Source organism: Haliotis asinina, chromosome 8 (assembly GCF_037392515.1).
Source record: "Haliotis asinina isolate JCU_RB_2024 chromosome 8, JCU_Hal_asi_v2, whole genome shotgun sequence".
Lineage (NCBI taxonomy): Eukaryota > Metazoa > Mollusca > Gastropoda > Lepetellida > Haliotidae > Haliotis > Haliotis asinina.
The window spans coordinates 31,563,771-31,707,949 of record NC_090287.1 but is presented as its reverse complement, the minus strand read 5'-3'; the positions used below and the strand labels follow the sequence as shown (position 1 = coordinate 31,707,949).

The 144,179-nt window shown below is 39.7% G+C and overlaps 2 protein-coding genes across 2 annotated transcripts; one reads left to right on the top strand and one right to left on the bottom strand.

Moving 5' to 3' along the window:
• Window positions 1-25,310: 25,310 nt before the first annotated feature.
• LOC137293862 (globin-5-like) lies at window positions 25,311-54,190 on the top strand. Its single transcript, XM_067824636.1, has 3 exons — window positions 25,311-25,732; window positions 45,664-45,895; window positions 49,405-54,190. Exons 1-3 carry the CDS (start codon window positions 25,524-25,526, stop codon window positions 49,543-49,545), a joined length of 582 nt encoding a protein of 193 aa, XP_067680737.1. The 5' UTR covers window positions 25,311-25,523; the 3' UTR covers window positions 49,546-54,190.
• Window positions 53,897-120,393, bottom strand: LOC137293860 (neuroglobin-like). The gene is made up of 3 exons (XM_067824634.1): window positions 119,933-120,393; window positions 74,730-74,961; window positions 53,897-56,753 (listed from the first exon to the last, which is right to left on the bottom strand). The coding sequence occupies exons 1-3, from the start codon at window positions 120,130-120,132 to the stop codon at window positions 56,577-56,579; spliced, it is 609 nt and encodes a 202-aa protein (XP_067680735.1). The 5' UTR covers window positions 120,133-120,393; the 3' UTR covers window positions 53,897-56,576.
• Window positions 120,394-144,179: the final 23,786 nt, after the last annotated feature.

The window sequence follows — 144,179 nt, the reverse complement described above, 5'->3', positions numbered from 1 at the left end:
AATGTATTGTGAAAGTGAACTGACCTTTTCATGTTGTGTAGGTAAGACTTTAATATATTATCAAGTCTCCGTGAGCTTCACGGCACAGTCTAAGACGGGTAGGCATACTTCCTATCAGAGAGGTTAGTGTCTCGTGAGTTATGCTGTCCCAGTATCGGACCACTTCTCTCTTCATGTCTTCAATTTTTGTCAACCCCTTTTGATTCACACATTCCTTCATCATCCCCCAAATGTTCTCAATGGGATTTAAGTCATGACTATATGCAGGAAATGGTAATGCAGTCACATGTTTCTCCTGAAACCACTGCTTGGCATGTTTTGCGGTGTGTTTAGGATCATTATCTTGCTGCAAAATCCAGTCATTTCCATAAAACACATGTGCACTTGGAAGGAGAAAATTATCTAATATGTTAGTGTAGCGTTGACTTGTCAGATTTCCCTCAAACACACACAGCGGGGTCGTTCCTAATAAGGATATCCCTCCCCATACATGAAACTTTGGGCTGTATTTAGGTCGTCGATACAACGGTGCTGACGCAGACTTTGTCCATATTTTCACATTATTGGGATATACCCATATTGAGCTTTCATCAGTAAAAATCACATTTTCCCAGTCAAAGTTTTCATGTGCCAAACACCACTCAACACGCCTGTCTTTATGTTCTTGTTTCATGAGAGGAGAAGGAATTCCAGTCTTTTTCTCCCATCCAAGATCAATCAAATTTCTTCTAACTGTAGATTTTGATACAACTGTTGATCCCCTTTCTATCATTTCATACCTGATGTTGGAGATGCTTGCCCTTTGCTTTTTAGACGCTAAAATTCCCAGCCGGACGCGATCTGAGAAGTCCAATTTTCTGGGTCTCCCTGCTCCTTTCTGGTGCCCAAAATCCTTCCCCTCTTTAAAATTCTTCCTAATCCTATACACAGTAGAAAGAGGAGTTCATGTTCTCTCTGCCAATGTATTTACATCATCAATTCCTTGATTACACAACTCAAAAATCAACCTTCTTTTATCCTCAGCAGACATTGTTGACAGTGCTGAGGAAAATGACGTCTGCTACAAATTCAGGGGAGGTAACTCTAATTGTACTATACTCAGTAGGCCAAGATGAGTTACCTCCCTTATACCATTACTTAGTTTTAAGTATCAGTGAATCAGTTGAGGTGTTAGGATAGCTCAAAGTAAGAAGAAAAATTCTCAATAATTATGAACCAGACTATAGATACTAGTAGATATGTTAGATGTTCGATTATTGTAAAACTTGATCATCAGTATTGTTTCGATATATTAAAACATATATCCTTCTGCACAACCCATCAAATGTTAAATGCAAAATATTTTAGCATCGTTTATATAGATAGGTATTTCTTTATATGGTGAATTTCAGAGCTAATTCTTGCTCGACCCGTGACCCGTGAGGGGTAGAAAAGACCTTCAGAAACCCATGCTTGCCATAAAAGGCGACTATGCTTGTTGCAAGACGTGACTAACGGGATCGGGTCGCCAGACTCGCTGTCTTAGTTGACACATGTCATGGGTTCCCAGTTGTGCAGATCGCTTTTGTTGATCACTGGATTGTCTGGTACACACTCGATTATTTACAGACCGCCACCATATATTTGGAATATTGCTGAGTGCGGCGTTAAACAACAAACTTACCAACTATGAGTAATAATTAAACAGTCTATAACAACTTGATAAAATCAGATTTGAACTATAAACATATTATGACGCACGTATGTCTAACGTAATAAACACTCCCCGAAGTCCAGTTTAATGATTTGTGTCATTTGAAATCGCCTTTTTATTATAAATTATAAAACAAGAATGACATTGTATGATGGCATTAGGAATAAACACTATGATTATTCCAAATGCAGACTATTAACCATCCCCAAACACACTCGTGTCATAAACTTTAAGCACATAATCACAGAAATTCTTCACGTTTTCGTATCCTCTAAACCAGTTAAAGGGAGAAAACTCCTGTTACTCTATAAGTTCAGATCGCCACGGTAAAGTGCTTAGGCTTACAAGCCTTTCGCTAAGGTTGTGAGAAGAAAATAACAGTGCGCAATGATTGTTGCAGGACCAAGTAAAACAAGCTGTTAATGGACGCCATAAGTGTATTCGTTACAAGAAAAATCTAAAGTATACGCGAGTGATATGTACAGTTTGTGTTTATCTATGGAATCCCAGACACAACCCCCCCCCCCCCCCCCCCAGTTCGCAAAAAATACCACAGACCCCCCCAAAAAACTTATTAAACCAAATTAATTGCCCAAGGGCACACAAATAGATGGCTTCCATATCCGAGGAAGCCCCACTTTATGCAAAAAATGTTAAAGAGTGATGAGAAACTGTGTGATTGAAGTGGATGAACATTGCCAAGGACATTGTTCTGAGCCTACATTCATTGAACTTGCGTGCGATTTTATCAAATTGTTTTGCTTTTTTTTCGCTCGACTGTTAGATGCGTTTTCGTCCAATACCATTTTGGAACTAGTTTCTTGTAATGAATACCATTTCTAGTGCTTATCTTGTGTGGCACTGACGCCGAGTCGATTGATCGGTCCATATATGCAAAACGTCTTTCCCCAAGAAAGAGCAAGCTATAGATTTAATTTGTTATCGCATGAGTATATAACTGTCAGGCCTTAAAGGTGTCTTTGATGTCAAATGTATAGAAGGCGATTGTGAGATCTTAATCCCATGCACTCTAGGAATTCGATTAAATGATTTTTGTTTGTTTGTTGTTTAAGGCCGCACTAGCAATATTACACTTATATTCTGGTTATTAAGTGAAAGAGAAAGTTGATCTCGTTGATAGCCGCTTGACCTGAGGAGTTTGAAGATTATGATTTGCATGTATTTGGGGTTTGAGTTACAGTTTCATTGTCATCGTCATTCCTGATCTTTTTTTAAAAAGAGGCATGATTATTTTGCAAAACGTGTGCACTATTAATGGAGTTAATAATATAAACACGATCAAAGCGTGTTGCCGTTTGTCTGAAAAAGATCGTCATACAGCAACTCAGCCTTGTCGAAAACAATATGTTAAATTATACATAATAATATTCTATTCTCGTAGCAGGAACCAGGTAACATCGATTTTGTGAAATGATATTCTAAATAGGGTCGCTGACATTCGCTCCCAGAGTAAATGGAAAGCGCGGCCAGGTTTAAAGAGATATTGCTTCATTTACAGGAAGAGGTCAACGGAACTAAAGCCTGTTCGAGAGTGAAAGACATGCTAAAATAATCCGCTGACGACCTTGAAGCTTACATGTTTTGGGTATGGGTTGCTGATGGTGTTATGAGTGCGGTATTAAAATATTGATTAATGTCGTGCAGCGAAATCAGTACATTGTTGTTTAAAATTCATAGCCGATATATTCTCCTTTCCAACGAAGTGAATTTACTTAAAAGGTCATGTTTCCGATAGCTGTAGTTTTTGCCGTAGATTACTAGCTGGAATCTTAGATGGAAAAGATAAAACACCATTATATCGAGCTTATGGTTGTCTGCCCTTTCCGTTTTTATTCAGGTTTGTGTCGAACATCGGATAACTCGAAATATCTCGGTTGAGACCTTCAGTTTCGACAGTAACTGGGCTTCACATACATCAGTAGTCTGAATGTCACCTTGATCACTGTTATGTACAGTAACTACGTTTTTTACGAACACATTATACTCAGAACTAAAGGCTATAACAAACTGTTTTCTTGTCCTGTTTTCTGCCCACTGTAGTCGAAATACGTAGCAACTACGTAGCGTTTGTGGTTCTTAAAACTGTAGTTCAGTGTGTATGAATTTCAGAATCTCCACATATTGGTGCCACATTAAATTCATATTTGAATTCTTGACTCGATCAGTACATCATAGTATGCCTTGGAGCTGTATACTGCTACATTAAGTCGAAATGGTTCATGATACACCGTCGATAACGAAGGCACTCCTTGAAAGTTAAATGTAAATATCTGTATCTTTCATATCAAATGTCAAATGTTCCTTCATAACCCATAAATACACAGTTCCAGATATAATTATGCACAGTTATATCCATATAATTACATCGTTCAATATATGTTCAGTAGCAAATTGGCAAGTTCAGTAATACGTTGTTTATAACAGCATATTTACACACTACACATATCCACGTAACTAGCACATGCTGAAGGCGCTTGTATCTTTCAGCCGATCATTGCATGTTAATGTCAAGGGCGCACCGTATTATCATTCTCAACTCCATGGGGATCATACAATGATTAAAGTTGAAACCCAGTAAAACGAGTCTCTTAAAGACTCTTGATGTGTCTCGGAAACAGCAAGAACCATGGAAATAACTAGTTTCCTTTAATTCCCGTATTTGTTCTTGTTGTAAATAGACTTTGGTTCCCGTGTGGCTATGCTAGTTACAAACAAACATAAGTATCTGCTTGATTTATGGTGGAGTAGTAGAGCAAATGGTAGTAAAGAGAGAAGCGGTAATAAAATTGGTGCTTCAAAACATTATATGCGCTTGTGCGGAGCAGTGAAATCAATGAAATAAACAGCGGGCCACACGATGTCAGTTTCATTGAAAGGGCACATGACCTGAGAACTGACCTTGTTCATCTAACAGGCCATTTCTGTGCAGCCGGTAACGATGGCAATCAGTACTGGCGTTAAATCGTTTTCGTGGGCGTTAAACCTGACCTTGGAACGTCATATGATGGGATGTCGTAATGTTGTATATATTATCAGCCTTTTTCAGATATGCCAAACGCGTTTAGCTTATTGTATGCATTTATGCATTAAACTCCTAGACAATTAGCGTAATCATAAGTTGGGTTGAGCTGTAACTAGGCAACAACATATATACAATATGCCTGTTTGCAGGAAACGGACCGATAAAATATGTATGTAGTCAGCTAAAAATGTTTAGCCGGGGGCTGTAGACATTTTTCATACATATTTCTGTAGCACCGAATGGCTTATGTATGTTATTCAATATTCACAACACCGAGATCTTGACATCTGAAATATAATCATAATGCCTTTTTCATTGAAGTATGGAGCTGACCATTCTAGAATCACAATTAGCCAAACGCTGATATCTGGACACCAGGGAAAGAACGATTTTACCTGTATTAAACCTTTAAACTGTTTCAACTCATTTAAATAAGTAATCATTTTCTAAGTAAACCGTTTCGGTTCCAAGCTATCAGACAAATTCAAATGAGTGAGTTTTACTTTTACGCCGTGTGTAGCAATTATTCCATCAGTATTACGGTAAGGGAGTCTGAAATATGATTAGGATTGTACCCACTTTGGGAATCGAACCCGGATCTTCTGATTCACCTACTAGGCTACCTGCGTCCTAAATGCGTCAATAATAAATGGTGAGTTGTGATCCTAGTAGAAGCGTTGAGATTTGACCTTAGCGTACACTGGAGCATCGAGACGCATCAAAGGAATACTGGTCTCCGGGCGAAACCTGATAAAAATAAACAGCGAATGATAAAGGAAGTCTCTGGAACATCATAATTATATCTGAAGACTGGTTCCAAGGGAGGTCACAGAGCCTGTCAGCTCAGCATCCGACACGTCATCATCTCCCACGCCTCATCGTCACAGCAGTTAGCAGAGCAAATATGTACACACGTATAATTGCCCTATGGAACAAACAGAGTGAAATTATATCCTCACCTACATGAAATACCATGTATTGATTTCTGTCATACCTATGGCCCCGAAAGACAGATCGACGTAAAACGTAGTGTATGAATTCACGACTGTCTAATGACTGTAATTGATGCATATATTGGATCAATATGATTGATACACTTAAGGCAGAGATCATGGTCTTGTTGTCCCGTTGTCAAGTGAGACAAAATGTATTGGGAAATATTTTCTATTTATGATGTGGCTACGAAATAATATCATGCATATATCCCGCCCTGATGGTGTAATTAGACGTCAGTAACGAGGCTGGGTGACATGGAATAGCTCTATACTATTTATGTAAATATGAACAGCGTTAAGTAAGTCCAATTGTTAATCCTCCTAAATCGTGTATCAGCAGCGATGTAGGCGACACTGCATGATTACAGCGAAGCATCCTAATCAGAGGGTAGTGAATAATTCATTGTTAATCAGTATTTATTGAAATATTCGGTCGTCATTCTATCAACGTTCACGCGGGAGAGAGAACGACGGCAGAATGTTCGCCTTGCCAGTGAACGTTGTTTGATGTGGGAATGTGACTGGTGTGTTTGCCCCCGGGCTGAAACGAATGCCAATAAATACCATATCGGCGCATAAAAAGCCAAATAATACTGTTATAGAACACTTGAAAGGGGGATATATTATATCTATACGCTAATTGATGTTTACTAATGGCAGCCTTTATTTCAATCGGCATTTATGAATTCTGAGTTTGTGTTAAAAGGTGTTCTGTGAAAGAGTACACGTCGTGTATGGATGGATGGATGGATGTATGTATGTATGGATGGATGGATGGATGCATGCATGCATGTGTGTGTGTGTCTCTGTGTCTGTGTGTGATGTTTATGTATTTAACATTGACACTTGTTGTGTATTTAACATTGACAAAGGTTCTTGAGGTATCTAACCCGTGAAGGTCCCGGGGTAGAATAGCCCTTCAGCAACCCATGCTTGCCATAAAAGGCGACTATGCTTGTCGTAAAAGGCGACTAACGGGATCGGGTGGTCAGGCTCGCTGACTTGGTTGACAGATGTCATCGGTTCCCAATTGCGCGGATCGATGCTCATGTTGCTGGTCACTGGATTATCTGGTCCAGACTCGATTATTTACAGACCCCCGCCATATATCTGGAATATTGCTGAGTGCTAAACTCACTCTCTCACTCTTGGGGTATCTCTTCAAAAAGACGCGTTTCAACCTTATACGGACATATCAGATTAGCGTGATAGCAAGGGTTTAAAAAATCAGCAATAAGAAAGAAAAAAAACTATTCTTTTAACAAACTATAGAATCGTAAGAAATCTGTTTTAAATGGAAGCTCGATGTAAATATGTTTCAGCAGCGTTCCGAGTTCTTCTTTCATGGCATCATATTCTCCAACAAAACTGTTTGAAGTTTTGATTGGGTACACAAGTGAAATCAACATTTGAAGCTAAACTTCATTTTCTCAACAGCACGACACTATTTCGGCAGATGTTTACAACATTACATTCCCAAGCAGCAAGAATACCTGCAAGTGCAAAGTTTACTGTAAATTCCGCCTGACTGTTATTCACGTATGACGAGCATGCAGTGGGTATTTACATGCATTACACGCTCTGCACATCGTTCTGCTGCCATTAACATCTGTACCTTGTACGTTCTTGCATCATTAACGCTCGTTTAGTCAGATTGGAACCAATTTTGCACGATTCCTGACGGTCTTTCATGGACATTGTCTGGGTCAGAATAATGGGACGATTGTAGGAGTTGGCGTTTATATAGATGACATTGAAATACAAAATATATGAAAGTGATAACACACATCTGGACATAAACACATAAATGGATATGAAACATTATCTTGCAAAGCATATACATGTATAAGAATATGTGATATTAGAAATATTAGAGACGGTTTGTTTTTATTGCATGTAATGTTTGTTCGTTCGGACAGGAACCATTGTGACCTGTGTTTGATATCGGGATCTATTTATGAGTCTTGTGATGATGGCGATGTATTTGTTCTTTTACCATTATCGATCCAATATGCTAATAACATGCACTATTCCTGGTATATATTGAATTGTAATGGTAAATACCGGTGTTGACTAAGTCTAAATCGATTGCATATAATAGCATATATTCATAAATCATTTCCAATTATTGAAGTCTTTATTTCGCTCCGGAGCATCAAAGGTGTTTTGTTTATCGTCAATGGCTACATATTATTAGAATTCGTTTGAAGCAAAGTAAAGACTAAATATATTTTCAGATGCTTCGTAAAGATTAAGGTATATATATCACCATTCAGTGTCAGCCGTTAAGGTAAAGAAACAGGATCAGATGGTTAGGCTAGTTAAATGTCGTATCCATATTTGTGGAGACAGATGCTAATGTCATGCTTGGATAGTCAGAAAGGCAACTATTGACATGGTGCTGTTGTCGAATTTCAGTTGTTGTCGGGACAATGATTTCAAAGAACGGCATTGTTTAGATTGGTTTCGCTATACGAGCATTACCTTCTCTACAGGGAGATTGGTATATCGCCCCTACTGCTCAAATGAATTGTTTCAACTTTCCTTAACGATTTCATCGTGAAGGGTCAGAAAATTGAAGATGACATCTTCCACTGTTTATGACGTCATTTTTTTGTGACGTAGTTCCTCGTACGGATTAATTGATAAGATGTTTCGTCGTGTATCTGACATATTCACAACTCTTCACTGATTCAGCAAACTAATACTGTTCTGTATTTCCCACTGAACATGTCAATTCCAAAACGGTTAAAAACATGGACACATTGTTTTTGAGATTATTAGATATGCTAATCTGACTACGACCAATCTAGTACTATATTTCAGTTGTTGTCCTTGATGTGATTCTTTTTAGACTATTACTTATTATCATAAGTCCGAAATCAGTGAAAATATCTATTTGTACTTCATTAAAAAAATTACAAGTTACCTAAACTGACGGTCCTAAGAAATGCTACAATAGCTTTAAAACCCTATTGTGAAGACAACAGAGACAAACGATATTCATCCGAAAACAGCACCCTCTGTCACTCGCGTCGCTGCCAACGTCGAACCGTCCCGTCCGTCTAAATAGACGATGTTCGCCGTCAACTGCCGCCTGGAAAGGTCTATAAGCTCGGATTGCATAGGACCTCCGTCGTCTGGCTACTGTGTAACAGCTGGGACTGTGACCCATGCGCCGAGGCGGTCAAACGTTCTTGCAACGGGTGTCGGAGACTCACATTTCAAACATTCCTGTCGGAAGTCCTCGTTGTGGAGAGCGATTCTCGTCGAGCAATTATTTTGTTGTTTTGTAATAGAATGAATGTCTGACAACCCTTTGTGTTGGTTTTAAACCCGTTTGGCGTTTAATGTTTTCGCTTTGCATGAAATAATTGCCAACCATATTTGGACAAAATGGTAAAAGAAACCCCATTTATTGCATGCCTTATTTCCCAGTGGAAAAGTTAGTTTTGCGTTTGCGTTTTGACGATGTGTTTTCATGGGATGGTGATTGCAGCTGAACTTGGAATTTTGGGAAACTCAATCTCAAAGTAGTAACGTTTCTTTAGCTCGTCAGTGTATGAGTGGCTCAAGATAATTTCGTCACCATACATGCATGTGACGTGTTACGAACATCGAGTGTCTGATCTGGGTTCCAGTTCCAGATTTGTCCCAATTACTGGGTGTGTCAGCACCAAGCCTGTGCACGTACATCAAAGATGCGAAGGTCAAACATCTTAATAACTTCCGTGTTTTTTCATTAATTCACTGCCATAAAACCGATCCACATCTCGAAACGACGTTAAACCAGACTTACATGGCTTCAAAGCATATGAAAACAACCAATTAACCAAGACGTGCTCATGTTCAAATGTTACAAAAAACGCTGCTAAAGGCCTCTAACTAAAATATAGATTCCAGTTTTGCCTTTGTATTTGATGCCAGCTATTCCAAAAACACAAGTGTTGAAAAATACTGTTCTATTTTCTATTTTATGTGAACAAACCTGGGAACAAATGAAAATGTTTTAAGACTGCTGACTGTTTGAACTACGCCGATATAATGGGCAAAAAATGGCAATCAGAAAACATCAACCTTCACTCGAGTCATATTGTACGTACTTCCTCCTGTCTCCTACGTTATACGAAATGAACTATAAGCTGCGTACATGATCGGGTCAATGTGTATAGTGTGCAGTCCTACTCTCTGAAGACATTTAACAATGGAATCTATCAAACAATGAGTTCGGGCTGTACAAGCACCAACTTTCTGACAGCAACAATGGAGTTGAGGCATTTTGCCAGATACAACAGCGCCGACAAAGATAAAAGTAATTACAAGTATTTCAAATTGAACACTGGGCTCCCCGAAGGCGCTTGTCTTATTTCAAGCGTCTCATTGTAAAAAACGTTTCAGACAATAACGATACAAACTCTTTTATCTTATCGGTGGTGGCATCCTTCATGTGATAAAATAACTGAAATTGTTGGAATGTTTTATTTTATTGCTCAAAGAAACTAATATGGTCGGATATAGATAAGGTTTGACGATGTTACTTGTCTACATTTATTTGCTCACGGGGTCCACTGGTGAAAATAGGTAATGAAGACACGGAATTGTGTACCTATTTCGCGACGTGCATACACGTGTGAATTCATGAACAGGTGCTCGTACTTGTCAGTGGCAATGTACGTGAAAACTGGTGATAAGCTGATTAGGTAGAAGGTATCGCCATGGCCAACAGGTGCGCTTATTTGTTCTTGATCTGTTTCATGTGAACTGGAACTTCCGTTTGGGCTGATAAATCAAAATATGAGAAAGTTCTCCAGAAGTTTAACTGGAACTTGTCGATGATGGGGTACCGTTCATTATAATGCCCTTCCATCGAAAACCTCCACTCAGATCCATGCTGACTCATACTGACTTAAAAACCGATGACACTTCATCTGACTGCATGGTAGGTGAGCTGACCTCAGCCGTCCAGTAGATGACATTCCCTCTCTTATACATCCAACAATATTCGGAACGCGAGGGCTTTTAGTTTGTACATTTCATAATTCATATATATTTGAGGTACCAAACAAACACGATGACAACTGAGACCGCCTATCGACTCTGTGTTCTGCAGGCGCATCATTGAAATTGCTAACAAATGTCAAAATGTTAAATGGTAAGTATGCGTAAAACATTCCCATATCTAGGCCCTTATTCTCGAAACGTTCGTAGTCCTAAGAATTCTTAACTTTGACCGTAGCTAATGTGTTAAGAATGGGCTTAAGAAGTTCGTAGAGCTACGAACATTTCGAGAATAGCTAGCCTGAAACATTACAAACCTAACGTATTTCCGATGAAGTTCCCGATTACATGGCTACGTTGAACTTTTCGCGAACACTGCGTTGATTAGGGTGGTAGGGTAGCCTTAGGTTAAAATGTAGACGGGTTCGATTCCCACGTGCGTTCAGTGTGTGAAGCCCATTTCCGGTATCCACGCTGTGATAACGTTGGAATATTGCGAAAAGAGGCGTAAAACCAAACTAAGTCCGTCGTGGGAAAAGTTAGGTTTCTGTACTGTCTTGAGTACAAAGCCTGTTCATCTTCAAAGCATGCATCTGCCTAGCTTCTGGTACTTATCTCTCCTAAACACGGTGCTTAATTACTAAAATTCACCCACACAGTTAACCTCGAAGACTTTCATCAATCATGACACTAGTTTACTACTGCCCAGAAGTCTCAGCCTCTACTGACTCCCGTCCCCTTCCGTGGCATAACCACATCCACTGAGGAAGTCGTTTGGATGTCGCTGTAGGGATATTTCGTATACAGTTGTTTGCGGCCTAATGAGAAATTCATGAAGGCGCTCAATCAGAGGTAAAACATTGGAGACAGTAGCTCGGTACACTTTGGCATGTCTTTGTTATTTATATCCGACTCGCCAGTGAAGGCACGCTCATCATCAGCTGAATAGAAAGTACAGACAGCCTTAAACTTCGTGATGCTTTCTATTACAGAAATGATATTATCGTGGATCTCGTATTGTTTTGTTCATGTTTGACCAGTTGTTTATTGGGAAGGATCAGGCAGTATTTACCCTAAATTGTAATGAATAGGCATGTGTTTATTCAATGCAGTTGCTTGCGTATAGTCAAGGCGGTGCAGGCAATTAGGTGCCTGACTTTGAGTGTGTGTGGGTTCGAATCCCTGATATTCAACCCAATGAAAGTGCTAGAATCTGTACTTTACTGAAAAAGTATAATACGAGTGAAATATGTGTTTATCCACTAACTTATTTACAGTAACCTTTTGTAAGTGACACCGCTGCGATATATTGCCAGAATAGTGTTCAAGACGCTGTAAAACTAAACTCACTCACTATACAGTGTCATGTGAAGGTGTCTGCTTGAAGAAACTCAATGCATGAAGCTTTTTTGACCGATTGTTTTTTTTAAAGAAACAGTCGTTTAATCAAATAATATGTCTTACAAATCGGCTGCAGCGGTTTGTGAGCGATTTAATCGTTTCTGTTAGGTTGTTTCGACACTGAAAGTAGTGTATGCTGTTACAATAGGTCGCACGGTGAGACGCTACAGGTTGCTCAACTTGACCTATGCTACTCTGCATATGCATGACCCGGAGGGTCAAATGACACAAACAGTTGGTCGAGTTAGCTTCATTAAACAGGGGAGAATGTTGTTAATTTTGCGTTCTTGCGAAACATGCATACATGGAATCGATACAGAACCTGTCCCGGAAAACAAAACTTTTGAAAAAACAATTATTTCAGATTTCTCTTGATGTTGATTTTACTGTCATACGTTATCTAGTTTGGTTTACTAACTTTACAACGTAAAATCAGCTACTTTCACAATCCGATTGTTTTAAGAAAGTCAGCACATTGCTGACGATTTCTGAGATGTAAAACGGCGACCTTGTCTCGGCTGTTCGGACATGTTGACAATAATCTACCAGTAACAGACCCAGTTGTGACACGGTCACGCAATGTATTAGCATTCACTTGATCAGGTCACGCTGGACAACCTGTACCTTAACAATCCCGACCTCCCCGTCCAGGGTTCATGCCGGTGGTGAAAGTGAGGTAACATATCGACCTTGACCTCACATCCCGCCTCCGAGTGACATAAGCTCTCGCTCTCTCTGTATCAAACGGTAGTCCGCCCTTGTCGTGTAATGTGAAAATATCGATTTTGACCTTTATCATAATTATACTTGTGAGCTCGAGACACGGCAAGCAGAACGGGTAAATACTTCAAGAAGATGTCTTTCATTTTCCACTAACTCTGCCTGGGATGTCGTGTAAATATATTTACATCGTGTTCTTGAGTTTCACACAGTTATGTTTTACAGTAGACTTATCGACCAGATGATGATCGCAAAGAAGTACATACTGTTGAGAAATAAGTCATCATAAAGGTAAATGTGTGATAGGGACACAGAGTACGCAAGGCAGGCTTGGCAAGGATATGCCTTAGATGAATTGGTACAGAGCTGTCAGAATCACTGGCGTGTTATTAAATGTAGTTAAACGTTGCCTTCATCTATACGATGGCAACCTGTAAACAATTGATTGATATTATGAGCGATGCCTTTCGTAATTAGGATACGATGACCATCTGTCAAGTCACCGAGTCAAACCACCCAATTCATTAAGACGCCTATTTCATTTGTTTCCATGCCAGTTCTATCTCAGAACCTCCACGTGGATAGGATAGAGAGGGTCGGTAGAAGCATCAGGTGCGAGTCATCATCATGGAAATGCTCGTGACCTGAATGAAGGAATTTTGGTTTTGCCTGTTCAGACTTGTGTGACCAAGTAAGTCACGACAATGCCAATATTCGTTACCTGAATCAAAGAAAATTAGTTCTTGCTGTTCAGGCTTATGTGACCAAATACGTCACGATGATTCAAATATTGGTCACCTTAATCAAAAAAGTTTAGTTCTCCCTGCTCAGGCTTATGTGAGCAAGTAAGTCACGATGATACAAATATTCGTGACCCGAATCAAAGAATTTGGGTTATCCATGTTCAGGCTTATGTGACTACTTCTATAAAGTGCTGGGTGAAAGAATTTGCAAGGTGAATAGAGAAAACTTCTAATATTAACATCCAACAATCAGGCTTCTTCAGTACTGCTCAGATTAAAAACTTAAATGTAATCAAAAGAAATCGAAGACGATCTGAAATGCAAGTGAAAGACGACATTCGTGTTCAACAAGACATTAACGTAAATTCTGCAGCGGGCATTCCTCTTTAAGATTGTCTTGTTGGTCATTGAGAAAGTGGGAGAGCAATCGATAAGAAGGAAGTAGACTCGTGAAGGGGGAGGAGGTATTGATAAACCGCCATAGTCCCCAGCAGTACCGGACACCTAACCTCGTAAACTGTACAAGTAGCTGTAGCATTGCTGAAGTCGCAGTTGCGAACAACAGAAACCCTAGAACATCATAGCTATTACCGTAACAGAACCAATCAATGCACTTAACCTCTTAGCCTGTACAAGGGACGACATATTCCCCAAGGGTTGAGTTCGTGAACCGCAGAAACGCAGAAATTGTGGCACGCAAACGCTTTACAACTCGGGACACATTTTTTGCATTTTCTACTGTGACAATGCGCCGATCGTTTATGTTCACATATGGAGCAGTACACCCTGTGTACCTGAGGGACTTTATCGGTCTCTACACACCTGAGCTGAGTCTACGGTCCGAGAACAAAATCCAACTTGTTATCCCAAATGCCAGGAGCTCCTTTCACAAAAGGACGTTTACTAAGGGTAACAGTAACTCCCATTCTTTAACATTGCACTAAGGTTACTTTGTGAAAGGAGGTTCGGAACAAAACAAGCCATTCATGCCTTTTCTGTCTTTGCCCGAACCCTCTGGAACTCCATTTCCATGAAGATAAGATGACATAAACAACTGACTCCTTTCTTAGACTGCTGAAATCTCTTCTCAGAGGCTTATCCCTCCTAGACTTTGGGATGCACCATTGAACAGCTTCGAGATGGATACCAGGCGCCATAGAAATCCATTATTATTATCATTATTACTCCACACCACGCCCCAAATATCTACGACACACAATGATTGCGCATCATCCAATAGACACAATTATGTAATGCAACTTCAGCCTTGCTTTCACACATTGGCAGGCTCTGAAACACATCTATGCATTGCCTCTGGCTGAATTCCTCGTACTTAGAGTATTCCATACATTTTTTTCACTATCAAACTTTCGCTTGGCATGCATGACTGCTTCCCAAACATTCGCCACACACGTTGTATCCACAACAGCTGTCATATTCTTGGAATCCATTTTGTCAGTTCCTACATTTGCTCAACTGAAACACAGCTATGACACACATATACATATCTAAGTGTCACTACAATGTAATCCCTTCAGTCAATAATAGAATTACATTCGTAGACGTAACTGCATACCTACATGACTATTGCACCCGCAGAAGGCACTGGACACCTTGCATCCACAGAAGGCACTGGACACATTGCACCCACAGAAGGTACTGACACATTGCATCCACAGAATGCACTGGGCACGTTGCACACACTAAAGGTGCTGACACATTGCATCCACAGAAAGCACTGACACATTGCATCCATAGAAAGCACTGGGCACCTTGCATCCACAGAAGGTGCTGACACATTGCATCCACAAAAGGCACTGACACACTGCTTCCACAGAAGGCACAGGACACATTGCATTTCAAGCAGTCGCTAAACAGTTTTCATCCAGAGAAGTCACTGCACATAGTGCATTTATAGCAGTCACTTCACACATCAGTCAGATATCAGTTCACAGTTCACATATCACACTCAAACATTCCACTACACATTTATGTACCTCCCTGTCACTACCTATTGTAATATACATCCCTGGGAGCCACTATACATACCGAAACTCCAGCAGTTACTAGGGTCATGGCATCTCTAGAATTAGTTCGTTGCATCCTTATAATTTCCTACTCTACATTCACCACATAATTTTATTGCCCCCAAAACAACATCTTCTTCGCATATTACATAGCAAGCAGTAGATGCATATAAGGGATCGCGTTGTAGAACTTGTTGCCAAATTGAAGTACAATTTTAATCCACTTGATCTTTCCAAAGTCGTCTTGCTTCACCTCTCTGTTGCAAATAACATAATAAAACGGTGTAGTGAATATACACCATTTTCCATTGTTCAATAAGGTTATCCCTTCGTCTTTTGGAGTAGCTGGATCCAGTAAACAGTAATTACTAAACATATGATACAGCTCCAGATAAGGCGCGTATGTGCGTATTTCACTCAATCAAAATCACTTTTACTCAATTAATTACAATTACAGGAGTACAAAAAACTCATAAGTGTCACCTAAAAGCCAATAGCTCTATAATACCTTGCATACTTTACTCAATTAACTAAACTGGCTTGCGTGTGATAATTTCTTGTGGCGCCCAAATTCTATTTCAGCGTTAGCAAATGTTGAAGGGTGATTATATATTATACATACATGTATACCATTATGGCCGTAACCACTCTCCGGAGTTTACTATAGTAATCTCGTGACTTCCATGTTTCGTGTTTGAAAATGGCTTCCAACCATTTGGCAATACAAGAATTACTAAACTCGTAGGTCTATTGAGAAGCATTTGTATTTATGTATTCAACAACGTTAATTACCCAATAAGGATAAGAAACTCTGTGTAAAAGTACTCAATTCTTTAAACAAGTGGGAGTACACAAAATGTTGGTTACGCCTCAAAACATGCAATTACTCATGATACATAAAAATTAATGGGAGTAGATATGTAATTCTTGAAAAATTATCTGGAGCCCAGAAATGCTGAACTGGATAATATTTACTTTGTAGCAATGCCATCATCAAACGATAAAGCGGGTGATATCATTTCAGCACCATCTTTATATATTCAGCTTCGTTTAACTGCTATATTTCAGTTTATGAAACAAAATACCCGTGAAGGTCCCGGGGTAGAATAGGCCTTCAGCAACCCATGCTTGCTCATAAAAGGCGACCATGCTTGTCGTAAGAGGAGACTAACGGAATCGGGTGGTCAGGCTTGCTTACCTGGTTGGCATATGTCATCGGTTCCCAATTACGCAGATCGATGCTTATGTTGTTGATCACTGGATTGTCTGGTCCAGACGCTATTATTTACAGACCGCCGCCATATAGCTGTAATATTGCTGAGTGCAGCGTAAAACTAAACTCACTCACTCACACTCACTTATGAAACAAAACCAAAACAAACTCAGGTATGATTGTAAATGAACATCATAGTCGTGTGTATCACACATTCCCAATTGTCTCGCCTTCGTTTGATCGTTCAGGGATCAACATGTCCACGGTAATCTCACGTTGCAGACTGGGATACCGACGATTACGGCAGATATACAACAGATAGATCAGGCATTACGTAAGTCTTTCGTTATCGTGCTCGCGGTAAATATGAAGCTCACTGTAGACCAATTTTAGCCTCGTCTAGACACGAGAAAGAAACACATAAAACGTCAGTGATAGTTCTCGCCAGGTCAGTTCGACCTGTAATACCACATTCCAAACGTTAGAATAAAGAAGCATTGCTGCATTGTAAGTAATGTTGAATGTTTACACATTCCCAGGAATCGATGCATTCATAAATGTCATGCCACATATTGTATGGGTTTGTATATTGACGGTAATATATAACTCGACAATATTACGGGTGTGTCCAATGATAGCCAGAGTTTATTCGCAAAGTGACGAACACTTGAAGTATCTGCTACACAAAACCAGACTAATTTTGAACGATCTTTATTGAACAGCTTATGAAACGTGTTACGGCAATGCGCTTAGGTGTAGATACTGCTCACAAAGAATACGCATCGAATTTTATGTCTCACATCTCTAAATTGATTTTTGAACAGTTCAAAAGTGTCAGTGTCTAAAACGTTCTGTAATCTTACTTCCATTCATCATATTTTCTATCAGTAACCACAAAGTTATATCCCATCGTCAGCTAATTAGTTAGTGAGATGGAACGTTTTATTGATATGATCAGACAATGATGTGATGTTGGTTCATCGTTCGTAGATTTGGAATACACACGGTTGTTAAGACATTTTCTCCTCGATACCTAGAGCTGAAATGCGTATAAGATGTTCGATTCTGGCACTCCTCCACGCTCTTTACAAGTGGTCATAGTCAAGCCGTCTTAACATAAATGTGGTGAATTGATTACTATCCCAGCAAAGTGGGTTTTTGTTCAGACAAGCATTTCATGTCCTTAGAAATAGCTATTTTTGGTGGCTGCCGTTACATTAATGGCACAATATAATGTCCTATTATCATCCTTTTATGCATGTCGAGTCCGTCCGACATGTATCCGCATGTCTGTGATCATTAAGAGATAAAGTGTGAGTGAGAGAGACAGACTGAGAGAAATAGAGATTGAGTGAGTCTGCTTTTACGCCGGCTGTAGCAAATGTTCAGCACTCTTACGGTGGGTAACATCAGAAATGAGGTTCACACATCGTAATCATGTGGGGAACAGAACCCGGATCTTCGGCTTGACGATCGAACGCTTTATCCACTGGGCTACACCACTGCCCCAGAGAAAAGGAGAAAGAGAGTGCGAGAATATGAGTGTCCAAACCAAACGTATGTCTTGTTCAATGTCAAGTCAAAATAAAATAAATAAAAAGTATGATCGAATAACGTAGCATAATGCACGATCAGTTCAGACGTTCGTTAGAAACGTGAACAAAATCGGTCTGATAGAAACCCCTTCTGTGAGGCCAAGGAAACATTGGAGTTAGTTTTCATCTATAGATTCTTTAAATGATATCTGTTTTTGTTGATGTTGCCAGATTCAGCCACATACTAACCGTTGTAGATTGTTACAACGTTATCAAGCTAAAGGTTACGACCTTGGTACAGTGAAACATAGTCAATTAAGTCTGACGAGTCTGTATCATTCTGTTATGAATTTCTTTGAGTGCCATGGGCCGGTTTGATGAACAACGTGGGGAGAGTTCTAATGATATACAGCTTCTGTATTAGTATTGAGCGACGTTAGCCGGCCATTAACGTTATTAATTGTGTAAACATCTATCAACTTATTGCTCAAACTTTACTCATTTGTATATGTACCATTCCCTGCAATATTGCACATTACTTGTTTGATAAAAACGTTCGCAGCTACACCAAAACGTTGCTGATATTGGCAATAAAGAGGTTGTATATCAATGTAACTCTACTCTGTGACGGCCCGTAACGTTTTCCGAAGATTTCACTGAATATATCAGGGCAATATTGTGAAGTCTGATGAAGTGAGTGTCGTTGGGTTGTAGGAAACGACTGTTTACAAGCATGTGAGCGGTCATTTGTCGAAATCTGGCAACGGCTCATAAACGACATAACCGACACTACAGTTTGGAAATTGGAGGTGCGGCGGACGAACTGGCTAAGGCGCCATGCTAGTAATCCATGGCCAGCGAGCTTTGAGGTGCCTGGATCGAGCCCACCTGTGACCGGGTGTAAAGAACCTTGGAGTCGACTTTGTGTGCTGACTCTTTCAGTGTTGTCACAACCCCTAGTTTGTAGTACACACGGTGCACGGTGCACCCACAAATCCGAAGGTAGATGATCAGATGGTGGCCACCCGCAAACACCCAGGTACAGCAACGTGCAGTAAACATGGACCATGTATTGTGACTATGTGTCCTAGTCCACCAGTTGTGAATGGGTACCTCGTAAGGATGGGAATGCCACATTAACTCGGTGCGCCGTGTAGGCTGCAAGAGTTGTATGATCCCCAGGGAGCTGAGATTTATAATACGATGTGCCGTTCTGATGGACACCGGAGTTTAAGCTGAAGAGAAAAGGTTCTCGAGAACGTCATTATCCTGGATTTGTAAGCATCAGATGTTGATGCAACAAAATCAAAATTTTGCCTAATGCCGTGAATGTTGTTATGCCGTATGGGGAATTTGTACTGGAATATGATATTGAATGTTCATTACAACTATGCTTTCTTTGTGAGTAGATGCTATAACATGTATTGAGAAGCAAACGGTATAGATTGATCTCGTATTGAGCATCTGCACAAAACGTTCTATACATTGTAATAAAAAAAATATATATCATTTTAATCTATCCTCCTAATCGAAAGACGATAAGATCTGTTAGGATTTTGATTTTAGTAGGTGTAGTAGGCTTTTATCCCAATGTAAAAGAAATAATATCTGAAGTGAAGCACTTCAAATATATACCATTAACAGATATTGGACTTACAAGACTGATAAAATGCAAGTGATGAAGCCAAGGGGGAAACAGATGATGAAGACAAATTAAGGTAAAATGTGACAATTATATTCCATTCTCTTGGAAATGTTCATATTACGTTTTCACATGTGCATTGACATTGGCTAGTGGTATGCTCTCAAAACTGAACATCTACTTTTTTCATGATATATATCTCGATTTAACTACATGTCGAAAGAATAGTTTTCAGTTTTGATAATAAAGGCAACAATATCCTTGTATTGCATTTTGCCCAAGGGTCTCTGTGTTACATTACAGTTGACTTATTTCGTTATTTTCGGCCTCTTGGGCAAGATAACATCTTGACAACGGTTGTGGATGGACTATAATATGCCTGGTCAAGTGTAAGGCATCTGGTCCACGTTTGCGATTGGATCTAATGTTTCAGGCACAGTTAGATGCCTCTGGGGAACATGGGCCTCTATCTCATGGGAAATGCTATATTGACAGGGCCATGGCCTCAATGGCTGGATCAATGAGACATGGTACACGTACAACAGAAACGTGGAGGTTCTCTTGTCGCTTCACGCCATACAGTGAGTGAAACGGCTGTTTTCGTCCCTACCCTACTAATTTCTAGTGGAGTCTAGCTTATATTGATCAGCGCGTGGTTCGCTAAGAAGGTGTTCGTCTACAGATCCAGTCTGAACCTTGATACGGTTTATATTCGATTCACCGCGGAGTGTTTTGATTCGGCTGTGTTTTCACCGTACCAGAAAAATAATGGTGAAGACTGAAAGCCAAATGTCATTCATGGTGCCTTTCATACAGTGTCTTTGTGTCTTCCTTTGAATAGTATACAGGATCAAGGGAGACGTGGGGGCGTTTATGTGATCAACTCTGTCAATACATGTATCATCTTACTTGCACGGTCTGACTTAGAATGCATGAGAAAAGTAACTGACATGAGTAAGTGCGAGAGAGAGAGAGAGGGGGGACAGACAGCAAGAGAGAGAGGGAAAGGGGTAGAGAAGTGGTATACAGAGCACGAGAGAGGGCGAGAAAGAGTATAGAGAGTAAGGAATGACAGGTCAGTCTCAGCTAGATAGAATCTACGCTTTGGGAGAACAGTCCCATGCATAAAGCGTCACACATACCCGATGTGTGTATGTGTTTGGACAACGTGATAAATTTAGGACCACCGGCGCACCTCAGACCAGAAGGTACCTCAAAAGAATGTACTATCACAATGTTATCTCAATATACAACTCCAGCCTCCTGTAAACGTGTGTGTTCTTGTTTTACGCCAGCAGCAGTACCCTTCCCACCAATTGTTTACTTCGTTTGGGTGCAAATGTGTTATTATCTGTGTTAGCCGATGAACTAAGCGTCAAAAACACGAAGGTACACATTGTATACCCGACTGACAATCGAACTCCAACCCTCGTTGGAAAATACCCCGACATTGTCAGCATATAGACTATACAGCACAGTCTCGATCTGACAAAGGTTTGAAGATAATGTAATGCTGATGTGGACAGATGCTGTATCTTTACATCCGGTATTACTGTATTTAAAGACCCTTCACGAATAATGTACATAGAACGTATAATAAGACTGTATGTAAGTATCGGTCAGGATCAGCCAAAACATTTCGATCATAATCAGCTTCCTTATGTTCTTCAGTCTGAGATGGTTCATACGTTGTGGCAAATGTATAACTGACATAAAAATGTCTCTGTATGTCATTATACACAAGATAACAAATGACCAGACCTATACATATGTATAAGTGGTAGTGATATGTGACGTCTGTGTAGAGATTGCGTGATTTGTACTCGCTGCACCGCCCACGTCCTGAAACAGCCTCGGATGGCGTGTGGAGTGTGAAAAGCCTGGTAACATTCAAATATTTTACATGCCATGTAACCAAGTGCATCAATATGTTTTAGCTTTAACTGGTGAATAAATCGATATCACGAATCATGTTAAGCAATATGGAACTATTATATAAACAATATCGTCTATTGTTGAACCACAGTTACAAGGGGTATATGAAATCAGCTGTTTGTCAGTCTGATGGAGAAGCTATTAGTGGACATATGACATCAACTGTTTTAAGAATTCCTCTTACAACAACGCATTAGTGACTACATAGTGCTGTTGATATTTTGTGCATAGTTCGTACATCAGCAGAAAGTATTAATTGAAGAGTTGAGTGAATGAAGTGAATCAACTTTTAGACTAATAAAATCGATCAACAGTTGAGTGAAACTGTATATTCAGTGACTCGTGTTCTCTAATCATGTTCTCTGACGCATAGCTATATGCTATATATGTAGTGTACGGTTGTACATATGTAAATAAATCCACAAAAACAATTGGAATTCCCTACAAGATAAAGATAAAGATTAAGAGAGAAAGAGGGGAAGACCTGAGTTCGATTACCTACAGAGATGAAATGTGTGAAACCCATTATTGATGTTTTCTCTCCGTGTTATTGGTGGAATATCGATAAAGCAGTCTTACACGTGTATGACAATGTCATTTTAGTTGAGGGAGATGAGATGTATATTTAAGCCATAAGCAGGTGTAAATGTTCAAGTTCTCTGTAACTCTAGGTGCCATTCAAGCTTGGCGTATAAAATTAAAAAGTGATGAGCTGAATGTAACTGATCACGTCCTTTACATACCCAAAAAGACAACAATATAGCGTACAAGCAAACAAATCTTTGTTTATATTTCATTGTTGATCACATTGTGATTTCAGTAAATATGTATATGTCCTGAAAATTCCAACAAATATACATAATCCCTGACGGAATAAGTAAATGCATAATCACGAAAAATATAAGTAAGCTTACATATTTACTGATTACACATGTTTATTGTAATCAGTATACACATATCTCGACTACATGACAATACAAGTTGTAGAGAATCGACGTCGGTTGCGCCATCATCAAACCTCAATGTCATTTTAACGTTTCCTAGATATGGAGAACCTATCATGAGAGATGCACTGGGCATAATCCAAATGAGATAAGTAACGCTACGATAATGATATTCAATTCGAATTTATCTAAGAGAGCCATGACCCCTGAACACGATGCCCTGCCTGTGATGCCTGGCGATGGAAGAGGAATGGGGAACTCAGGCAGCGCAAGTCTCATCACGGCCGGGGGGCACTTTGCATTGATTTTCTCACCGAAGAAACAGTTCATTTCTTTCTTGAAAATCGAAAAATTGGATCAACCGTAGTCGTGCCAGTTAGGCTGAGGCAGTCGTCTCGATTGTAATGACTGAAGGACGAGGAGGGGATGCTCAGTCAACATACGTTTACTCTCATTCAGAGAGTTGCTATCACTCAGCATTTTCTTTTACACTTACATAAAGTAGTTTAGCTAGTCAGTCAATTTGTTCGTTTTCTATTATCAGTCAACAATCAGTTGTTATTCAGCGTATTCTCATTCTCAGAAGCGGTCGTCCATCAAGTTATCAATTTCATTCCACATTCTCTGGTGCACACAATCATTCAGCATTTTCTGGTTCTAATTCTGGAAACGGTCATCATTTAGAATGACTTTTCTCATTAAACTAGCGGCCATCATTAATCGTTTCCTTATGATTATTGTACTTGTGGTCATTATTTAGAATATCTGTAATATATTTCGACAAGTGGTCATTATTCGCCATGTTGATATTCTCATTCAGCAAGTGGTTATCATTCAGTATGCTGTTGTTAGCATTTGGCAGTAGATACAATTCAAAATAATGATATTCTCATATGCCAGCGGCTGTCAGTTATAATGTTCTTATTCTCATTCAGCAAGTCGTTATGTCATTCTGTATGTTGATATTTTCCTTCAGCACTCGGCAAGTGGCAATCGTTCAAAATGTTGATGTTCTCATTCAGTATGTGAACATAATTCAAAATGTTGTCATATAGCAAGTTGTCATCATTCAGTCTGCTGATATTCGCATTCAGCAAGTTGTAATCATTCAACATGTTGATATTCTCCAACAAGTGGTAATTATTAAGTAAACAATGTTGATATTCTCTTTTAGCAAGCGGTTATCATTCAGAATGTGGACATAACTCAAAATGTTCAAATTTTCATTCAACAAGTGGTAAGCATTAACAATGTTGATATTCTTATTCACCGAGTGGTCATCATTCAACATGGTGATATTCTCATTCAGCAAGTGGTAACCATTGAAAATGTTGCTATCTTTATTCAACAAGTCGTAATCATTCACAATGTTGATATTCTCATTCACCAAGTGGTCTCATTCATCATTTTCCGAACAAGACGTTCTCGTTTTCCAAGATATCAACCGTCAAAGCGTTCTCACTTTCATTCCGAAAATGTAATAACTCGATTCACCATGACGTAAATGTTTTCTACAAGAAATATAACTACCAACAGACTCTAGTTTGCCATAGGAGCAACCCACCTTGGCTATCTTCAGAAACAAATTCCGTTTGGTGCAAAGGGACGAACAGCTGTAAATATGCTATGAATGAATCACCGAAAATCAGTGATGACACAATAATAGTTTCATATGCACCAACCTTGTGATTTTAAATATCGAACTGTCACACATTACTCAACTATTATAACTAAGACATTAAACATATTGGTTGCTCGGTTCGCCTAGAGAACATACTACATACATTACGATTTGTGCTCCATGAGAGTTTTCGGGTATGACCCTCTTGATTCAACTCGATACAGTTTAAGGAATAAAAGATATTATCCATCATCACTTTATTAAACTGCTCTCCTAATTTTAAAATGACATTGAAGAAGAATAGGTTTATCGTCTATCATTTAGGAGCAATGCATCCTGAAAATAAAAGAAAATATCTTATCAATTTAGTTTAACGATTACCAATTGCCTCTCATTCTATCCAAACCCACATTGATTTGTAATAAACCGGCATCTATTTTCCAACCACAAACTGCTCCCCTTCCCTAATGCCTTGACCTTGACAAAATGAAAACAAAACTTTACAGGTATTCCGTTAGTCTAAAGAATGTATTGTTCGTGTTCAGTTTCCTAGATTTAAAAAAATAGCCTTTACAACAACACACATTTGGAGAATTATAAGGGACCCATTCTAATACTGAAAGATAATATAATTATGCAAGCATAATGTTCTTACGTCAGCGTCTTAAGTGTCGATAGCTGGTGAAAGAGAGACTATGAAATGTCATGTTTCGAAGTTATAATAAAAAATATGTATGTGTAAATGGTCAAATGAGTGTGAACATTCGGAAGTAAAACATGGTTTCCCTCTCTTTCAGGCATGACTGAATGGATTTGCCTATCGAGGAAAGCATCCTTAACGGATTTAAATGAACAGTAGAAGGAAAACGCCATGTGACAATTTGTAGCCTTGTTAAAGCAACATTTGTCTGTCATGATGTCGGCGGAAAAGTGTGTAGCATAGTGCGACATTGAGCGGGTGTACGGCGTGCTTTGTGTATGTGTGTGTGTTCTACTGGATCAATACCACTGTGATGGGCTGCCTCCAGTCGCGCAGTAGCCCTCAGATCCAAAGAGAGGTTGCGTCGGCTCCAGACATGGCGGACGGCTTCTGCGATCCGGCTCCGCCTGCACCTACGGATCCTAGGCTACCGTTAAGCGCCCTCCAAGTCTTCAAGTTAAAGAAATCGTGGAAAGGTATCAAACGATGTATGGAAGCCACAGGGGTCGAGATGTTCATAAGGTAAGTGTCCGTGCCATGTGTGTCGGTGTCGGTGCTTGCAATATGCTATCGCTGTGCCCAAGTCGGAGGCGCTTTAGACCTCACCTCATCAGCGTAAAGTCATGCTTAATCCGTCGTTAGACATTGTCCGCTACTGACGGTCATTATCGCGCTGGAATAAAGTTCCATCAAGGAATTATTTAGAAACGTCGTATTGTGTGTGTCTATCTGACAATACCCAGATGCCATCCTTCGCATACTAAATGTTTTGATCCGCAGTGAGATATTGCCGTGAGATCGCTGTTTAAAATAAACCCCGGAATGATAGATTGAGAGCAGGTTCAGCCGGCGATGAAGCGTTATAAATAACCTCTTCCACTTCAATAGGCCATGCTAGCCCCCAGGTGTCGACCATATAGAACCACCCACAAACCCACGTAATTTGTTTTGACTCCCATTATAGATGGTCACTGTGGCGCTGTTGGTCTCTAGACATTAACCGTTGTCTTTTCGCTAAGATCAAATCTCAAGTTGTGTCTCTGAATGCTGGTGTGCTGGTATTCGCCGTGTGGCAATCAGATGTTAGATGTCAGTGGCTAGCATGAAGTCCACTGCCCGATATCACTGTAATAGACAACGGGGATAATGCTGGTGAGCCGTATGGATTAATACGAGGCCTCAACGTAAGACACTTCTGATGTGTCTTTGATCCACTCTCTACAGCCCTCGCGGTTACATGTTAATCGATCTGATAATTAAGGCTTGATTTTCATATCCGATACTAACAAAATGAAAACAGTACTCTTGCTGTTCGCCACAACAGATGTTAATCTTGAGAAAACAACAGGCTGTAATTGTAATTGTTACTGAGCGCGTGCATTGTCATATTCCCCTGAATTCAATCAATAAGGTCTGCAGATGTCACTCCCCAAAACACAGTGTTTCTGTTACTGTTGATGGGCACTAATAGGTATCCTTTTAGCAAAATAGCTATTGTTTTTACAGTAGAGGTAGTGTGAATAACACCTGGTGCATGTGTCATTGCAAACTGTTGCTATATTTCGAAGCTCCTATTGATTCCCTGGACGTGATACCAAGATGAGAAAGATGACCATTTTCCACCCACCTGTATGACGTCATGAACAAATATTACACGATGCTATAATTATGCGCACAGCTGATGCCAACAATGTATCTTCATTAGCCCGAGTGGTGATTACGTCATTGCCATTGCGCATAATTTCAATGATTGTTGTACAACAACAGGGTAAGGTTGCGACTTGTTCACGGTATAATATCATGATCAGTTAAATTAACCTTTCAAAACTCAAGTCAAGCTAAACGTATTTCAAATTTATGAGACAAAACTGAACAGGCTCCTGTTTAAACCGGTCTCTTATCAATGTAACGATCAATGTGGTGTCTCGTTTAATTTCATGTGGTAGTTGTTGGTTTATTGAATTTTACATGGGTCGATTGAGAACCGGAGCGAGTGATGGGTCCACAGCCCATGGGCTAGGTAAAAATCGAGGGATGTTAATATTAAGGCACCAAATGGATAACATGGTAATTGAAATAGTAATGGTTTATACTGCATGGGTACTTCTTGGCTTAACGACTTGCCGGGGCGGCACAACGTGCTGCAATGTGGGTTTATGGTTCATGTGGCTAATTGAACTAACTAGACCGGTTAATTTAACTTGTTACGAAACATGCTCGGCAGATGAAGTATAAGCGCTACAAGTTCATGGCGGAATGTAAATATTCAGGCATCTGGCAGTGAAGGTATACACACAGCTGATTTTGTGAATGTTACCACTTATGTATAACGCAACACGTGGATTGTGAATATTAGTTTATTGCTGAGGCTTTCTTGGATCCGATTGTTGGTTTCGAGTCGCTCACAGATTCACCTCATTTGTACTTTTCACCAGAATAGTGGACGTTTACGTTGCCAAGATACATCATACGTATAAGGTCTGTTTGTCTGAGGGTACAATAACACTACGACCACTACAACTACTACTACCACTAAGACAATGATGATGATGATGATGATGATGATCACTCCATGAAGTCGGTCAAGATACTGCATTTGCGCATAAGCTGGGCATCCAATGACAAGGTCTTGGGCAGTCGTATTAAACTTATCGCATTATATATATTTCAGGGAACATTTTAATGGAACATCGCTCATTCTAAGTTTCAAGTGACTGGCCCTCAAAGCGTTTCTACTGAGCTCCGTTTGACTCAACACACTGCAAAAACATTCGTTGAAGTGATCATTCAAAGATCCATGCTTTGAAAAACCGAGCCCATTTTAATTTGGCATGGAAGTTTGCTATGACACATATTTTTTATCGTTTAACACTACAGAACCATCAACAAAATCAGCAATCAGGTTACGATTTTCTCCTTCATCCTTGGCTTGTTTTAGAAAACTTTGGAATGCCCTGTTTTCATCGTGAGTTTTCACTTGCTTCACAAAGGATCAATAAACAAATAATAGACGTTAATCAAATTGGCAAATATAGGAAATTGAGAGGAGAGCCATAGTGATTGGATTTCGTATATGACATGACTCTTTATGTGAACGTGCCAATACCCCAGCTTCTTCTGATCATTAACACCAAACTACGAAAAGAAGGTTCTTTTGACTTTGACTTCATCGCCTGTTTTCTTAAAGTCTCCATTTGTGCTGTGCCAAGTTTTAGAGTATTCTGGAGATCCTTTCCTTCTGCTTCTTTCATTGCATCAAGATCCATGGTTCTCTGGTATCCTCGTAGTTAAAGCTTTCGCTCGTCTCGTTGACGACCCGGGTTCGATTCCCCACATGAGTACGATGTGTGAAACCCATTTCTGGTATCCCCGCAATAATATTGCTGGAATATTGCTAAAACTAAAACCATTGACTCACTAATGCACCAAGCTTCCTGGTAGGGTGTCAGCTTAAGTCGGTTACCAATACATTGTGACATCTGAACCTACTAGTCTATTTCAGTAGCTGAAGGTCACATCTCTTACCAGATCACATTTCACGTTAATAGGATTTCATAATCATCAGGATCATGCAAATCTTTTTCACGGCATGGTCTATTAATAACAATGTTATCGTTACGATCGCGTAACTATGTTAGACTTAAGCCTTTACCTATTTTGGCTGGTCCACTGTTCTTCGTTACAGCTGAAGGAATCCCCAACCGTATGTTTAGTGATTCGACCTGCATGTTGCCCTCATCTTTCTGATAACTCGACACTGTTTCATGCTTTCATGAGGAAGAGAGTATGGCTTTACGCTTTTAGCAATACTCCAGCGATATCACGACGAGGGACAGCAGAAATGGGCTTCATACATTGTACCCATGTGGGGAATCGAACTCGTCTCTAAGCGTGAAAGGTCAAAGCTTTAACCACTATGCCACCCTTACGCCTCTAATGCTTTCATGGCATTTCAGTATGGGACTACGTGTAGGTCACAGAACTCCATCTGTAACATGTATATTGCGCTCACACTGCTTGACCTGTCTGACTGTGTATATAATGACCTGACACAGGTTTGTGCCAGACTTAGTTACTCATCAACATATAACATAGTACTCCAGTGTTTGCAACGTTGTTGTCTGACCACTCGACCACTGATGACGACGTTTTTTTGACGCTAACTCATATTGGATGTTATTTTACTGTTGTGTTTCTCCGATCAGTCAATATCTCCGATCACAACAGTCTGCTGTTATGTTAGGCATTGGGTCCTTAACGATATTGTATGCATGGATGTGTATTGTAGTACACATGTATTTTGTAGTGTGAGCCATCATACAATGTGTAGTTGATGAATCAAAGTGCGACAGAATAATTCCACAATGATGAGAAATCTCCTATACATCACTACTACATCGGTTGCTGATACTCCTCCTTTTCGTCCTCCTCCTCTTCTTTCTGCTGTTGCTGCTACTGGTCTTCGGTAACCCATGCTGTGCGTATGAGATGACAGGTGGGATCGGGTGCTCAGGTGCGTACTTGGTGTCACATGTCATAGTATCCCGGTGACGTAGATCGATGCTTATTCAGTTGATCGCTGGACTATCTGGTCCAGACTCGATTATTCACAGATTATTTATAGGTATGATATTGTTGACTGCGGCGTAAAACTAAACTCACTCACTAGCGCTACTAGTATTACTGCTACTACTGCTGCTGCTACTAGTACTAATTCTACTATTACTACTACTACTACTACTACTACTACTACTACTACTACTATAGCAATACTGCCAATGATAATTATACCAGGGGCTAAATCCTTTCCATGGTTTCTCAATCAATCACATCAAGTCTGAAGAGCTGAAAGCCGAGCCCATTGTGCGATTCTTGCTACATCACAAGCATGTATTAATGATTCCTTTTATCATAGTGATGGCAGTTGTTCTATTAAAAAAGAGCTTATGGTCAGGAACACGCGCACATGAAAGTCAAGTGGTCAGCTGAATATCACGGGAAAATCACAACAGAACAAATTCATTATTTCATCTATCAGAATTAATTAAAATTTATATGGCATTATATACAACACCATTCCATTCATAATTCAACACCAACTTGTCTTATCAATCTCATCTCCCTGGGGATGATACAGCTCACATTTGTATTTCTAAACTATATTTTGTGTATGAGTTGGAAAAGAAATTACAAAGAAAGAATATTATGAGTTTAAGTAAAGGTACTGTTTATCCACATTTAATCTGTAAGAATACTACTTCCAAGTAGTAAATAATCTGTGAATGTTTAGAAATACCATAAACCTTTAAAGGCACGTTGATTGAACGACAGTTCCTGTTTTTCTACATATGGTGGTGATAAAAAGCCTCTATCAGCATTATCCTGTACTTTGGTTCGGGAAACTGATAGTGGTTAATGATCGTTTCAGCAGTGAGTCACGCAGAATTGACTCGATGAAGCTTATCGGCGCTTCAATCATATTGACATTTCAGCAGCCCGTAGTTGTAAGAATTTCTTGTCATCTGAGCAACGATCATCTGAAGATAACAGACCCCCAATAAAACCGATAGGAGAATGCTAAAATGCACAAGGGACAGTATATAGTTTTGATATTCAAAAGCGTGAACTCACTCACATGGCATTGGAAGTAAATAAACATATGCATGAACAAATATATTGATACCAGAAGTTCACGAAAACGGTAATGGAGTCCTGTTTCACATGTTGAATCCGCCACATACATCATTTGCTTTCCAAAGCAATTGTTTCTTATAAATTATGAAGCGTGTATACGTATTTTCAATACTAACGCCATAAAGCTGGAATATTAAGTTGTGCGGCATTAAAAGAAACCAACCAGATCAAAATTGAAATATTAAGAACTTTTAATTTTCACAGTAAAATTAATCAAGTGAAATGAAAAGTGAAGTTTTTAATGCCGAACCTGTCATCTGTTTCTTACTTCAACATGAAATAGGTCGAAACTTTCGAAAAAAGTAATCGTAATGGAAACAAACTTAATAGATATATCAGGCTGTTGAAACGGGTACACTTAATGCTTACGAGAAGTTCCTGACTATCATTTTACTTCTGATAAGAGCTGACGATTAATGTCAGAGGGTAGTTTTGAAAGTTCAGACATTCAACATTTATTTCAATAGATTATTTTACATTAGTTCAAGGTAATGGTTTCATTATAAACATAACATAGATTTGTTCTTTATACCGTGTGGTGATACTCTTGGTTGACGAGCACTACGACCTCGAATGAAAAGAGTAGTCCATCTATTTGTTTGGGAAAAAAGACTGCCTTGAAGAACACAATCGGTACAAACTGAACTCTTAGTCTTTAACTGTTTCGTTAGGATTGCTACCCAAAACGGTAGAACTATTTTCCTAAACTACAAGAACTATGAGTTACGATTAAGCGCGATTCTAATGGCTTCAGTGGCTACTTGAATATATAATGCCATGGCAAAAGAACAGTCAGTCTTGACGTTCCTTAGAAACCGATTCCATTAGGTGCAAAGAAGAGAACTGCTATATTCCCTTTTATGAAAGAATATCAATAATGACACCAGGTGTTCGCGAAAAGGGTTAACTCGTCTAGGTCTGTCGGGGTAAGACGGTGTTTTGGTGATTGTGTTTCGTTTCGGCTGTATCCTTTCGCGTGCTTTCCGTCCACAGAGGAAACCGCTATATAACTTAAACTATATGACATGCAAAAACATTAGATCACTGACTAATCACAGGAAATGAAGCCAGTCGTGTTGACAACACAACTTCTGTTCTGTTTCTTGTAAATACCTAAGAAAGAAATAACATGTTTCTGTATATAGCAGATCTATATGCATTTCATACGCCGGCGAACTTCCCTCAAATGACATATATGTCGCAGTCCGTAATGGTCGTTGAAATAACATGTTTCTGTATATAGCAGATCTATATGCATTTCATACGCCGGCGAACTTCCCTCAAATGACATATATGTCGCAGTCCGTAATGGTCGTTGAAATAACATGTTTCTGTATATAGCAGATCTATATGCATTTCATACGCCGGCGAACTTCCCTCAAATGACATATATGTCGCAGTCCGTAATGGTCGTTGAAATAACATGTTTCTGTATATAGCAGATCTATATGCATTTCATACGCCGGCGAACTTCCCTCAAATGACATATATGTCGCAGTCCGTAATGGTCGTTGAAATAACATGTTTCTGTATATAGCAGATCTATATGCATTTCATACGCCGGCGAACTTCCCTCAAATGACATATATGTCGCAGTCCGTAATGGTCGTTGAAATAACATGTTTCTGTATATAGCAGATCTATATGCATTTCATACGCCGGCGAACTTCCCTCAAATGACATATATGTCGCAGTCCGTAATGGTCGTTGAAATAACATGTTTCTAAATATATTCAAGCGCAGGCAAACCTTCCCTCAAATGACTCACGTGTCTCGTCCTCTAAGGGGGGGGGGGGGGGGGGGGGGGTGGGGGGTAGAGTGCTTGTTTTTAGCACCGTGTACTGTGTTGCCTCATCTTACTAGCACACACATCGATGATCTCAACTATAATCCGTGGGGTTTCAGCACCAGACACCAGCTCATGTATTTCAATTTCATCAAACTGGTAAATATCGACCAGCTAACCACTTCAGACATTCCTCAAACATCACACTGTCTCTTGTAAAAAGTGGCCTAAACCTCAGCTACTTCAAGGAAGCGTGATACGTTTGGTATTGGAATGCAGTGTAAGATGTTTCTCTTAATTACCAAAAAGTACGATTGTTTGTTCTCAGTATTTCGCATGAACTGCATCAAGCAAGGAGCCAAGTATGACCATACAAAGCACGTTAGTGTATTAGTGTGAGAGTCAGTATATATATATATATATATATATATATATATATATATATATATATATATATATATATGAACATGAAGTTTGAAGAAAAACAATGGCCAAACTGGCAGTCAGATTGCTTTGGACAAAAAATAACAAAACGATGTGCACTGCGCTGAGACTACGAAAATAATTAGAAAAAGAAGAATACACTCGAAAATCTAGTCTGTCTTACAGTCCTTGAACCCTAATAATCTCCCTACTGCCCAACCCCCACCCCTACCATGCTAAAGCCCTAAGCTATGTCTAGAGCTCCTCAGGTTCTGAATCTCACATCTCACTCCTCTATCTGTTACATTCAACACCATATATCTCCAGGCACTAGTTAGTCTATAGTAAATCGTATAACTCCAAACATAGTGTATGCTCCAAATACTGTTACAGTATAATCTATTCTTTTATTGCTCAGTTGTATGAATCATTTTATAAGTGTTTATGCTCAGATTCCTGGGGGGTATACCCACACGCTGCTCTAATGTTACTAGAAGTCGTCGTACCATTTATTCCTTGTCGGTAACCGTTCACCACAGTGGGAAAAGATCTATCGAACAAAACCACTTGCTCAAGTTAACAAAAGCTTCAAGGCAAAAGGTTCACTTAGATGGTATTACCTTGCTGTCTGTTGACGTTAATAGCTTCAGTTTATTTATGACAACGTTCAGGGTAATACGGAACAATACCGAAAGGTTGCTGGCTGGTAGCTTCCTGACACAACGTTGTCACAACACAAGCATTACAGCGTTGCAAATTTACATTGAGGAAACGTTGTACTTGGGGCTGCGTTATAGCAATGGTTTCATATAGCTTGGTGACAAGATATTTTCTGTAAAACGTTGAGATTCTTTCTTTGCTACTCAACTATAGCTTCAGAAAGCACACGGCCAAATAGGCAAGCAAACTGACGAATAAACATTGAAGTGAATTTCTGCTTTGTTTCTCATGTTATGCCAACTACTGTGAAAAGTGGTCAACTATTAAGTTTTAATAGAAAGTTAAGACAATGTGAAGTACGCTAGCATCAAATAACTCCTACTTTGTGGAGATATAAAACCGAGACAGGTCACAACGTTATGACAGCGTAAACTGGAGTGCACAGAATAACGTTGTATCAACGAAAACATAACGCTGCGACAACGTTGTAGCTGTGCTTACGTTCCCGACTAAGCTAACTGGAAGGAGTATTTTATAGTCGTGGTGAACACAGTGGGGATATTATAACACACATGATTAACACAACATGTGAAATAGTTGTCCATGGCATTTTCTAGTATCCTATTTGATTTGACCAACCATTGAACTGAGGTTGATCCGTGTTTCTATTGTAGCGAAAGGACGATGCCAGTTGTCACGAAACGATGACTCAAATGTTTATCTGAAAGTATGTCATCTTTGTGTGACAGAGGTGGCTCGCCTGGAAGACTTTACACTTAAATGAAATAACTAGTAAGGTCATTGTCGTAACAGATTGTGCATATTTGTCAAGATGATTTGGTTTTTATGGTACAAAAGATTAAACATATTCATCTCATTGCCCTTATAGATAAGATACGTTTTTTCATGTTAGATATGTAAATGACATATTTACAAACATTTTCTAAGATATAGAGAACACAATTACTTATTTTGTAAATGTTTGATAACGTCCTTCCCTAATGATTGCACTTGTTGAGGTTGAGGTATCTATAGATGTTCATTCAGAATTTCAAGTAATTGGTGGGTGATGACATTCCTCAGAATGTTGCTGATACCACAGCTGCTTTTACCTCCTTAGTAAATATGTTTTGTACAGAGAAAAACAAAGCGTTGAAACTCTCGCTTGCACATATCACGGGGAAGATCTTCATGAAGTGAAATGTTCTTTGACTAATAAAGTTCACTCCCGCCTCGTTATTAGGTGATGTTAAACTGTATTTGACATATGAGACTTTGACTTATCTGTGTCAAACACCCATGTCTCATTTAAGACAAACTATTCAAGTACAGTACACACACCATGGGAGTGTAAATGATGGAACATCTTCTCACCGATTCATTCATGCTCCAAAGATACAGATTTGTCAGAGCAAATGCTGTGTAATTTTCTGTCCCGCGGGATATCAGTGATATGGGTTAGACTGCTGAGACAAACGAAAAAGGCAACGGTGATTGTAAATTGATGTGAAGCTGCGATCTAATTATGAACACAGCCTGTGCCATAAACATACATACTTGGACACAATCTCATGACTTTCACCGTTTCTACGAACAGGTATCAACAAAAAGGTTATTGCCATGAACCAGAGACGTCAGCTGCAATGATACAAATTGTGCCAGCAGGTCTATACTGTAGTGCTGTAATCCTAGATACTCTAAACAGAATTATGACTTTTAGTGCAATTTTACGAAATTGTGAAACAGTAAAAGTACTATGTGTAAACCGACATGAACCTTGGGCACATTCTATTACATTATAGTAAAGCATTATAGTAAAGCATTATAGAAAAGTATCATAGGAAAGCATTATAAGAATTAAAGCATTATAAGAGAGTATTATAGGATATGAGGTGAGGGGTGAGTTTAGTTTTACGCCGTACTCGACAATATTCATCCATATGGTGGCGGTCTGTAAATAATCGAGTCTGGATTAGACAATCTATTGACCAAAAACAAGAGCATCGATCTGCACAATAGGCAACCGATGACATGTGTCAAACAAGTCAGCGAGTCGGACCACCCGATCCCTTTGGTTGCCTCGTACGACAAGCACAGTCGCCTTTTATGGCAAGCATGGGTTGCTGAAGGCCTATTCTACCCCGGACCTTCACGGGTTGTATTATAGAATATACATCATGGGAAACACATTTCATTTCATACCATACTGTTGACCAAATTTGTTTTCAAGACAAACGCAAGAACTAGTAACTCGTGATATCGATGACTTGACATTGAGACGTAACCACACAACAGTCTCAATATCCCAACATAATTTCACATCTAATTTCACATTTCACGTTATTAGGGAGTGAGATATCCTCCTAGTTACGATTATATTAAACGTAACAACTTTCTGTGGTTTAATTAGTTGCATGAAGCTATGAAAGCTGTTCATCGAAGGTGATGAACAGCTTTGGTAATTAAAAGGCTATCTCAACGTTAGTTGAATGGCTCTTGGTTCATTTGATTACAGTAACGTTACAGATGAGGATGGTTTTGCTATTTGGTCAAGTTACCCTAAAGGAGAACATTTGAAACAATGACATTCATTCGATGAAGTGACAGTTGTAATTCTGTTATCAGTTGACATTTTCGATACTTTGTCAACTTGAAGCTGTCAACGAATGCGAGCAAATTGTCTTCAGAAGCAATGAGTTCAAGAACAGGACTTCTGTTGAGGTTCCTAGCCCTGAAAAGCCACCTTGTACCGCAGCTGTGTCTTTGGTGATTATGCTGTGTCAATCTTTGCATCACCTCTCGCAATATTCTTCTGGATCAATTAGGAACCAGTCTTCACAGCTTAACTGGTCTGTGTACCAACTGTTGCTCGCCGACATCAACCGCCATTATTAATTGCAACGCGAGCAACAGCAGCGAAATACGTCAGTTCACTCGCTATAAATTAACCGTTCCGATAGGGTTGCTGTCCGTGATGTAGGTATATCTGCCGGGGGTGGACATCACTGTCAGAGAGAAGGTGGGGAACTGCAGCTGTTTCCAAGGCGATCAATTAAGTTGCTCGCCGAGCTTACTTGTAGGGAAGACGATCTGCGCCCTCCATTCCACCTTCACATCTCTGGGACTCGATCAATACAGTAAATTCTTGTTTCTAACGCATCGACGACCCTGTCGGCCTGTCTTGTATATACCGTCGAGTCGGCAGATCCTGGTCCTATTCGGGATCAATATGGACATGATGGTCGAAGGTCTTCCGTTCTGACTTGGCGTTCTGCAAAGGTACAGGGCGCACGTTGCAATTCATCCGGTTCATCTGTTGTCCTTTTTTCGCATTACAAGCATCCATATTTGCTTATTAGATTGGAGAAACTCAATAACAAGTATTGGAAGTCATTCACGTATGTTAGGGCCCGTGTTTGATAGGCACTGAGTTATTTGGCTGAGTGACAGGCTTTGCCTCCGTCATTGTTCCATTTCAATCCCCTCCTCTCCTCGATTGCCATGCATTGTGCCTGTTATCGATTTAGAACAGAACTTGGCCTCGACAAATTGTCCTCACTTTGAGCCCTGGCAGATAGACGAAATGCAATATTTTCAAACAACTGGCGTTTTATGATGAAGATTATGTTGAACCACTAGCCTCCCACTTGGCCCCTATTTGTGAATTAAGTCGTCTGATTCAGAAATCGATAAAACACCCATGGGAGTTAATTCAATACTCGAGTGGCCTATTTAAATCCACTAGGACCAGGTCGAATGCAGAACGAATTTGCAAATTTATGCCATGCATCATAATGTTATAAATTAGCAGAAAATGTCTCTCTGGTTCCGACAAACTGGACACAGATGCTATAATTTCCAATGCACTGTTGAATTCTCCCCTTGAGCAGTACCACGTTATCATATTTTGCTTTCGTTCGTCTATTTTCATCATTCATGCTGCTGTCTGGTATAATTTCTGGCAATACACTTATCGTGGTGCATCATTTATCATGACAATCATGAATAAGGCCAAATCATCCTTTGACATTAAGGCAGACAAGACACGCCAGTCTGTCAATAAGTCACTTAGTTTCAAAGATTCAACACGAGAATTAATCTGTCCGTGATGTGGGGTAGGAATGTGGTGTTGGAATGCACATAATGCGGGTATCTAAAGGTATCTATCAGCGATGTGGATTATAAGTAGCGTATGTACGAATACAACATTGCGTCTGTCCATGATGTGGTCTGTAAGTAGCAGACTTAGGAATACAACAGTGCATCTGTCCATGATGTGGTCTGTAAGTAGCAGGGTTAGGAATACAACAATGCATCTGTCCATGATGTGGTCTGTAAGTAGCAGGGTTAGGAATACAACAATGCATCTGTCCATGATGTGGTCTGTAAGTAGCAGGGTTAGGAATACAACAGTGCATCTGTCCATGATGTGGTCTGTAAGTAGCAGGGTTAGGAATACAACAGTGCATCTATCCCTTATATGGTCTATAATCAGCAGGGTTAGGAATACAACAGTGCATGTAACAGTGATATGGGTTAATAGCAGGTATACAAATGCAATATTGAGTCTCTTAGGCATATGGATTATTAATATCATGTATAAGGAGCAGATATGGGAGTGAAACAGCACGTCTGTCAGAGATGTGGATTATTATTATACGAATGCAACAGAGTTTTTTATCATTTATGTCGGCTATGGGTAGATAATGTAGGAATGCAGCAGTATCTATCCGTGATGTGGGATAAAACTAGCTGATGTATGAACGCAGCAGTATATCTTTTCGTAATGTGGGGTATAAGTAGCTGCCGCATAGGAATGCAACGGTGGATGTATACGTGCTGTGGGCTATACATCGATTAAGTAGGAATGCATCAGAGTATCTGCCAGTGTTGGTGACTATACGTAGCAGTTGCAGGAATACAGTATCAATGAGTGATGTGGGTTATAACTAGCACGTGTAGGCATGCAGCAATTGTGTGTACCAGCGGCAGAGGTTATAAGGTGCAGGTGTAGGAATGCAACGTATCCCGGTTATGTAGATTATTGGGAACAGGTGAATGAACACTGGAGTATATTAGCCAGGTTTGTACGTGTTATAAACTGCACATGTAGAGTTGCCCCAGTGCAACCATTAACAGTATAGAGTAAAGCGTACAGGTGAATGAACACACCGTTGTATCAGTCAGTGATATAGGTTAGGAGGGAATGGAGTAATACAACAGGGTATTAATAAGTGATATATGTTATAATATGATGGTGTAAGAGCACGTTGTGGCAATCAGTAGTATGGGACCGGAGAGATGGAGTAATACAACACTGTATCATTAAGACATATAGACATAATACAACATTGCGTTAAGTTGTGATATATGCTAGGAGGAGATGGAGTAATACAACACTGTATCATTAAGACATATAGGCAAGGAGGATCAACTAATACAACATTGCGTTAAGTTGTGATATATGCTAGGAGGAGATGGAGTAATACAACACTGTATCATTTAGACATGTAGGCAAGGAGGATCAACTAATACAACATTGCGTTAAGTTGTGATATATGCTAGGAGGAGATGGAGTAATACAACACTGTATCATTTAGACATGTAGGCAAGGAGGATCAAGTAATACAACATTGAGTTAAGCTATGATATATGCTAGGAGGAGATGATGTATTTGTGTCAATCAGTGTGATAGCAGGACGTAGAGTAATACAATATTGCACCATTGTATTACACATTGTTACATGACATCACCTTCTGTCGGAACTATTTCCGCTTGGTCACATAACCAAAACAAAATGTCGCCTGTTATCTCTGATTCAACTATTCTTGAAAAGATGGTATGTTGTTTTTCCCCGTTTCATAACCCCTTGCTAAACGATGTCCCTTGTAAAACCGTATTTATGAAAATGGTGAATCTATCACTCTTCAAATAACAATGAAACTGAGCCGACAGGAAATTGACTTGATGGCTATGTGTATTATCGTGCCAGCAGAATAGGTGTTTGCAAAACCATGTACACAACATGTAAATTATGCTGATTATATTCAAAGTTGTGCTATCACGCGTTGCCAGTGTCCCAGATGCCGAAACAGCAGCTGTATGTAAAATGTGGAGAATGAATGGTCCTAATTGATTAACCCCCGTAGTAAAGGTCAAATCCGAACAGCGAAGCATCTTTACCAGCTGGACCGATAAATATGTACGGTCGGCACAACTGTTTATTAATCATAGAAGGAGAACGTTCAGATCGACAATTCTCATCAAAAGTGTAGACTCAATGTTATAAATGTTGCCACTTACTTCAGACAACTGTTCTAGGCTGGACGTTTAAAATAACTTTGAAAAGATTGTAGTCATGAAAATTAGCGAATTGTTAACACCCAAACGCAGATGTTCACTGCACGATATTTGCACATGCCCTTCAGCAATTTGATGCATGATCTTAGTGCTGTTCATTTGCATCAGGTTTGCAGTTGGTTCCCCAAGTGAGTGGAGTAATTCATCGTCGATGTAACCACATATATAATTTTCATATAGTGAATACTTTAGGTGAGTCTAAACTTTTGATAGGTAGTATATTAGTGAACATCGAACAGATCACTAATGTTGGAAACCCTCAGGCACATTTTACTCGTATAGCGTGTCCAGTCTAAAGAGTGAGTGAGTGAATCAGTGAGTGAGTGAGTGAGTGAGTGAGTTTGCTTTTAGCATATTCCAGCAATATCAACAGCGGTGGGATATAAGAAATGGACTTCAAACAATGTACCCAAATGGAGAATCGAACCCGGGTCATCGGCGTAATGATGCTTTAATCACTAGGCTACCCTACCGCCCCTCAAGTATAATGAATAGTAGATAATTTAGCACACCAACATGGCCAATTAGCGAATGATCAGTTCGTCGCCCACGTGCATGATGTCACGATCACACCAAAGGTGACTTTACAAGTTTACATTCTACATTTACCTTTACAATTATTTTGTAACTGCACGACACTTCTCACATTCTAAAAGCATTTTCGTGCCGTTTTATGTAACACACAGGATTGTAACATTTTATTAAGTTGGTAATGTTCTAAAAGGCATCGAGTTACTTTGCTGTATCCCGGCAGACCGGACCAAACTGTTTCCCCTTTGAAGCGTATGACGTGTTGGCATATCGATTCCATGCATTTCTCTTGCTTTCAGATGAAAAGGTGTTTTGTTATTGAACTACATATATCAGATATGGTATTATTCTATTCAACACTTGATCAGGCTGTTCTCAGATTTGGACCTGGCTGTGTGAAAACAACTTTACAGTGGGTGTTAAAATCTGAGCATCAAGAGTGTCAGGCATATAACATTCCATATCTCCAAATAAATAACGTTTGTTCAGCTTCATTTCAAGTTCAAAAACCCGTGAAAGTCAGGGTTAGAATTGATCTTCAAAAACCCATGCTTGTCTTATAGTCGGATAGTCAGGCTTGCTGATTTGGTTGACACATGTCATTGGTTCCCAAATGCCCAGTACTATGTTCATGCTGTTGATCTCTGGATTGTCTGGTCCAGACTCGATTATTTACAGATCACCGCCATAAAGATAGAATATTGCTGAGTGCGTCATAAAACTCACTCACTCGCTTAAGTTCAAGACTGTCAGTTTACATTCACGAAACCAAATCATGTCCTTGGAATACATGAATACAGAACCCGAAAATCCTTTCAAATGTTAAGTAGTATATAGTTAATTCACTGTTGAAATATTGTATATTTTCTGTTATCCATTACTTTCCGATAATGTTTAAAATTATTTCAGTAATCTCTTACATGAATATTAAACAATCTGTAAATTATCACATATATACCTTTTTTGTACACTTGTAAGTGTTTGAAAGACAATGCTGATGTCTATTAAGTCATTGAAGAGGAGTAGATTTAATGTGCAGATAAATGGTAATTTGACCATATAAACAGCGTCAGTATGAGAGGTAGCTATTACGTTTTTTTTAAATTTTATTTAAGTACCGTTGTCTTAAATTACTGAACCTGTACATACATTCAGACAGTTCTCTTTTTTCCGACACTTATAATCCGACACTTATAATCCGACACCACGTTAAGCAGTGATTGTGGCATTGACCCGTTTAATATCTACGATTTTGCAATAGCTATACAATGTATAAGTAACTCAGACAAAAAATCATCATAATTCATATTGCTTATATAATTTATAATAAATCATATTGTCAGGCATAAAAGATTTATAATCCGACACTTATAATCCGACACCACGTTAAGCAGTGATTGTGGTATTGACCCGTTTAATATCTACGATATTGCAATAGCTATACAATGTATAAGTAATTCAGACAAAAAATCATCATAATTCATATTGCTTATATAATTTATACTAAATCATATTGTCAGGCATAAAAGATTTAGTATTATTATATTACGACCCCTTATCAGAATTACCCTTGACGTTGAATAGAACCGTTCTGTGGCTCTTGTCCAACCACTTCACCGAACAATGAAGCATGGCTATAAGAGTAATAATGACTTAGTTACTTCAAGATTACACATGAAACGTACGTTCACTGCAGAACTGTAAAATACCAAACTGATCAATTTGTTTACATATTGAATTGTTTTGCTCTGCAAGGGTTACAGACAGCTGATGGTTTCATTTTTGATTGACCTGCCATGTGTTATCATCCTCCTGCAGTTTAATGTACTAGATTTATGCTGTGTTGTGCTTTGTCTGCAATACATTTAGATTGCATTTGTTGTTAACGCAGACAGGGTTGTCGATATCTGTGGACTGGGCACACGGGACTCACAGATTATGTTTGATAGCACTGAGAACTGAGTAAACACTGGAATAGGAAGCAAGCATTATCAGCATACAGTGTTAGTTGATAGGCCGTGTGTTGATGGAAGGCCAGTGCACACGGCACGCAATCGGTGTTATTGCATTGCGTTCTTTTCTCTTTGTCTGAGCACATGCCAATAACTTTGCGTGATAAATTTCAAGCTACCACAACTTATTTTTATTGACATTTTAATGTATCTTCAAGATCGCACCACTGAATATTCCTGAGACAAATGTCAAATCACAACTGAACATTCGAATCTGAATTTGGTAGAGATTTCTTCTGGATGTTTTGTCGTTTCTATTGTTTTCCTGTACGCAAAGCGGTAATCGCACAATTAATAAATGTTTATATCAAAAAGAACATATCTTTCACTGTTTCATAACCGCTAAATTCGTAGTTCGTTGTGCGATGAGGTCTATCAATGTTCCTTATTCTCTCGTAAAACTGATTACCCCAAACGCTCGCAGACCCTCATCTCAAGGCATTCACAAGCTGTTGCTGGCACTCATAACAACCCATTTACCGGAAATTCTTCACTAATATCTGCCCGCTCCACTAGACGTAATGCTCGACTCCCTCTCCTCATGTGATCGGCTCTGTGGACTTGTCCTGAAGCTGCGATTCTAACCTTTTCTGAAGGTTGAGGTCATTCAGCTCTTTTTCTCCTCGCTTTACATAGCGTTGTTCCGATCCTGTGTGTCTTTCCCTCGGAGATAATGCGTTCCACACTTTATAGTCATTATCAGATGAATCGGACCTTTAAATCCATGGTTTAATTCAGTTTGAATATCGCCTTTGTGGAAATGAAAGCTGCGGATGGAAAATGGAATGCTCACTGTCAATAATGATTTGAGCGTTCCCGCTGAGTGTTTCAGTCAACAGTTATCAACATCTGCAATGGATATTCTTCAGTGGATATCGAAAGAGAAATGTAATGATCTGCTTCTCAAATGAAGCACGGTCTAAACGAAAAGCGAACACATTATAGTTTGGAAATGTGTGGTTTGCGTGTCAACCTGCAACAGGGAGAAACTGAGAAAAGGAGCACACCGCAGAGGTTCTGGTTTCTGGGACAAGATGTCTATCGCTTGGAGTTAGCATAATATGGGTCAATTCGCTTCATTTACACCAGGCAGGCAATTTATCCAAAGTCTAGGTCTCTCAGAATCTAGTTCGGTTTGCAAATCGCTCAAACTTTTAATGGTCTAGAACCGATCACTGTTCTGTTTGATCGATAAATGACAAATACCTTGCCGGGTTAAACAACGCGGTATTTGCGTCAGGAAATGGCATGTCTGAAACAACACATTTGGACCTAATTTAAAGGGTCAACTGGGCACTTCTTGAAATTTGAGTACGAATAACCTGCGATGCTTTCCATAGGAACTAGTAATCTTCCTGTAATGACATCGCTCTCAGGGGTCAAATTAAGCTAATCAACTTACTGAGCGTAAAGCCAAATCACTCAAGGAGATAGGCACGCGTTTTACAGCAGGATTTGCTTCTCGCGCTCATCCTGGCATTCAGTGTTTATATGTCCAAATGTCAGAGTGCTTTTCACATTCTTGTGATTTCATTTGCGATAACACAGATACTGGATGTTTGTGTTAGTGGGAATCATAAGGTTATTTAGCCAATACAACTAAATGGGTTATTGTACTGAATATCGGCACTTGGTTATTACATTAACTTTAACATGACAGAAAACAGAGGTAACACAGTCTGGTGTTATGTCTGTGACCCAGTGGTATTTGCTCAAAAGCTCTCACCGATAAGGCAAAGTGTAACAGGTGTGTTCCTCTTCTACCTCCTGTAGATATGTAGGGCGCTATTGTGTGTCCTTGACTTGAATATCAGGTCTTCAGTATTTACAACCTCAATGACATGCCAAGTTAAAATATATTAGAAACTGTTTTCATTTCATGCATTTGCAAATGTTTCAAAGTGCATGGAATTCATACGAACATGCACAATGCGACATATCTTATGCGTGTGTCTGTTCTTGTACATTCATCATTTCCTGAAATCTGAAATCATAATGGAGGCGGTAGGGTAGTCTAGTGGTTAAAACACTCGCTCTTCACGCCGAAGACCCGGGTTCGATTTCGCACATGGGAACACTGTGCTGAGCCCATTTTTGGTGTCCCCATCGTGATATTGCTGGAATATTGCTAAAGGCGGCGTAAAAAACATATTCCCTTATTCAGTTTTCCATACATAACCACAGTAATTGCCCTCATTAAACATGAAGTAGTCTTATGTCATTAACAAGCAAATTTTGATGACGCGTTTCCTTGCTCTGCAAACATGCTACGAAAAGGTCCTTGGGCGTCTGTCTTGCAAGCAAAAGTATATTTTTGTAGACGCTTTTCTGAAACCTTGCCTGAGGAATCTTCCTACCTTGCCATGCATGTTGAAATGGATACGATGTCGTATATTATTCATAAAGAGACGGTGAACAGAAAATGTCAGGTACAGGATGTTCGATTATAGAACATCAATTATTTAGATGGGGGATAAATCATATATATTCGCATCTCTCGTAATATATGTCGGCATTTTGTCCAATATTCATGAATTTTGAAGAATGGCGGTTTGTTTTCTGTTTCGTATTTCAATCTCTCTCGCTGTTACTTTCTGTCACACTTTCTCTCCCTCAGTCTATTCCTTCCACTTTCTCACTCGAACGCTAGGTAGAATTGCCTCACGAACACATTTCTTTAAATCCTTTGCTTAAGCAAACTATACAAATTCTACTGCACAGGAATACACCTCTGGATCCATTCCCAGTAGCACTATCCCTACGTCTATCCTGTTCTTGCATAATAATCTAGATAGACAGACACAAAGACAACGTAAACTGCATCACTAATTGCGCTTGTCTCTCGCTCTTTTCTCCTCTGTCTCTGTTTCTCCCATCTCACACAGGGAGTATACGTTCCCTGAGGCGAAGGCCGTGTTTGAATGTATCAGGAAGGAAAAATCAATATTGATATCTATATTAATGAGATATGTCTCTTGCTTTACAGGTTATTCAGGGCCAATGGTGACCTGAAGCAGTTGTTCAGCAGTTTCCGTGATCTGACCAATGACGATGACCTTCGCGTTAATGAGACGCTAGAAAAGCATGCGACGGTGGTGATGGGGATCTTTGACGAGGCCATCACCAACGTGGACAGCGTCGACTACACGTTAGAAGTTCTACATCGAGCAGGAAGGACACACACCAGATTCCCGGGCTTTGAGCCAGACCTCTTTGTGGTGCGTATACATCATATCTGGATTGGCTGACTCGTCTGAATAACATTACTGGCAGTTCCTAACTACACAAACTCAGATGTATCAATAAAAAAAATACACTTTTTGTCTCCAGTATGATATGCAACTGAATACATCACAAACTGAACAGGAGAGAGCGACTTTAGTTTTGCGACGCACTCAGGAATATTCAAGCTATATGGCCGCGGTCTGTAAATAATCGAGTCTGAACCAGACAATCCAGTGATCAACACCATGACCATCGATCTACGCAGCTGGGAAGTATTTGAGTTTAGTTTTACGCCGGCTAAGGACACCAGAAATGGGCTTCACATGTTGTACAAATGTGGGGAATCGAACCCCTGTCTTTCGCGTGAGAAGCCAACGCTTAAACCATTAGGCCAGACGACCGCCCCGTATTCATTGGGAATACGTTGGCTTGGGATACGTCAACCCATGCAGTGAGCCTGACCACCCAATCTCATTAATCGCCTCTTAATGCAGTGTTTGAGACGTTTCGGTACAGATGCTAATGCCGTTATCATGCAGGTGATACGCAACATTATGACCAAGGAGAGTACGTACGTGAATGATTAGAGCTTATAGAATTAACAAGTTGTTCATGTTCATCATATCATCATCTAAATACCACAGCATGTGTCAGAAAACCTGTCGATAATCGTCTCTTGATAATACTCTCATGGTCATTTCACAGAATAGCGTCAAGGTTTTCCTTGAAGGCATGCATGGCTCATACATCGCTAAACATATACTCCTGTATCACTGCATCAGATATTCTTGGTCGGTTGACTCGTTTGAGAGATATTTAACTACAGTGACTGATGCTATTCTTTGTAAAATCACCTTAAATGACAATCTCCATGTGTATATGTAACTCGCAATTTGAACATGAAATAACTGGAACGATTAGGAAACGACTGCTTCATCTGTATGTCAGAGGAACTCCGTAAGCGCCTTTCAAAAAGGTATTGCCTCGAAATGCTTATCAGTATTACGTATTCTCATAGGCCTGTCGCAATTGGCATTTCTGTACTGGCGCTCATTTAACGCGTGAAGTCTCCATCAAATATACATCCACAAGCTCAAAACGCAAAAAATATTGTATCGCATTCACACTGTCTTTAGACAGTGTCTGTATTGGTCGAAATTACGCATGATAATATTCACAGTTTCATTAAAATTGCATACTCTGAAACTTGCAACTGGGGATATCCTGATAGCCCGCGTCCTTTTTTCGGTGCTACAAAATGGTCCTTACAGACAGAGTCGTCAGGAAGAAATACAATACTTGCTTGCAAATATGAGTCCATGTGCCAAGTCCTTTTAACAAGCTGTCACCCAACCATTTTAAATTGATAAATCTTTGCTTTGGGGACAGCATCACGCCGCTAAACAGATTATCTGCGCTCATCATTTTACGGTATCAGTCATCTGACTGGTAGACTGGAAAAGAAATCATCAGAACTTGTTGGGCTCATTACAAATGAAATTCAATAATATTGCTGACACTCCAAAGTCCATGTTGATCAAGTTGGGAGGCATGCTGGCTGCTTTTACCATTTTACACAGACAAATAAAAATATGCTAGAACCAAATACTCATACACATTCCATGAATAAAACTGGTCTTTAGCAATTTATGCTTACAGTAAAAGGCGACTGATTCGATTTGGTGGTCAGGCTCGCTGACTTGGTTGACGCATTCCATCGTATCCCAATTGCGTACATCGATACTCATCAACTCATGCTGTTGATTACATAATCTACTGGTCCAGAGTCGATTATTTACAGATCGTCGCCAAATAGGTATAACATTGCTGATGAGAGCCTGGTTAAACAACAATGAGAGCAAGACAAAACAAAAAACAAAAACAAAAAAAACCCCCAAAACAAAACAAAAAAACCCCAAACAAACAAAACAAAACAAACGTTGACATTTAGATTAACATAAAGCGAGATTATCTACAGATCACCGCTATATATCTGGAGTATGGCTGAGTGCATCATTACAATAACAAACCAACCATATTTTAATAATCGTGTCGTCTTCCTTTCGTCAAGGAAGACAATTAAAGTACACACTGCAAGACTTCTGACAAGATCATATAAATGTTTATAATAAATACTGCAAGATCATTTCACATCAAACATTTGTCTGATTTTCATCCTCGATATCTCCTGGGTATACGTTCCGATAAATCTCCACTATACTCTGGATGCATCTAGACCCGATGAATTTATTACTTGCTGACTCTGACGTTAAAACTGTCAGCAAGGGTAGTCGTCGCAGCCGAGAAGGTTTGTTCGCAGTGTGACCGATTTTAAGGGAAGTCATACAGTCAGAAGTCAGAGTATCTCTGCATCATTCACGTTGTCGAGTTTAATCGGTTTGATAATTTAAGAAGCGAAAGTCCGTTGTGATTGGTACGCTCAACTTCCCAGTGTAAACAACTGATTGGTTAACAGGCAAGCCAAGGCCGGTAATAAAACCCATCGGTCCGAGCCATAGATGCATCCAGAGAATAGTGGAGATTTATCGGAACGTATATCCTGGAGATTATCGAGGATGGACGACTTTTAGCATGGTTGGAAATCTACAACTCAAACTGCTCCGTCAGGTTATGTGCCAGAATATTTATTAGTTATGCTATCCATACACTACAGGTCAGCAACCTCAGCACACGTTGATCGATGGGCAAAGGTGTCAAACGTCACTTGAACTTTTCCGACCTCGCGATCTTTGACCTATTGATTGGACCTTCTGGCGTGCGTTGCTAAGATGCTAGATGGGCAGATAACACGATTTGTGGGATCATAGAATGGGAATATGTTCTGACCTTTTTGGATAGTGCAGAAGAACAGCTCGTTAGATTTGTCTGATGACAGAAAACAATATAATTCACGTCTTATCAGCAAGGTCAAATATCTCATGTAACATTAGAAGCAGTAAGGGGTCATCAATTTTGTACAGAGTAGAGAGGCAGGCAGCAAGTTTGTACACTGAAATATCTAATGTATATGCTTAAATAGTATGCTGCAGGTATCTCTTACTTCATGCATATATTTAAGGGCGTGTGTGTGTGTGGTGTGTACATTGTGTATGCTACTCCATGTCCACAAAGAAGTTTTGAGGTTACTGGTGAAGTCGACTAGAAATCGATATAATTACAAAGTCATGGGGCTGACGTTACATGCAATCAACCATCAAGAACCTATCTTTAATATTTCTGTCTGTATGGAAGTTTTGATATCACTGACCAAGTAGACGACAAACAGATATATTCACAAGCACATGGCGCTGATGCTGCATGTAGTCAACCATCCTGAACTAATCATGAACTTATTTTTAATATTTCTGTCTACATGGAAGTTTTGAGGTTTTTGATCAAGTAGACTACAAAGCGATATATTCACAAGCACATGGCGCTGACGTTGCACGCAGCCAACCATCATGAAGTAATCATGAACTAATCTTTAATATCTATTTTCCAGTGGATGGAACAACCGTTCTTGGAGGCCGTGAAACAAACGTTAGGAGACCGCTATACAGACAACATGGACGTTATTTACAAAATAACTATTAAGTTTATTTTAGACAATATGGTGATAGGCAACAAGAATGCGTTGTCTTGATGCGTGAGGCATGTGTGTGTACGCGAGTCACCTCTCCGTTATCACCATACGTCCAATGCGTGGATGCATGCTAGGATACCTGAGATTGTGTGTACTCTTCATCCATTTTACATGAACCGAGGCCCTCAACCAAAGCCCTTTCGACCGTAAAGACCGGTCCATATCTCAGTGAAGGGGCTCTTATCTCTTGTGGCATTCACACAATGTTCATTGAAATAGAAGTACGTGTGTATTTTCTTTCAACGATGCCGTGTCTTCAAGAAGGACGGAAGGAAATCAAACGCGCCACATCTTCCCAATACGGTGTCTCACCAAATCGGAATTGCTTGAAAATAAAGTTCTCATCGAGGATATAATGTGGCAAGACGACTGAGGAGTGACTGCGTTGTTTATACTCTGCTGTTTTGTGTGTAATTCATGTTTTTAACATGCGTCGTAATGAACATCACACGTGTTGGCAACGTTCCCTCGGGATGTGTATCTCTACAGCGTACCTATTGGTTCGGAAAACCCGGAAGCGATCCCTATGCCAGATCCAGGCGATGTGACTACACCGGGAACGGGAACTTATCACCAGCTACAATCACACCTTCTGCACGCCTCTAGGAAATAATATATATCAGTTGCCTGATCAATATCCATGTGAGAAACAGGAACCGGTACAAAAACTTGTATTCCCGATTGGAATCTGTGTAGTTTTATGTTGTTGGTATTACCATACGCAGATCAGAGATGCTGACTTAAAGGGTATACATAGTATTTATGAAATGCTTGTATAGTGGTAATGTGATGTATACTGAAGAGCAAAAGAAACGCAATCCTGGTTTTTTTGTCATTTTTTTAAAGTAGAAGATATTGACATGCACACTTACTTTTACAGAAATGTCATTTTCTCGAAAATGTGTTTCTTTTGCTGTTCAGTATATTTTGGTAAATATTCTCAACATGTACTTGATGTTTTTGGGTAGTTGAACCATTCTCAAAGAGGAATGTTGATCATCAAGCATTGGCAAAGAGGACACTGTTGTAATATAAAACTAAGAACAATGATGTTACTGTAAAATATTAATAAACACTTTTATTATTGTTGATTTAAACACTAAAGCCTTAATGTCTGAGCAAATGATCCCCACAGAAAACTGTATTTTAAATCCTCATAAGCAAAAGAAAATGTCTTTTTAACTTTCTGTAAACATTCTCAGAGGATTCCAATTTGCTTTGCACCTGATTAACACTCGACGTGGAACACTTGAAGGCTTTTTTCATTAACCTCCCTACTGCCGCAACACAATCAATAACAGTAAAATAAAAGTATGCATGTCGAGGTAACACGTTTATGTATTTTCAGTTATTTATGGACCCTTTCTCGTTTAATGGCGCTTTTCTACAAAAGCCATAAACTATTCCATCCAACAGAGAAAAACACAGTGAATATTAGGAAGTCAGTGGTCCCACACTCTTGAACATTTTCAAATAGTTTCGGCACGATTTATGGGTTTTTCGGAATGTTTCTTAATAACGAAACCAGATTGCTAAGCACTAATAGACATTGAAGATAATGTGTGGAGCAGTTTATGAAACAACATGTTAGCATTTCCAACATTATTTGGTTTTGTCCATTGAATAACAATTGTATCATTGAATCGCGCACCGTAGATTCAACTTTCATATCAACATATTCCTAATGTACCTCATGAGTTCTATTGGTTTGAGGTCAGACGAACTTGCAGAAGTCAAAACCCACTGGGAACAATTGTCATATGACAAATGTATGTTTGATAACAAAATTCAGATTGATAATGACAAAACAAATTGTTGTTTGAACATCAGACCTAAAGAGCTAGCACTGTCACCACTAGGAACCCAATTTGCCAACCGCGTTTGTCTGGTATACAAATACATAGAAGTCTGAAGTCATTTACCACTGCAGGCCCACACCAAATAGCAGTCACTGTAACAAGGCCCGTGGCGGATCGGGCACTAATAGTGGTGCTTATCTGATTTCCAGAAAACTTTATCAAACTTATTAACCAAATTCTACTCGAGTCATATGCCATGAAACGCTTCCTAAATTGATAAATTATATTAAGGTCTTAGGTCAGATATCTTTGGCACCTTCACATTTATCCATTTGGGTATTGACTTTGTTTGATCAAAGGTCACAGTATTCATATGTATCTCGCGCTGATGATTAGTGCCGAACATTATCGTATCATGGAGCTAATTTTACAGGCCCGAAGAAAACATCGATTCAGTCGGAATACATTTATTAATTTTAATTGGAAATGTGGTCTGCCATATTTGTTCTCAACTTCATATGAATTTTTAATACCACAAAATGCAATGTTCTTCTTTAAACAGGGTTCACTCACCCACATAACTCTCCATCAACAGAATGGCATGACGATTGTTGTAATATTGGGATCCAATGAATACAGTCTTAACTATCTTCAGAAACAAATTCCTTATGCTGTAAATGGACAATAAATAGCTTTGAAGATAACATGATTGGATAAATGACAGCAGGTCATGAGGGTAAGCATGTTCTGTCCTTTATTCGGCACTTCGCCCTGAGTGTAACCATCCTTCACAAAGGTTATTGTGTTCAGGGATAAACAAACATGTTGAGGTCAAGGTATGTGTCATCACTATACAATAAACACATCTCATCTGCGAAGAGTTAGGGTCGGTCGGTTATTTGGAGTTCGAGAACTCGGTTAAGGTGCACCTTAGACAGTGTAACAGGGCTGATTAGGGCTGTTACTTGTGAATAGGTTATAGCTCAGTGTGTCGCTTATAATCACAATGATACAGCATTATGCGTTAATAACGTAATAAGAATAAGACAGATTGTGACAAAAACTTGGTAATGTGATCTAACGGTCTATGAATTATTCAAAATAGCAAACAAAAATGGATGCGAAACTATTACGTGATGCCTTTCTCTCCCTTGAGTATCTTTGAATGATATGAAATATATTCTGGCAGTTCATATTACCATATGATATAGACAATTTCGCACGTTAGTACTGAAAATATTGTTTACATTAAAAGGAATGTGAAAAAAGTAAGGTTATATGTTTGTCATTCTATTTATCATTATCTCTGCCAATCACTAACTGGTCACACTTAAGACACAGAGGCGCAGTAACAGGTGTAGCAAGGTAGTTTGATGACCTCCTGATAACGCCCACTCCTAGACATCATTAGATAGAATGTCACTGGCAGCTTTGACCTTTCATTCAATATACACGTACCCTTGCTTTTTGTCTCTGTCTGTATGACAGTTTTCAGGTCACTTGTCAAGTCGACTGTAAGTCAGTATAGTTAGAAATATGAAGAAATATCTTATTTTATCATGGACAGACTTTGCATGCAAAAAGCTTAAGCGCTGTTTCACAAAGACATCTAATACGAGCGTTACTCCGGTATGACACAGACATGTAACAGTCTAAGTCAAACAGAAGGCTTAGTTACTTTCCAAGAATTCTTTCTGGCAGCGCATTCTTTGATTCAGTCGCAACGTGGCTGTACCCTCTGCAACAAGTACCGTGCGACTCTCCTGTGTCTTAAGCTGAGAGTGGACACGAGAAGGTAGCTTCCTAAGATTCCAAACGAGCAAGGTAAATAGATTCATGTTGTCTCTCTCTGAAGAAACCATGAGGTAACAGTGAGATTCCTCTAGAGTGTGCCTACCAATGGCTAGTTTCATGTTGTAATCTGTTTTGCACACTTTTTGTTATTTTCATAAGTTGATGATGTCCACTTCTTTTCTTATACTGCCACAAATGCTATTACATAGCGAGATTCACATATTACAGGAAACAGTTCCCAAAATGACAGAAACAATACTCTGTAAGTCTTCAGATGAGCTTCTACAACCTACAGTGCTTTGTGGTATTTTCTAATAACATAACGTGACTAGCTTCAGACAAAACTTAGAAGAGGTAGTGTTTCATTAGAATGTGCATTTGCCTGTGTCGAACATGAAGGTATGGGATGGGGATACCTTGCTGCACAGATCAAGTTTATTAATGAATTACTCTATTTATTTAACTTATGTCACAGGGTAACCTGTTTGTGTCATTTGTCAGTTATCCCGAATAGTTCAAAGGTGTATGGATAGAGCTGTGTTAAAATGTATTCGGTATTCCATAGACGAATTCCAGATATTGAAATTTAAGCTGTATGAACGTTTCTGGCAAATGTAACGTTGACACACGTTTGCTTGTCATGTGTAAACCACTGTATTTAGTTTAGTATAGATCGTACATGACGACAATGAGCACGTCAAACCGATAGTTTGCTATTGCGTTTAGTTACCCGCCCTTGAGTTAATAACAACAGAGAATTGTGGCATAACAACATGTTTATTGATAACTAATATATATTATATATATATATTTATATATGTATATGAGTAATGATAATGGCGAGAGAACTCGCCGGTCGTGTATTTATAGAACTGTGGGGATAACAAATGTCAGGTGACGATATAGGATACGTGGCTGTAGAGCTGGGATGACGTCATCAATGACGTAATCGCTCGCTTCCAGCACCAAGTGTTGTACATATTCCATGTACATGCGTCACCGTAACTGTACATAGCTCTTTATGAAGTATGAATAAAACAATACAGTTGTTACAGCAATGGCTCTTTGTACTTTGTCAAAGATTAGAATTATAGATATCGTCAGAGTAATATGAAACAAAGGAAGGCACAAACCACAGAAAAAACAGCTTGCTATATTTGTTTCGCTGCCCTGTACCCGTTCTGTCATCTGTTGCGCCAATGAAAAAGAATTAGCGGCTCGAATTGATTGATTATTGAAAAAAGAACAGTGAACCCATATTCACAAAGAGTATGGTGTTATCAGGTATTGGAGGTATCACTTTGAAACCATACAATGTTCATTGAGAGATGTAACAAAATGGTGGGCTAGCATGCGACAATGTACATTTCTGTTAATGAAAGGCAAAACGTAATAATGTTACGAAGTCATGATATTCATATAACCAACAAGCCATGATTGTCTTTCCTAAACTCGTAACAAACGTACAGACGTGTGTCCAGCATCACCAGTGAATGTTCATGTTAACATCCGCTACTTCGTGGACAAAGCTGGAGATTTCGCAAAGGCGTTATGTTGTTTTGCATTCATGGCCAAGAAACGTGTTTCGCTTGGGAACAAGCTGTCAAACTCCATTCATTCAGTGTGCTCACGTGATGTTTCGCACCTGTATGGGTAGTTAATCATATAGTTGACCATCTTGTACTAAGATTGATTGTGTTCGTTTGAAATCTGAATTTTCCAGTTCAGGTTAACATGTTAGAAATAAACTGGTTACATCTGTAGTTTGGATTACGATGTCGTGCCAAATACATCTCGATAGATGGCCGCAACTTGGAACATATCTTGTACACAAGACTGAATCACTTATTTAATGGGCATGCAAGCGATGTATGTTACATATTATAACATCTAATGTGTGGGGAACATATGATTTTTTTGTTAATTAATGAGAGTTTCAAATATTCAGATGATGCCAATAGCTATACATTAACGCAGGCGGCAACATAGTGGTTGGTCTACAAAGTGTCAGTCATTTCAACCAGCCTTCCCTTGGTTCCACTACCATGCACAGTTATGTCCGAATGCACGTTATGGTATATATAATATTTTACAATGCACATATTTCCAACAGCTAAACAGGACAGCACAAGAATGTGGTTAGAAATCATAAGACGATATGCATAGAATCTAAATATCCCTGAAGTTGCACAATTAAGAAGTCGACCAACAGACACCACAGGCGTCTAATACGTAAATACCTATGGAATTATTGATCAGTGCTTCAACATGTAGATAAAAGGATTGATACAAATGACACACAAGATGACCTTACTGTGCAAAATCATGCCCATTCGCATATTGAAGGAGTCTCACTGAAAATGTCCTTCATGATATATGAGATCACGATGTCAGTAGGAACCTCTGTTAGAATGGGCTTACGAAGACACACTTCAGTAATTACGGATTTGACACTGGATTGCATTCTGAAAACAAGTTCTGGAGCAGTAATACTATTGCCAACTGTGCTTAGAGAATTATCTTAATTTCGACATGGAATCGCCGAAAAGGGTATGCAGTGTCGTAGTCAACAGACTCGTTAAAATTCAAGGAACTCAACTTGCACAAGTGTGAGGTCCAACGAGCTTTGAAACTGACGTTGCATTAATTAGTTACTTTCATCGACCAGGTCTAACTCTATTCCTGGGCACCATTCATGCCAGGTCTCAGACGGGAATCAAATCGTTAAATCTAGTTAATCTCGATTGGAAACTGTATATGCCTTTCACTAGTTACAAAAAAAAAACAATGTATGGATCAAGGTGATTCTTAGATACATTCAGAAAATAGGACAAATTATGTTAAGCGTCTGCAAAAAATGATGGAAAACTAAAATGTCCATATAAATAGTTCGTATTGATTTGAAAAGAACTAAACGTTTGAAAGAAACTTGAATACTCTGTCACAGGTGCAACGTGTTATACTCTAAACACACCAATCACGTCATTCTGCTTGTTATTACCATGTATTTACACAATTTTAAACTATGTATTCCTAGTACTTCCATGATACAACTTTCACACGCTGTTCCCCACAAGCCATCTCTTCTGGAGTGTAAATCTATGCATACTCTGGTGAATGAATGTTACTTGATTCCTTCCTTCGGATAACCTTAACATTTCAACATTGCACATCAGTTATCCTGGATTAGTCACCACCGTCCCTTAAGCACACAGTATAGGTATTTTGCTCATATTCTTAAAATATCAATGGCAACACTGATGCAATACTTTTGGAACGTTGTCGTTGACGTCAGGCAAAGATGGTAGCCGAAGGTCCTGGAAGTACGGTATGGTAATTCCAACAGGTCGGTGGAAGTCACCGACACTCTTCAAGCATAACTTGCTTTGCATCCTCATTCAGATTCTGCCACGAGAAGAAACATCTGAGAACATGTTGTCAAGGTTCTGACTCCACAGGTGATGCACTGTTATTGACTTTATGATCCTCGTTGAAACCATCGCAAAGAGCTTGTAGGATGAAGGTGATAGCAATTTTGTATATTGACTCCATATTGTCTGTGTACCGATCCCCGAGAGTTATCTTCACTGCTTCCAAGAATGGTGATCTCATTGTCTGAAACAGAATAACACATGTGTTTGAGAACAAAGTATAGGCGCAGTTGTTTTGAACGCGAGACGAACCAGACAGCAAATTGACAGATAATAAAATCAAAATTGATGATAATATCATTTTCGCAAGGCATGACTAAAACTCAGACAGTTCGGCGAGTGAGAAACCAGTTGCCCCACATTTGTGTTATTGACTTGCTGAAATATAAACGACCGTTAAAAAAATACCAGCAACAGAAATCAGCTGTATTATTAATTACAAACACTGGCTATTATTGTTAGATTCTTAGATGCATGGCGTTTTCTTCCCAAAAGCAGACCATTATGGTCGCAACGCAACTCGCAGGCACCCATGGTGAGAGGGATTAACGTAGCTTAACGTTCGAGCTGTTTGTAGATACGACATGTATGATGACCTCATATACCTTGTCCTTTTGACTTAGAAGATCAGTTAATTGCAGAAGATGTCATACACAGGCCATTGTCAAATGAACATCCTCAGAATGTATTGAATTATTGTCATATTGGATAAGCGTCTTCAGAATGTCCCTAGTTATTGTCATATTGGATGGTGAAAACAAATATGGCTTCAAACGAATGCATGCAAAATATACACGGTTTCAAAGGAGTGCCGACATGACAATAAGCTATATATTATAATGCCTACACAGCAGGAACATGTGGTATTATGATGAGGCTTGTGTACCGGCCATGCAATCGATCGTGGACAGGTCCGCCAGGAGCTTCGTAACACATACCTCTGTTAGCATGGAACGATGTGGAGAGTTGACTTTCAATCAATATGGAAATACATCGCAGTAACGAGTGAATGTTTACAGTCTTAATATTAATATAACCACATCAAAGGCGAACAACTATGACTTTCTATTTAAAGGAAGACACTAACAGAGACTCCTACCAGTTCGTCAATGACGTCAATGCTTATCAACATAATGCATGATGATCTATCGTCCCATTTAGCAAAAGGTGTTTCTATTGTACAAAGAACTTCAGTCATTCTTTAGCTGTTTGATCCATGTAGTTTGAGATTGTCATCAACTACATGATCAAAACTCAATAAGATTGAGTGAGTGATTAGAACTCTGCACACCCCTCATCTGTGTCAACATATCAGAGTCAACAGTATTTGGGAGATGCAAACCAGACACTGCTAAGGCGAGCTCTGTATATTTGCCATGTTATTTTCCGGACAGAAAATTCACTGATGTTGACAATTCCGCCCAAGATGATAAGGCCAGAAACCAAAAATGAATCGTGCAACGCCATCATGCTGCTTAAGAATGAGTGGGATTTACGCCTCTTAAGCAGCATTCCAGCAGTATCACGGCTGGGCTTCACACCCATGTGGGGAATCGAACCTCGAACCAGGGTCTGACGAGCGAACGCACTAACCAACCGCCCCACGAAGTAAGAACAGGGCCATGAGTTCAATCGTTCTCACATTGTACACACGTTGAAATGACGATAAGGATTTAACTGCAAAATTGCTTTTCTAGATTATTAGCATAATGCCAAATCATAATGGAGGCACATATACAGTTATCATAACAGAACCACTGCAGTGCCGTAGACGCATTGACGGACAGATTAATAAGTGGGGATTAAAGCGTTGAAATTGATGAAAACGACGTAAAACCAAAACACTGCACTGAGAGTGTGAAATGGCGTGTGGACCCATGACGTGAAGATAATCCTAAGTAATCCCGCAACATCTGTTGCATGCCTTTAGTTTTGACATTCTGGACCCGGGACGGTGGGGTAGTTTAGTGGTTAAAGTGTTCGCTCGTCACGCCGAAGACCCGGGTTCGAGTCTCCACATGCGTAGAATGTGTGAAGGCCATCTCGGGTGTCCGCTGCAGGGGTATTGCTGAAGTGTTTTTAAAAACGGCGTAAAAAATAATCATTTACTGACTCTAGACACAGAAAGGCAACCACTAAGCTGTATAGATACCTTTTTCACCTACATTTAGAAACAGCAAGGAATCTGCCAAATCTGTGACATAATTCGTGATTATGCAAGGATTTGATTATTTAGGTTCTCGATAATCAGATTACGGAATCACAGAATATGAGTGAATGAGAGTGTGGTGGCCCGGTTTGAAGAGAATTCAAGTTATATCACATCTTGACATGATCACGTTGAACACAAGCTGTCTGTTTGAAGACAAACCCAGTAGTAATGAAACACAAGTTAGTTTCGAACCCATGATCGACTTTCCTGGCGAACCCATGATCGACTTTCCTGGCGAACCCATGATCTGCTTTCCTGGCGAACCCATGATCTACTTTTCTGGCGTGCCTGAAGGCGACCGTGTCACTGGAGAACACATGGGGTATGTTTTAAGTTATACCGGGCCAAACAGGTTAGAGATATTGGTATTTTTATGACTGATATTTGGCGTGTCAATGAATAAATAGATCATTATTCATAATTTCAAAATTTACATATACCCCTAACTGTTTTTGTCCAGTATATATAAACCTTTAAACCTGCAGTCATGGGTATTTGCATGTATGATTTGCATGTATGATTACAGTTTAATGCCTTAAATATTTTACAACTGCAACACTGCATGCCTTTCTTTCATTTGCATTAAAACCGTGTCTCCTCGATGGTGGGGGTAAAAGACGACGGACGAAGAGTGAGTGCGTGAGTTTAGTTTTAAGCCGCACTCAGCAATATTCCAGCTATATGGCGGTGGTATGTAAATAATCGAGAGTCAGGACCAGACAATCCAGTGATCAGCAACATGAGCATCGATCTCAGCAATTGGGAACCGATGACATGTGTCGACCAAGTCAGCGAGCCTGACCACCCGATCCTGTTACTCAGTGATGTTTATTTCTTTATATATAGGATTCCATTTGTTTGAGTGGCATTCTAGACGTTGGTCATATAGCGATGACAAAACATTAAGAATGGTCAAAATATCATAAAGAAGCTGATCATACATAAAGTTTTGGCCATTTTATAGAATTCCATTTAATTAAATGACATAATAATGGAAGGGTGAAAAAAGTCAAATGTACAAGCTAAAATATTTTGATAACGACGTGTAAACATACTTAAAATGGCCCCACATTTAAGATCACTATAAATTGTAGCCTGCTGCAATGTGTTTATTGGCAACATAAACGGATTACCCAGCAACCAAACACCCCAAACATGAACTAGAGAAACAACCAATTACACAGGGGATTGAGAAATTTGGGTCATTCACACAATAACAGAACATGGAAATAACAGTGGTACTGTTTACAGATCTTCAGAGGCATAATTCATCAGTTTTATCGATTGTTTGCTGTAGCTATCCCGGATAAAAGACCTAGGAATGGTAAGTCAGATATTCATCTCTGAGAGGACCAATTACCGGATGAAATGGATCAGGTGCAGGGAGGACTGGTAGTTCTACCATTCGCAATGAGATGGATTAATGGTGTGAGTTTCATGCTGAGGTCGGCTGATTGGCACCATTTAGACATTTTTCAGTTGATTTTGTAAGCGTCTTTTCCACACAGAATCGAATTTCTGTATGTGTGTGATTCGGCTCTACGTGCATATTACTGCATCGTAACTTTATAGATAGATATACAAATACATCTTGTTGATATTTCACTTATCGTGTTTGATTTGCAGGTAATGATTATGAATCACCTCGTTGCCAGCCCTGCAATGTCTACAACCAAGTTGCTCGTACATATATACAGATCATTGATCATCTAGATCTTACGGTGCCTATTTTATACAGCCTGATTGCAAGACCCAGATAATCTCTGGCGTGGCTATTACAGTGGTCAGTGCATTCAGTCCCCTCATTACTGAAACCACAGCTTCAGCTTGACCTCCGCTCCTCGGATATGACCATCCAAACGACCAATGGTCAATGCAGGGGAGACCCTATTCCCAATTAACGCGGAATAGTTATTTCCAGAACCGAAATAATGGCATTTTCGGACAGGCCAGCTCGTCTTTCAAGACGTGAACAGATACTGCGATCACTAATGCAGTTATTTCGCGATGAACCTCCTCTTTATTACCGTGGCGAAACACGAATATCAATATCTCGAGAGGTAGTTGCTGTTTTAATCAGCTCGTCTTATGCTTCATGGCCTGAGGGATGAGTCCGAGAGAAGGCCCTAGGGTGCTTGAAAACACTACCCTAGACAATCAGTATCTTTAACACGTATATGTTCTTCATATTGGACACTCGGTCGCATGAAACTTTGAATAAGCTTTGAAATCAATACAAACACGATAGGTCACGTGGTATTTTCGACATTATCTTAAATAATTAAGGATCTGCCATATGATAACGTGGAGTTGGATTGTGTTGAAATATTTGTAGAAAAGTATACGTTTTCTAGAAAACACAAGAACGGTTTCTTCTATGAAGAAAAATAAATACCAGTTGTGATAATCTGCAAAAGAATAAGTTGGGTATCTAAATTTAATGTTGTGGCACAACACATTTTGCATTTCTAGTGTTGCGTTCTGGATAGACACAATGGCTGTTCACACATTCGGTAAATCGAACCGTAGCCGTTCATGAATACCAATTCGTTATTCGTGGTCACAAGAACAGAAAATGAATGAATATTTAGATTTTGTATCTGAGCACATTTTACTTCAGCCTTCATAAAATGAGATAAGCAAGAATGGAATATGTACTAGCCTTTCAGTAGTGAAGTCATGTTGGTTTGCAATGGCTGCACAAGGTACTCAGGACAATAACTATTGGTGCATTATATACCAAATTAGTGTCATGTCCGGTCACTACTTATCACCACGACAAATTAACAGTCAACGTGGGAGTTCCATATTGTGCATCAGTCGCTTAACCACAATATTATATTCGTGAATATTTATTCGTATTCGTTGCCCAGTATTCATAATAAATATCATATTTGCAACACAGTGTCTCCCCAACAGACCAAATATACACCACCCGTTGTGCTTGAGGCACATTATGGACATAAGTTTTTCTCTTAACAAGTCATCTTTATTGAAATAGAAAAGCGAGAGGCTGATATTTGTAGGAAATTGTAAAGGGTAAACACACAGCTTTGAAGCCCATGAAGAGCCGATTTAGAATTTGTTTTCAACGAGACGAATAACGGGATCGGGTGACACGTTTCCAATCTGCATGGATCGATGTATATACTGTTATTCTCTGGTTTATAGGTCACGATTGTTTACACACCGCTGCCGTATAACTGGAATATTGCTGGAAACAGCATTAAACAACAAACAAACAACTCAAACAAATGCAAGATGACTTGTGTAAACCATTTTATATTGCATCAGCGCCAACAACCACGCGAAAGATATGGAGTAATTCTTTAACAATACTAGCGAAGCAATGTAAAGTTTATCCAAATGTTATCCAATGCACATGCATAAGTATAAAGTACCGGGACATATTGGTTTGATTTCGGTAAAGGGTATCATCTATTGTGAATCTGGCAACATTTGTAGTGTTAAGAAGACGGTTGGTTGGTTGAAGCGTACTAAAATCATTCACCCGCAGCCACAATCAGACTTTTTATTCCGCTCGCATGATTCAAAGGATCTGGTCTTACTACCGATGCTGTATGTTTGAAGTGAACAAGCATTCGATCTCTTGAAGATAACAATACGCTTTATGTTTGATTAACGCTATAGGATGTATCTGAGTAGCACGTGCAAGTTCATGTGATGAACATTAAGAAGGATACAGACCTTGGACATTGTGGGCAGTTTATGTGATGAACATAAAGAAGGATATAGATCAGAATATTGTGGTTGAATCGACATTTTGGTGAAGCTTCCGCCCTTATCAAACAAATGATGCTAGGTATCATACGTTTGATAACGATGCAAGAGTCAAGTGATACAGCTCAGCACCCATGTGATAAGGGTGTTACCATCATACACACATACTCCCCATTACATCGCATTAGTTATGATAACACCATACGCCATCCCCTGAGATCAACTACGACAAGAGATTCCAATGTATTTAAATAGGATGCGGTGGGGTAGCCAAGTGGTTAAGCCATCGGTCGTCGCGCCGAACACCCGGGTTCGATCCCCCACTCTCGCCATTCGTATTTGAATTCATCTCTGAAAATTAGTGATTATGCTACAGTTTCGAGCAAAGGTCAGGCATACCCATTTCTACCGCCTGAATATGTCAGTCGTACAATTTGCATTGTTCCCTGGCATTTAAAAAAAAATGCCTCATGCAATGCGGCGAAGAAGTTTGCCATTTACACTGTTCATTCCACGTAATCTGATACTAGTACGTTCGACATATGTTGGCATCAGCATGTCCGTATTTGTTAACGTCATGTATCACGGGCACCTTGTACGAGAGACGAGAGAGAAATTATCGAATGAAATATGAATGATTTGTGTGCGTCACTTGGATGTTTTCACGTAATACACACTCCGGTTGACATTTTTTTATTGAGATATTTTGAAGAACACTGCACATTTATGATCCTAATTTTTAAATACTCGAAATTGAATATGTGAATACTTCCAGTTTCCGGATCTTCGACATAACCGCCAAATGGGATACACGCATTTGCTGATTTGAAAGATCATCATTTAAGACCTGTGTTGACTACATCAACAAATCTATCGGTATGTAATTATGAGGTGGCGAGACTGGCAATTGAAGGAAAGTGTCCTTGATTCTTGCTGACTCATCAAACCTTCTTGAATTCTTAACAAACGAGTAGCGGAATAGCTAAAGCACCCGCTCGTCGTGTTGAAGACCCAGGTTCGATGCCTGACGTAGGTACAAATGCGCAAGTCAAAACATTGGTAACAGAACAGTCTCGTTCCTGTTTTCTGTTCCGCGAGATAACCCAGCATTGTTAGACTAATTCATTGAACTGGGTACATAAATAGTCATCAGTATGATCTTATACGTCTAGGCACTTGTATATTGCAACACTACGCTTCTTCTCATCCCTGTAAACACATCGTACAGCGTCCTCTGTCGTAGAGCGAGGTGTGACAAAAGGAAACCTGGAAATCGTGTGAATCCCAAAACGAGGCTCCGCGGTGAGAAAAGTTTCGCGGTGTGGTACGGAACTGATACGTTATCCATCTCATTGTGTGTTACAGAACTACACGGAATAACACATGTAACAGGTGTAACCATTGAGTCAGATGCATTGTGAATCACTTTACAGCCTCATCAAACAGAAGCAGTTGGTGATTTCCTAGTTAAGGCATGTTGCCTAAACCTCGACATAAAATATAGAATTACGGTGTTATTAAAGTTTGAAATTATAATTGATTTCTAAACACCATATTCTTATAAAACAAGGGGCAGGAATTCAATGTAACCATAGTTTCTTGTGGTGTCCATTTTCACTTTCACATGAGAGAATTCGGATCGGCTGAAAAGTAGGTCATTGTCTCAATGGAATAATGAGACTCCTGTTTCGGTATGGAAGTCTATTTCTGGAACATTGCTAAAAGCGGGGTAAAACCATTTTCACTTACTCACACACGTGCTGGAGATAACGCACGCTGTGGCAGTTAGCAATTTAGTTTCAGAACATCGCTCAATTGTCTGCGATCTCTAAACAAATTAGATAAACCTAATAAGAAGTGTACATGAACAACAAAGACTTGCTCTCTAATTTTCGATACACCTTGGATGAAACTAAACTGGGATCATCAATTATTGCAACTGAGATTTTCTGCAATGGCAGCCAGTAACGAAATGGCAACGCTACAAGGGAATGCTGGAACAGTAAAAAGTTCAAATAGTGATAGCTGTCTCAATACGTCATTCATAATGATCTTTTCTCCAGATGTTCAAAGAAGCCTACCTCAAATGGTAATAATTACCTATAATTTAGAAGCACTGACTCTGAGTGAAGCGACAGCGTAACATTTTATTGGGCACATTTGGAGTCTGGAACACATCAACATATCAAACTACAATCCTTTCATGGTCAGACATGTCATTACGCGGAACACGGAGCTATAATAACACTATTAAAATGCGAGTTGTCCATGAACAAAACCGTTCCTTCGAAGTATTATATTGATACAGACAGGGCGTTGATATCCATCGGACAAAAGCACGTAAACGACATTGTTTGATGGTGCCTAAAATAGAAAATGATGTGTAAGATACAATTATCCAAGCTTTCGGATCTTTAATGTTTCACCAACTGTTTAAGCCAAATAACGTTCCACTTTAATGTTTGCTCACGATTTTGCGTATGTACTTTTTAGGCCCGGAAAATTTTGTCTCCAATATCACGAGTGCCCTAAGGGAAATTTAAAACTGAAAATAGAAAAACATTTCTCCCGAGCCTATCAAGGCTGAATCTTCATTGGTCTGCTGTAGCCTCTAGACCTGAAGTATTGAAAACCTTTTGTTGGTTCGTTTTCTGGTGTATTGCAATCTATTACATATATTGCACTCACAGCAATGACACGACCTAGGACAGTTCTAAAGATTAACATGGATGGAAATTAGATTCATTGTACAACGTCTACTGCGTCTACTCCTGTGATAGACAACATGGACATGGAATCGTTAGACAGAATTTCGCGGTGCATCTTCCTAGGTTACACAAAGGAACTGTTGAAGATTGAACCTTTTAGACCAACAAAGCAAAGGGTTCTACTCGTAGATAATAACTACAGTTTGTGGAATGGGCAACGTCTCGGCGTCAGAGGTCTCCAGACCATCTTCAAATCCAGGCACATACTCAGCAAGTCAATCAGCTGTCGTGACATTGATGGTCAGTTCCAATAATGGATGCAGCAGAACGTAAACATCATCTGCGGGCATCTTGTCTTCACATACGTCTCCAAGTTGGCAAGTAACCCTTGGTCCCATCAATAGCACGATGAACCAAGAGGTCCGTTCACCGACATCAGGCACTTTTCGGTGTAAGTGTGTTTGTAAAGGTGTTTGAAATTACCTCATACAGGTTGATTAAACCAGAACATTTGTCAATAGGATCAGCTCTAAAAGCGAGCCGTGATGAAATGTCAACAGGTCATCGAAGAAGTCGAAAGATAATTAAAGCTTTCAAGAATGATTCTTTTCAACGAACTTAATATTCTCACACATTTTCTGCTTTGATTTTGCGCTGGGTTAGAGCATTGATTTATTACTTGTCAACCGGTGGCGTGCTTCTGCTATTAATTGCGAATTGTGGAGTTCTTGATGAATTTGAGGAGGCATTACATAAAAATGTTGCACCCAATTTCTTTTCGAAACCTACGGGAAATGACTGTTGAGTGGTTGTCTGCGAGTGAGTGAGTGAGCTGGGTGAGTGGGTGCGTGAGTGCACATGCACAAAGCGCAATATTACGAGATCAACACGCACCGACGACTACCCGATCCATGTACTATAATACAGGGGTACTATTCAACCCGGGAGTGACTATTACATATACTCCCCTCCATGTCAAAAGTGTGTGCAGTATTTACGACCTTAGGGATATTTTCAATGAGAGAAATCAGCCATTAGTTGCAATAAAACTACTGAAGGTAAGTTTTCTCTTAAGAATAGTTGACTGATCCATTTTCAAAGATCAAGATGCACCTGAATGTCCAATTATGACCTTATATTGATTGGCCAACTCTTCCTTGCAGTAACCCCAGACCAGATTGTAAGCAGTTGTTGTTTGCAACACGGGAGCATATGATCACTCTTTACCAAACTAACAATAATGTTGTCTTCTCAAAACTAAGACCGGTTTTGATTTCCCCGTGTTAGAAGGCAACACTTGGTGCATGGAATGCTGTTTAAAGTGATCACAGTTCCGCCCATGTTTCTGGTTAACCGATGAGGCAGATGCTACTGAGCATCATTAATTTCATCCCACTTCAAAATGCAGCTTTCTTTTTTTCTCTCTCCCTCAAAGGGACATAACTGAAATTTCCACCGATGATTAATTGGGGTGAGGAGTCCGGTCACTGCTCATCGGCTTTTATTTGCTGGTATTTACATTAACGATTGATCGGAATTTATTTTTATCCCTTGATGTCAAGACACAGCAAGTTTTGTGGGAAGAACTCCAGTTTAAGTGTCCATCTACCTGACAGCTGTAGATGATGTCATGCATCATGAGTGCCGCCGAATTCGATCTCAGTTAGTCTCTTGGGTACACCGAATTTCCATGTGTCTGCTTTCGAATTACGGTTCGCCATGATTATGTGTCCGCGCTTGTGTGTTTTACCAAAGTAGGGAGCATCTGAGACATGGATTACTTCGGGTATTCCTCCCACATTAAGCAGACTCTCCATGATGTAACATGAGTACCCACTCTCTTCATAATGACCTGGATACGCAATATGATTGTTGCTGGTAAAGGACACATGATGATCCGGGTTAGAATTGGTCTTCAGTACACAATGATTGTCGTAAGAGGCGACAAACTGAATCAAAGGGTCAGGCTCGCTGACTTGGATGACAAATGTTGCCGTTTGTGTAGATCGATCTAATCACATGTAGCCTTATAAAACGTGATATGTCCAGTTCTGCCTGTACAATAGTGGTGCATATGATTCGATGCCACGTGACAGGAAGTTAACGACATGCGCATGCCAACATTACGTGTATGTAAATGCTATAAACCATACCTCATTATCATACAGCCATTTTTAATTATGCACATATCAGATGCGAAGTATTTTAGGCTCAAAACCTTTAGATAGCCTTTCGTAACATGTGCTAATTGTCAGTTTCTGCCGTTTAAATAGGGGTACATGTGATTAGATGTCACGCGCGCCTGTCAGTACTACGTTTCTATGAATGATATAAACCATACTTTATTATCAGACAGCTATTTCTATTAGGCATATATGAGGAGTATTTTAGGCTCAAAACTTTTTGATAGCCTCTCATAGCTAGAATATTACTAAGTGCGGGGTTACACGACACCCCAACCAACCAAATCTTGTAAAAAGTGTCGTTGTTTTCTTCCAGTGCTCTAAAAAGCTTTTAGTGACACCAGTTTATCTCTAATCAGGATGTTAACACGATGCAACCATACACATGTCATGTTTACATCATTAAAAGAAGTGCTTCCAGATATTTTCGTGAACTGCAGTAGCAGGGGAATTATCTTGAACATTCAAACATCTGGAAGTCTGTAACCTTTCACGGAGAGAATACCACATTGACATGAGATATTACCAAATGCTGGGAAGTATCGGACGATCGGCCTATATAGAGCATTATAAATGCGTTTAACAAGAAAACAAACCCAATAATATTCAAGTATCTCCCAAATTAGAATCAATCAACCAGTGATGAAACATTTATGAAAGGAAGAAAATTATTTTTTGTCCGAGCATACTTTTTATTCACCAGCCGTTTGGTCTTCTAATTCTGTTACAATTTGGGTCTTTTTATAATGAATATTTCTGGCTGGCCGCTCAGTTGCGCCTGCGGTGCAGCCTTACTCATTCATCAGTGAAATCAAGAAATCCAATTCTCTGTTTGTTTGACGCTTTTGCAATTCAAATGTTGAACCAGGCTCATAATTATGTAATAACAAACACGTTCAACAAGGGAACTAGATTTTCAAACGGAATTACGCTGGAATCGTCAGTAGCCTAGTCGGGGGAACGTTTTCTGACTGTGTAAACCGATTACAAGGTGAAAACAGTATTACGAGACGGTTCCAGTTTTCGCGAAAGCTCAGAGGTCTCGGAATGTTGAACATTTGCCAAGGTTTGCCAAGAGTTTGGCACTACAGGCTTGTGTTGCAAAGTGGATGGCCTGCTTAACATAACGTTATAAATGCAATGACGTCGTAAGTTACCGCTCATTCATGTTGTCTTTTATGAATGAAATAACGACCAGTTTTAATTGCCGTGGGAAAGCTCATTAATGTATTTCTGACTGGCGACGGTGCAGCGATGAAATGGGATGAGTTTGGTTGGTTGGTCTCGGGTAGGATTGTGTTAGGCTGGACAAGTTTGGTGGATGTGTTGTAGTTTCTGGGGTTTTGTTGCCTCAAAGAACAGCACCGTTGAGTGAGTGAGTGTAGTTTTACGCCGCGTTAGCAACATTCCAGCAATATCACCAGGGATACGTTTCAATCCATTGTAACGATGCTGGGAATCAGGATTAAAAGTGAACGCTTTTACCACTAGACTACTCCAACACCCCATAACACACATGGCCACTGTTTCGAAAAGCGTTTTTGAAGCCTCGAATATCTGTCAGTGATAAATAATGTACTTGTACTTTCCGACTGCGCTGAAACTAAATTATCGTTGTGAAATGGTGCCCCGAGATTGTTAATTTTGGATACACACGTAAGGAGAAAACACACTTCAATCCTGGCGTGTTTGAATTGACCCCCGTTTGGTGAATAACTCTCCGTGAGTTGTATGTTTTAATGTAAGATCAATCAATCTACTACTGCGTTAGCATTCCTTTTAACGTGGTTAGACCATGGAATTGCCACATACGCCTAATATATTCATTTTAAAGCTTTCAGAATAGCCTGGCGAGAGCACGGAATTGCTCTATAAACCTTATATATTTATTTTATGTGCAGCCAGTTTGCACTAGTTCATCCACTGAATTGCTATATAAATCAAGTGCACATCTTCCGAATCCTTCACCATCAAATCACTTCAGTAACTCTTCATAAAGATTCGCTGGGGATCATTCCAACATAACCACTTATGAAAGAGAAGCATCAAAGTTCGGTGGAATGAACAAGTTTGTTGGTGATGTATCAGAGTGACCAGAGATAATCGGGTCAGCTTTTCACGGACCCCTCGTACCATGAGCAATTCCTGAATACGGAAACGGGGCTTCCCATCAGATTACAGGAGACAACGTCATTTGCTATTCTAACGTCGAAGGTTATCAAACAATTGTGGCGCCTGAGAGTTAGTCTGTGGTCACATTAAAGGAAGAAATACCATTCCTGCTAACCATTCCGTGTGCAAGCCATCGATCACCGACAGGAGAAGAAGTCTCTGTTCCCTCGTCGCCCACTTTTAGTCCTATTCTTGGACAAATTAAATCAACACATTTTCAAAACATGTATCAACGTCAACTAATGTCGCTGTCCTGGAGATGTTCCTGTCGTCAAATTCACAAATCAATAAAAAAAAGACCTTACGTGACATCCGTAATCCGTCTTATTTGCAAATGGCGCCCTTCCTTTCTTCTGTTAGTGTGACGTTTGACGTGTGTCGTGCATATAGGAGACCTAGAACACTTGGTAATCCGTGACCACAGTTTCCTGTCACAAGACACTTGGCACTTACTGGCAGTTATCAAAGCGGTTGTACGATGCAATCCGTTTTTTAAGCAGCAAGTGAATCAATCACTATTTTACTGTATTGTCAACCTTATAGTACTAGAACAACACTATGTCAAACACATCAGACGCCTGGTGTCATTTTACCAACGGTGTATCAACGGTGGTAACTTAAGACATTATAAACATGGTCACTTCCGCATCATTCAAATCAATATTCATCTGGGGGAACATAAACAAACACCGAAGGTACCCATGTCATCTTCCACCTAACTGTTAATTTTGAATTGTTTGAGGCACGGGTACAAAACGCTCTGGACCCATCGTCAGATTTTGTAGACGAGAGGAAAAACACAGAATTATCTCCCTTCCTTCGATTTGCATTCGCAAAATATCGATAATTTCCGCACATCATAGGTGATTCAATGTTATTCGACATGAGGAATTACTATCTCGAAGTACATAGAAATGTTGCTAGCTAATAAAAATAATAGAAGATTCAGCCAATCGCAAAACGACATTTATGTGTGAGGTAAGATTATGACAGCCATACCTGACTTAAATTAAAGGATGAGTTTTACAGGACTGGTATGTGGAATATATGAGGAATACTGTTGATACGATAAACAATATCCCTTTCAACAAGATTAAATTCTTCAGATCACCTATAAGATCACCTGACGTGAACCCAAGGATACGTTTTAAAGACATGAAATGTGGAATGTATAAGGGTAGCTCCCTTCCAACAAACACAATTCTCCAGGTAGCCTATGAGGACGGTATCATGAGTTGGGATAACTTGGATGATATTGATACATCTGGTCTCGTCCCTTTGTGATTCAGCGTCTCATAAAGTATATGTTTTCGTCCGTGCCCCAAAGATGCGAAAATAGGCTCGGATATACCCACTGGCCTATAATTACGAAGTTGTATTATTAACCCAACCAGTTGGAACTCCGGGCCAGTGCGTCCAAAGGGGACTGATTACCAGATACGACACATCCCTCGACAACTGCATACTTTCCTAGACAGCTGCCTTTTTTACTTGAAATCTAGTTGTGTTGTTGGCATCTTGTATGCTTCATTTCACCCCATGTCTTGGAGATACGAGTGTGCGAGATTTAGAATGTGGTAAAGGGAGTTTTGTGGAAAAGGTTCGCCAAAGAATGTTGCCTCCTTGGTGCTTGAGGCATTCATCTTCCTCATAAAAAGTTGCAAAATAAGCAAGACAACCACCTAGAAATTCGCCCAAACGATCAAAGAAAAAAATCTAAAACAAAATCAAACAACAACAAAAAAAACCCCCCAAAACAAAACAAAAGAACAAAAACAAACCCAAACACCACCACCCCCATACCACCACCCCTCCTCAAAATACAAAAGAAAAAACATACATAACAAACCAAGACAAACAAAACAATAAAAACAAACCCCAAACCCTAAAACGTGATACATACTAGTTTGAATTTCATATTGTCTTGCTGACAAAACCTCGCTATTAAAACATATTATTAATCCTCAACCTACGCGATCTTATTTTTCTCAATGATGAAGGATTGCGGTAAATTGCTTCTACCACCAGCTAAAGATATCACTTCATCTAGCATAGTGTCCACCTTTCCTTTTTCAAACTATTGTACTATTTGTGTAGCAGCCTGTGACAATTTACTGTTCATTATTCAACCTTATTGTAAATCTATGTTCAACGACAGAATCCTTTATACAAAGTATTATCAAGTAATCATTCTCAATAAAATGTTTGCCTGATAAATATCCTTTATAATATTTTCGTTTGATTTCACCAGCCAGGATTACTACAGTCTGAAAAATCACTGGCCTTAAATCGACACTTCATTGCTCTTACATGGCAACTTTATCTAACGTTCACCATTCATTACCAAAGTTGGAGCTTTTCAAAGCATGAGCAAAGTGTGTTTGTGTGACCTAGATCGTGGTTTAACCGCCCGGTTTACGCTGCATTGCCACAATTATCAAATCCCGGAGCCGAGAAATTGGTCCGAAGTCGGTCACGAAAATCAATTCTTTAACATTGGAGGAGACGAAGAGGGACTTAAGTCTTTCACTAAAGCAGCGGCAGTGCTAAGAATGGAACCACACATAACGTAGATTGACCCTATGCATAGCCCGGCTTAACTTGTGTATTCGGAGTTATGAAAACTATCAAACTGTGCTCTCTAATAATTGAACATTATTATGATGGCTCGCGGACAGACATGAGATATATGTCTTTTCAGCGCTCCGTTCCCAATGTGACCATTATAAGCTGTTATCTGCACACGACGGTAATGCGTGAAAATGATAGTTTTTACCTTTTTGCAACACAAGCGCATCTCAATTGCTCAATTGATTACTTATGAGGCCTTCCTGTTTGTTTTAGCAGTATCTGAACATGCGTTCATTGCCTCAACTCGTATATTTGTAATGTGATTAAGTCGATACCGCAAAAGCCACATGTGGCTTCTGCATATGTGTTTACATCAAATGAAACGGCAAATCTGAACGGTAAAACGGTAAAACTGAACACCTCGTAGATATCCGGGGAAACAGTGCATATTGATATCAACAGCGGTGATAAACATGTCTCCCAGTGTTATTAACGTGTTTTAAACAGAACCCATCCTGGCAGGAGAGAAACGCAATGGGGTTGTAAATCTCTTCAGTAACCCTGCATGTATTGATGACAAACTTCTCAGGGCTTGTCGACAGATATATCGCAGGGCTTGGCATGGATGAATGATTATGACAATATCCCATTCGTACAGTCGTGATTACTAAGACAGAGCCTCATCCCCAAGATAATTGTAAGCCGAACAACGCTCTCCAACAGACAGGCACGACGTTCTGTGTTTCATCTCCAGTATGACTGACGCTCTGCGTTGCATTGACCTACATACATAGAATATACAATCCCGTGGAAGTTCAGCATTTTACGCGGAAGTGTACATCTTGTGTGATTTCTTCGTGGCTGTTAGCTAGTTCTGATTACCAAATGTATTGGTGAAAAGAGTATAATCTCCCAGATTAACTGTTTTGTCAGGAATGGAAAATAATGTGCCACATTAACCATGGTTCAAGAACGGATATCTATAACAGTAAAGGAGTCAGTGGCTATGTGTTTTCGTCACTTTCCGCAATATTCAAGCAATATTACGGCGGGAAATGGGCTTTACACATTAAACCCATGTGGTGAATCGAACCAGGCTCTTCGGCGAGACGGGCTAGTGCTTTAACCACTATGCTACCCCACCGTCCGATGTCTGTAAGAATGTGTTTTCAATGACTTTGTTTGGTTAAACGATCTGTGAATAGTATTTCAGTTGTATCTCGCCATGAAAGCATAGCGTTCGAATAATTGCGTTCGAAGTGATGCACTTCTCATAGTTTTATCATTGTGATGACACCCATGATGTGTATGTTATGCGGCAGCCAAACCTCGGAACAGAACCGAATCGGGATTCGAACTAACTGTAACAGATGGTTCCAGTTTCCCAACTGCCTGTTGTTTCCGAGAGAAGTAACTAAATATATCTAATTGCCGCTAGACGATTGGCCTTTCGCCATAAAGCCAAAATGAACACCACATAGCCTCCAAGCAGGTGTGCTTAAAATAATTTGTGCGATGTGTTTTGAGTTTGTCAAGCTCCGGATGAAATCAATTAAAAGAAGAAGAAAGACTTTCAGGGGCAAAATGGCAGAAAAAAAACTTTATGTTTATATACAGTGCCGAATCTGATGACCTGAGATAGCAGTATGCCTTGTATCGTTTTATAACTTAAAGGTATATTAAAACATAAAGGGACATCAGTGTAACGGCACCTTTAACAAAATGACGTTTACGTACAATGTGAAATCTCTTTGTGATAATCCAAACAGTGAAATGGAGAAACTATGTTTTAAGATTTAATTCATGCATGACATGTTTGCATTGTAAGCTATCTAATATGAATTAATTGTGTGCATTGCAATCTGGGTGCAAAACTTTGCCTCTGGATTGTAGTGAGTGCTTGAGTATGGCTTTATGCAGCTCTTAGGTGCCGCACAACCTCCGGCTTTTATCATGACGGTAGTGGTATTATCAACTAAACGGCCGTGAGTCGCTGCTCATCACAATCGGTGGTGAGTGAGTAAGAGAGTGAGTGAGTTTATGTCGGTTTTAGAAATGTTCCAACAATATCGCGGCGGAATGCACCAGAAATGGGCTTCAGACATAGTACCTATGTTGAAAATCGAACCCTTACCGTCGACGTGACAGACGGACGCTTTGACCAACCATTCTACCAAACCGACCCGCCTGTGTCCCCAAAACATTGTTTGTTAATTTAGGTGACGTAACAGATCATAATGAAGCCGTAAGTGACTGAAGCACGACATAATCGTGACCCATTTGAGTCATCGATGTTCATAACATCAACCACTATTTTGTTCGACCCAAACTCGATCCTTTACAGATCAGCCTCACAAAGCTCAAGTTGTGAAAGTGGCGTTGCAAACGAACAAGCAAACAGTACAAAAAATTCTTGTTAAAAAATCAAATCTGTATCTAAAACGAATTCTGGATACGTGTTGTGTCCTCCATACGGGGCTCTAAATGATTACTAAGTAATCTCAGGAACATATAAGGCGTCTGCTTAACAGAACTAATTGGATAATGAATAACATTATCTGAGGATTACTTACCCAAAATATCTCTGATCTAAATCCGTTAAATCTTCTGTGGGACCCTCCTGTCTTTAGTAGAACTTCCGTGACGTAGCTGTAGTTATCTATACGAGAAAAGGCGTCATCCAGCGTTGTCATGACGAGAGTTGCGTGGTGCTCTAGAGCTTCGTTCTCCCTCAGGTCGTCTTCACCTTCCAGCAGTTTAAAGCTTGTAAACAAGGCCTTGAGTTCGGAGTTGGTTTTAAACAATCTGCGATGGAAAAAAAAGTTCATGGGAAAACATATGGAGACATTATTGTTAGTTTACGGTGCCATGATGTACCCGCAAGGAAGTGTTTGCAAGTATTCAAGTTTTGTGTACTGAACTCTAGGTGTCGTGACATTTTTATTGTTTAATGTGACAACCCAGTATGTCCCTTAGCTTCTTCAGTATTGCTTATCTTTAAAGTAAGAAAACTATTATAGCGTATGATATCACCACCCACTTTTTAAATGTTATACTATGTTTGTATAGGGGTAAATTTTATCTGTGCATTTTTGTATGGATTTTATGTGTCTCGTAGGCCCGTAAAGGCCGGGCAGATGTTTCATCTATCTGTTACAGACTATATATACTATGTGAACATACACGGAAAGATTTTGCAAACAAAGTTAACTCCAAGGTTTTCACACCCAATCACAGGTGGACTCGATCTCAGTACCTCAAGCTCGCTGGACCACTACCTTGGCGCCTTAGTCAGCTCGCCGTATAATGCAAAATATCAAATCATTATCTAGACAGCAATGTTCCAATGTAGGTAAGACGAAAACTTTTGATTATTTGTTGAACACGGCCCACGGCAATTTGCCAGCTACATGGAGGTCTATATGTGTTCTAGTCTGGACCAGACAAACCAGTGGTCAACAGCAACTCTATACACGCACCTGGGATACGATGTAATGTGTCAACCAAGTCAGCGAACTTGACCACCCGATCCCGTTAGTCACCTCTTACGACAAACAACGCTTGTCAAAGATAAATTCTTGTCCAGGTCTTCACGGGTGTTGTTGAGAAGCATACTTTTAAAATATACATGCATTGGGCCCATTTTGTTGTTCTAGATATACCGAAATGTTGCTATTGCGTGCACAGTACAAACAACCCTATTAACTCGAATTGATTTCGTAGAAGACATGTATTATACATACATTTCTTGTATAATGGAATCAACCAATTCCATATACGGTTTCATATACAGTTCATGTCGTAATTGTGTTTAATGTCACTGGTTCTGTCTAAGGCAATGTTATTAAATTTATTATTTTTATGTAATAAATGCCTGGGGCGTTTCATAAAGGACGATGGTTCCAACTCCCATTTGGCGTTTTGGTATTAAGTCAGAAAATGAACTTTTAAATATTTAAAATCTAGAACAGTCGCCATTTGCCGCCAACATAGAGATTTTTAACAAATTCGAGCGTCAGTCATTGAGGAATAAAATCGCTAAACACAAAATCAACATTATCAGCAAATTAGCAACCGGATGCATCTGTACTTTAAATCACCATGACAACAAAAACAAAGGTGATTGTAATCTTTTGTTCATTTTCATAGAGAACCTGATTCGTGCAACACATTTCTGATTAAATGTATGATTCTACATGTATTAGTGTTATAACAGTGAGTGAATCACTTTAGTTTTCACACCTTTTCCAGCAATATTCAAGTAATATCACGGCGGGGAACATATGAAATGGGCTTCACACAATGTGCCCATGTGGGGAATGGACGCCGGTTCTTCGGGCGAGTGACGAGCGAGTGCTTTTACCACTAAGCTACCCCCTATTGCTATAAGACCACCCTTTGGTGTCACGATAAACAGTTCGATCTTCTCTCAGAGTCACTCAACACAAATATGAACGCATATGACCTTTGTAATAGAATCTTGTATGTCGGTCATTGAGTCGTTATATTTTATACATGGTTTGTGTGTTCTCGTTCCATGAACACTGTAGTAGCTAAACTGCTACTATTAACTTGTTGCTAGGTAACCAATATGGTACCAACAGCATCTATTCCAATTTGAAAGACTATTTATTTTTCATTAGGTACTGATATCAAGTTTGTGTGGTTCGCGCGAGTATGGATGCAAGATAAGAGCTTAGCACTGTTTCGAAGGTTTTTGTTTCATTCCAATCCTTTTTCGCCTATATCATTTCTGATTCAGCTGTCATTTTCCTCAACATATTTCCAGTGTATATGACAGCGTAGTCCAATAGGGTTCAGCATCCTCGTTTCCAAATCATTCGCCATGTAGTATTGGTTTCGCATATCCCACTGGTAAAGCACGCTGTAATTTGTTATCTAGGGTATTAGGGTATTAAACAGTCAACCTTTATTCACAGTTGAGCCCAGAGAAAGAAAGTACAACCCGATTCCTAAATAATTTTCACATCCTCTTGATCAGTTGTATTCATTACACATTCTTACAATGTCCTGTCATTAAGTTAACTAATGTAAAGCGAGTATTACATTTCAAAGCACATGTATGTATTTGCTTTACTATGTAGCTGAAATGTCATATTCACATTCTGAGAACTTTACATTTAATTAGATTTCTTGTCCTAAAAAATATCTAACTTCGTAATTTTCAAATTATGTCAGTTTCTAACAAACTGATTGTCGACACATTTTATACCCAAGATGTTTTTCATTTTCGAATATACATAAACTCAAGTGAAAACGGAGCTAGTCCATTATCGCCAGAGGACTGATGTAGAAACAGTTGGACTTCTGCAGCAGAGAAGCAGTTTGCAGTGGTAAATGTTTTAACCCTCTCTACCATTGTCAGTTTTTTTAATATTTGAATGCTACACTTTATTGAAAACATGAATAGATTCATTTTGCGATGTACTGCAATGTTCTGAAATTGCATGTTGTGTGTTAGAAGAACCACTTTCATTTATACATCTATTACCAACGCGTCGGATGGCAAGCATTTCAACAGTACAGTGAAATCAAAGCAATGCCCACGCTCGGCCGCTTCAGTATGTGATAATGACAGTTAAGAAGCAATTCCGAGACCAGAATTTGTCCGGTGACAATATACGCTGGGTGAGAGGAGTCTATGAATGATCTTGTTGGCAGACCAGTTTCGAGACGGATGCCTAGATCGATCCAATGTAATTGGTTACATTTCTCCTCCGGCAACAGAAACATTAGGAACAGCTCAGTATTCGATGTCTTGAGGAAGACAAGCCTCGCTGGTATAATAAATGATTGCAAACAACCCATATACTCGTAAAGTGTTTTCGATGGGGAATCGGTTCAGTTGGATCAGTGGTACCGCTGATTGAATACGTTTGGAAAACCGAAAGTACGTGTCTGTTCCAACAAAACCTTAACAGGCAAGCGTCACCTGAAAGTGCTCTGTTCAATGTTGAGTGAGGTCAGGGCAGTATGACTTGAGTCGAAGAAAACGAACTGTCTTCCGAACATAAGCTGTCAGTGTTATCAGTTGATAGCGATTAAAAGCACATGAATGTAATATAGTAACAATCGCAAGATATCTCCTGAAGTGGAAATGCTTTTGTGGCTTTCATTACTTAAACTATGACTGGAACAAATACATTCAGTCATGACTTAGTAATTTATCATTCCCGGAACATGTTCATTCCTGGTTTTACTTCTAACAATTATGACCTTCCAGTTTCGGTGTTATATTTAAGCCCGAGGTAATCAAACACAGCGGGTAACAGTTATGTTTTATACTAATTATCAGTTCCACTGGAAATTGAAATAATGTAGTATCAACTTGGAAACAACGTCCGCTACACAGGAAAACCAGAAAGGATGTAGCGCAAATGACATACAGCACAGACATGGCTTATATGTAACAGGACCAATAATTACCACGATCACCGGCTGCTTGTGAACCATTAACACAACAAGCAGAATGTTTTGAATATTTCTGCAGGCTTCAAGAGTGGCTAGATATTATCTGTAGGCTTCTGTGCTGTCACAAAGTATCTTCATCTGAAAGGGCGAGTACGACATGATGTCAGGCTAACAGTATGATGCCGCTTTCTTTGTCACATTATAGATGAGCAGCTGCGTTAAGAGAGGAAGGGAGAGACTAGATGGTGATCCAAAAATCATGAATAACTTCAGCTGCCAATACTGACGGAACATATTGGTACTAGAATGTGACAATGGGAAATTGTGTAGTCACCACAAGCAAATGACCAATGCAGTAGGCATAACTATATAAAGAGTGAGTGAGTTTAGTTTTACGCCGCACTCAGCAATATTCAAGCTATAAGGCTGCGGTCTATAAATAATCGAGTCTGGATCAGACAATCCAGTGATCAACAACATGAGCATCGATCTGCGTAACTGGGAACCGATGACATGTGTCAACCAAGTCAGCGAGCCTGACCACCCGATCCCGTTAGTCGCCTCTTACGACAAGCACAGTCGCCTTTTATGGCAAGCATGGGTTGCTGAAGGCCTATTCTACCCCGGGGCCTTCACGGGTCAATTGTATAAAGAACACCCAGAAGAAGGTCTGCTTCAGAACGTGATTTTATAAGACGTGATCAGAGAAACGCCAGTCTGAACATTAGTTGTGAACATTTACGACGTTTTGAGCAGGTCCAAGTGGTTTTGCTGCCTAAAACTTTGTCATTACAGATACATCCTGAGTAATTGGAATGCACGTTTGAACAATTTATCAAACATCAGACAATCAGTAAAATGAAATCCAACATTTGTAAAACTTCAGCAATATTTGAAAATTCTCAAACTACAGTCGAACCCCATTGTCTCGAACTCGGTTGAGACGAATTCTCGGATGTGTCGATCAGCCCGGGGGGATAACTGGATCGCATGTTACACCTAAAAAGCGAAAATTATCTGTGAAGACAATAGAAACAAAATACGAGGCTGTCATAGCTGTGGAGTCAGGTGGAAAATCCAAAGCAGAAATTGCAACTGAATTTGGCATACCCAAAAATGTGAAGAAATTGCCAACTGAATATCATGCTGTGATGCCATGCCCGAACGCCAAACAGACTGTAATTTCGGATTTTTTTAGAGATAAATTCCCCACATGTACACGTATGTACATTCCGATTCCGTTTGTGTGAACTTTACAACTTTTTTTTTTGTGTGTTAAATTATTCTTGTTCTTATCTTTTTGTATGCATATTTATTTGCCATGCCGAATAAAGTGATTGAATTGATTTACATTTGTATATGTTGTAATTTAAAGATCAATACTGTCGTAAACGTTTATTGCAAAGATATATTGTTCGTATGTGTAGCATACTGCGAAATAACGATGTGTTAAGCACCGTGGTTGTGTTGGTTCTTGGTCCTTTCAATGCTGACGGATGTGTCGAACACTCGGATAAGTCGAACTTTCCCCTTGGACCCGACGAGTTCGACACAACGGGGTTCGACTGTATGTCAAATGATAATGAAACAAAACTAACGCTGTTGACTTATAAATGGCAACACTTAGAGTATAGACACAATCGGCATTGAAAATATAACTGATAACGTAAGAGGCATTTGCTAATGGACGCACCTGCCGGTCTTCTATACAGCTTAAGGGCTACACGCAGTGTTAAAACATCGTTAATTGAAACTAAGTTTATTTATGCTTCCGATCAAAGTGAGCATCCATCTTGTTGGTTGGAACCAAGGCTTAATCAATATAGGGACTAGATCGAGGTACACAAATCAAGGCAGCATGGTAAATTAAGTTGACAAAGGGTCGTATTTTTCCTTTGTTTTATATCAAGCGACACATAACGTGAATTGTATTGACTCCGAACATATTTAGAATCAGAACCTAGAAAGATCTGCTGGCAGACATGGACAGGTATCCTTCTTTTATTACCATAATGGAAATCATTATTCTGGTATCTAGGGAACGAGATGACCATGGGTGCATCACAAATGAAAACCACAGCTGTCATCGATACATATACGTATTTCATTAACTCAACGTTACTCCATTTCCAAAACCAGGGTCCACTTGCACAAAGCGATCTTAGTGCTACAATGAGTGTAACTCCCATTCTCCAATATAGTGGTAGCGCTTTGTGCAAGTGGACCCACGTCTAATGAAATGGGTCGGAAGCAGGTCCTTGTTCCAGGGATATATAAAAGGCTGTTTACAACTGTAAAACCGTTGTCCAGATTAGTGTTATAAATTTGTTTAAATGATTTCTAGTATACTAGTATTGGAGGTATAGGTATATGGCCGGGGATTGAGAAGGTCATGTCGACCTCTCGGCTTCAGAAGGAATACCAATGACACGTGGAGTGTTCACATGTGACGCAAGCACGAAAGCCAAAGGGTAGATGTCGATGCCAACGTCCAAACCATGGATTCCAGAGGATCTTGGCTCCATTAATTTTGGCGCTCTTAACGTCTGAACTACATGCCACCGATGAAGGCAAGAAGACAGACAACTGCATACACCATCTTGACAAATTACAAATTTCAAAACTTCTCTACATATTCTCTTAGGTCGCTCGCTACATGTATGTGGGTCAAATATGTAATAACCCGCTAGCGCTAAGGGAAGGGTTAGTTAAAATATGTAACAATTAGCTTAAGGTGTATGATAAATTCATATACAGAAGAATATATGACTACCTTCTTAAGAAGGAAGGTGTGTGGCCAAACAAAATCGAAGCAGCTGAATGTCAGAAACCCAATGGGTGGATAAAATGATCATGCGTTTAATTCGAATATAACAGCATAATATATACCGTTTGTTCGAATATAAGAGTTGCCATTCTCATGTGTCTTTTACTCTCTGTCCGCCCGTTGATTTTACCATAGCGGCGAAAGCGAGTGCCTGACCTGTGGGTTTGATGGCCCGTCGATTCTACAAATAGTGTTTGTGGACAAATTACATAAATTATTGCGTAAGATATATATGTCATCAGCCATCATTCAAGCGGTATAAGATTGGTTTCGGTGTCTATGTATTTCTATTGGTCAGATATGGGCTCAGTCTCATCTTCCATGTAAAAGCGAGGTGTTGCCCAGAGGTGTTAAAATTCTGTCCGCATAGTTTGGTACGATGATGATTCTTGGGTGTTAGATCCTAAGACAACATGCATACCAAAGCGTGTAAAGCGCTGATCCTAAGCCAACAGACTTACCAAAGCGTGTAGGGCATGTATCACTTTAAGCTCCATCCCTCGGCAAATAATGATATTACCCTTACTGTTATATGTGTTAAACTCAAGCGACGGCCTCCCTTGTTATATAATCATCGCCAAAAAACGTTTTCTTCACAGAGTGATACCTCCTGCTTTTAACGTACAGAACATTTCCTTAAAGCCATTACTGACAGAGTGACACATGGAATAGGCAATGTTATTTTTGGAACAAGTCTGATATGAATGTTTAATTAGGTGGTAGCGTTATGTTGCACCGTTATCACGTCTTCGTTGATGTGGTTTCTTGCTGTTGGGCATTGTGCTTTGTGATGTCTCACGCCTGTATTTAGACGATGGGAGCTTACTGAGATATCATTAAAAATGTATCTACCGAGGAAACAGCGTGAATATTCTGCCCCGTGAGTCATGCTTTTAGAGACAGACAGCATGTGGAATTTGGTTTTGTCCCAAAATATCTTAACAGTTTCACATGGGATAGAGACAACTTTCCTAAGCATATGCACAACTAAATTCCACCATTTCAAACATTTTGTGATACGATATTAGTGGACTATCGACCCTAAATATCCGTATTCAGCAAACCGCCTCTCATCCGTCGAGTATACGCTGGAAATATTACGCACATTAATCTAACACAAGTATTAGAAGAGGATGTACATTAATAGATTTGAGTGCAATCTTTATTGTTTTTGTTTGTTTGTTTTACTCAAACGACTGAACAATCATCGCATTGACTGAGTTGCAATGCTATTTTTAGACGACCCCACAGCTGAGCGTTTCATACATAGTACGGGTGAAAGTGGTAACTGTTTGCCCAGTCTCACCAGTCTGTACGCTTCTGTTATTTAGGAATGCGATAGGTTTATATGCTTATATTGCGGCAAACTGTCGTTTTGTTCGCCACTGATAAAATCTCAAATACTTTTGCTATCTGATCAGTCGAGAGGGTTCCATTTTCCACAGTATTTAGTTGACGTAAGACGATATGGAGTCTTTGTGAAAGAAAGTTCATGCAAAATTGTAGTCGGAAAAATGCACATCATTGGTATTTTTGTGTATTCAGCATAAAATGACAAGTGGACCAAGCGTTATTTGAAAAATATAGTTTTCAGAAAGTTTTCTGGTAGGAGGACATTTCGAGACTTGAAGCGTCAGTGACGAAAATAAGGTCCGAAACAAATTCCTATGTTCACTATTGGAAACATTCCCGAATTATTTCAGGTGAGTAGTTTCCAAACTTTCAACATGCTAATGACGGGTGCCACCGGTTTGTCCAGGATGCACTCACCTTTCCACGAACGTATCATAACTATTGTATTTTCTGAATCGTAAACATGCTCAGTCATCGTATCGCATGGCGGAAGTCAGTGCATTGTCCGGTTTAGACGATTCGTTTACGAACACCGAAGAACTGAATTCCTGCTGACATATATATATATGCTCGTGATATTGCCACAGTTGTACAATCGACTGTCAGAGATTTCTTATGACACTGTAAAGAGTTCTGTCGCTTTTATTCCTTGAAATACACCGGTCTTAACCTGAATACTGTTCACGCACAATCGCACACTCCCTCACACACGTGCATGTACGCACGAACGCACACTAATATCGTTTCATGCACATTCGTTTGAGTAATGTCAGTGATTGTGAAAACACTTAAATGAGAGCCAAGCAGAAAGAAAACGAAGAAAATCCATCTCATTGCACGATCACTTCAATGTAAATATTGACCTAATGCCCAAATAAATAAACGTAATACACACATACCCACAAATGCTATGTGAAATAGCGAAGCAATACAAAACTTCCGCTATTCGTCGGATGTAAACAGAATGGCACAGAGGCACTTTGTCTATTTACACTGGAAGGAAAGCATTATCTAAGAATTATTCATCGACCTGTTGCAACGTACACATTTCTACAGGAACTAACGCACATCATCAGGTTTCAATATCTCCTAGTGTTTGATGCTGCTTGTATATTTTGCTTAATAAAAAAAATAAAACAAAATAGAAACCAACAAAAAACAGGTAACCACATAGATCAGAGGAACAACACCTAAGAGACTCATCGCCAGACACAAAAATTTACAATATAGCAAGAAGTCATTCAATACAATACGCCATTGTTCTATCATGGATTAATGTAGGGTGAGTATGGAAGACCGTGCTGTTTATGTGTGGCTACATCGTATATTGCATTACTGGGTTTTGGTGAGGTTACATCGAATTTTCCATTACTCTATTTTGTATCAGTTTATTTTTAATTCAATTAATACGTGTACATAATCGAACACCTCCTGGGTACAGATCGAATCAGTCGTTGGATGTTTTGTTGTGGAATCCTTCACCATTCCTCCTGTAGCATGTGGAACAACTGTAGAAGATTCCGTAGTGGATCACGACGTCAGCGTACCCGTCTATCGATCTGATACCAAAGGTGTTCGATTGGGTTTAGATCCGGGGATCTGGAGGGCCAGGGGAGGGTATTGATGTTGTTATTGGCCAGGTAGTCCACGATGGCACGTGCTGTGTGGGGCCTGTCGGTGTCCTGTTGGAAGAGCTGCCGTTGACGGTTAACAAGGTGAAGGACGTGCGGATGGAGAATCTGGTCGATGTTACGATTGCCGCCAGATTGGCCGTTCCGATCTGTGGGTGTATGAGATCGCTCCGAAACACCATAACACTCCCATCCGCCCTATCTGTCCACCTGTCTGTAGACTCGGTCTCTACCATCACGTCGCCTGAGGAGATAACTGGACTCATCGTTAAACCATATGCAACTCCAGTTTGCCAGGTTCCATGGTAGCACCATCTCACTCGTCGACGCCGATGTAGTCAAGCAAGGGGCAGCTGGTGGGCGTTTGGCACGTATTTCCTACTTCTCGGAGACGGTTCGTGATTGTCTGATCGGACACTCTTAAGGGTCCTAACTGTAACTGTTCTTGTTCTGTGTCCCGGGCGGCGGTCACTGATGTACCCGATCTTGGGCAGGTGTGGTGACTCTAGGTCTTCCTGATCTTGGACGGTCATTTGTCGAATTTGTTTGATCGATCCCACAATCGAGTTGTTGTGCTGGTATGAACGCGGAAGACCCTTGCCACCTTACTCTTTGATCATTGCAATCATTCAATTGCTTGATTTCGATCGGAGCGCTGAGACGTCCCATTTTCGTGTACAATACTTGGAACGATCGCGGATGAAATTGTGAGATTCATTTGGGTCTTTTATAGTCACATGCTGTACTCATGCTTTGTACGTGAGATGCAATCATTTTGCCTGATATTTTGCATGACATCCACGCACATCATGACAATCCTGACTGATAAAACCGTTCAAAATCGTTTTTGGTTGAGTTTGGTCAAGCATGATCTTCTAAAACATCCCAGAAACAACGTGCAACCCTAAAAATGTTTGAGTTGACATATGTGTACAAAATTGTAAGTATAATGTTTCATTTCATGTTTCATTTTGCATTTTGTTTTTACTTTTTTTTGAAGAGTGTATTAGAGTGAGGGAGTTTAGTTTTACGCCACTTTTACCAATATTTCACCAATCTCACGACGCGGACACCACAGACAGGCTTCACACATTGTAACCATGTAGGGCATCGAATCCGGGTCTTCGGTGTGGCGAGCAAATGCTCCAACCACTATGTTGCTTCACCACCCCTATAGTCCTATAAATATTATAATAGTCCCAAATAACTTATACCTTAAAAAATAAATAAAATATAACGTTTCGTTTGAAAAGTATTTCCTGTTGGAAATGTTCGTCTGGTTTTTGGTTGGAGTTACTTCATAGAGGGAGAAGATGACGTTCAGCAGTATCCTTAGAATCGATTGTATAGCTGAGGAAGAAGGGCAGTGAAAAATTACAGTCGTCACGACATTTCTCGTGTGTGGATTGATAATCCCTAATGATTTTCTGTGTGTTATGTGTGTCAAGGACTTTGGAAACAAAATTTACCGTCTCCTGAGATGGCGTCAGTAAATCTTTACGTCCACGTGATCATCAATGTTGGTGATGTTTTTCAGGCCAGTAGAGGACAAGATACATGACTGTTACGTATACAACACGTTCACTGCTTCAGTTATATATATATATATATGAACAAGTTACGATTTGTATATATATTACGATTTGTATATATATTTGTATATATTTGTATATATATATATATGCGTTACAGACAAATCGTAACTTGTTCACACGAAAACTGTGTTCACTGCTAGCAGGCAAGCGTTCTACTGTAGATAGCTATTGGTTTCCAAACTGCTCGATACATTGTACGTGCAATTCCATAACAAACATACACACACGTGCCATTCTGTCGCTGTATAAAAGTGATGTTCTTGAATGTTTAAAGTCGTGTTAGCATGATTCTGACATGGCCAAGGACAAATATTCTCTGAATCGATAAATATATTTCCTGTTATTTTCCATTCAGAATGCTGAAAAGATATTGATTATGACACAGAGTCCTTAGCAGGGAAATGATAATTATCTCAACGGAAGTGTGTTACAGGAAAAGGTGTGCCTTGTTCTTTGCCTGTCGCACTATATAGCAGTAATGTTCAAGAACGTTACCATCTTGTACGTACACTCAGGTTTAATACATTAGGCACCAGTGCAGCCATATTACTAAAAGAAAGGCATTCTAACAAAATGTAACGATCTGCGGTACATTTAGTCGGTATTTAAATCGCGAGGTTATGAAACTCCAGAGAATCCGCAGGCAGAACGAATATCTTTATAAACCATTCAATATATAGGTGTTCTTAAAGTTTAATCATACACTTCATGAATAATCTGCTACTTTTTCTAATAATACATTTATCATCCTATTCTGAAATTTAAAAAAAAAACCCAAACCCGATAAACAGATATCCTGTCATTTTCCATTCAGAATGCGGAATGATGTTGATGATTACACAGTCTATAGAAGGGAAATGGTGATTATATCAACGGGATTGTGTTACAGGAAAAGGTGTGACTGGCTTTTGCGACAATGCACCTTCCTGTCAAAACAAAGGCGTTTAATTATCTGCATTGATCACTCTTAGAGAACTCTTTAAAATGTGTTTATTACTATAGGAACAAATACATGTATCGACGTTTACCTGTGAAATGAGATCTTTTGGATCAATTGCCAAATGAGTGTTTATCATATTTAGAACGCGTCCTAGTTTCAGTTCCACTCACATGCACGAGTACTTACACAGCGTGTGTGTTCTAACTCATTTTTAACCTGAACAAAGAATAAACAGTTTGCGCGTGACATACCTAACATTTCGCCAGTGAAACACATTTGAAACAGATGGCAAGAGACACTGTGAAAAACACGTACACTGTACGATTGTCACTGTATAGAGGCAATAATTTTTGAATCACCAAACAAATTGTACTGAATAACGAAAGGTTGAACGTATCCTGCGACAGCGTTCAGACATGCAAAGGCGAGGCAAGTCTGCGAGAACAAATACAGTCTAACCAAAAGAACAGGGACTTTCGGCAAACTTCACTTTAAGAAACATCTAGCATTTAGTGTCATCCATGTGTCCAACATAATACGTTTAGAATGATTTACGGTAGCCCTGTATTCTGCTAAAACGACCGAACAATCTTTCCAGGATGCCACTGATCAATACCTGCTTGATTATTGCTCAGTATATAGGGAATATTGATTATTGCTCAATATATAGGGGATATTGATGTTGTAATGATGTTATATCAGATTACTGACATACAGTAAGCTAAACGTTTGGGACATATTTCTCAATCCGAACATTTTCGTGTACACAAAAATAGATCACAAAGGAGTGCGATTCAATCGGTGTTATACATGAATAGCATATAAGGATGATTATATACGCCAATTATATGAGAGACATTACGAGTGGGAACAAAGAGTACTTTTCATATGCAACGGCCTGATATATTCATACGTTGTTGTGTTCCGAGATTACCATTTGGGGATTTCAGTGGTGTCAAATTTAATATCTCTTCTGTGAATATGAAGAATGATCTTCTTTGATTGCTCTATTGGTTGTTGACAACGAAACGTGTCCATACAGTTCTTGCATTCTCTTGATACATGTCTAGCAATGTATTTCTCGATACACGAGAAATCATGTAGCTTTGGAATACAGTACACACACTGGGAAGGGAAAGTCTGGAGGATTGAAACCAAAGATGAGAGCATACTTTTCCTTTGGTTACCACGTAACCTATATATGAATAAATCACATTATTTATGCCAATTTCTTGTTCAAAGAGATTATACAGAGATGACTTCACACAACTCTTATGTATGTGAGGCATGTTCAGTTAGACGAAGCAATAACGTTTCATGTACAGCAGCCAAATAGTGAATGACATATTGTACAGTAGAATGGAAGTATTTAATTTCCTATTTTTGAGGTTGTGGTATTGAGTGTTCACCATGGAATAGAACATGTGGAAACACCCGGTGTTCTCAGCAGGTTAATGTGTTTATTGTGTGTGCATAAGGAGGTATATTTGCCGACTTGCAGTACTTATTTGCAGATCTGCAGAACGTTTTTTTAGTTGTGAGTCATTTGGCTCTGGACTCTCCAGGAACAATATGTATCATATCACAAAGTATCAAATAGGTTTGGGGAAATTTCTGGGTTTGCCACATTCGATGAAACTAACGAGAACCGGTCTTGATGAGGACAGTTCAACAGAGGAGATCCAGTTTGTGTTCGTGATCTTAGTCTTGCAAAGCCGGGGCATGAACATCTTTTGTGAGTTTGTTTGTTTCTTTGTTTGTTGTTTAACTCCGCACTCAGCAAATATTCCAGCTGTATTGGGGCAGTCTGAAAATAACCAGACAATCCAGTGGTTGACAGCACGAGCATCGTTCTACTCAAACGGGATACTGTGACATGTGTTAAAGTCAGCGGGTCTGACCACACGATGTCGCCTCTTATGTCAAGCTTTAATTGCTGAAGACAAAAGATAACCCGGATCTTCACGGGTAAGGATGTGCCTCAACACAGTAAAGTAAAATGACTCAAACCATTGGATATCATTCTGCCTTCAAACTTTATGAAACCTCCGCTTAATCCTGTCTGTTGTGTGTATGACAATGACGTCCTACCTAATGTCAACGAGGAATAATTAATATAATGAAGGAGTTGTGACAGAGGAAACAACCGCCGCATGACTTGAAGAAAATAGGGAGAGTAATTAATGGATTGGTAAACTGTCGATTCTTTGCTGGAATGTACCTGACGAGCTCTGATATAGCTTTATGAGCCACTTTGATACATAATCGATGCTCTTGCAGTTGTAATGCTTCTTTCCTAGAAATATGATCTGCAACAGAGGATCGATGGATGGCAGTACGCTACAAAGTACATGGCCAAACAGTATTGACTTGAAATTGTCCTTGACAAAAATACTATAACGTTTTCAAAACGATATGAACTTGAAAGAAGCCTCAGATACCTAAAGTTCTAACCATGAAAAATGGATTTCTTAACCATGGAATAACAAGGTCGTACTTGATTCATTTAGATAAAATACTTAGACCAGTATCAAACATGCGTGTATAGTATACTGATAAACAAAAGAAACGCAAGTTTAAAAAAAATTAAACCTCATAAAGGTAATAGTGCCTGTTTATGTATCCTATTGACAAAATAACAAAAAGAGTTGCGTTTCTTTTGTTTTTCAAAATATTTATGTGAATGGCATTTTCATCGCAGAGGATATTGTAATGTTGGACGATAATAAACTCTCCCTTCATTAGCATGACATATTTATTAGGTGTTGACTGTTGTTATAAAGAAAAGACGGTGACCCAGGATAAATATTAAACCGGAAGAGTCAACCTCTGAGCGCATAACTCACTCCTGTATGTATTTCCATGCCATCATGGCGTTACAATGGTAAACAACGGAACAGGTTCCCGGTAGTACGAGCACCGTATTGTCGGGGTTGTGCTCGTTTTGTGTTGAACATAAATCCAATATTTACAAACACATTTCCAAGGTAGACATACAACAGAACGTGGCTGAAGTAAGGATGATAGGGTACCCCTCTGCGTTTGACACGTCTACTGTTTCATGCTGAACAAACTGGCAAAATGGACACTGAAACCTGACAAGTTTAGAATTCAAGCTCAGCATAACTTTTATTCATGGTGGACTGTCAGCATGTGTGTATGACGTGACAGGTTGTAGTGTTTCTGTGATTCCAACGATGACTAGATATGTCTTAGGTCAAAGAGGCTGCATTATATACAGACTTTCAACGCGTGAATAGTGCAACATATACAAGTGCACAAGATGTGCTCTGTTAGAGCATGCTGAATTAGAAGACTTGATGATTTGATTCCTGTGTGGGAATGTGACAATAAGTGCGTTAGGATTACCATGGCTTTAAATGGTAGCCAATCGATGACCCATCGCCGTTGGTCAATAAAACTGACCTTAGGTCAGCGGTCATCAGTTGATATTGGAACACACTTAATTAGAACAACATAATCTATTTATCTAGCCAAGGCTCTTAATCAAAATGACAGAAGCTTGCCAGTTCCTCCACCAGCCCCACGTTCCCTTCGGTAACTTAAGTCTATAAATACACGCATCTTTCTTGCCCATTAATTCAAGCTATATAATGGTGCCTGAAGAATCCTTCACCATAAAAAAGTGGATACAAGTAGCGTTAAGAGAACAGAGGAACTAAATAAGGAGAAATAACGAGTGTTCTCTCTCAGATTACTCAATTAAACTAAGAATTTAGTTTTCAAGTCAGTTGACTGGTAAGAGCAGGAAAAATTTTCTTTTTTAACGATATCACATTTTATCCATGTGAGTATGTGACTTGCTGGTCATGTTAAATGTGTTTTCACATGATGTGATATAGATCCGTACAAAACGTTTGGCTGCTTCATTCGAAGAAAAATAAGTGTCTTGAATCATTACCTGAAAATGTTAACTTCTTTCAAAGGTCGGAGCAGTAAGTAGGGTTAGCTAATTATAGATGAATAACTTCTTTCTCACACAAAAGGCTGCAGCTCAAACATCCGAATATCACACGGGGTGTGTCTTACAGACACCGAAAACTTTCAGAGTGATCTAATTTGGAAAATACGGAACTTGATTAATTAAATCCCGTTCAAATTACAGCATTTTAACTAGTTGTACTATGGACATCTAGCATACATAGGCCGCTGGGAAATATGAATGCACATTCAATTGTTCCACTTCAAGCAAACGTGCGTTAATAGTTCACAGGACAGTTAATTGCTGGAACGCAGGAGAGTAACAACTATTCACATATGTTGGATTTCAGATATTAATATGAATATATTCATATGTTTTAACAGCATCGCAATTCAGTTACATAGTATATCTCTAAGAACCGTTGTAGCAATGATGTTGAGGTAGTTTCCTAAATAACATTGTCTTTACATTGTAGTTTCTATGGCTCGAGAAGACTCAAAGTAATTGTTGCACACTGGTGTGAAGGTCACCGCCTGTGTAAATTGGCGACATCTCTATCTGAGGTCACATGAGCAATTGTAATAGTCAATATAGTCAATATTTGCCCATGAATTGAACCCCATTAGTTACAGAAATCGATCTTCTCAGGACAGGATGTTATCCTGCCATACTACCATGCCATGTCTGGGGCGTCTGTTTTGATTACCTCAAAGTATAAATGAGGCCTACACGCTGTTGAGTTTAAGCCAAGAGCGTGATGATGCTTCATGACACATGCATTGCTTTACACAGGAGTCAAAGAAGCTTGTTTCATGTTCAAAATTACTTACCTAACACTATTTATGTCACTAATGTTATTCCACCAGTTCATTAATTACCAATCTCAAGGCTGTTGCCTTTGGCATTCGTTTAAGTGAAACGGAATCGAGACCAGGGTTCTTTTGTAAGGAAATAATCTGACTTTTGCAGGATGACTGGCATCGGGTGTGTGATCTTGGGAAAGAACGAAGACCTTTAGCCAAATGGCCTTTGGCAGAGAGTAAAATGAAAGATTTTATCTTAGAAAGGAGTCTGCTGCTGGAATCAAATTGTCACTTCTATTTCCTGTGTTTAAACCTCAGTGCATTTTGTAGTTCATTTCGTGAGTTCGCAAGCTGAATACAAGATTGATCAAAGCGATATATAGTTCAGGATAAATATTTGAATTTAGAATTTCATACTGAGACGGGAGACTTCTTCTATACCAATTGCTCGATACCTCCACCAGATACAAGAAAAACAACCCACATAGATGCAGAAACACGTGGAAACCTCGAGCGGTTATTAGTTCGACTTTGTTAAACACTTCTGCCCGTAAAAAAAAATTTTTGATTTGAATGAATCATTCATTCATATCAGGTATCAGGTATCCGGGAAATGTGTCGTATTTAAATATCAGTCAATATTTATTTGAACATGCTGGATTTAACACTTTCAATGAATTGCTGAATATATGTGTTAGCATTAATACAAAACAGATGCAATACTTTTTTCTTAATACACTAATTTCCGGTGAGAGCTTCGCAGAATCAGTATTAAAAACCTCCCCTGACGCTCCACTACTTCCACCAACACAAGGGAGGAAGAGACAGTGATGGGCAGACCATGTGCACGTGCTTTTTCTGGACATCCCCACGTACTCTCTGTGCCTCTGAATGCTCCGATAAATGAACGTTGGTAAACATGCGCAAATAGATGTAGTTATACCGTTATCTCACTCTCTGCCTGGTCTTGTCTAATTATGTGCTGGTTCCTATCAATTCTCTCTTTTGTAATCTGCTGCTTGTCACTCTCTACTATGCATAGACGCTTCTCATAAGCTGTGTGTAATCATACCTTGATAACAGTGTAGGATTATACATTGTCTTCCGCAACAAGCAATAAGGTTTTATCCATATAGTCTTATGCATTCTTACTTATTCCCCAACTACTAGAATGTCCTCAAACAATTAACAATGTAGCGATAGGTCTTTAAATTACCATTATGTGCTTGAGTTTTCAGTTCGTCTCTTTCTATCGCCATTTATGTTCTTAGTCCTTGACTTGCTACCACAATATATGTTCTTAGTCCTTGACTTGCTACCACCTTATATGTTCTTAGCCCATGATTTGCCACAACCATATATGTTCTTAGTCCTTGACTTGCTACCACAATATATGTTCTTAGTCCTTGACTTGCTACCACCTTATATGTTCTTAGCCCATGATTTGCCACAACCATATATGTTCTTAGTCCTTGACTTGCTACCACCATATATGTTCTTAGTCCTTGACTTGCTACGACCATATATGTTCTTAGTCCTTGACTTGCTACCACCATATATGTTCTTAGCCCATGATTTGCCACAACCGTATATGTTCTTAGCCCATTATTTGTTACCACCATATATGTTCTTAGTCCTTGACTTGCCACTACCATATATGGTCTTAGACCATGACGTACTACCACCATATTTGTTCTTAGTCCTTGACTTGCTGCCACTACATATGTTTCAACCCATGAGTTACCACAACCAATGTGCTCTTAGTCCATGACTTGCTACCTCTATTATGTGTCACGAAATGATAGAGAAACAATTATACACACCACCTTAAAACAATACGCACTCTTACCAAATCATCACATGCGTGTCATCACTTGAACGGTAAATATTTGTATGATCGATCTAATGTCCTCATATTCCCAACACAAATGCCAAAATTAACAAAACGCAAGACATAACAAGAAGGTTCTGAGATCACGCAGGTCCATAAATGTATTTGATTCAAATCAAGGGGATATCCACGTTGAAAGCTGCAATAAAGTATTGTGAAGAGCGTTTTATCGTGCTATTGACCAAGCTTTGAATTAGAAGCCTTGTCACGTTTAGCTGTAAACGGACTCCGGCATACTTCGCAAAAATCCATCAATATTCGATCGCTACTGGTTAACGAATGATCAACACATATTTCCACGTCCTGGTGTGTATTGCTCTGCCAACAAACCAGCAATAATTGTGAGTGATCTCAGTCCAAATTACTCGCATTCACTAAACTAAACGTCTAGGGAAACAACCCGTGAACCCAGTGGTTGTACAAACCCTGTCAGCATTTCATTTTGCTTGTTAAGGTTTTAATCGTTATTGCAGCAGCACAGCATCACCTCTAGTAGGGACAATACCTGCTTGTTACATTTGCATTACTAACAAAGAGCAATGTTAACACCGCGTTGATCCAACATGACTATATTTCGCTTTCATGTCTCCTCAGCAGTATGACTACTGCCTGGACCGGTGATGAACCGGGTTAGAATTGGTCTTTAGCAACCCATGTTTGCCGTAAGAGGTGACTAAATGGGCCAGGTGGTCAGACTCACTGACTCGGCTGACACATGTCATAGTATCCCAAATGCATAGATTGATGCTTATACTGTTGATCTACTGGGTTGTCAGGTTTAGATTATTTAAGACCGCTTCGGTATAGCTGGAATATTGTGTGCCGTTAAACAACCAACCAACCATCACTGCTGTGTGTAGATGTAATGCATTAACCTTTTCCTGAATAATAACAAATTTCCGCTAAAAGCATAAGTATATTCATTCTTCGATTCCATGCAGATCGATGCCAGTCAGATAGTGATGATACTGGATAGATGCGATGGTGAGCGTAACTTGTCCCGACTGTGACACCCATCACAAAGAAATACAAAGGCAAATGAATAATTTTCATGAAAAACACTGGAACAGAATGAGACGGCTAATGACCTGCAAACACCAAAATATAACCACATTATCTAACGTATTCAGAAATGTCCATACATCCAACGCTCTTAAATGGTCTTTTAGGACAAGCGTCAGATGCTGGAGATCCTTTCCATTTAATGCCATTGCATGTGGAACATTAAAGAGAAGATTTCGGAAGTAATTGATTTCCCATGAGTCTTGGACGTGTGTGATCTGTCATGTGCAATATTGATTGAATACCGACTTTTTGAATAATTGTTAATATTTTCTTTCTACTGTCGTTCTCATTTCTTGCCTGACATTGTTAACATGCACAGTCATTGCCCCTTCCCATCTCTTGGCAACAATGCGTCAGATACTTCTGACTATGCATATTCAGCGTTTGACATATGTTTCCATCAAATATACCGTCAAAGATGCCTGCAGATGAGTGTCAAACGGTCAAAGCTTACATTAAAGGTCATCGTGGGAACCTGAAATGACTTTCCCAGGTTTATTGAAGAAACCGCCAGACTTGCCTTGATTGCTATATCTCCGTGCACTCGGGGCTGCTTTGGCAGCCCGGGCCAAGGAGTGAACATGTTCTCCTATAGGTCAGAATCAATACCTTTTAGGAATTATTGCGGGATTAAAGAGGTTCGAGTACTGCCACGTACCTACAGTTGCCTTGGGTAGAATGCACAATTAGATGAAACACTAGCTCCTTTGAATCGACTTAATGGCCCCCCGATACGAACATCACACATGTTGTGCAATGTTCTGATGCATCTTGTGTGGAACCATTTCACATTTGGGTGAAGCATCCGTGCCTTCGAGAAGGTTAACGTTGACATTTTTAATTCGTCGGATTTTATTTTGTTTGCTTGTATGTTTTGTAACGATGAATGATGCTGTTGTATAAATACATACTTGGATAATTACTTCTGAAAACGAAGTCATGGTCTGGAAAGGTATTTGTTCAATTAAAACGTATCAATAGGCCGCGTCTAGTACCAGCTGGACCAATACACTGATCAGTCAGAAAAAAATCTTGAAGTTTTATCTCTTTTATGATGGGTTTTGCCTTTGGTTATCCATGTTGGGTCTAGATATCAGAGGAACAAGTGTCGGTAATCAATACCTTGTGCCAATGGGCACACACAGTATTTCCGTATAGACTGGTGTGGATAACGGACAAAAGTCTTTTCACGAAGTTAGAGCCACTTGGCAGCCTACCATGAAATTTTCAGGAATTATTATATATCATCGCATGCTTCATTTTTGCTTGAAATGGTTTCATATGTTTCACGGATTATCTCAACCATTCAACGACTGTCTCTAAAAATGGTTCGTGCAGACCAAAGACAGATGTCATGAGCATAGATTTACTTGAATTGGAGATACTGGAGATAAAATCAAACCAGGGGGTGGGGTTTACCTATGCAGCATGTGCAGTACGATGTACTCCTGTAGGAGACACATGAACTCCCATCTCAGAGATTAATGCACACTGAAGACTAAAAGGTTGCAGCTATGGAAGACAAAAGGTCATGGCTAGGGTGCCAAAAGTATAACAGTTAATGGTAAACCGAAAAACAACTTGTGTCGGTGTGAAGATACATGCCTTACCGTTCAACGTTTCAAACACAAAAAACCTTGGATTTCGTGAGATTCCTTCGTAACCCTACCTCTGTCTGTAAGTATTTTACTTATAAGTTAAGAATAGAAACAAGTTCAGAATACTGTACATACCTGTACGAGCAGAATGGCAAATGCATGTAGCATACTTTGATATGAACATTCTGCAGGACCGGTAACTGATTCTGATTTATGAAGACAAAATGTCTATGTACAACGGGGCGGTGGAGTAGCCTGCTGGTTAATCCGCTCACTCGTCACACCGTAAAATCGAGTTCGATTCCTTACATTGGTACAATGTGTGAACCGCATTTCTGGTGTCCCCCGCCGTGATATTGCTGGAATATTGCTAAAAGCGATGTAAAATCAAACTCACTTACACACTCTGACCTGTTCCATTCACAACAATGGACTATTGGGGAAACTGGATTACACTAGGACCATTATTTCATCTGTATGGCGGCTCTCCGTGAAATAGGAAGGGGAAAACTGATCCAGGTCATTTGGTGCCACAGATGCAAAATGTATAGCATGACTGTTTAGATAGTAGAGAACACTGCAGCAATGTCTTTTAAAGCATCAATATGCAGTGAGTGTGTGTTGTTTTACACCGCTTTTAGCACTATTCCATCATGGTGATATCATATATTTATTCAAACTTACATTGAATGACTTAAACACACGAACAGAAGTGGGTAATTGCGACAACCGATGGGTAATTTATTAAAAAATAAATGTCAGATTTATGTATAACAGAAAATATCTACATTCGTTATTGGGGCACCATTCTACGCCTGGAAATAATGTGTGAAGTCGTTTATCGTAATTATCGTTTAGCCCTCATCCTCATATCGATTTCTCCACTGATTATCCGGTTAGCATGAGTAGTAGCAATAAGTCACCCACAAAAAACGGATCTGAGTGTTTTGTTACACACCTGTAAATCATAATTCATAATCAACTTTCATTTTACGTAAAACCTAAAACCATTGCCCCTAAAAATGGCCAATAATCAATGATTGGTGACGTAAAAAACGTCATTCTGTCTGAAGTAACCGCCAGACGTGGTTGACGCTCGCTTTGGTTTTGTAAATCATAATGTTCAAGAATTAGTCTGAGAAAAAACCGTCGGGTTTGCTTCTATGTCTCAGAACTCTATTTCCACATTGTGACTCTTTTTTCGTGTTTAACATCTACAAGTGACAGTTACAGCCGCAATGAGAGAGCAATCATGGACGACGTGTCACTGTTTAGGGTGAAATGATATCCATACGTGCAAAACGGAAGAGAACATGGTCACTGATGAGGGTAATTACATATTGATGCATCGTCTCACAGGCTCTGGTTTCACCGATGTCTACTTGATAGTCCAATACAGAGACACATGGAGCGTGCTTCGACTACTCTACAAGAGACAAGTATAACAGACATCAAGTCCCATTCCTATAAATCGAGTTAGCTGCAGCATGGGCGGTTCGGTATTTTTCAAGCTAGGTTCTGTAATCTTTCCAGATCGCATTGGGTACAAGAGCAAAGAGGGAGTCTTGTTCTGAGCTGTGAGACGATAACAGTGTTTCAAAAGAGATGCATACAGAGTTTGGATTTGTTTGCATAGCAATTAGATGTTGTCAAATAATTCTAAATATATTCCAGAATCTTTTTCACACGTCATCTGTGACACGACTCAACTATTTATGTGGGTTTTTGGTTTGTGCTAATTTGTGAATTTGTACGTTCTTTCTCTTCCCTTCATATTACCCTTCACTAAAAGGTCTGAAGACAACCCTTTAACAGGGGCATGCTGGTTATATATACCTTCATAGGACAAGACCTATTTACTCACAGCGACAAGAGCGTTACGACTGCGTACGTTTCAACAAACACGTACGAAGGTTCAAGCTGTGCATGCCTTGTGTAGGACGGCTCCAGTTCACAAAACAATCTTTGACGTACTGCAGCCCTGATGCAGTGGCCGCTTGTTAAAAAGATTCTCTCTGAAAAGTCACGAAGGGACAAAAACTGTCTCAGCAGAAGATATTATGTAGAAAATGTCGAATGTCGGTGTATAACGCCCACACACTGTAACTTATAGCATCCTTTTGTTCAGAGTACATATCGTACTTGTTTGTTTTTGTGGTGTAGAATGAATCCGTAAATCAATTGCACACTCACCGTATACACCAGTCATCACACTGCAGTTTCAATACCTTGTCTAAATTGCGTTATACTCTGTAATTCCAAGGATGCATTCCACACGCAATTTCTACACTATCGCCGTCTATTGGTCTCCTGTGACAACACCTGAATGCTGTCATTTAAACCAATTTGATGTTACTTTTTGGATGAAGATGGTTTCAAAGGCTTTGTCCTTCTTTTTGACGCTTTGAGGATGATCACTGTTATGGATCCATTAACACAAAGCGATAGTAAACAAAGTTTTTCAATGGGTGCAGCTTTCCAAGCACTCTGCGACCTAGGATTGTGTTGAAAAACACTCACTTAAGCACCAATGAACGCCTGTAACATGGCCAAATGATTGTAGGCTTACAACACTTTTGCATGTCAAATATCAAGGATGGGAACAGCGTTTGAACATGGGCTGGGGTCAGGGTGGTATGAGGAATGACGATAGCGTTTCTCTGCTAAGTGATGTCACTTCGTAAGAGGTCATCAATAGTTTCTATAATGGTCATCAATAGCTTCTATAATGGTCATCAATAGCTTCCAGGTATCACAGGAGACAGCTTGGATTCATTATGAAGAGTGTAGGTTTAACGGTAAACTGCGCATGGTACTGTGTATCCCGGGTACAGTTTTCAGAAGGTCTGTCCAGAGCATTTCGATACGATGTCAGACAAACTGCCTTAAAATATGGCACTCATTGTTACCAGGCCTGGTGTTAGCCATAAAAGGAAAAGAATATTCATATAAGCCTTGAGTCAGTGTACTGTGTCCGAATATGTAATCATATGGAATTTCAAACATACGTGGCTCCGGGCCGTGACAAGCAGTCCCTACACGTACAAATGTGATAATGTTATCCAAAACTGATAACATAATCTTGAATTCTGGCACTCTGACTCAAATCTTGTTACACCTCAACATCAAACATCTTTATGAGACAAAGTCATGGCTAGTGATCCAGCGAAGTTGAAGTGTTGGGATCGAGCCCACCTGTGACCGGGTGTTAAAAACCTTGAATTCAACTTTGTGTGCAGATTCTTTCAGTGTCATCACACCCCTTGTGTATATAGTACACAAATCACTTAAGAGAACCCACGAATCTGTTGGAATATGACCTGATGGTGGCCACATAAAAATGTGCCAGCGCCTAGTTTCGGGTACAGCAACGTGCCATGAACTTGAACCAACTACTGTGACTATGTGTCCCAGTCCACCCAGCTGTGAATGGGTACCTCGTTAGAAGCCACAATAAAACTCGGTGCGCCTAGTGGAAGCAAGAGTTGTACACTCCCCGGGGAGTTGAGATTGTTAATACGATGTGCTGTTGAGACTGACATCAAGTGATCGAGGGAAAAAATACCAGCGCCTTGAGCATGCACTAGTGCATGGATATGTGTTCTACATAAATATCCTATGCCATATGATATCATATCATATCATTCATACAGATCGGAGCTCCTAATACGTGTCTGTTGTTCTAATCTCATTCCCCGAACGTTCGTGTACATGAATAGGGTCTGTGAACGGTGGCAATGCATGGCTGCAGCAATTCAAAACAATGCCTTGTGCTTGGACACATACAATGCATACACTTACAATAAATCTTCAGCGGTTCCCAATATTGTATTGAGTTATCGACACACAGACTATTTACGACTGAAAAGCCCGCCATACACGAAACTAAACGCATTGATAAGCATATATGAATGGAGACAGCGTTTGTTTGCTAATTGAAGAATTGAACAAGCAACAAAGACGATTTACTAGCAGCTGGAATGGGTCATCCAAGTTCGATCACAAAGAGTCCAAACGCAAATCAGTCAGTTCCACATTAAGACCAATTTGATGATTCTTTGATGCCTGTGGTTTACTCGTCTGTGCAGACAATGACCCACGGACATATATAGGTCGCCATTTGGAGCAATGGTCCATTGGTTTTGTATAATTATTCCGAAGTATATTAGCGTCATGGGGGAAATACAGACAGGATACCAAAGGATATCATGTCTCTTGCCACGCTGTAGTCTTTTGACTTCTGTTGAAAACCAAACTAAACTTGCTAGTAGTTTGCATGAGATTGCAGCCCAACTTCAACGTAACGCAGAAAGAAAGCTCTCACATACAGCCAGAAGCTTGCAAATCAATGAGCAATAATCCACTGGTTTGTTTGAATTACTGATCAAGAGGAATGTGTTAAGGATATTTGCTTAGCCTGGATCTTTCTGTCTGGAAGCTTGACAGGAAAGATTCTGACCTTAACAGATTGGAGCTCTACATGGCGCCATCATCAACCACACATCTCTTTGCATTCTCTTAGATAACTTGTTAATGGCATAGTCTTTGTTCGGTTAATTTATGACGGTTATTATCAGTAGACCCTCTTTATCATGTACACTTAAGCTTCGTTTCTCACATACTGTGACCTCTGCCCCACACCGTATTTAATCATACTAAACTGATTGCCGATCCGTGTTTAGAAATAGACTGCACTTTCAGTGTTAGCGTGAGTAATTGTTTCAGTTTTGAGATGCAGGTTCATTGGAAGGTGATTTAAAGGAGCCACGCAAGCTTGTGTTTGTAACATTCTTTGTTAATCATTACTTGCCGCGGCTGGTCTTTTAGGATTGAGTAACCCGCCCCCACGCTTGGGATGGCTGATGGAGAATGGGCATGTTTCATTACTAGTTTATATAAATATCGCTTTTTCAGCAGGCATGCGCTTTGGAGTTTGTTTCATAGTTTTGATGTGAACATGTTATCGTGATGTTGGTCACTTGACTGTCAAGCCAAGACTCGATTATTTACCAACAGATGCAGTATAGCTGGAATACTGCTGAGTGCGTCGTAAAATTAAACTCACTCACTCGCGGAAAGCGAAAATAAATTCAAGTCACTTGCTATCAACCCATTCATTTTGAGCACCCAATTCCTTTTCCAAAACAGAACTGACAACACATGATTATGCATTTTGCAATGTGCATATTCATTAAACCGTTCAAAGGTCTCCTTTTGTATAATAATATTAAGTATTTTAGCCAAAAACTCTTATTGCAAAACACAATACAGAACATTTGACATTTAGGTTCTGGTTTGGCATAAAGTAAACATGGCGTGATATTTCCTCGCCGTTTCCTGCACAATCTGATTGCCCTGGATAACATTTGTACACATAGTTCCTGCACTAGATTGTTTACAAACCGACACACGTGTGCATGACATGCACATTCAATGAAATCAATGTTAAATTATCAATGTACGCGCAGGACTGTCAGTTGTAAGCACACCTCAGTAAGGAAAATAGTGTTGGTTTAACCCAGCCTCGAAACGTTCGATTAACTACTTCCGCAAAGGTTGGCAATGCACTGAATATAAACGTGGTGCTTTGGGGTTCAATGGCGTTTGAGTAGGCAAATGATGTGTAAAATCATTACCTTGTTTTTTCTTCATCACTGACATGTCTATCATTATCAGTGAAGAAATAATTATATGATAAAATGCTTACAAGGAGAGACTGATAATTGATTGGTAATGTTTCGAGACTGATTACATAATACTTACAGTGAGTGAGTTTTATTTAAGCAATAAGCACGAGGTTAACTTACTGTCCCGGTAATCGCCTGCAACTTACTTCAGTTTTGGCGTTTTGTCCACCTTATGCTCAGTCGGTTTGAGGCTGTTCTGGCACTAAACCAATCTCACTCAAGTTTACGAACCAAATATATTGCATTTTGTAACATCTTATCCTGGGTCTTACTTTAATGTAACTAAAACACGATGATAATTTCAAGCCTTCCCGTTCACTGCCTTCCATTCGCACGATTGACAATCAGGTCCATGTAATATTCAACATCAACCGTTCTCAAAGGAGCGAATCATCCACAACACTTATCCAGATCGAAAAAACCTCACGTGCAGTTGAGACGTTTGACGTCATCAGCGTAATGCAATTAGAAAAAATACCGTTCGTTTTTGGTCCCATGGGTCATAAGTTAAATAATTCATTTCTCAAACCAAGGTCAAGCACAATGGTCTCACCCACCTTCTCCAAATACAGTTGCTGTGTAACCCAGGCTTCGGCGCTAATCAACTATCTGAGGTATATATAATGCACACTTCAACGAAACAGCAAGAATCTGCACACTTATTAATGTGTAATATTTAACGTTGCTTATTTAAGACAAAAGAAACATCATTTCCCATCATGACGATTCCATCCGTGTTTTGTTTTCCACCATTCCGTGTTTTGTGCATTCATCTGTTCGGCACGCAACATAATTAACTTAATGAAATGGATTGCTGAATACATGCTAGCTGGAGAAGGAATAGTGATGATGTTCCGTGGGTCGTCCCTTTTACAGAAATTTGATAAATCCGTTGGAGGCTGACTATACCATGCCTCCAGACGTCTGTCCTATAATAACCCTTGATTAAATATCTATGAAAACGAGTTAAACGTGATATATGCTCGATTCGGTTTGGAATCGTGAATATACTGAGACAAACTCTTACAAGTAAAGGACCACAAGAGTTGTTTCTTAAACACGTAAAGTTTTCATCACCGGCTTTTTTCTGTGGGAGGAAATCTGAGAAAGCATATAGGAATACTCATTTCACTCATGTATAATCGTAATGGCCGACTTACAGCTGTAAAGATTTAAATACCGCACATTTTAGTTTAGCTGAATTATATATAGTTGGTAGGGCCGCCAGGAGAGTAAAGCGCTCCTTCATCACATCGAACATTCCGGTTCGGTACCCATTATCGGTACAAAGTGTGGAGCTCATTTCTGATATTTGTTGGAAATTTATCAACATCATCATCATCTTCATCATGGCCGTCGTCGTCATCATCATCGTCGTCATCGTCATCACCTACACCACCATCATCGTCATCATAATCAATTAGCAGGAGGCCGGTGAAACGAACCGTAAGAATTGAAAAACCAACCTCGTATTTAGGTAGAGTGACTTTGTTGTATGTACGTTATCATAGATGTGATGCTTTTTTTCTCCAGTCTCTCCGATCGAGGCTGAATGATTTGCATGCCGCAACAGTATTATTGGAATATTACTGACATAAGTGTTAAACTTTCACTCTGTACTTCGTTTTCGCAGGATCTGGTTTCCTCAATACACAAAAACATGGAATGATAAAGAGATTTTTATAAAAAAATATTTCTTTTGTCGAATCAGCATGATTTTTCCGAGAGGCATCACAAAAACACAAATCCTGCTTCAAAGATTAAACGACAAGCCCCAATAAAACAGATTTGCCCTCTTCAGTGGCTCGTATTGCACACATCCCACATCCAGCAGAACTTTATGAACTCTGGACGTAGTCCCAAGCTAGTGTCAGAAGATTTGAAAGATAATGTCAACTGTTTACATCAACGGAAAATCAAACAGCTCTTTCACAAAAAAAGTCAAAGAAAACCGAGTGATGAAGTGACAGCAGAGCTTGCTGCAAAGTAAAATCCTATAATTCGCTCTAACGGAACGTTACGATGGTGTCTGGCGTTAACCTTACCGCAGTGCAAATTTATTCTGACAGAGTTGAAAGAACGGGTATGTGATAGCAACCAAAGATAGTAGCTGAAAGTTCCATCGGTGCTTTTCAAATTCTTTAAATTACTATTATTAAACAAAACGTACTTTCAAACTGTACTCGTTAGTCCACATGCATGTCATTCTGACCTATCCAATGTGAGGCATGATTGATGGCTACTTTCAACAGTTCCAACAGAACTATTGATTTTTCATCATGTATTTCCACATACACCATATCAATACACTTATGAATAGTCCTTGTCGATTAAAATCACTTAGAACCAATCACAACGTGATCTATCGATACTGGTACATATTCAGTATCGATATTAACTCATATCCCACATCCATTTACTTTATTACTGGAACTAATGATATCAGATATTGTATTGGTGATATCTTTTATCGTACATGTGTATACAAATACTCATATCATGGTAACATTTCATGTATACTGGGCAGCAAAAGAAAGGCAACTCATGACAACAAACATGAAGGATTACTTTTATGAGGTTTTTTAGAGAGTTGCGTTTCTTTTGCTATTCTGTATGGTAACAAATGGTGTCAGATATTATGATGTATTTTGATGTATAGTCTACAATGAGATCAAGCCAGGATGCCGTTGTACAAAGTACAAAACTGTCTTAGGACTTACGTGGCCATAACTCCCATACCTTACCATAGATCTACAACTGTCGTAGCGCCAACGTTACTGTGAAGAACGGCACCTGGGGCCCCGTTTCACAAAACTCTCGTAAGCCTAAGATCTCGTAACTTTTCTCGTAGCATTTGTACCTGGCATCCTGTAACATAGGAGTTGCAAGTGCTGCGAGGAATGTTACGAGATCTTAGGCTTACGAGAGTTTTGTGAAACGGGGCCAGGTCACCAGATTAGTTTGGCTGTTACATACACCAACATGGGTAGGCACGGATAGCCCAAAGAGCTGCACATTCTGCAGCTCTGTACTTGATGTTGTTCCAAGAAACATAAGCTATACACCATTCTTATAAACGCAGCTTCCAATAGTTGGATCCACACCTGTTGTCACAGAAACAGGAGGGAGCTGTTCAGTGACCAGAAGTTGTCATAGAGGTGATTTGGTGTGCCTGTGTGTTTTGAAAACATATTACCATTTTGTGCGTTAGCTTAATACATAAACACACAAATACTCAGTGTGCGAATTAGCCACAGGCCCGCTAGCCCCTGACTGGTAAAAATCCAGTCGGGCCAGTAAATCTCCAGTCACTGGTTCGACTGACAAGTAAATTTTCATGGGACCATTTTATAAAATATATACCTTGTTACGACGCAAATTGTAATATTTTGCCGCAGTTTATTAGTAATACATTTTACCACGTTGTTACAATTTGCGCCGTAACATACCTCTCTCCTGACTTATGGTCTTTTGCCTTAATGTGGTCTTTTGCTTATACACTCACATTTCGGGCTGGTGAAATAGGCTAGTAACTTTCAAGCAAAGCTAGCCCGACTTACTAGCCAAATTTGGAAACTATTTCGCACATTCATTTAATTACTTAGTTTTCATACCATTTCCAAATGTAAATATTTAGGCTTGAGTTGGCATTTGAGGTAAGGGGGGAACTGGGATTTCTTGTCTTGTAAGATGCCACATGGATGATAGGATATGTATGACTGTTCTAAAATCTGGCAGCGTGGATCTTTCTCACAGAATCATTCACCGTCGTCTCTGTTGGCTGTTTGACAACGGACTGAAATAATCCTGTCCTCAAGCATACATACACAAAACTCTACAAACATTGAGGACAAGGAGCAATTACACGTCCACCTATGGTTAACTGTAAGTATTTTATAATTTAAAGTAGTAACATATTTGCGATAAAGAATATGCAAGGTCATCAAAAACATGGAAAAACTATTTGGTTCAGTAAAATGCAGCCTTATGGTTCTCTTTGAAATATGAAATCACTCTGCAAAAAGAATTTCAGATTTCCAATTTGAATACGTCAACCACATTTTTCTTGAGACCTAAAAGCAGCAATGAATACCGGCTTGAAAGGGTCTTAATCATTTAGTTTGTGAAGCACATAAATTGGTTTAAGTACACTTTTGTGGCCGAATCGTGATTTCTTTGCGAATTTGATGGAACTTGTCGATTTGAAGAATAGAGCCATATTCCCAGCATGCTCCTCGTTCCACACGTGATCTACGTTGGGATATTTTCAGAAAATAATTTGCAAATTGCGATGATGTCAATCTAATTCTAACACGTAATAGCTTTTCCGACAGAACTGTATTACTACATCTAACAATAGCATTAAGGTTCCTGTATTTGGGACACGGAATCGAAATGAAATCAAGAGGAAGAACGTCGTCACTGTTCCATTGATTTCTGACTGAGCTAGTGCTGCTGACTTCCTTACAAAGGCACTGGTTTATGAGCTATTCTTACAGAAACACATCGTCATCATTATGCTTTTCCAACAAGGGAAAGACCTGTAATGACCCTAAAACTATTACGTTTAACGTTTATGATTTACTCAATAAAAATCCATGAAATGTGTGATGTGTGTGGAAATATAACGCTGCCATATGTCACGTACATTTTCAATATGTTGGCAAGGGCTTGATTTCACATGTTATGGGGCTTTGAGTGTCTCATTTAGGTCCTGTGGGTTCATTCCTCGTTCAACCTAATAATGCTTCTGGGTCGGTCGGTGCTATAGTATTCATCCTCCGAGATTCCCCAAACGGCATAACATCTAGGTGAGTGAGTGAGTGAGTTTAGTTTTACGCCGCACTCAGCAATATTACAGCTATATGGCGGCGGTCTGTAAATAATCGAGTCTGGACCAGACACTCCAGAGATCAAGAACATGAGCATCGATCTGCGCAGGCGGGAACCGATGACAGGTGTCAGCCAGGTCAGTGGGCCTGACCGCCCGATCCCGTTAGTCGCCTCTTACGACAAACATAGCCTCTTTTGGCAGGCGTGGGTTGCTGAAGGCCTATTCTGCCCCGGACCTTCACGGGCGGTAACATCTAGGACCTTCATTACTTGTAATTAGGTGATACCACTAGAATAATGCTCAGAGCAGCGTTAGACACAAATGTCGGACTGACTAACCCATTTACTTGACTGACTGACTGACTGGCTGACTGACTGACTGACTGAATAAATGAATGAATAAATGAATGAATGGCTGACTGACTGACTGACTGACTGACTGACTCACTCACTCACTCACTCACTCACCCACTCACTCATATACTGCAACATGAATCGTACCATCTTGACAAGAGAACAATACAATAGCTCCCAACAAGCTAACTCAGACACATTTTCTATTGACATATATAATATTTATTACAAAACTGATCATGTCACCTGTCACATAAATAGGTCTTGAAATTGTCCAGATTCTGGTAACATATAGAAACACGCAGGGCCCCGCAAGTCTGCGTAGCAGGTGCAAACGACAAACGTTTGAACAGTAATATGAATCAAGGAGGCCAATCTTTAATCTATCAGACAGACAGTTTTTCAGACCAATTTGAAATATCACCCTTGGTGCTATCGCTACAATCCCGTCAAATAATGGTGCACAATGCCAGCGAGATTCCCGTGGAAAATCAGGCTGATAATTCCCCAGCGTTTGGCATTCTGTCTATTTCCAGGAGAGTAATAGTATTTCCATGTTTCGAAATCGGTGCACGTATAAAATTCGGCATTTGTAAATTGCGTGCCTTGTGCAATTAAGATAATCTTTTCCCTCCCTGTTTAAGGAACAGACATGTCTTTGGGCATTATTTGGATAACACGATTGTGTTCCTCTAGCTATACTTAAGGATGTGTAATTACCGTAAAAAAGTCGATATCTACAGTCTGGAGAGCTTTTATATAACGCCCAAAGCTGTATGACCTGTTAATCAGATCTGAGATTTCATTTTGATTTTGCTAACATGTGTTTCGATCAGCGTAGAAGGCCAATGAACTCCAGAGCTGTCGATCGTATCCACAAGTTTGTTCAGACAAATAAACCAATTACCTTGAACAAACACTACTGCTTGCCTCAATCCGATCCCCGAGATTTCAAACAGTCCAATTTTAGCCACGGGTTTTGCGACCATAATTCTCTCAAACTTATATTGTCAAATTATCAAAGCATTACTACTGGAAAAATTACAATTTATTTTTAAAGTCTCTCCTGTGGCATGTTTATTATTCTGCATGAGTTATAAAATCGGTCAATGATTGCAGCCATGTCAAAATAAAAGCTTACAAGGAGAAGAAAGCATTGCGTTGCCCTTAGCAACGGTGCTTGAATTTGATTTTGAGATAGATATGTGCAGTAGCCCTGTTCACCTATTTTTCATAACTGTCTTGTTTAACGCTATCCATTTCATCTAAGTTGTAGGGCGGATTGAAGACATCGCCGTTAATGATAGAGAGTTGTGTTCATTGTCATTGATGGATTTCATTGGGCGTTAGGTTAATTAAAACTATCCAAGAACACGTCCCTGTCTGATACCGAATCTACCTTGTGTTGGAATCGCGTAGATAAAGTGTAACATTTAACCAGCGGACATTCACTGAAAGGAACTTACAGTTACTTTCTGGCAGGTATGACGAATTACTGAGAGTAATGCACGTACTTCAGGAAACTGGAACATTAAAGCTTATGGACAAACACGAATGTGTCAATATCAACTGCAAGTCATTGAAAGTGCCCATTTGATCAAAGTTTGATGCAGACGCTAAGGTTTTTCGAAAAAACAGCACTGCTAATACGATTCAAAGCAGCAAATGTTTGAATTCAGCAACTGGAACGCTGAACGCTCTTCTTCCATCGAGTTACATGGTCGTTCCAGCTGCTTTTGTAATGAATTAAATCCGACTTCAATGACGGCGCATTTCACATTATAACAACGAGAACGAGCTGACATAACATTCAAGCAGTTGTTGGAAAACAGTTTAAGCCCTTCAAAGTGTCTGAATTGCCAGAGCAATCCAGGGTTGACTACAGGATCAATCAATCCGGTTTTGGACAGGAATGACAAGCTACTGGGTTCTGTTTTAATGATGTTCATTTTACAGCCACTACGGTATTGATTTGCGTTGACTTTGGCATCTGGTACAATTTCGTCAAGAGACGTAGGCAAGAGACACTCTCAGTGTATTTATTTTAATGTTTGGCGAACTAATAGATAACATGCATATATATAGATAAATTGTATACACACACAGACATACCCATCCATCCATCCATCCATCCATCCATACATACATACATACATACATACATACATACATACATACATACATACATACATACATACATACATACATACATACATACATACATACATACATACATACATACATACATACATACATACATACATACATATGTTTGATGTACATTTTACAAGAGCAGTTGAGGAAGGTTTGTACACTAATGTTTACTTCATCTCAACCTGGGACAATATTTATGCCAGTTTATATCAACTCAAAGTCCACAAAAACATAATTTTACTGTAGGGTTCTCATGATGTACGCATTACTGTGCTGCTATTTGCGACTGAGTGATCTCACGTTGTAAATTCTTATCGCTATGTAGATTAAGGCACTGTATAGCACAATTATCATTCGCAGCTTTTAATCCTCTTCAACACTGGTTTGTCACAAGCACTTGACATGGAAAGACCTATTTCACATCTCACAAAAATAGAAAGACCGTCTCCTTACAGCCTGCAGGTGTTGCTCTTTGGAGATGGCGATTTCACGGGGACATGGAAGTGTAGGGAGATTTGTACAAAAGCGGAATTGAAATAAATAGAAAACTAATTTACGCATGAAGAAAATGTGTTTGCAGAACTCTGTGAGCAGATCAAGGAACACTTGATTCCTTGTGTTAATTGAGAAAAAGAACATATTCCAGTAAAGAAATATGTTCTGCAGTGCAATCAGCTGAATGGCATCTCGAGGAGTCAAAAGTGGGCAGAATCTCTCCCACTAAATATTAAAAGCTTTTAACAACTCACGAAAGCTACGTATGGTTGACATGTGGTTGATGTTTGACAGAAGTTACCAATAGATGCTTGTAAATGTAAGTTTCAATACTGTCATTGATATTACTCGTATAAACACGTATTAAACGATTTTCACACTGCGTAAAATGTACATGTAGGATATTACATTTGTACAAACTTCAGACTGTACTTACACGTGTACAGTTATGCTCATCTGCATGTGCGTTAATGGCACAACTGACCATGTGGATTACATTCATATTCGTATAAATATGATGGAGCTATTGATGGAGACAGGTGCATGGCGAGGTGATAGTATGAAAGTTTCTCTTCAGTAAATATTAGGTTAGAGAGATAAGACATTAGTGCTAAGAAATAACCGATCTTCCGCAACAAAATCCTGGGGGCGTAAAAAGTAATTAGCAGTAACAATGATATGAACCGTACACAGTATTGATACCGGATGTTACCCTCCCCTACCGTGAGCAACCGAAATGCATGCTTGCACAATTTGCATTGAAAATTATTGCCAGACGCCCCACAGCTATACTCCTTGCCCTGTTTGTAAATAAGCCGGATTTCACCAAAACATTAAACACAAACAACGTCACATTACATAAGTTCCAGACTGCACCTGCCGTAAATATTTACACTGTTGTGAAAACCAGAAATACTAGGCAGGTGTAACCCGTCAAGGAGGCAAACACCCTACCTTCGTATGTCAATGAACGCAGTTGTACTCAACAGATGTCGAAATGTCTTGGCTCTTGCTCTATTGAATTGTAAATATTATTGTGAGTGAGTTTAGTTTTACGCCGCACTATTCCAGCTACATCGTGGCTGTCTGTAAATAAACGAGTCTGGACCAGACAATCCAATGGTCAACAACATGAGCATCGATCTGCAGAATTGGGAACCGATGACATGTTTCAACCAAGTCAGCGAGCCTGACCACCCAATCCCGTTAGTCGCCTCTTACGACAAGCATAGGAGGCCTATTCTACCCCTGACCTTGGTCTGTAAATATTATATATCAGCATTGTATCATTATGGTCATACGAGTAGATGAGAAACAGAGAGGTATTATGTAATGCATGTACATCGTTCGATGGAAATTGTGATGGGTGTGGGGTTGTCTGTCTGATGAAATAGGAGTGTGGCTGATTCTAAACGATAGAGGATGGTTGGGAGATGTGTAATTGATCTTCAGACGCCATGTTTTATATAACAACGACGTGGCTCGGTATACGGCAACACTCAAATTAATCAAGGTACAAAAGACCCCTATTGAAATTGTACTGTCCAGGGTTTAGAAAAGTGAAACGTTCTTCCATCTTGAGAAACCCTTTTCTAATGTTTAATTACAAATAATACAAGCATTTGGATTCTGATTGCTTTGTACATATTGTGCTGTTACCTCGATGAACGCGTGTGTCCTTTGTTCAAACACAACTAAACATGTATTCGGCCAGGCAAGCGTACGCTTTGGTCGCCAGGCTGCTTTGATCACCAGACTACCCTATAGTCACACTATGAAAAATAATAAAAAATCAACGGATTTTATCGTGTCTCATAAGATCAGCCTTGCACATGTGCTTTAACCAATATGCATCACAGTCTAAAAACAGCAATGCTGATTTGGAATCGGAAGCCAGGATTAAGATCTTGGCTTTTCCTAAATAAACATTCTCTCATTGTTAATCGGTGGAACTTACTTTGGAAACAGTTGTAAAAATAAGCATCGTTCCAACACAAATTATCTCCAGGGTAAAATCTACTTACAAAAATAATAGCTGATTAATATCTTAAAATTACGGATAACAAGAGCAATTGGAATGATAATAGTGTCCATCTTTCATATCGACATTAGCTAATGAGTCTCTATTGACAATTACATACATTTTATCTCTTTTGTATTAATTGTAGATGGCGTGCTATGACAATGACCGTTGTCATTTGATGCGTGGGAATGTAACAAGAGATTTGTCGATTACATGCTTGCATGCCATTGGATGATTTCTATTATTTCTATAGAAGTATATTTCTGCAGAACGATACGTTCAATGCGAATAAGCACTTCCAGCGTCGCTGGACTGATGAATATATACAGAATACGTTTATATGTTAGACTAGAAATAGCTGGGGTACTATTTCATGAATACCAGCTGCGGTTTTACGATCCGGTTAAAGTATATAGCGACTGGTACAGAAATATGTTCACCTACGCTGTTTAAATGCTGTGGCAATATCTGGCTTGAAGGTTCCTTGTTGAGTTTAATTTGAAGCCACACTTAGCAATATTCCAGAAATAGTAAGGCGGGTGTACGAACACTTAGCCACAAGACATCAAGATGCAATTTAAGACAAATCGTGACTTGTTTACGTCACGTGGTTGTGATCTTTTGCATGATGTCATTGTGTGACGTCATCAATGTAATGTTCTGGGTTTCCTTCAACTTAAGAAGGCTAAATGGCTAAGTTATCTCCTTCACACTATCTGCATTCGCCTCATTGTGTCCAACTGTTTTGACCATGGATGACTACCACATCGCCCTAAACATCTGAATGTTTAGGCTTCAGACCAAATAAGGTTAAACGTCGTTCTTAAGATTATTGCAATCATGTCGGCAAGAGCATGCATGCGTGTTTGCCTGCTTGTACTTGTCTTTATTTATAGTGTTTGCCTGCTGAGATATCATACCACAGTTAAACATGAATACCCTACTCAATAACAATATAATCTCACTTTGATCCGATCAGTCTGTATTTTATCATGTGAATGCCGAACACCGGGCAGTAAAAAGGTGCCATCTGTTAACGTTTTTTTTGGTATGATGAGTAGTTGAGTGAGTATAGCTTTACGCCGCCTTTGTAAAAATTCCAGTAATTTCAACCGGGGACACCAGAAATGGGCTTAAATCATTGTACCCGAGTGTGGAATCGAACCCGGGTCTTCAACATGATTAGGCAGGAGTGTTAACCACTAGGCTACTCCCACCGTCCTTCGTCTTTCGTCGACAGACACATTGATGCTTACATACAACACGCATCACCTTGAACTCAACGTTACCACTGACGTGGAATTCTCGTTATTGGTCACAAAAAAGTATCTGCACCCCAGTGCCTACAATTTGCGTGGTGTCGAAACATTCCTGCACGTACCAGCGTCTTTTTACAGTTCAGTATACGTAATATTACAAGGGGTGTTTGTTGCGATGAATAGGTTGACTGCTATCTTCTTCTAGCATGCTGTAGGTCAGAGTATAACTCGTCACGTAACTGCTTGTGTCTCGCTGTTTGTGTCTTGTTCATACCAGCTTGTGTTTGTCAAAGGGTATAACTTCTTGTGTCGAGATGGTCATAGAATGTCTGTTTGTGATGCTGGTCTTGTTAATAGTTGCTTGTGTTTTCTCGGTCAAAAGATATAACTTCTCGTGTCAAGTTGGTGGTAGGCATTTTAGCATAATCAAGAATATTACTTCCTGTATTTGAACGAGCGAAATGCCACTTTTGCTCAAGATTTGTCTGATTTGTCTGATCAGTGTTACAAACTGCGTAAGGCCTCAGTACGTCTTAAATCTGCAATCTATTAGTGACGAAAATTAATTCCGATACAATGGCTTTATCCGTGTCTTGTCAAGTTGACAGTTGACTTGCCATTGCATCTGTTTGTGGCGGCGCCTTCATATAACAGCATGTGCTTACATGTGCCTTTGCTCGAGCACCAGGAATTGTATAACTACTCCAAAGTGATGCAGAAATACTTGCATGTTGGATTCTTCTAGTGGAGATATCTTACGATTCTATATCTATGTTTGCCCGTTTCTTCGTGTTGATCAGTGAATAGAGTTAGATACTCGTACACACGCTCATTTGTACTAAGATGCCCAACGCATAGTTTTAATGATCTGTGTGTCTGTACAGTGTTGTTCAAATCATAGTGTTGTTTATGGAGTGAAGGTCAATGAATCGCGTTGTGTAGATCGATGCACAATGCTTCTTGTATATTTGCAGATCAATATGTAATGGTGTTTGTGTTCTGTTGGTCAATGTCGGTCAACTGAAAATGTTCTTGAGTCCAGCAGTTCATCTTATATCAACGTTCCTTGTATCATGATATTTATACTATCAATGGTGATAATGTTATGTGCACCATGTGGGTCAGTGGGTGGTGTTTCCGCCATGATGTCGTTTGAAGGATGGTGCAAGTCAGCGTGTATGTGTTTTGGTCAGTGTCGTGTAGGTCAATGTTTTATTGACGTACATGTAATTACATGTATTACTCTCTTGCTGGTCAATGGTCAACTGCCTGGCTTTTGACGTGTAGGTTAAAGTTCAACTGCTTTCTTTGTGTCGTGTTGGTCAATGTCCCATTGGCTAGCTTGTTTCGTGCATTTCACTATTCTGTTGACTGGCTTGTGTCATGCAGGTATACGTTCTGATGGCTAGATTGTGTCGTGTGGTCAATATTCATCTGACTAGCTTGCGTCGAGTTGGTCAATGTCCAACTGACTAGCTTGTGTCGTGTTGGTCAATATTCAAGTGACTGGTTTGTGTCGCATTGGTCAAAGTCCAGCTGACTAGCTTATGTCGTGTAGGTCAACATTCAGTTGACTAGCTTGTGCTCTGTCGATCGGCGTTCAACTGACCAGCATGTGTCCCGTTGGTCAATGTTCAAGTGAATGTCTCGTACCTTGTAGGTCAATGTTCAGCTGACTAGATTGCATTGTGTAGGCCAATGTTCAACTGAATATCTTTTATCTTTAGGTCAACGTACAGTTGACGAGTTTGTGTTGTGGAAGTCTACGTTCAACTGACAAGTTTGTGTCATGTAGGTCAATGGATAGTCATCAACTTGTGTCCTACATGATCTATACGTCTATAAAACTGCTGTTGACAAATCCCATACAGGCGAGTCATGATTAAACAGTACAGTGGAAACGGCGTCTTTACAGTAACACACGGTAATTGCAACAGCGCATACGGGAGTCGTGTCGATCTATCAGTGGCTACATATCTGACATCACGGTCACATCAGTCATACCGCTAGTATTGATATATGATTGATCGATGACGTGCATATTTCTATCTTAGGTGGGTTGGGTTTCCATCTTTAATCTGGACATTAGTGTCAGTGGCGTAGAAGAACATGCCCTTGCTGTTCCTATTGATCCTGCAATGCCCTACAGTCAACACCAATGCCAGTTTTGTACCACGTACCCAAACCGCCGCCACTCTAAAGATTACAGAGGCCCGTGTAGTAATTACGTTCCCCTGCTTTCACATCTGATAACCGAAACTAAACCTAACAAATACTAAAAATGGATGGTGTTTGTTTTGTCCTTTGGTATTAAAATGCCAAGTGAATAATGGTTCTGGGTAATAAATCGTTCTATGTGTTAAGAGAAGTGCTACAGATCAACATTTCGTTAGCATCTCCCTTCCATTATCCTCTAGTATGTCATCACATCGGGTGACACCCGCCCCATCATCGTCAGACGTTAAATCATGTTCTAAGGTTTGAACAGCTCAGCATCTTTATCTTTAATCAATAACGAACGTTTAAGATGTGTGTGGTGTGACGGCACGAAACTCTTAAGGAGCGTTGAGAAAGGTTAAACATCACTACCGACCTTTCCTACAAGTCTTGGAAACATTTACCTACGGCGTTGATCTCATGTTCTTAAATATCGCCAGTGCCACGAGCAATGACTGGGAAAGGACAACGTAGGTTGTTCCAGATGTCACGAGAATCCTTGTCCTCCTAGATTACGCAGTTTGCTTACAGAGTTGCGTACCTTTAGTTACTTTAACCTTTGGTGGTGGATTCCAATCCCTTGCAGTCAGAATTGTCACGATTTTGTGAGCACCAAACCCGTACTTAAGGCAAAGGTCTGAGACCTGTATCACTTACTTTCCTTTCGTCATTGAGCGCAGCTAGAATTGGAATTGGTCTTCAGGAACACATGATTGTCGTAAGAGGTGACTAACAAGATCGGGTGACTAACCGACCTAGTCGATGCATATCATCGTATCCCAGTTGCGTTGATCGAAGGTCATGCTATTGATCACAGGATTGTCTGGTCCAGATTCGATTTTTACCGACCCCGCCATATAGCTGGAATTGTGGTGAATGCGTCGTTTAACAAAAATAACAACCAGCCAACCAATCATTAGAGGACACACGGCGAGGACTGGAAACACTGTTGACCCGTCACTCACTGTGGACTCAGAGACTAGTTATGTGATGTGACGTGTTATAATGTGATATAAACACAACCACTGGTTCACATATAAAGATAGCTGCAGCAATTGAAAAGGCAACTACAGATTCATTGCCACGGGGTAGCAAAACAATTCTTGCTCGATAATCGACTTGTCGAGTTTATTACACGTCAGTATGAATATGACACGCTAGCAACTCAGGCGTGTTTGTTTAAAAACTCTCTTGAAAAGCATGGAACATGACATTGTAAGCTTTACCAAGACTGTATGCAGATGGAAATTCAGTACATCGAGAAGAGCGTCACGCGAAGATGAGCAATGCTTGAAGGTTTCGGAAATGACACTGGGATAATTCTGCCACAATGACACACCGCCTTCGCGAGTTAAGTTAATTGAGGTCTACATCATTGCTTGCATCAATGACAGTATATTAAATCATCACTGGTTTATTAGCGCTCCAGGTTCTTGTTCCAGGATCATAAAAGCCGCACAGAACCAAAGGGAATCCTTGTATCAGCTCGTATCATAACTAAGTTGGAATTAGCGTCTAGTGTCTAAAGTTGATTATTGATGAAGGTGACGAACAAATGTATCAAATTCAGGCGATTCTGTTGGATCGGGATTTTTGTGTAATAAATATGCCAAAAGAAACATGCATTTGTAATTGCTTGTTGGGTGCTATGGTATCGGTCTCTTGTGAAGATGGTAAGATTCATGTTGCAGTATATCAAAGCGATCCTTTAGTATGCAGATTCTCAGACTTGAACTACGTTGTTGAATCCCAGAAGCAGTGGCATGATGCTGACCAAACTACAAAGTAAGATTCAAACCAATGCTCAGGTACAATAAGGATTCAACAAGCCACTCACAAGTGTCCAATTATTTTTATATAATTTTTATCCTTCTTCAGACAGAACGTAATTGACGAAGTCTTTAAATGCTCTCAGTTCAAAACATATTTTTAAAACACGTTTTTTAAATTGATATATTTTTTGTTTGTTTTTGAGCATTCGGTATGCATCGCCTATTAGTGAAAATGTTAGCTCTTCATCCCAAACATCCAGGAGTTTGGAGAAGGAGGTCGGGGGTTCACGTGAATCATGACGTCCAAAGTGTAGGGGGAAATTCTCCACAGGGAAAGTTTTGTGAGAGTGAAGGGGTGGGGGTGGGGGTTTTGGCTGGGGGCGAGTCTGTATTCGCCGCTGCAGGTCCTTATGCTAAGATACATTGTGTTAAACATGTCTTTTTTATGTCCACCGTCGCGAAATAGCTTCACAGTTAACATAAGCAACGTAAACTCATACCTATCCCGTCGCTTTGAAAACTAGTATTCCCTCCCAGGCATTGAATAGTTTATAAATGACGCTTCCGATTATAAACTCACCACTCTATCTTGAAAGTGTGTCCAACCGATAGGCAACAAACCTATTGCATGTTTCAAAGCACGCAATCAATAGCCACCAACGTTAGCGGGATGGGAAAAAAGTTGGTTATGTAAATGTCCGCCACGCCAAGAGAACATTTCAACATAAACATACAGTAAGTGCGTGATCGGGACTGATGTGGTGCGAGGTACATCACTACAGTTACATCAGAACGTGTTACCGGGTTGTGGGAGGAGAGCCTACCACGGTGCTGCTCTTGGATTGTTAACACGTCAATAAAACCTTGAAGGGTTTCCTACTGATCGAAGATCATGTTTGAGGCAGTGAGTGGAATTTGATCCTGCGATCTGCGCGTTCTGGGATTCAGGATAGCTATTCTCGAAACGTTCGTAGCCCTTCGTGGCCATTCTTAGCGCATTGGTTACGATCACAGCTAAGAATTCTTAGGGTTACGAACGTTTCGAGAATAAGGCCCCTGATACGTGATACGTGACGTAACTCTTTAGAAGTATAAATTATGACGAGCACGAGATAGTAACAACTAGTCTCTGAAATAAACGTATTTTACAGAAGAAAAGGTTCACAGTTAAGAAATATAACACAATGAAAAGGAGCCCTTGGACTTTGCTCATTTTCAGTAGTTGTGGAAATTTCGACTTGTCAGATGTTCTAGACTTTCTTGGTTTTCTTGGATACATTTCCTTCAGAATCTGTATGACAGGCTAATAGTGATAGTGGCTGTCCAGTTACAGTAAATCAGCTACTCACATTCGCTCGCCTTATAAGTATTTCTGCCTTAAAACAATGCGTATGTATTAATACTGATGAGTTACATGATAAAGATACATGAGTCAATGAAGCAATGTATGTACTGTAAACTACCTTTATACCGAAGACACCTATAACGATGTGCTCGATTTATCGAACCATATATAGTTCCTACAGCTTATTGTATATTTTAGTCTAAAGGCAAATTAGGAATCTGTTATAACGAACCATAAGTAGTAGTTGTTACAACCGTGGGTTACTATACCCTTAAAATTATTCAGTCTGTAATCGACACTTCCATCGTAAAGATTTATGGAAAAACGGGAAAGCAAAATTCCATTATTTGTGAGTGAAAAGCGTTACTTCTTCACGTATTTCATGGTGATAGCGTGTTGAGCATTATGACCCAAAGCTATACAATCACTGGTTTTCTATCAGGATACATGTCTACAGGATACATGTGGACAGGATACATGTGGACAGGATACATGTGGACAGGATACGTGTGGACAGGATACTTGTGAATGATGTCGGACGTTTCAGTCAACACTGAGGTGCAGACTGCCTCCCTTAGTCATATCAGCATCCTATCATTATTAGGTGACAAATTCCAGGTTTACCCTGATGCGGGGACTTGTTGATTTGTTTGTTTTCAAACGAGATCAAACTTGTTCCGGGTTTCCTTCCAACCGCCCATTCCGTATATAACAGTAAGCTTTGGATCGGCTTTAATACAGATAGCTCACTCATCTTGTTGCAGGGTGGTTTGTTGAGTTTTAGGGGTAACACGTGACCAGGTAAATGGTAAACGTGGTTGAGAGTTAATCAGACATAATACATCACGTGTAAGAATTGTGACAAATAATACACGTCAATCCATGACCGACAATTTCTGATAGCAAGTGGTCTCAATACAGAAACGCATTTCACCCCACAGCACTAAATATACAGATAAGTGAACGCAACAACAACACATGGTGTGAATTGTTTTAGATTATTACTTTCAGCATGAGTCACATTCACATATTAATATACACGTATTCAAAACGCCAACGATGTATCGGCGCATGAAGCAGCTGTTGTCACAGATGAAGAAGTTCAAATATTGCCAACATTTGCGTTTGAAATGCACACGTAGACACTGTCAATTACAGTACGGAAAATGTCAATAAGTAACTAGAGACCGTGTTTGGTCGGACGATTATGTAACATACAAATATCAATTTCAAATGATGTCATATAACAGAATCATCGTGGTAATTTTCGATCGGAATCTTTAGTTTCTATGTCTTTTGAAAGTGCAACATTTATTTTGGAAACAGATTGACGTTCGACTAAAGCCAATAAAATATGAGAGAGAGAGAGAGAAATTTGCTGGAGGGAAAGGGGTAGAGATAGAGAGAGAGTCAGACTGACTGCACACTCAAAGGAATGAAATACTATGACATGTAAATATTTGGTTGAGACAACCCTTTACCGATGTGGTGATTATTTCTCCGGTTCAAACTAAACATCAATAATATTGTATGGAAAATGTTACATTGTTGAAGCTCACCTGATGAACATCTCAACGCCTGTCTGTTCCATATTGCGTTTAATCCCTTTCCACGATTGCTTCAACTTAAAAACCTGTCTCTGGTCAAGGGGAAGACGAGGGTCAATGACAACAGCTGTGGTAAATTCCTTTTCGCAGTTGCCCTTTTCAGCTGCCTTGTCATTACCCGAGTGTTGCGGTTTGGCCTGTCTGCACCCCATGTCTGACAGCAAGTCAAGAGAGATTGGCACTGCATATAAAACTCAATCCTTTAATGAAGAGAGATGTCACCGAAAACCGCCCATCGCCAGCGACAGATCCGTCTCACATACCAGGAAGGATTCTGATAAACAGATAGGATTAACTCGGAGGCCTTACACCATAGTACGTTCCGTTCGGTAGAAGATGTGTGGGCTACATGTGAGAGAAGACTGAGAGCCGTCCTTCAGATCATGCAGTCAGTCTTATATACACTGACTATGGAGCTAGCAACGCGAGACTCCGGGCAGCACTGTATTGATGAGTCTAGTGCGGTGGGCTGCCTGGCACGCCCGCTACTGCTGGAACAGTTCAGAAATGCCTCTGTTATCTACACCCTTCTCGCGGATTTAATTATTAAAGTACATCTCACACTGTCGATACCTTGTACCAATATCTACCGATAATATTAACGAGCTCCAAACATCACTGCACGAGTGTAGAGTAAATAGTCATTGTCAACATAGCCGACGCTTTACGTTTACAGCGCGTTAGGAAACAAACCAATAAGGTGAAGCAATGTGTAGACAAGGATGTCATCAGATTTTGCATTTTGTTTGAAACACTACCTTTAATCGGTTAACGTGAAAAAGTGTTATATTTAATAAGCATTCGTTTTGGCTATCACGTTTCCTTCAATTGTGGTATAAATAACTATTTCATTAGAATAGTTGATGTGGTATCAAGTACATTTGTAGCGAGATTCAATGAATCATTCATGAATAGTTTACAGAACGAGAAACCAATTCTCTGTTCGCATATACTCACACGCAGCAGGTTGTTCAACGCGACGAGCTATAATATTCAAAATCTTTCGTTCAGTAAACATCTCAACGTCAAATCATGACAGCGTAGGCTGTTAAGACATTGAACAGATCCAGAAGGTAATCTTCGAAGCTTCTCAGTCACTGACCATGAATTCATAATCAACAGATAGGATCTGTATTGTTGACTTCTTTATAAATTCAAGTGGACTTCTTTATAAATTCAGGTGATAATGGCTTCGGAGTTGGCTTATTAAATTGTGTAATGAATGCTACTGACACAATAGGCACTAACACGACAGTGTCCCAGTAATCCCACTCGCCGTTACAGCTGTCGTTTAAACTATTCACACCCCACGTCAGTTTCACTTGCATTACTGGCCATGCTGATAAGAATATTAGATCGATTGCATTAAATCAGATAATGTATCGTAGATCTTGTTAATGAAACTTCTGCCCTCATTAAACATGCATTAACAGCAATCGAAACCCCAGATACCTCACAATGTTGAAATAATTGGGGGTTACGATCTGTCTTCCCATTTAGGTGTATCATTGATTGATATCAGTGTGCTCGTAATAATGGTCATACCGTGTTAAAGGGGCATCGTTTTCATAACTATATACACTGCTAACTAAAGGGTGTCATGAATACGTTACCAGAGCTTAGATTTAGAGGTACGTCTGTTTGTGTCGGTTTTCATGAACAGTCAAGAAAGTATGTTAACGTTAGATTTAAACTGTTCCAGTGCCCTGAAAATCGATGTGTGGTACCTGCACAATATAGTGACAAAATGCATGGGTGAAATCTTGGTGTGTAAAATGAAAGGTACTTTCACATTGTAATTTAGCTGTATACGTTCAATCGCCAATTTTTTTGTATTGCATTGTCTTAATTGGAAATTAAGAAAGATATGCCAGTTTTATTTCTTCATACTGTGATGTTCTCGCTGGTTTACTGTCCTTCGCTGACAGGTGTTCATAGTTTACATGTATTGATCATATGATTAAACCTTGTTGCAGTCACGACACGATTGATATATTGCCGATGTGATTGTAAATGTCAACTCACTCACAAACAACATAGAACCATTCGAAGAGAATCTTAGGGTGGTGTTCAATAAGGAAGAATTGCGGGTTCGAGATGTTAGATTAGTTCCTGATATGGATAGTTTCTAGAAAAAAAAAACGTTTTCAGCAATGTGCCAGATTTAACCAACCTAAATTCGTAATATCTAGTTCGAGATGCTAGACCCCTTAGGCTTTATGGGGCGTGGGTTCCTCCCTCACAGAAACACATGTTGCACGTGCGCTGACTTCTTGCGGAACTGAGTACGAAATATGCCTCCACTTAACCGTCAGTGAAGAGGCACTAGGAAAGACGAGATGAATATGCTTGTTAACCTGCTGGCGGAGCACAGGTGGGTTGTATCCGCCCGAGGGAGTTGAGAAAGAAAATCGAGCGCACATTTATATGCTTTCTAGGGTAATTACACCTCTGTGAAACACAAAACAATAAAAATGACCATTAGTTGAGCTGAAATGATGGACCGCACTATCTGATCCACGGACACATATAGCCAGGGCAGAAACACAAACTGGAAGATTGGTAGATATAATTCATGCTGCATTGCACATGGTATATTAAGTTCGATCTGTGGATAAAATGTTTGGCTGAAACTCTGTATATAGATAACAACCCATTGAAATCTGCCACTGACCACTACCGACACTGACACTTTCAACAAACCTGCAATGCCTCTGACAATACCAGGTATTCGTGAAAGCATTCAAATGTCCTTCCTTTCAACCAGTACCTGTCCATAAACGTCCGCATGGCTAGTCCATGAAGGTCAGTGAGGCGTATTATGTGTGCTAACGTCCCTCGGACGTAATTACCTCAGAATCACGTCATTATTTCGGTAGAGTGACCTGTTTCATCCCGCTTTTAGCAATATTCTATCAATATCACCTTGAGGAACATCACAGGTATCGGCGAACTTTCGTGGGGTCTAACTTAAAATCTCGACGCCTAGTTTGTGAGTGAGTGATTGACTATGGTTGTACTTCGCTCTTGGCAATAATCCAGCAATATCACAGAGAGGGACGACGCATGTGGACATTGGACGCATGTAGGAAATCGAACCTGGATGTTCAGCGTGACGAACTGACGCTTTAACAATTAGACTACCCCACCATGGCGCCTAGTTTGTGTCGTTTGTGGGAAAACTGTCAATGACCCTGTGACAACACCAGTATGATAAAGAACGGTCTCTCTGTATCAGTTCATCATGACTGTGTGTTTGATAGGCCATTGGTCAAAGCGTTCGCTTGTCAAGCTGAGGACCGGGGCTGATTCCCCAAAACACAATGTGTAATTCGTCATGAAATGGCTAGAGCTCACTTCGTAACAAGGGGTCGTTAACTTAGTGGTTAAAACGTCTGTTCGTCATGCAAGAGGTCTAGGTTTGATTCCCATTTCATTGAACACTCAAAGTGATATCGATGATGCAAGGCTCAGTTAATTCCATCTCTCTCGTATAGAACATACCACTGTATTCTCACTGACAATTTGAACAAACAATTAGCAATGGACGAATCCTAGTACTTACGAATATATTGTAACATGTTTTATAGAAAGTGTTGAAAGTATAATGAACAGCAAAAGAAACGCAGGTCAAGTTTGTTTGTTTTGTTTAAACAGAACACATAAACATGCACGCTTACTTTTAAGATATTTCATTTTTCGAAACTTCGTTTGGTGTATAGAGTATATTTCTCGTTTAATCTGCCTCAACCCTAAATTACGTATGCTCGTTTTGGATGCTTGATGGTAATTTCTACTATAGAAGGTAACATAACAACTTATGGTATGGACTTACAACTTCTTTAATATGACAGAATATGACAGAATATGAAACGCACATGTTAGTCTGCAATACTATCACTGGTTTCCTGAGCACATTATATATATTTTGCTCGTACTCATATTCTGTCATTTACCTGGTGAAGGGGCAAGAAGTAGACCAGAAACGTCGTGTTGTAAATATTAAAGAAGTTGTAAATCCATACCAAACGTTGTTATTATACTAGATTTACACCGTGGAAAAATAGCATAATGTGACCAAAATACACCACCATATGTTTAACAGTCTGATCAAAGATGGTTCCTTTTTTTCTTTTGGCAAAATGGTACTTGGCCAATTATGTCCGAACGATGAATACACACAAAATGCAAAGAAGAGATTTATTTTAGGCTTTTGATAAACTTACATGCCATTCAAAATGTGTATGTACCAAAGGACCACATCCGCTATCAGATATACGTTGTAAACATGACCAAAGTCATCATAATTTGTTCCTCGTCCACTTCAGCTGAATCGTCAGGTACCTCAGGCTCCTTGACAGGGACAAGGAGATGCACATGTGTCGGACGCATCATCGCATCTTTCTGTATCACCTCAAGCGAATAATTGTCAATTTAATGGTGATGTGTTTCCAAAGTCCTCTTCTTTCTGATAAATCAATACTCAATTAAAGATATAAAAGAAAGAGTCCACCCCAAGTTGTAAATTTGAATAATTGGCTGTAATAGCCTCATATGGTCGATTATTAATGCGAGTGATTCCTTTCTGTCAATACCATCATCTGTCTCCTTCCTGTGGTGAAAAGCCACATGCATTGGTTCACTGGATCAGCTCATTGTGTGGATGTATGTATTGATCGTAAGGTACATAGAGCTATTTGTTTGAGCATGTCCGCCTCATCTGCTTCCATCCCTTCTGATTGGCCTTGCTCCCTACAAAAATCAATTGCTGTGATATATTTTCCACTGGTGTAGCGTAAAATGTACAACTCAGTAAGTACTGACAGAACCATTTCCCAAAATAAACTTTATTACAAGGATCGATCTCAGGTCTGCCAATACGATGGAAAAATCCATTAACAAATGTTCCCGAGGTTGCAAACTCATGACAATAGGGATGGATGGTCCAGGAACATGATATTACACCACATGCTGCTGTATATTTATCGTTATGAAGGATATTCCGGTGTTCTAAATTCAAAACTACGGGGAATAATCAGTCTAGATTGTCTCCCTAGACAGATTTCGTTGGGCCTAATTAGGAAAATAGTCACGAAAATTACTGTTATTGATCACAGAAAATCATTGATGGTCCTGGCGAAAATGATAAAACTGACCTGGCCTACCTGTATAAGGTACTGACATTCCATGAAGACGTTAGTTGGTTAGAGCTAAGAAGACATAGAACTCCGTGAATGGATCTTAACATGGACGAACACATGTAGAACCTACGTGGATCCTTTGGTGTTTGTATCCGTGAAGATCCATTAATCACAACCCATGCTTGTTGTAAACGTTTCTGGTGAGCATGCACGCTGACTTGGTTGACGTATGTGATTCTATTCCAACTGCGCAGATCGATGCTCATAATGTTGATCTCTTGCTTGTCTCCTCCAGACTCGATTATTTATAGACCGTTGTCATATAACTGGAATATTGCTGAGTGCGGCGTTAACCCTGATGATGTTTCATGGTTCCTCTGAGTCCCGACAGGCACTTTGAATGTGTGTAGATATAGTTCTATCATGTCCAAAATAATATGGCTCTATGTATTCCTCATACACCTCAACTTCAATCCTGTCAGTGATTTTGAAAAACATTGAAACACTTCTAAATAAGTTATATTGATTCTGAAATCTACAGACATTAAGAGCTTCCGCGGGCTTCACAGACCCGGGGTCATGGTCTTCAATAGCTGACTACCACGAAAATTGTGGATGAATTCTGGTTCAATCACTTCATCATGAGCAATAGGAAGAGAAGTAGCAACCCTTTAGGGCAGTTGCAGAGGGATATGGCACTTGCTGACAGTACCATCTATGAAACACTCGTTTCTGAAGATAGTGATTTTGTACCTCTAGATTCATCGGACATTGGTACATCAGAGATTTCGGAATCAACATCATCAGATGATGATGTGTTTGGTATGCAAAGATTGCGGCAGATGGTCCATCTCTCAACCTTTACATCGCAACATCATGCATGATCCTTTACAAAAAGTAGTCCACGTAGAGCACAATGAGAGTGTAGTTCAACTGTACACACTAAAACATCATGAACAAAATGTATTTATAAGGAAGGAAAAAGAGCAATGAAAGGGAAAAGGAGAAAGAGACAAATGAGACAGAAATACAGGTTCTTGTTGGAATATTGTTGTCGTTGGGAAAACTAAATATGGCAGACACTGATGTTTAACAAGCAATGGAACTGTGTCAGTACAATTCAAATTCAATTTGGAATGTTTATTGTGAGAGCAACAATATCTCAATGTCGCTTCAAGGATCTCACAATCTTAGTGAATTTTGATAACTAAGAGAACAGAAGTCAGAGGCGTAGAAATAATATTGCACCTGTCAGGGAACTCTGGGGGCAGTTTCAAGTGTCTTCGGGGCGATATCATATACCTGGAGACAATCTGACAGTGTTTGAGCTGCTACTGCCATTTTGTGGTCTATGCAATACAGTCCAGCCAATAAATATGGACTAAAACTGCTTGTCGATTCCAGCCAGTGTTATCTCCTTCAATGTTTGCTCTTTCTTGGCAAGGCTTCAGGACTGTCCAAGTTGGACTAAGAGGAACGATTATCTTGGAAATCTGTAGACCCTTATTTCAGTCAAATCGTTACATCACAGCAAATAACTTCTTCACTGATCACACACTTGGATTGGAACGTTTTACCAATGGTCAGACTGTGGTTGACCTTATGGAGTCATTCAGTCAATATTTGGACAACGGTTGTAAGTTACCGATGCAAGAAGTGAAAGAGGGTAACCTTGCTAGGCACAATGCATGGGGTAGCTGACGTTGATGACTCTCCATCGATGCGGTAGTGAGTGCTTTATTACATCAAAACAAAAAGGGCAGTTGCTACAATGGGTTAGATTCCCCATGGATACTCCGCAAATAGGAAGACAAAGAGATGGCTCATGATGATATTCACACACATGCTGGACGTTGTATCTTATAGATCCTGGACAGTCAAGTTCCCTCAGTGGAATGTATCAGGTAGGACCTAAGACCCAAGTTCCTTCAAGCCATAACTGAAGTACTCATGCGTTCAGTTCTCATTATGAGAGAGGAAATGCCAGTATCTAGTCTGCTTGAAAACAATTTGCAGGATGATCTTGCAGATGATTCACTGTCAGGGAAAACATGGCAGATGTTGCATGTGAATTACAAAGAAAGACAAGAAATCTCAACAGACCTGAAGCATGTGCACTCGGAATGTGAGAAGAATGCCGAGCGCTCAGACTTTCATCTGAGTGCTCTGCATGCATGGACTGTATTCAATAAGGACAGAATTAAGTGTGAAGTTTAAATTTCAGTGCAGCTCACACGACACGTCAAAATTGCATTTTGTTGACTGTTTGTTCTGGACCGATTACAGCTTGCTATTTACACTTTGAGAACTTCAAAATGTCGCATATAGACACCTTTGATATATCTGAGCCTCAGAGGCCCGGGAGAGAACTTAGATGCATCATGAGCGTTAACGAACGAACTACCCAACCAACTCTACGCTATATCCCCTGGGGGAATCAACGGTCAGGAAAATCACCTGCTGTATATTATCCTTAAGCCTGTTATGAAATCACCATTGGGATTGTAGAATGTGTCCGCTGTAGATATTTGCCAGCTGACAATCAGGGAATTAGATATTAATTAGACACGATGCACCACAAATACCACTAATGTGGTCTTCGTCCAAAGATCATATTTGTGTGTTAACCTGGGGCCATGAAAATTCATTACGGTCCGGGAATGACTGTACGTTTCTGAAGATAACCTTTGTTATAGGAAGTCAGCCAAACAACACACGGATGGTGGTTTGATCTCATATCATACCAGAGGGACAGTGGAGTAGCCCAGTGGTTAAAGTGATCGCTCGTCACGCCGAAGATTCGGGTTGATTTCCCATATGGATACAGTGTGTGAAGCCCATTTCTGAAGTACACCGCCGTGGTATTGCTGGACCTCTGCTCAAAGCGGAGTAAAATTAACCTCACTCACTTACCCATCATACCAGAAAACATTAACAGATGGCCCTTGTCAAACTGCCAGGTGTTCGGCATTCAGATGATAAAATACAGACTGATCGGGGCAGAGTCATTATACAGTGATTAAATACGGTATTCATGTTTAATTGTGGCATAGTATCAAAGGAGACAAACACAATAAAACCGACATAAATCAGAGCAAGTACAAGGAGACGAACACACATGCACGTCCTCACCGATATGATTGCGATAATTTTAAGCGCGATGTTTAACTTTATTTAATCTGACAAAGCCTAAACATTCAGAAAATCATATGGGGCTGTGGGGTAGCTTAGCGGTCAAAGCGTTTGATTGTCACGCCGATGACCCGGGTTCGATTCCCCACGAGGGTTTAATGTGGGAAGCCCCGGTGTTCCTGCCCCGGTGTTCCTGCCCCGGTGTTCCTGACTGAAATATTGCTAAAAGCTACGTAAACCTAGACTCACTCGGGTGATCATGTAAACTGTTGTCCTGTGACAAAACATAATCTGTGTTTTCTGAGAAGGTTTACTCAGATATATATATATTCTAACATATTCAAATAAACAAAATATAACGCCTGCGTCAGTTCATAGAGGTTACACCTTTCTAACTGCAAGTAATATTATTCAGCGTTTGGTGAAAACAATTCAAGAATATTCATAATGATTCCCTTTATCGTAACTGTCACTGATATTCTGAAGTCCCTCAGTTTATTACCATATGTATATTTGTTAAGGTGAACATTGCATTGTTTTCATGTGTCCATTTTCAACGTCTTTGTCGTACATATCTAGTATTACTTATGTATCAGTTTCTGTACCTTTTAAACTATGAATCGATTAATTATATAAGCAAAGTAGACCTCTATAGCTCAAACAGTCACGTTTGAACTATAGCTGAACAATGATATCAGATATATTCTTCAGGAAATCCACACATTACGGACGAGCATGTGTCTGATGTGTATACATAGAGCCTTTCAGTATTGCAGCAAAGAAATCTTGAAGTTGTATACTGTATGTCATGAGTACCAAACACTGAGTACTCAGTAACCCTTGCCTGTCTTAAAAGATGACTGAACTTGTATGCGACTGGGCTGCTGCGTGTAATTTAACACCAGCTGGCTAGAACAATACTCGTGATGCCAATATCCAGATTACCTGTTTTAAATTCAATAATGCGCAGACGACCTTGAAAGGGCTTAGGCGTAGATGATTTCGGCGTTATTCAACAAACATACAGAAGAAAAGAAGACAAACTTGTTCTTATATTGACTATGCTGTAGTCTGTGCGGGTCATGTCAACGGCTAATATTAGATTTTGAATATTTTTTGACGAATCAGAGATCGTGAATGTTAGACTGCATGCTTCTGTTCAGAAGGTGCATGATAAGGTCCACGTGATTTATAGTAGGTGTGTGGGGTTTGAATTGTACTGGCCCTGTTGATTGCATAGACACTGTGGTTTGTATGACATTGTAGATTGACGTTACACTGTTCTTTCTATTGACACACTGTAGATTGAATTAACACAGTGGGCTGTATTGGAATTGTGGTTTGTATTGGCACTGCAGGTTGTATTGAAGGTGTAGATTGTTTTGTCACCATGAATTGTATTGAGACTATGGATTGTATTGACACTGTGAATTGTATTGACGCTGTGGACAAAGTTGACGCTATCGTTCTTATTGACACTGTGGATTGTATTGACAACGTAGGTTGTATTGACACTGTGGATTGTATTGACTTTGAATGAACCACCTTCCTGTAGTTGGCTTTCTGTGGTAATGGAAGTTGTCATCCGAGTGCTACAAGTGAACGTAAACCCATTACACATCTTGTAGCTAAACATATTGTACATACCTCTTCCTTTACACAGCCTTATGTCGTCATGAAAATGTATCATGGTACAATATTGCACTTTCTGTACAATCAAGCACAGCTGATGAGTAAACGATACCATCCTTTGTATCATGTTCAGGATATTCACGATCTTCAGCTGGCTGTCTATTCCTGAAGCTCTCTTTGCGTTGCAATGTGCGCAAAGGTGCCGCAAGAAAAACTGCAAAGCGAACTCTGTTCTCAGTCTCAGGGGTATGTAAACTGAAGCTTACCAGACCAGTTTAGACAGGATTAGACCCGTCTTAATTGATTATTCTTTACTGTTAAGTACAAGATTATTTAAGATGCATAATGTTAGTTTGCAATCAAAATGATCTGATTTCCAAACATTACTTCTCAAATTATCGATTTTGTTCTCGGGAGCATTACACAAACAACGTCACATTCGCGGAAAATCCTGTAAGTTTGTATATTTCTTGTATTGTTCAAGACTTCCGTCTCACATGTAGCAAGTAGGATGTTCGTTGTATTTGATGCAATCTATCCGCTTCTTATACATGGTCTGACCGACAACGTGCAAGTGTTTCTCGTCCTGGTAGACAGTTTCCCTAATGCTTCATGATAGATCATTGATAATTTCAATAATATATTCTCTTTAGAAGTCCCAACTTCATTGGCAGATTTTTCGAATTCAGTTAAAGTTCATGTGATAATACTGGACGTTTTGAGGGTGCGTCACCACTTGCACCTCCTTAAGACCATGGTTATTTGTACAGCAATCGCTCCTGAAAGATGATAGGTGTATGACGTGAAATGTACATGAAACAACAACGACAACCAGAAACGGATTGAAACAACCACTAACAGCTGTGTGATGCAAGATGACTGTCAGAATTAATTGTCTACAGTGTTTTTCGAGCTTCTTGAAAACGAATGAGACCCCATGCACGTGTATGGGGGCTATTGCGCCTGGCACATGCATCTCATGTGGTGTCTTTAGTGTGGTGATTAAAAGAAATGGTGACTCGCTCATAGGATGTCTGTCTCTGAAAGTTTGGTAACGGTTATCCTTCCCATCCAAATTGAAATTTCAGAGTAAATAGTTCAAGGTTAATGCCTGGTTGTGACATTGAAAAAGTACCATTAATGGATAATGGATTTACAATTTACAATTGATAAAATGCCAATGATGAAGCACAGGAGGAAACATACCATGAAGAGAAATGGGGAAATGTGAGAATCTATTCCATTCCTGTGGAAATCATCTATATGTGTGTATATATGTGTTACATATGTTTCTTTTCCTTATATTCACTGGCAGTGCCTTGTGGTGTCTCTATTTGCTCTGAATGGGAGAATGTCGGTATGTCAAAGTGAAATATGTATGCTAATGGCATTTACGTCAAGATGAAATGAATTTCTAATACCTCAGCTTCAATAACACACCTGAGACTATCGCTAATACCAGTATTGTTTGAAGACGATAAATTAAGCATAAGGACTACCATAAGTTGAAGAATACCCTTAATATTACATTGATGACGTCACACAATGACGTTTTTCAAAAGGTCACAACTCCCGGGGCTTCTTTCACGAAGCAACCTTTACTAAGTCTAACATTAACTCCCATTCCTTAACACTGCACTAAGGTTACCTTAGTATTTTGTGAATAGCGACCCAGGACATTACATTGATGACGTCACACAATGACGTCATTCAAAGGTCACAACTCTGAGTAATAGTTGAGGCGCAGTTCTCATCCACAGTTAGTGATCTGTCGTAAAAGGAGACCTCGTACACGTTTTATGGTGTACGAGTTATTGTTTGCATTTTCGCAACGACATCAATTCATATTATCGACAGACTGACGTTTTGTTGTTTAAATTTTCACGGTACACGACCATTCAAGCTGCACAGTGGAACCGGTGCTTGTTCCTAATTGGCACGTAAAAGTGATATGTCTATTCACATTATAACTGACAACCATATTTATGTAAGAACATCAAAGGCCTAAATGATCACCTTCCCATCTTACGTCGAGGCTTAGTATACAGAAAGACAACATCAGACCTATTTTACAATCAGGCTCGATTACATGTCGACGCAGATTCCTTGAGTGATAGGAAGCACATTTGTGTTTGTAAAAAGCATTAACATGTCACATCCGTAACATGCGCATGAAAAATTGGTTGGTTAGAATCCTTTGGGTGAGTTTTTTTTTACGCCGCATTTAGCAGTATTCCAACCATGGTACATGAAGATATACAAGAAATAGGTTTCACCTTATGTTCCCATGTGTGGATTCTTTGGCTTGAACGCTTTAACCCCACCCTCCGAAAATCGTATGAACATGAGGTGCTATGTGAAGCATTTATACCCATTCAAACACAGTTGCCACTGTTGATAAGGGATCACTTCCAAATGACTCCCCATTATTTTTGTCAGAATGTCAATAGATACATCATAGACTCGTACCAGGCAAAGATTAATATATAATACATACAAGATGAACAAAAATATTCCATGTAAGTTGTAGTGTTCATCTAAATGACTAATTTTATTGATGCATTTGAACTTTGAACTTTAAAATATATACCTGCTAAAAACTCCTTTTTTACGATTCCGACTAAAACACAAACATGAACTGATGTTTACAGTGAGGGACGCGTGCTCTTCAATACCAGTAGCATTATAAACACATGCCAATCCACGTCAAGTATTCACATGAGTTATGATCAAATCTGTCATAATACATGTGAAACAATATTTGATCATTGAAATATGGAGAGATGAATATATCCATTGTGTTTATGATGAAACAAATACATTGATGTTACCAATAAATGAGATATATATGTTTCCTTGTGTTTTCTTCAAATGGATATAAAACCACCAATATACAAATGTGCCGAAATCTACGAATGTCAATGTACTTTATGCCAATGTTCGATGTGTGACAGTGGAAATCTTTTACTTGGTTGTTTGTCCAAGTAAGCTTCAGGAATCATTCTCACAATCAAACAGATATTTCCGTCCGACCCATCAGTTGGTCTTCCTTGATGTGATAGCTTAAATGATATAATCTGAAAATGGTAATCCTACGAATATTACTGGGATGTCGAGAATCCGTCACAAGGAACATCATATGATGTCGGCGTACAGTCCCTTTGATGTGGGCGGTGGGGTAGCCTTGTGGTTAAAGCCTTCGCTCGTCACTCCGAAGACACCGGTTCGATTTTCAACATGGGTTCAGTGTGCGAAGTCCCTTCCTGGTGTCCCCCGCCGTTATATTTTTCGAACGTTGATAAAAGTGGCATAAAACGTAACGTCACTCACTCACTCACTCAATGAAGCTTTTTACAGAATCAAGTGTAAACGGTGTTGCAATATTCCCATTGCCTCGTCAAATACACCTTTCCATAAATACTGTTACTTGATATGTCCCTGGAACATCTACAGCATTTGACGCCTCCATAATATATATCTTGAATTAAATATCGTAGGTACATTTTGTTTGAAATCGAAATATGATCCACTTGCACATACGGAACAGAGTTAGGGAGGGCCGGGAACATGACTTAAAATCCACTCAAAAATCCAAGCCAAATTCCATTCCAAATTCTATTCCATCATTCCAATCCAAATCCCTTTCCAAAATCTAGTCCATACTTTACACTATGCCGAACATGACAAGGTGCGTTGTTCTGGTGGAAAAACATTCTGTAAAGCCCAGTTATTAGGGGACCCGTGTACGCTGTACACATGTGCGTCTTGTAGGTCTGCGCTCACCGCGGGTTCGAATCTGAGATTGTTATATCTAGTTATATCTAGAAATACTTCGAAAATAATCTAGTCTGTACAATCCATTGATGTGATGTGTTTACAGAGGTTGTGGTACCTATAATGCTATAATACTTCAGATTTATCGAATTGATGTAACGTTTCTTTTGATTAAAATGTATACTTCATCGTTGAAATGAAGCAGATACAGTATTATCGTACACTGCGTCAGAACAAATACTGGTATAAAACAATACCTCAGAAAAACATTGGCATGAAAAGATAGCTCAGAAACATTAAACAACACCTCCGAAAATATTGGTTTCAAATAGTACCTCAAAAAAGTATTGGATTTAAATAATACGGGAAGTTTGTCTCGGGTTGGGTTATTTGATATCAAAATATGCAAATGAAAATCGCTATGTATTAGTCTGGCCTATCTTGTTGTTTTAGGCAATCCAGTAATCGATTATGTAATCATTATGTTATTGAACACTTTGAGTGGAGTGACCTTGTTCTCACGTTGTGTGATTGCTGTGTTGTTGTGTGATTGCTGTGCTCTTAACAGCATACATGTAATAAATATTCCACATCACTGTTTTAGTTTCAACAATTTTTGGTCTGTCAGAATGTAAACTTTCAGAATAGAATTGTGCCACCACTATGGAGTGTTTGATTATAAAACTGACCACTTTGACCGTTTTGGTTTTATGTTATGTTATGTTGGACGTTTTTTGGTCTCATGTATAGACATGAAGACATGTGTATCTGTCAGAGGGACAGAGGGGTATCCCAGAGGTTAATGGATCCGCTTGTCACGCCGAAGTCCCGGGTTCGATTCCCCACATGGGAACTATGTGTGAAGCCCCTTTCTGGTGCCCCCAGTATACTGCTATAAGTTACTTAAAAGTATATACTAAGTGATTGGACTAGAACATGTCTCCAGAAGGGAAGAAAACCCATGCTCAATTCCCCACGTGGGTACAATGTTAGAAGACAATGTCTGGAGTCCCCAGTCGTGATATTGCTGGAATATCTGCAACAAGGGGTGTGAAACCTGTCTCATACACTTTTCTGAAACAGTATCAAATATGCATGAGAGACGGGTTCCTGGCTTCATAATTAGTCGGTTATCTTGACCTCTATTAAGCTAAATGTTGGTGTTGGAGATACTCGGTGCTGGAGTGGTATTCATCGAGTTATCTAACTCAGCCTCGACTTACATGCCGGCGTATGAGAGACATCTTCCTGGTACGATATTGATCAGGTTATCTCGGACTGTGTAGGGTTACACGTTGGCGTTTGAGAGACATGTTCCAGATATGGTACTTATCTGGTTATCTAAGTCTGTGGCAGGGCTCAGTTACACCTCCGTGTGTTAGATCTCCAACGGGTTAAAAGTCAGTGTCAAAATAAACGTTGTACATAGATTTGTGACAAAAGTGTGTGTGTGCGTTTGTGTTCGTGCATGTCTAGCTTTGAGTTGGAGACGTTTTTGTTTGAGAGAAAGTGAACTTAGTTTTACGCCTTTTTCAGCAATATTCCAGCAATATCACGACTGGGGAGAGTAGAAATGGGCTTCGCCGACGTAAGATATCGAACCCGGATCCTCAGCGTGAAGAGCGAACGTACCTATATACCAGTCACCTGATCGTCCTGACTTGGTTGTCATCACGTACACGCTGTCGTCATACAGTACAGTTGAAGTTTTGTTCTGAGTACAACTGCAAACAACAAACAGAATGCAGAAAAATACAGTTACATGCAGGCACACATCACACGAACAGGCATGCATTTTATGTCATCAGTGCTGTGTAAAGGTTTACTCAGAAAGTATTATCTGATTTCTGTATGACATTCCTAGCCATGTGATTCTGTTACCATAAGATTTCCCGATCAAACGCCTTGCAAGCCACAAACAGGGACATAGCTACCATAATAAAATGCCCGGTCTAAACACATGGTTGTTCCTAAAAAGGTTGCGCAAGTCCTCGATACTATCTAAACAAAAAGCATTGCAACCTCTCGGGCTTCATCTACAAAACAGGCTTGCTACGTGTCTGACAAAGCCATATTTTCTTATAACGTGTGGTATACATGATTATTTGCAGTGAATGGTAGACGATCTGCACTCCCAAAGACCTTCACCTGTGTTAAAACGGTTCTACAACGTCGACATGGATGACGCCAGCACTGACGTGGACTCGATAATGGACAAAGCGGAATGTGAAAAAAGATCACACGGTTACAGTTAATGATGCGATAGCCATTATCATCAAAAGTAGACAGACCTCTTTGTGGAAGTGAATCAGGAAAACGCATGAAAGCCCACCACGTGTTCGGAAATATCCAAAGGCACAAAGCTCACTCTGAACAACAACCCACGGACTATTATCACCATGCTGTGAATGTTGGCTCGGTTTAGCATGACAGCATGTAACGTTGTTGTTCCTCCACTCACTTCAGTAGCATGAGCTAGGCTGCAGACGCAATGATAATGCCCTTTAAAACAAGGACCCATGAAGGTCCGGATTAGAATATTGGCCTTCAGCAACACATGCTTGTCGCAAGAAGCGACTAACGGGTACCATATGGTCATGCTCATGCTCTTGATCACTGGATTGTATGGTCCAGACTCGATTATTTACAGACCGCTGCCATACAGCTGGGATATTGCGGAGTGCGGCGTAAGTAAAGCAAAACTCACTCACTTTTAAAAGAAGAAATTAAGGAGGAAAAGGAACGTCGTGCACTGACTGTACCCAGTTGTTGCAGATGCCGCGATGCACATCTATTAGCTGCTACTAATACAATACAATAAACGAGCACCAGAGTTTGCTTTGATGAATGTAATGTGTGTTACATATGTTAGTTTTGTAATGGTTTCAGGTATAGGTCTTTGATTGATTTCACAATCAAACAGCTGCTCTTTGTACTGATCGGTTAACAGCATTATCGTCTTCTAATTCAAGGTCATGTTTATCGCGGCCTTCGCGAGTACCTTCGCGCATGATACGGGGAATATCGAGTTAGTCTATCGGGATGTGTTGAATGGACCTTGTACAACACAGGCACCTTCAACGGAAGCTCCACGTTACTATTCTGACTTCTCAAATATCAATACTTCTTGGCCATACCGATCCATGAAGATCCGAGTTAGAATTTATCTTCGGTAACAGATGCTTGTCGTAAGAGGTGACAAACGGGATGGTGTGATCAGACCTGGTGATGTGTCATCGTATCCCTGATGAGAACGTTCTTGACCATACCACACTGATGCTCACAGCGTCAAACAACACACGCATACATAGAGACAATTTGTGACGTACACACAGGTACACACAGGTATTCATACGGCAAGACATACCTGTAGCATATACATACACACACACATCCACACACACGCACATACACACATCGGCACATACACACATACAAAACACACAGATACACACGCATCGATTCCTCGCACAGACACTTTTACACACCTAGATGCACACAAATCGACCTTATATTGGACAAAATAAGTTTCGGGATATTGGTAATTTTGTGACAGAAATTTTATCCGTATGTCAACGAATAAATGCGTCATTATTCACAATTTCAAAATTTACATATATATTTCTAACTGTTTTGTCCAGTATATGTGCGTACACAAACAATACTGAATGCTTAACAGACACTCAGTCATATCAGTGATTGTGAAAACATCTACTATAAAGCCAAGTCAATGCAAGTTTCAATGCATGATCATCCCAACATAAATATTTATGTAATACCCAAATAAGAGTGTACCGTATGCATATATGTCCACAAATGCTCTATACAATGTGGAAGAAATTCACAACTTCCGGGCTCTACCTGCACGCCCGTGCACACACAACATGCTATTGGCAGTGTTTGCGAAACTTGCCATTTGGCCACCATTGCCTGCTCTGATCTACAGGCATTAAAACCTACAGGCACATTTTATTACAGTCAAAACAATAAAAATAAAATAGACTACACTGAACGAAGTTTCACACTGTTTGTACAACATCAGATAATTTACTGAAGGCCACAAGGGCCTGCTGATATTTCGAACTGCCCTGGACCTGCGGGATTATTTCGAACGGTTGTTATATGTAATCATTAAAGGAACACCAGGTGGTTCTGCCGTGAAACATAACAGAGTGTTCATTTTCGTATCCTTGGTCGTTGTTTAGGCAGTCTGCCAGCATCTGGTTTGCCTGGCCAGAGTTGACCTATGCATTTTAAGTATTACTTAAACATTGATCACACGGCGGAATACAACATTTAATTACTCACAAATGTGCCACAGCAGGAGTCCCAAAACTAAGCTATCGCATGTCATTCTAAAGAAACACCTTCAGTTCGTGTAGCAGGTGTTCCACTGTGTGAATGCCTAGGTGTGCTCTGCATACAAGAAAACAAAGGGCAATCGGACCTTTTTTGTAACCCGAAAACTAGTGATTATACAGTGGTCGTTCCCGGTTCTTCTTCTCCAACCCACGACTATAGGAGCACGTACGCCGGGGGCCTTTTATCACTCTGGATGCTTCACAGAGGTATCAGCTGTCAATGGTTTCTGTGGCATCTGCGTCTCTTGGTCATATATAACGTGAAAAACATTACGGATGTTTTATTCTTGCACTTTGAGGTTACTCAGAGAAAGAGAGGATGGATATGTTTCTACTACACTGTAAGCAGACCTCACACCCGACCCGTGAAGACCCAGTTTAGAACTGATCTTCAGTGACTCATGCTTGTCGACTAACGGGATCGAGTAGTCAGGAGTGCTAACTTGGTTCAACGTCATGAATATCTCGAGAAATTAGAGAAATTACGTATAATTTTAGATTATTAAATGATTATAAAATGTAGCGCAAGAAACACCAACGTGTATGGAGTGCGGTAGATATCCCTTACCCCACCCCACCCCCACCCCCTACTCAACACACACACACATAAACATGCACGCACGCCTGTACACGCACGCACACACCGGGTCAAAACAAAGAATCGCATAGCCAAAGTATTAGTTTACCTTGACGTGTTTAATGCAATCGGACTACACAATAAATATAGAATGTACAACAACCACATTTTACACAGGGTTAAGAACATGGTTCCTCCACTACATACAGCCATTGTCTGTGACGACAATGTGCAAAGTCAGTACCTTGTGTGACCATCCCGAGCATGGATCACTGCTCTGCACCGCCTGGGCATGGACTGAATGAGTCGTCGAATCTGGCGTTGAAGAATCCTTCTCCTCTCATCCTGCAATGATGTGGCGTCTGTAGTTGAGACCGTCGGTGTCGCATACGTCTGTCCAGCTGATCCCATAAATGTTCTTTGGGGTTGAGATGAGGCGATTTGCATTGCCGGGCAGCGCATTCACATTGTTGTTGGCAAGATAGTCCATGGTAACACGTTCAGTTATACCTAAAGGTGGCGTTGGAGGATTTTATTACGGTAGCGTACAGTAATTAAATTCCCTGTCCAAAAGATCTGTCCTACCATTCAAGGATATGCTTGCCCACATCATGGTTGTATTATCGCCGTGTGTGTCAACTTCACGAATACAGTGTCGAGTGTAGCGTTCATTTCTTTGTCAGTAAACATGCATCCTACCATTATGGCGATACAGCAAGAACCGCGAATCATCACTAAACCACATCCTCTTCCAGTGTACTAGGGTTCATGGTCGAACGTTTCGGTACCATTGCACCATCACGACGATGATGTTTAGGCAGAACAGATTACTTTATGTAGTTGGAGTGGGCGTATCCCATGCTGTCATAGGCGATTTCTGATGGTTTGCGGTGATACTCTAACGCAAAGGAACATTCTTAGCTGTGTATGTTGAACTGATTGTCCGGTTGCGCAGATGCAACACCCTGATGAAGCGGTCCTGAGTCTGAGGTGATCTTGGCCTATGAGGTTTTCGGTTGATCTCTTGCAGAGTTGTGGAGTCCGTAGCACTGCCACAGACGGAAGATAGTGCTCTCTCAGGCCTCGCGTTAAAGTGCGTGACTACTGATGACTGACTTTCTCCAGCTTCCAGACCTCCAATGGCTCGGTGTCTACACTCATAATTCAGTCTTGGCATCTTGAGGGACGCAAATACGGAACAGGTTAAAGTGATTCGCATCGGGACTGTCACATTTTACATATACCCATCGATATGAAGCTTTGCTACCTATGTTTGCACGTGCAACATGCTTGCAGCCTTTTCTCCATGTGATTTCTCCCAATTTTAATTCAAGGTGCTGTATTCTGGCGACAGTTCCCCAAATGGTGTGTTCGTGTGCAATGAATTAGTGTAAGGACTGTATTCACAGCTAGCAATGACATTTGTATTGATTTCAAGCATTATATTACAACCATCTACTTTGAAAAACAAACTTTAGCAATACGTTTCTTCTTTTGCCCAGTATATACGCGCACGTGTGTGTTTGTGTGTGTGTCTGTTCACAATCAACACCAAATGTTTAAAGATCCCAGGTTTGCAGGAAGTAAGAATCCGAAAACTATCTTATAACATGCTTGTATTTTTAGATGATAGCGGTAAGGCAACATGGGTGTCTCATATTAGACACCTAATATTTTCTCATGCCTTTGGATTTGTGTGGCCAAATCATACCGGTGGTAATATCAATCTGTTTCCTAAGCAATTTCAAGAATAATCTTTGGCATGTAGCATCAAGAATGGCATGCCTGTCTCGTCAATAGATCAAATAGATCAAGATATCTGTTGTATAAATCACCTAATTCAACCAGAACTATGTCCGTCTGTATTGACATCTACAAATATCAGACGCACACTTGTCAATTTTCGATCGGGCGCATTACACTATACATAAGGGCAGACTACTTTTGCTGTGTCACTCGGCCATAGAAGATGAATTTCACTTCGCTTTTGTAAGTCCACAGTATGCTGATTCAAGAAAAAATATATCCCAAATAACTATTAAAATATCCTTCAACTGCCTTTGTTTTCAATCTATCCTCCAAAAATGAAATTGCAAACTCTTGTCCTTTATGTAAATATGTTGTTATATCCTTAAAAGCAGTATCTTATCTGAACTGTAATTTCTTTTTGTGAAATGTCTGTAACATGTGCTGTAGTACTTGTATTAACTACATATGGGCCGGAGGCCTTGAGTACAATATACATCTTTGTCTTGTCTTGACTTATCAGAAATATGTCATCGGATCGCATTTGCGTAGATTGATGCTCATACTATTCATAACTGGATTAGTGCTGAGTGCGGTGTAAAACAAATCTCACCCCCTTTCTCATCTCACATCTCTTCAACAGCAACTGGAAGAACTGATGAGCACTGACCACTCCCAGAAAACATAATGATCAACGCACATTCACAGAAAGATTGATGACCACTACCAATGTTAAAAAGCGTTGATTGTCACGCCTCACGTTCCAAATTAACGTTCATACACTAACACTGGTCTGATCGATACATAGGTAGACGTTAGTCCCTAATCTATCCCTATATTCCATGTATTACGTGACGAGAGGATATTGTGAGACCTCATCTCACTGGCGCTAACGACACAATCATATGGTACGTACACATAGTGGCGTCTACGCTATTCCACCCATGACGTTGATTGGCAATTTTCCGATTCAGTTTCTCATTCAGTTTGTCTCTTCTTAGGCCAGCGGATGAAAGAGATAAACTAGTTGATGGGTATAAATCTAAACCAGCGTCAGAGCTAGGGTCCTTTTAGTATCGATACAGATCTTCGACTAAGAATTCACACATTATTGTCAATACTTCAAATGATGGCCATTCAACTGAGTCACCTAGCTTTGGTTTATTTCAGCTTGCCCTAAAGAATATTAAGTCTTCATGAACGCCCAAATATGTCGTCGTAGCGATAGAAGAAATACCAACCAGAAGTAAATCGTTGATCATGTACGTAATACGTGCAGTCTCCAAGGTCGCATGTAATGTTGCCATATTAAATATTATCATCCCGGTGGGAACGATATTTGTTGTTCCGAGAATGTTCTATATAAGGGTTGTCTCTCTTTGGGCACAGAAAGGCTGTTTAACACCAAACCCGGATGGTCATTGTGGACCGATATAATCATTTTGGACCTGACTGCAAGATCCGCATTGACTAGAGCATTGAATATATGCTGCCATTAGTAATAGATGGTCGTAGACCGGACTCTGATCCAATGCAGTGCTCTCGGCCATCTATCAGGACGACGAAAATCATGACGTCGTCTTTCCCTGAGATGAAAGTGTAATTTAAAGTCTTGTTCCTGATCCAAAAGTGATAAACTTGTTTCACCAAAATCGATATGTTCTGACTGTTCCAGACGACGAATTTGCAATATTCAGTAATGAAAACTTTTGAATTATTGATAAAAATTCCAGTATTTCCAAATTGAGGAGAGCTCGGGTTTGCATTGTAATTACATTGCCATATCTTTTTTGGAGAGAAAATGTAATTGTTTCAAATTACTTTAATGTTTTATGTCTCATTCGTGAATTCTGTGTAAAGAGTCAACTTTAAAGGCATTTGAATCGCATTTCTCACATATTTCTTATTCCAGAGTAATTTCTCAATATCTTAATGGAATAGTAGTTCAGGCTGACGATCTACCGTCCATTGCGAACGATCTACCGCCTACGCCCCCCACTCACGTCTGCGATCCACTCATCGTCCGAGCACACGCCCACGCCCACGCAACTCGCATATTCGCAGGCATATTCCCAGGACAGTCACATCCGCACGGCCCATGCACATTCCCAGGCATATCCCATGCTCACGATCCACGTATATTCTCAGGTGTACGAACCACACACATTCCTATTACTCATGCAGAACTTACTGAATATCCAATTGAGTATGTTTACTGAAGTACGGTTAATCATGTGTCTAACACAAAATCATTGTTTGCTGGTCGGTGAAAGGTCATTCTGAGTCTGTACATTGTTTGTGTTCCAGGGTAGTGTATGCCACAGAAATTATTATTGTCTGCATGCCACCATGTTTCACTTTAGGCTCAACATCAACAAAGAAGAGTATGCTGGCAGTAGTACAGTGTACATGTTATCCATGTCCACAATCAGTTGTCAACAAGCTGCTGTCGCATTTTTTAAAAATATGTTGGTATATATGTTGAAACTGAAACACACACATTGCGTTTTATTAGTTATGTTACTAATATCGCATTAAAACGTGTCATTAATGTTACTCTTCTACCAAGTTCAATGGTACATTGTACAAACACATACAGTATATGTTTACACAATCGATTGGTATATGTTTTCAACTTGATAGATGTGTTGCAGGTAGGAGCCAAACAAAGCATCAACTGTCCTTATATATGATGTAAACATTACATATATCATTAACGTAAACGTGAGTCAAGGAACATCTATATTTGTTTCGTTTATTGTACAGCGCAGACACCTTTGGGATTAGTAAAAAGTAGTTGGCTATGAATTTAGTTTGATTTTCAAGTCCGACGATGAAACTGTCCATGAACGCTAATTGATCTGACCTCTATTTCAGTACGTGTATTGCTTGTGTTATTCTGACTCTGATTCACACTCGCTGTGGAAGGGTCAAGTGTGGGTGTGCTCAAGGCATTGTTGTCCACTTTCTTACTTAATGGTTTTATCATAGAATTCTTATGCTTTGACTTACAAATCACAAAAGCTGTGAACAATTTTAAATATTTTTCGCGAAGTAGTGCCACAATAATAATGTTTCTAACAAGAGAATGTACACGATGTCAGTGTTTTACATTTATGCGTATATATAACTACATTTCAGGTGAATTCGCTTCGTTTGCCTTTTTGACTCCTAATATTTCAACATCTTTTGGAGATTCTGGACCAAGTAAAGAATTACTTGATCTAGTATTTCTGTGGATGGAAGCACAAGCTCCATTGGAGGTGTGAGGTGCATGTGATAAAGTTGCATTATATCGTTTTGAATTGATTATAGAGCTTCATAGTACATTGTGTAGAGAGGAACCGTGTCGATAAACCTATTGCAGCTGCCAGTCTTTGTGACGATTTCATACGGAAACAAAATCGGCGTTCAGCAATATTGTCATATTAATAAATACAGGACACCAGGTGTTCAGCGACAGGTGATAAGGATTTCACCAGCTGCATCATGTAGAAGTAATAGCCACAGTTCCGATACGCATTACACGTGGAAAATTAACATCAACGTACAATAAGTATGATTCGTCATAAGAGTAAATAAACACATTGTAACGTGAATGAATTTATTTAAAAAGGGAATAAATTACAGTAGAATGGATGATTTCCTTACAAACCCGTTTCATCATGAAGGGTATGGTAACGAATATGGTATTGTCTTGTTGTGAATTCCAACCGTCATTTAGAAACTGATCAACAAGTCATTTTGGGGACTACGCTTTCTCGGTAAAGTACATTATCAAAAGGATACACAACGTCTGTGGTGGAGACTACCAGTTGTCTAACGTTCATTTTTTG

What these genes read in the sequence shown, in the direction of transcription:
- LOC137293862 (XM_067824636.1), top strand. Translation starts at nt 25,524, where the DNA reads ATGGGCTGCCTCCAGTCGCGCAGTAGCCCTCAGATCCAAAGAGAGGTT. An exon ending in GGGGTCGAGATGTTCATAAG is followed by an intron (nt 25,733 to 45,663) that starts GTAAGTGTCCGT and finishes CTTGCTTTACAG; the next exon opens with GTTATTCAGGGCCAATGGTG. An exon ending in TTGAGCCAGACCTCTTTGTG is followed by an intron (nt 45,896 to 49,404) that starts GTGCGTATACAT and finishes TCTATTTTCCAG; the next exon opens with TGGATGGAACAACCGTTCTT.
- LOC137293860 (XM_067824634.1), bottom strand. Translation starts at nt 120,132, where the DNA reads ATGGGGTGCAGACAGGCCAAACCGCAACACTCGGGTAATGACAAGGCA. An exon ending in GGCGTTGAGATGTTCATCAG is followed by an intron (nt 74,962 to 119,932) that starts GTGAGCTTCAAC and finishes TTTCCATCGCAG; the next exon opens with ATTGTTTAAAACCAACTCCG. An exon ending in TTAGATCAGAGATATTTTGG is followed by an intron (nt 56,754 to 74,729) that starts GTAAGTAATCCT and finishes ATTCTGTTTCAG; the next exon opens with ACAATGAGATCACCATTCTT.